This window comes from Scleropages formosus, chromosome 11 (genome assembly GCF_900964775.1).
Source record: "Scleropages formosus chromosome 11, fSclFor1.1, whole genome shotgun sequence".
NCBI lineage: Eukaryota > Metazoa > Chordata > Actinopteri > Osteoglossiformes > Osteoglossidae > Scleropages > Scleropages formosus.
Genome location: NC_041816.1, coordinates 8,208,816 through 8,352,994, shown reverse-complemented (window position 1 = coordinate 8,352,994; position 144,179 = coordinate 8,208,816). Strand labels below are relative to the sequence as shown.

The 144,179-nt window shown below is 42.5% G+C and overlaps 1 protein-coding gene across 3 annotated transcripts; it reads right to left on the bottom strand.

The window, feature by feature from the left end:
- Nucleotides 1-38,163: 38,163 nt before the first annotated feature.
- On the bottom strand, nt 38,164-117,748 carry cdh8 (cadherin 8). 3 transcript variants are annotated; one of them, XM_018752386.1, is made up of 12 exons: nt 117,507-117,748; nt 114,073-114,537; nt 82,230-82,524; nt 63,280-63,399; nt 60,958-61,125; nt 60,517-60,704; nt 56,652-56,905; nt 47,135-47,271; nt 44,480-44,601; nt 43,635-43,752; nt 39,246-39,497; nt 38,164-38,892 (listed from the first exon to the last, which is right to left on the bottom strand). In XM_018752386.1, exons 2-12 carry the CDS (start codon nt 114,334-114,336, stop codon nt 38,399-38,401), a joined length of 2,412 nt encoding a protein of 803 aa, XP_018607902.1. In that variant the 5' UTR covers nt 114,337-114,537; nt 117,507-117,748; the 3' UTR covers nt 38,164-38,398. The 3 variants fall into 3 exon arrangements, with proteins under 3 accessions (XP_018607902.1, XP_018607901.1, XP_029112311.1); XM_018752385.1 differs by having other exon boundaries at nt 114,073-114,508; XM_029256478.1 differs by lacking the exons at nt 38,164-38,892; nt 39,246-39,497 and adding an exon at nt 43,101-43,256 and having other exon boundaries at nt 114,073-114,508.
- Between the last annotated feature and the right edge of the window lie 26,431 nt (nt 117,749-144,179).

Genomic DNA, 144,179 nt, shown 5'->3' with positions numbered 1-144,179 from the left:
ATGTTATGTGATTTTGGTATGGAAAATGGAAGCTGTTTAAAAAAAAAAAACATCTGAAGTGTGAGTTTGTCTGTGTGAATGAGCAGATGCATTCACTCTCACTGTATCATATCGAAGACACTCAGCTGGGCTCCAATATCTTCCTGTGTGCAGTTCAGGAAGATCAAAATCATTGCTGAAAAGAAAAAAAAATCTGTTAAGATATCCCTTGGTGACCTGTGGCATCGAAATCCCTGTTACAGTCTGATTACATTTGCAAAAAAGAATTTTGTGATCAATTAAACCCGTTTCTGCATGTGCATACTAGATGGAATCTTCATTATTGCCACTATTCTTCAAGTTGTGTTTCTGAAAAACTTGCTGGAACTGATTAATGACATGCACATTTAAAAAATTCACATGCTCTTTCTGTTTTTTTGATGTGATAATTTTATAGATGTATACTAATATTAAATTTGTTAGTCATGTAATCTTCCAAGGCTTTCAATAAGCTGAGGCCTACCCCAGAAAGCCAGGTTCACAGCTAGACACAATAACAAATAAACATCTAAACCATCAAGGCCTTCAGCACTTAAGTTCTCTGATAAAACATCGTAGACGCTCTATGGAAATAGCCCTTATGAATGCTATTATTGCATTTTTACCATTTCGGAAACCAAGAAAATTTTTGCATGACAACCAATTACCGAAGGTTGTCACCAATGCCCACCTCCTTCACTCTCCTCAACTTCAAAGCAGTACTATATATACCTTCAAAACTTATAAACTCACAGAATCATTTACCATGCAGAAGGTAGCTTGATCATGGATTTTCTTTTTCCTTTTTTATGACAATTACTATCATCAACACACACACACATTTTCAGAACCGCTTATCCCTTACAGGGTCACAGGGAACCGGAGCCTACCCGGCAACACAGGGCGTAAGGCCAGAGGGGGAAGGGGACACACCCAGGACGGGACGCCAGTCTGCTGCAAGGCACCCCAAGCGGGACTCGAACCCCAGACCCACCGGAGAGCAGAACTGCGGTCCAACCCACTGCGCCACCGCACCCCTATCATCAACATTCAACATTATTAAAGTAATCGTTATACCATTTGACGTAACAAATTTTACATTTTAACTCATTTGTTTTGCCACTAAAAAGTTGTAAGAACAGTAATTAAAAATAAAAAAATTTACTTTATGTGCTTTGAGTTCTAAGATTGAATGATTATTTTTCACTATGTTTAGCTAATATGTGGCATTCATTTTGCACATAATAGTTAGCCACCGATGATTTTGATGGTTTTTTACGTTATGCATTATTTGAGCTGTGTAATTCAATTAATTCAATTCAATTTATTTTTATAGAGCGCTCTTCTCACACAGTAACACAGAGCACTTTAACACAGGCAATAAGGCAAAAAAAAACAGATCACATAAGAAACAAAGAACACAGTTGACTGACTACCGTAATCTAGTACTTTTATAGAGCTATAAGTATGCCTACTGGTCATGGAGGAAAGGAACAAAAATTCCCAGTTGAAAGTTGAGGGAGAAAAAACTCTGGGGCTCTAAGAGCCAGTGGTTGCCCACCCCTCCTGGGCATTCTAGATTTAGTTAACAATTCTAAGGCAGTTAACAAGTAATAACGATATTATTGCTATAAGGTATCTTGAATCTCCAGCTCAGCATGGGATGTCTCATCCATCATGGTAGTTGGTCATCATCTAAAGTCAGCATGGGATTCATCTGTCACCCCAAGCAAGACCTCCTCAGGTCTTATGTAGCGAGGCAGTGCTCGACAGAAGAAAGAACAGAGTTAGTAATTTGTAACATAAGTCAATTTAATATGAATTTGTATAAAGGTGGTCAAAACAACCAAGCGGAATTTCATTTCGAGGTAGAATGCCTGAGTGAACATGTAAGTCTTTAATCTGGATTTGAAAACGGAAATGGACGAGGCATTTCTGATAGTAATTGGTAGACTATTCTACAATTTAGGTGCTCTATAACTAATGACGCGACCTCCTACTGAAGTCTTATTGATCACAGATACTTTAAGGTAACCTGCATCCAGTGAACGAAGATTTCGTCCATGGATATAAGAATCAATTATCTCACAAAGGTAAACCGGAACAAAAGAAGGATTTTATAATCAACTCTAAATGTGACTGGGAGCTAATGTAACGATTTAAGTACCGGTGTTATACGGTCGTACTTCCTAGTCCTAGTGACAATTCGCACAGCAGCATAATTGTCTTGCTTTGTTGTCACAATATATTGTAGGATTCTGGGATGTTGCATTGGCTGGTCATGGGGTTCATGTTGCTCTATGAGGAAACTAGAATATATACATATATAAACTATATGAGATTATAATGAAACTTTACATAAACTATATTACAGTAAGGGGAGGGGCCATGCAGTGGCGCCGCAGGCTTGGCCAGGGCCCGCTGTATGCTGGATCTGGGGTTCGAGTCCTGCTTGGGGTGCCTTGCAGCAGACTGGTGTCCCCCAGGGTGTGCCCCAGCCTTGCAGCCTGTGTTGCTGGGTTAGGCTCCAGCTTGCCATGACCTTTGCTGGGGACAAGTGGTTATAGACATTCTGTGTGATGTTATGATAATGTTGTCACTATGATGATCATCATCATCTTCCTAATGATGACAACAGTGATGAAACAGTGTATGCTTCCTTTTGTTCAGTACTTTCTGGCAACATATTATTGAAAGGCCACAACTAACAATTAATTATTGACACTGGAACTGATAAATCACTGTAATTGATATGTATATAAGGGTGTGGTCAGTGTAGAGATGCAATATATTTAACTTTATATGGTACATGTGAGAGGGGGGTGCGGTGGCGCAGTGGGTTGGACCGCGGTCCTGCTCTCCGGTGGGTCTGGGGTTCAAGTCCCGCTTGGGGTGCCTTACGATGGACTGGCGTCCCGTCCTGGGTGTGTCCCCTCCCCCCTCTGGCCTTACGCCCTGTGTTACCGGGTAGGCTCCGTGACCCCGTATGGGACAAGCGGTTCTGAAAATGTGTGTGTGTGTGTGTGTGTGTGTGTGTGTGTGTGTGTGTGTGTGTGTGTGTGTGTGTGTGGTACATGTGAGAGGGGGATGTGGTGGCGCAGTGGGTTGGACTGGATACTGCTCTCCGGTGGGTCTGGGTTTGAGTCCTGCTTGGGGTGCCTTGCGACGCACTGATGTCATGTCCTGGGTGTGTCCCCTCCCGCTCTGGCCTTTTGCCCTGTGTTGCCGGGTTAGGCCCCGGCTCCCCGCGACCCCATATGGGACAAGAGATTTCAGATGATGATGGTGTGTGTGTGGTACATGTGGGGATAGCAAGTGAGCAGAGATTTAAAGAACATATCTTATAACCATCAGATTTGTAAAGCAAATAGTAATTTCCATTCCCTTCTGCACAGTAAAAATATATAAGCCATATTTTCTTTTTGAAGTGTCCCTATCTATTAAAAATGCATTACTCTTAAGCAAGTGTTTAAATTTCATCAAAATGTTTTATTCAAATATAATAACTAAAGTGAAATAATTTTAGGGATTGGCACTATATAAATATTTAACTTAAATGTTACTTAATTTGATTTTAACTGAAGACTAAGCACTTAAAAGTAAATCAAATAGCGTATTCTTTTCTTCATATTTTCACAAGAAAGTAAATGCAGTAAATTAAATCTCACTTTTGTAGGTTTTTGTCTTTATTTCCATAATGCACCCTTTAATGTAATTGCTTCCCTAAGAGTGGGATTTGTATTTACATTTATCATTTGAAATTCAGATAGCTGCATGTGGAATCTTGCTGACAAAATTGAAAATCCACAGAACTGCAGTGCAAGCCCGTTTCTCCTCATTTAATTAGAGAGCGCAAAACCGTTGTGTTAAAAAAAGCACTCGGTTCCTTTTTCCGAAATTATGGGTAGATGTTGCCATAATAAGCTGGCTGAGGATGGATGCTGAAATATGGTGGTAGCTTTAATTGCTCTGTTTGCTCTTCCGTGGTGGTCTTAGGTCTAAATAGTGATGCATCATGCACACAGCGTTACAGCAATACTAGTGAGATTGTGACGACTGGAGTGGTTTGCTGAGACAAGAGACGTGGACATGAGAATCTTAGTACAACCATAACTTTATTTTAGGCTGGGGAGGGGTTTGGAACTGTAGTCAGAGATTTGTTCTCCTGAACCAGGATCCCAGATCCTTCTCAGCTCTTCGATCTAGCAAGAGAGTTTATGTTTCAGTTCAGGGAGAGTACCTTGATCAAGGGTACTGCAGTAGGACTAGGATTTGAATCCATGTTCTCTGACTTCAAGATGAGGGTGTCAAACCCTACACTACCCGCTGACCTGATTAAATGGGCTCCCAAATTTTTTTTTTTCCTGAAATATCACCTGTAATGTTTCTCTATAGCCCTGGGCATATTTTACAATTATTTCAGTTGATCTACACTGAGATATTTTACAGTAAAAACGGTGCCGGAATAAAGGATGCAGCATCACATTATTACTGCTGGGTTCTTTTACTCAGGAATAAAGACATGTTATACTGATGCATTGATTAAATTCCGTCAGGTGTGCTGTGCCTAAACTGAGAGGAGGGTAATTGGTGGAGCAAGGTTTGACTGGTGAGCCTTGCTACTACTCAGTACACCACGGTCATCTTCGGGCTGTCTGAAAGAATGCAAGCAACAAAGTGATATATACTATAATGTAATTTCTGCTTCTACTTCTCCAGCTTCTCATAGTCTTTCTACTTGATGTTGCTGTCGTTTGGGAGTGCTACATCTATCACCAATATTATCTTCTGTTCTTTATCCACCACAAGGATGTTCGGTTGGTTTGCCAGTACTTGTTTGTCGGTCTGGATCCGCATGCCCCACAGGTTCTTAGCCCTGTCATTCTTAACCACCTTCTGTGGTATCTCCCACTTGGACCTGGGAAGCTCCAACACATACTCATACAATACATGCCTCAGTGCTGTTCTTCAGTGCAGCCCTTTCCAGCCACTGGTAAGATTTCTGGATGTCAGCCACCTCTGCTATCTGTGAATGGTACATTGCATGGAGGGGCTTGTCTGCCTTTGCACTTTTGTTGGTTCTTTAACCGCCTGTCCTGTCTGAGGCATTCTCTTTGCAGGTCATCCCCAGGAGACATTTCTCTGATGTATTTCTGGATGTTCTGTGATTCATCCAGGATAGTAGCCTCGACACTCACTAAGCCTTCACTCTGACTGGTGTACAGTCTCTGAGTACTGGACTTTGGGTGGAATCCTCCATACATTGTGAGGAGTTTGCGGGCCCTAATATTGCCAGCTTCTGTTTCCTGCATTGGCCAGCTTATTATACCGAAATGGGTACCTGATAATCGGTAGGGAATAGGTGTTGATTGCTTGGATCTTGTTTTTCTCCCTGAGCTGGCTCTTCAGGATCTGTCTCACTGTCTGTAGGTATTTGGCTGTTGCTGTCTTACTTGCAAGAGGGTGCAGTGGGCTTGGCCAGGTCCTGCTCTCTTGTGGGTTTGGGGTTTGAGTCCTGGTTTGGGTGCCTTGGGATGGACTGGTGTCACATCCTGGGTATGTCCCCTCCCTCTCCAGCCCTGCACCCTGTGTTGCCAGGCTGGGCTCCGGCTTGCCGCGACCCTGCTTGGGTCAAGTGGTTTCAGTCAATGTGTGTGTGTCTTATTTGCTTACTGCAAGGTCACATCATGGTTCCCATATGACCCCGGGATCCCTAGGTATTTGTTGTTGTTTGTTATGTTGCCTTCTGGTAGTTCAATCCTGTCAGTCTTGATTAGCTTCCCTCTTTTTACTGTAATGTGTCCACACTTCTCCAGACTGAAGGACACCCCTATGTCCTAGCTGTGAGGTGGATCAGTGAGTGGATGTCTCGCTGATTCTTGGCATACATTCATCCATCCATCCATCTTCCTCCGCTTTTATCTGGGGCCGGGTCGCGGGGGCAGCAGTCCGAGCAGAGTCCTCCAGACTTCCCTCTCCCCGCACACCTCCTCCAGTTCCTCTGGGGGAACCCCAAGGCGTTCCCAGGCCAGCCGGGAGACATAGTCTCTCCAACGTGTCCTGGGTCTGCCCCGAGGCCTCCTCCCAGTGGGATAAGCCCGGAACACCTCACCAGGGAGGCGTCCAGGAGGCATCTGGAACAGATGCCCAAGCCACCTCAACTGGCTCCTCTCGATGCGGAGGAGCAGCGGCTCTACTCCGAGCTCCTCCCGGGTGACTGAGCTCCTCACCCTATCCCTAAGGGTGCGCCCAGCCACTCTGCGGAGGAAACTCATTTCTGCCACTTGTATCCACGATCTCATTCTTTCGGTCATGATCCAGAGTTCATGACCATAGGTGAGGGTAGGAACGTAGATCGACCGGTAAATTGAGAGCTTCGCCTCGCGACTCAGCTCCCTCTTCACCACAACAGACCGGTACAATGACCGCATTACTGCGGACGCCGCACCGATCCGTCTGTCAACCTGCCGCTCCATTTTTCCCTCACTCGTGAACAAGACCCCGAGATACTTAAACTCCTCCACTTGAGGGAGCAACTCCCCCCTAACCCGGAGGCTGCAATCCACCTTTTTCCGACTGAGAACCATGGCCTTGGATTTGGAGGTGCTGATTCTCATCCCCGCCGCTTCGCACTCGGCTGCAAACCTCCCCAGTGCACACTGCAAGTCTTGACTTGATGAAGCCAACAGGACCACATCGTCCGCAAAAAGCAGAGACGAGATCTCGGGGCCACCAAAACAGACACCCTCCGTTCCCTGACTGTGCCTAGAAATTCTGTCCATAAAAATAATGAACAGAATCGGTGACAAAGGGCAGCCCTGGCAGAGTCCAACATGCACCGGGAACAGGTCTGACTTACTGCCGGCAATGCGAACCAAGCTCCTGCTCCGGTCATACAGGGAACTAACAGCCCGTAGCAACGAGCCCCGAACCCCATAATCCTGAAGTACCCCCCACAGGATGCCACGAGGGACACGGTCGAATGCCTTCTCCAGGTCCACAAAACACATATGGACTGGTTGGGCAAACTCCCACGAACCCTCCAGCACCCTAGTGAGGGTATAGAGCTGGTCCAGTGTTCCATGGCCAGGGCGAAAACCGCATTGCTCCTCCTGAATCCGAGGTTCGACTATCGGTCGGATTCTCCTTTCCAGTACCCTGGCATAGACTTTCCCAGGGAGGCTAAGGAGTGTGATCCCCCTATAGTTGGAGCACAATCTCCGGTCCCCCTTCTTAAAAAGAGGGACCACCACCCCGGTCTGCCAGTCCAGAGGCACCGTTCCCGAACTCCATGCGATGCTGCAGAGGCGTGTCAGCCAAGACAGCCCCACAACATCCAGAGACTTGAGAAACTCGGGGCGGATCTCATCCACCCCCGGAGCCTTGCCACTGAGGAGTTTTTTGACTACCTCAGCAACTTCAGCCAGGGTAATGGACGAGTCCCCCTCCAAGTCCCCAGCCTCAGCTTCCTCTACGGAAGGCGTGTCGGAGGCATTGAGGAGATCCTCAAAGTACTCCTTCCACCGCCCGAGAACATCCTCAGCTGAGGTCAGCAGCGCACCACTTCCACTGTAAACAGTGTTCGTGGAACACCGCTTCCCCCCTCTGAGTCGCCGGACGGTTTGCCAGAATCTCTTTGAGGCCGACCGAAAGTCTTCCTCCATGGCCTCACCGAACTCCTCCCAAGCCCGAGTTTTTGCCGCGGCGACCGCCAGAGCCGCGCTCCGTTTGGCCCGTCGGTACCTGTCAGCTGCTTCAGGAGTCCCATGAGCCAGCCAGGACCGATAGAACTCCTTCTTCAGCTTGACAGCATCCCTTACTTCCGGTGTCCACCACCGTGTTCGGGGATTGCCGCCGCGACAGACACCGGAGACCTTATGGCCGCAGCTCCGAACCGCCGCACCGACAATGGAGGAGCGGAACATAGTCCATTCGGACTCAATGTCCCCCACCTCCCTCGGGACCTGGTTGAAGCTCTGTCGGAGGTGGGAGTTGAAGACCTCTCTGACAGGGGCCTCCGCCAAACGTTCCCAACAGACCCTCACTATGCGTTTGGGCCTGCCAGGTCTGTCCAGCTTTTTCCCCCGCCATCGAATCCAACTCACCACCAGGTGGTGATCAGTTGACAGCTCAGCCCCTCTCTTCACCCGAGTGTCCAAGACATATGGCCGAAGGTCAGAAGAAACAACTACAAAGTCGATCATTGACCTCCGACCTAGGGTGTCCTGGTGCCAAGTGCACTGATGGACACCATTATGCATGAACATGGTGTTCGTTATGGACAAACCGTGACTAGCACAGAAATCCAATAACAACTCACCGCTCGGGTTCAGATCAGGGAGGCCGTTCCTCCCTATCACGCCCCTCCAGGTATCACTGTCGCTGCCCACGTGGGCGTTAAAGTCCCCCAGTAGAACGACAGAGTCCCCAGTGGGAGTGCTTTCCAGCACGCCCCCCAGGGACTCTAAAAAGGCCGGGTACTCTACACTGCCGCTAGGCGCATAAGCACAAACGACAGTGAGAGACCGTTCCCTGACCCGAAGGCGTAGGGAGACGACCCTCTCATTCACCGGGGTAGACTCCAACACATGGCGGCTGAACTGGGGGGCTATTAATAAGCCCACACCCGCCCGCTGCCTCTCACCCTGGGCAACGCCAGAATAGTGGAGAGTCCACCCTTGGTCGAGAAGAGTGGTTCCAGAACCCAAGCTGTGAGTGGAAGTGAGCCCGACTATATCTAGACGGTATCTTTCAACTTCCCGCACCAGCTCAGGCTCCTTCCCCGCCAGTGAGGTGACATTCCCGAGGTTTGTGTCGGCCGGGCACTCGGCCCCGACCACCGCCCAAATCACAATGCACCGGCCCCTTATGGTTTCTCCGGCAGGTGGTGAGCCCACCGAAGAGCAGCTCCACGTCATGGCTTCGGGCTGAGCCCGGCCAGGCCCCGTGGGCATAGACCTGGCCACCAGGTGCTCGCATGCGAGCCCCCCCCCAGGCCTGGCTCCAGGGTGGGGCCCCGGTGACCCCATACCGGGCGGGGTAAACGAAAGCCTTGATTTTTCCTTCATAAGGGGTTTTTGAACCGCGCTTTGTCTCGTCTGTCACCCAGAACCTGTCTGCCATGGGAGACCCTACCAGGGGCATATAGCCCCAGACAACATAGCTCCTGGACTCATTCAGGCACTCAAACCCCTCCACCACGGTAAGGTGGCGGTTCACGGAGGAGTCTTGGCATACAGCTTGATTTAATTCATGTAGATGAGGTGGCTGATGATACTCCATTTCTGAAACAATAGCATATCTACTCCTTCTGATTATCTGGCTGAGGGGATTCAACAATATGCAGAACAACAGTGGAGATAGTTCATTTTCATAGTATATTCTCTACTTGATAGTTACTTTTATAATTTCTAATTAGGTAATTTATCTCTTGTGTCTTTTTTCCTTATGTCTTTATAATTTATATCATAAGCTGCTGGGAGGATTCACAGAGTAAGAATTTCATTGTATGATGTAACAGGCTGTTTACTGTACATATGACAAACTTTTGAATCTTGAATCTTACTTGTACAATTGCCTTGGAGTTGGCTTCTGGAGTTCTTTTCCACAGTCCCATTGACTTCCTGATGAAGTTCCTTATCGTTTTGTTGATCTTATATAGTTCCAGGATCCTTGTATGTGGCATTGAGTTATAGGCTTTCTTGTAGTCAATCCAGGAAGTGACTTGGAGTCTGGGTGGACAGTTCTGTCTACCAGTAGTTGGTGTTTTGAGCCTCTGGTGTAATTCTCAGTCCCTTTCTGAGCTGTGTTCATGTACTGCCGCAGGTGCTCATGCAGCTTGGTAGCTATGATTCCTGACACTAGCTTTCATGTTGTTGAGAGGCAGTTTATTGGTCAGTAGTTTGATGGTGTTGTTGCCTTTTATGTGAGTCTTTCATGATTAGCACCATCCTGCACCAGTCAGGATGGGTTCCTTCAGACAGTAATTGGTACATCTACATTGCTAGGTGTTTATGCAGTGCTGTTAGAATCTTCAACTAGTAGGTGTGGATCATATCAGGCCCTGGTGTTGTCCAGCTCTTCATCTTCTGACATGCTGTTGGATATCTTTGGTTCTAATGGTGACTGCTTCCTGTTCTGGGAGTTGGTGATCTTCCACTCTCAGGTCTGCTAACCACTGGGCGTTGATGTTACGTGTTGCCTCTTTCTCCGATATGTTCTTCCAGTGCTCTTCAGTATCAGCTCTTGATGGATCTGAGCTCTGGATGTTCTTGTACTGTAGTTGGGAGTATGCCTTGGATGGTTCTTCGGTGAACAGGCATTTATTGTTCTGGCCTCTGCATCTTTGGTGTACCGCCGTAGTCTTGTACACAGTGCAGTGAGCCTTTCTTTTTCATTCTCCAGAGCCTCAGCTGTGGATATTCCATTGCATTTCTTTAGCATCTGATGCCTATTCTTGATCTTAAAACAATTCTGTATTTGAACCTGTTTACTGATGTCCTGGCATGCTGCCTTTATCTTGGCCTCTAGCCTTAGTCTCCATGGAAGGTACTGGCTGGCATTGGATTCCTTTGTGATGTCATAATCAAGCATCTCAAGGGTCATTGTTTCAAAACCAGGTCATTGGTTTCTGTGATAGTGGTGCAGATATTGAACACTGCTGGACTGGCATCTGATGGTTTCTTTTTATCCAGCTTGGGTAGTCTGACTCAGGACCCAATGGTGGCTAGCTTAGCTATGATTTTCCTTCTGATAGCAGCAGCTGTACAGCAAGGTCTATGGTTTATGCAAGGTTAGCATAATACCCCCTGAATATTCCAATGAAGATTGTAGGGGAGTGGAGGGTTTATAAGGGCATGTTGTTGCTTGCAGCCTAGCCATATCAAGTTGTGATAAAACTTCCTCTTGACAATGTCAAAGTCAGCAGTTGTTTACATTTATTTACTTAGCAGACACTTTTCTCCAAAGCAACTGACAATGGATACTATGTAGTGTTACCAGCCCACACACCTTAATCACCAAGGTGACTTACACTGCTAGATACACTACTTACACTGGGTCACTCATCCATACATCAGTGAAACACACACGCTCTATGTCACTCACCCACTATGGGGAACCTGAACAGCATGTCTTTGGACTGTGGGAGGAAATTCCATGCAGACACATGGAAGAACATGTAAACTCCACACAGACTGAGCAGAGATTGAACCCACATTCTTTCACACCCCCCAGGCACTGTGAGGCAGCAGCACTATTCACTGTGCCACCTGTTTAGCAGTTATTGTTCGTGTAGATCTTTTAGCTATCCACAGTTCCCACATGTGCTTCATATAGCCTCTCTCATTGGACTTGCTGTTGTAGTAGCACTCTATTAATTCCACGTTTTCTTCTCTAGTTTACATTTACATTTATTCATTTAGCACACGCTTTTATCCAAAGCGACGTACATCTCAGCATCTCAGTTCATGAGTGGTTTGTTCCAGCAGCCCAGTTTTCACCAGAGTGTCTTGGTCCCCCAACATCTGGCTCAGAACTTGCCAAGCCAGGCAACATCCAAGCCTGATGCTCTTTTTTCTGGTAGGTCTCATCTAAAGGTAGGCAGGTGTAGCATTAGGAGTCTTGCCGAAAGACCTCTACTGCCAGGTGGTGCTGGCCAGCATTTCACCCGGTATTATTACCACAACACTATCCAGCTACACATGGAATCATTGGTGATATACTGATATGTAAGGTACATCAGCACATCCACCAACAAGTCCATAAGCGACAACCTTGAGGTACCAAATCCATGTTCTATTAAACTTCAACAGCCTTGTAATTTGATGTCAGTTGTCACTGTCAGTAATACCGCCAGATGAAATTCTCAAAATAAAAAAAAACTGTTTTCAAACTCTTTTCTGTTCTGTAGTTTTCCCCTTGGATTTTTAAACCCAAGATTCACCCTTACTTTGTAATGGGCCTCGCAGAACAGATTTTTCCTAAATGGATCTCTATAAAATGACATTAACATTGTTGGTATCATCTTACAGCATCCTTGCATGACTCTCCATCTGAGAAAACTTTAATGGAGAGCAGGGATGCTGGAACTTATAACACTAAAGACTTTAAAGCACTTACATGGTTCTTATTCATTTTTTCCTTTACCAACTTTACTGTATTGCTACAATGGTATATTAATGGAGTCATTAAATCTAAATTAAAAGAAAGATGCTTGAAAGGAAGTACATGATGTTATAGATCTAGTAATTAAATATATCACTGAAGTCCTTTACACACAGCACAGATTTACAGCTTCATATTCTCATTAGTCACATAGTGAGTGAAGATTGTACACATATTGTAAACATTGACTTAAACATAAGCAGCTGGTACTGCAATGATTGGAGCTGCTGCCTTTGTATCCAAAGGTCGCAGGTTCAATTCCCCCCTCTAGCTGTAGGACCCTTGAGCAATTTCATCATAAAATTACTCAGCTGTATAAATGAGTAAATAGCTGTAAGTACCTTAACATTGTAAGTTGCTTTGGAGAAAGTGTCAGCTAAATGTATCAACTATATAGTGCCTTTCTACTTCTCCAGTGGATTAAGATACTACTTTAGACCTTTGCTGATAGTTTACACATCATCAGACAGAATATTGTACTTTTAGTAATGAACATTTAGTTATTTAGCAGACACTTTTCTCCAACCTGACTTCCAGCAAACTCTATGTAGTGTTATCAGTCCACATACCTTATTCCCCAAGGTGACTTACACTGCTAGATACACTACTCACAATGGGTCACTCATCCATACATCAGTGAAACACACTCTCTCTTTTACTCCCACACTACAGGGGAACCTGAACAGCATGCCTTTGGACTGTGAGAAGCCCACACAGACAGAGGGAGAACATGTAAACTCTGAGCAAGACTGAGCAAGGATTGAACCTGCATCTTCTCACACTACTCAGGGGCTGTGAGACAGCAGCACTACTCACTGTGCTACTGTGCACTTTGAGCTGGTGGACCTGTTGTAGGTTAACGGTGACCTGCAGCCACCGATTGAAGACCAGTCAATATGGATATATCAGTAGTTGGTCTTGGGGAATGAGAGACAGAGGATGGGTGGATGGATTAATAGATATATGGATTGATATTTTCTTTTTTCTCCACCTCCGCTGAGCTGGCTCGTTGCTTTTAGCTGCAAAGAGGCTGAATCTCCATTTTGTTTTTGGTATTGATAGTAAAAGCATCACTTTGTTTGAAAGCTAACTGTCGAGCCTGCAACACTAATTTAGAATGTGCAAATTTGGAAACACATTATGCTGCATTTACTTCCACCCTTCAGGTATACCTGTTAAATGGCTGGTGGAGTGCAGGTGGGTCCTGCACAGGAATTAAAACAATGTGTTTAGGTGACAGAGTGAGAGTCTGACGCTAAGACTGAAGCCTGCTATTACTGTCAAGCTCAGTTACAGAAGCAGTGAAACTGTTTAAACACTGGTGCTGATGGTACTGGCCCTGACAGCTTTATACCTTTTTTTTCCAGATTTACTTATTTTAATGACACCAAAATAGGCAAATTGTTGGAATCGCCTGATCGAATCCGAATTGTTGCATTGTTCCTTTTCCTCAAGACATGTTGTCCAGGTTAAAGAGCAGGGGCCTTAAATAAGAGCCCTGTAAAGACAGACAAGCACTTTAGATGCTTCTCTGATCAGACAACACAAGGACTGCTGTCCTCCTGCACGAAATGCCAACTTATAGTACATTTCAGTCAGCCTGGAGAGTTATTATTTGTGCAGCCCAGCATCGCGAGGCACTCTGAATAATGGTAATTAAAGGTCTCCAAGGAGATGCTCAGAATGGAACTCTAGACATTTTCCCAATTATTGTCAGCCATTTTTTGGTGTATATTTGCAATCAGCATTCTCTCATTCCTTCCTTCTGCCTTCAGGTTAAGAATGTGTGCTTAATACACGTGTGACTTGCAAATGTTTTAATGCACAGCCCATCTGTTTGTTCTGGAAGCTTCTACCAGATCATGTGGCCTGCTTGAGATAGCCAGATTAAGATAATATAGATATTTGCACAGTTTAAATATGCAATTAATATAACAAACATTTCTTCAGAACCTGTTGCTCACTGAAACTGCTGCCTATGTTGCCTCTGCATGTTATCACTTCCACCCATAAGGTTATATCCCTCTGGATTGCCTTGCTGAAGGTATTCCTGCACACTTATGAAGATGTCAACACAGCCCTTAACTGTCCTTGAATAGTGAGAGAGAGTGACTCTCCGAAATGCCTCTCATCAAAATCAGTGCTCGCTGCCGAGATGGATGTAATACTCTCATTAAATCAAACAGGTTCAGCTGCAGGCTTTCGTCTCTTCCTTAGGTTCCTTCAATTTATTATTAACAAAGGAGCTTGACAGTAATCGGATGTGCTTTCTTTCCCCTCAAAAACGCAGAACGATCTATTCATTACCATCAAAGCAATGAATCAAGGGTTTCATCATCAATTATAGAAGAAGTACCTGAAAGCTTTTGAGACTGGAGGTAACACTTGGTGGGTATTATGAGTGCTCAGAACATGCGCAAGAAAAATGGCAACGAGTGGATGATCACATGCTCCCTGGTATGGTGGTAAAATGTCACACACAGAAGGAGGCTGTTATTGTAAAATAATAGTAAGTGAGTAATGAAAATGCAGATAAACTCTTTCCGATCTGCTGCCGACTAATGGCCTGTGGTTTGATATGCGAGAAAAATGGGTTTTGCATTTATTTCTTATGTTATGGAGCTGGTAGTAAGAGATAACTCAGTGTTGTAGAGAGTTGTATCTGTGGAATCACATTATATACTTTTATCATCTCCACAACTCCTGTTTTTTCTCAGACAGGCAGACGGTATATTTCTCTCATCTAAGTGTGGGTCATCACTACCCACTGCAGTGACCTATTATCTCAAATCCTCTCTCACTTCTCTGCTTTGTTTCAATCTTTTATTCTAAGATAATCAGAAACCACTCATCTGCCTACTGATGAAAACATCAAATGAACATCATAAGTGGCTGCTGATTAGAAAACTCAAGCGCCCAAACTACAGCTTTGAAATCTATAGCTGGAATCCATTTTATTTAAATTTCGACTTGGAGGGAAATGGAGTTGCCTTTTCTTCCGTCAGCACCTCAGAGTTAGTGGGGGAGGATTGATGCCTGGCCGAGAGGCCTAGAGAAGAAAACTGATTCTGACATTGTCTTGCAGAGCACAGGAATTAGACTCTCTGTCCTATTACCATCTCATGTTGTCCATTTGTTCATCGGCACCTTATCTACCGCACATCTCCAAACATGGAGATAAGCCCTGAGAAGGAGGGCACTGCAGCCAACGAGGTCTATTTGAAGCATCTGCTTTGGCAGCTCTGCGTCTGCACATGGATTTATCTTGAAATGGTAAAGGCAGGTACTTGAGTATGGACACCACATCTTTGGGAGTACTGAATTTACCAAGTGATTTGAACATTGTGTGCTTGCTTTGGATGTTTGCTTTGCAGTAGATAGTAATATTTAATCCAGTAAAATGGCAGGCAGTAGCCAATTCTCTGATGGGAGGAGCCTGATGCCCATCTCCTGCAGCACATCTAGCAACACCCACCATACCCTTCCCTCAGTCCTAATCAACTAGTTTGTACCCGCAGCCAAGCTGATTGGAAAATCCTCCTTTGCATGCAAGTGTGAGCAGGGTATGAGGTGTGTGTCAGAGAGTGTGTGAGGAGGGCTGCAGTGTTGAATTCCCTGGCCTTCTGGAGCTTGCACATCCTCCCTTGCTCAGCATTCAACGGTGGAGAGATAAGGCTGTCAGTTAGTTTTACAGTTCTGATATGGGGACCCCGGTGGATCGATAAGTATCTGGCATTGGTTTTGGCAGTGTCGCTTCACACATTCTTTGTCTCTCAGTCCTCTTTTTTTTTTTTTTTATTTCTAACTCACTCCCAGAGTCTTCAACACAAGACACATTAAAAATGTGTAACACATTAATGGATATTACATCTACGTACAGTCCATTACAATGTGCTACTGTCATGATTCCATCCAGGAAGTGAACCGTCAGACCCAAGTGCAGAGCGTAGGCGTACTTCACTGAGAGAAATCTGAAAATCGTTGTCAGAGGAACAGGTAAGGGTCACCGAGGAGCAAACGTCGTGCAAGGAGAATCCAAGAGCCATAAGTCAAAGAACACGCAATGGGTCGAGGGGCACTAGGAGGAGGTGAAGGTTCAGGAGACGGGTCAGGAAGCAGGAACAAGGAAAGGGAGATCAGGAGAGGTAATCAATGCACCAAGAGAACCGCAAGTGAGTAGCAAGGCTGAACGGAGGTTCCACATCTTGCTGTGCTCCAAGCTCCCCTTTTATGTGCGTGTCTGGTGATCAGTAGCAGGTGTTCCCTGTTGCGCAGAGGTGGAGGGTGTGACAGCTATATTTTACAGAAAAATATTCAATCAAAAAAAAATCAAATTATGTATTTTATGTAAAAAGACATAACAATGTGTTTAGATTAAAAAATAGCAGTGAACTTGGAATATGCAAGACACAAATGTTGTCCCCGATTGTATTTTAAAACAATGCATATTGTGCATTTGCCTCTGTTACATATTGTATTCTGGGCATATATTAATCAGAGCTCATTTGAAGGGTCTCAGGACTCCAGAATCCATTTCTTCATGACACTGCGGGTGCTCTCAAGCCCATATCCGTTACTCTGTTCAACCCTAGCAGACATTAACACAAAAGAGCTGGTTTACCTTGCCATAACATCTATCTAGCCAGCTGATAATGTCAGTCAATAGGGAAATTCATTTCCTCACTGCTGCTTGTAAACAAGGCACCCATCCTTGCTTCTAATACGACAGCTGAGTAAACTGTGGGGTATTAAAAGTGTTTTAGTGCTTAGTGCTAGGGGATTGGCCGATATTTTATTATGAATACTTCATGATTTCCAGTTAAGTGCAACAATTTCAGTAAATGCGCTTGAAGACAGTTGATGTACAATTGTTTGTTTCTACCTGTTTTTCCTTTGGGCTTATGTGAAAGGCGTTACCATGGTCAATGGTTACGGTAGGCTCTCTGCACTGGGATCTGAATGAAATGTATGGAGTTCTTGGGAATATGGAGAGGAGTGATAAAAAATCTAAATGGTAAACAGGATAGTTCTTTAAAAAGTATCTGTGTACAAAATATAGTTTTGGATTACGGAATCTTATACATTAATCAATAATAGTTAGGTTGAAGTCCATGGAAGTGCCTAGATGTTTTATTCTTGAGAAAGACTCTTAACCTGGTCTCTGCAACAAAACATCTAGCAATATAAACGGATAGAACTGTATGTGCTGGTAGATAATGGCTCCAGCTAAGCTATGAAATAATATGTGATGCACATATACTATGCACTGTCCCACGAAAAAAGCAGTGGAGCCTGTCTTGGAAAAAAAACTACTTTCCAGCTTTTTTTTAGTTTATTTGTTTGGGTATCGGGGCAAATTTCAGGGCTTTTCCTTGATGCCATTTGTGGTGTGCTTTGCAAACATTCTTTCCATAATCCTTAAATACGAGTTAAAAGTATTCTTGAGGAAAGTGTGCATATAAATTTATGTTGAATAGCTTTGCCCTTTTGTCACAGTTTCACACAATTCTATTTTTCCTTTCTTATTGCTTATTCTCATGGAGATTTTATTCAGACAGCTTGGGGCTCCCCTCAGCAGTACCAAAGGTTACTGCTCAGTCTCATTCTGAACAAATATCCTTTTTAATTGAAAGAGAATCAGACTCACTGTGATGAATAAGTGACCCTGATGACTAAGGCCTGGAAGAAGAGGGATGATGATGATGACTTTCAAGTCAGTCACATACTGCAATCATCCCCCTCTTGTCCTGGTCAAAAAAGAAGCTAAGAGTCAATTTGAGATTTAACCTATGAGTTAAAGATATTCACCAGTAATCAAAAAATAATAATCTGGTCATAACTTGTCTCACTATGTGACCTAAACTATATAAAGGTGTCATTGCCATGACAACATCAACAAAACAGCATTTAATATCAGTGACTTCATTGCACAGATTTATTTTAAGACCTTTTTGGTTATTAGATCACTATTTGTGTGAACAATTAAATCACTATTGGTCTAAATAACCTCTAAAGACCTTGTTTGATATTTACTGTCCAGTTGTGGAGTGAAATTCGCTCACTTTTTCTCGTTTGCTAATCAGGCGCTCATCCTGTGTCGATACTCCTTGTCAGCGGCTGTTGACTGTCCCCTGTAAGCCAAACACAAATGTCCACGGTGGTGACTTTGCTGTCTCTCTTGCCACCTTGCCATTTCCAGCCTTCTGTTGACACATGAGTTGGCAATAATCCCTACGCAGCATAACTTTAGCATCTCTACTGTATACAAAAACTCTTAGTCTTTTTGTATACAAAGGACATGAAATGTATTATTATGAACTATTATTTAGCTGTCACATTTCTTCAAGGTGACTTGAAATGTTTTTCTAATTAAATGACACAGTGGTTTACTCATTTATAGAGCTGGATGATTATTATTGTGTTAATTCTGGGGAAGCATCTCAATCAATTGTATTGTCAGGTATACGACTTGGTGTCAACAATGATTAACTACAGCATTTATTTGTTTAAATGGCACCTTTCTTCAAAGCAACTAAAAATTTACCCATTCATACATTTCTAAATTCATTTAGCTGACTCTTTTTTCCAAAGCAATTTACAATGTTGAGCTACCTACAATTAGTTACTCATTTATATAACTGGGTGACTTTTACTGCAACAATTCAGGGTAAGTAGAGTGATCAAGGATATTGCAGCAGGAGGTGAGATTCAAATGTGGCTCCTTCGAATACAAAGGTGGCTCCTCTGCCACTTAATTAATACCAATACACCCCATCCCTCCCACACCCACACACACATTCTCACACGCAGATGTTAACCGTGCGGGATTGTCAGCCATTTTTCTTACAGACATCAACCCTGATAAGGAGTATCAGGATGGCAAAATTAGATGTGAAACTATACGAATATGCTATTTGTCGTTCACAGCCCTTCACAGTTTTCGAGCATGTCAAACACAAATGCACTTCAAAGCTCACCACAGGGAGCGAGTGTCTCCGACCTGTCATCTCTAACGGGGTCATAAAACGGATAAAGAAGTGCTTTCTTCACCTGTCGTTATCTCTGACTGCAGAGAAATAATACCTCAGTACAGACTGCTGACAGTGTTTGAACCCGACCGTCACAGAAGAGAAAGCCAAAAAAAGGAGAGTAAAAATATTGTACGTTGTTAATATTTTCAATTGAGACTTAATGTTCTTTGTTCACTTTATTCGGAATCCTGTGTTTTGGTCAAGTGTATTAATTCTGACAAACTGACTGCCAAGTCGTTTGACCTCGAGCTGCATCAGCACACTGTAGATATTGCTTTCCACTTGATGGAAGGAATAACTGCACTAATGCTGACATATACAAAGCTGAAACCAAATTCTATAAATTGATCCAGATGCGTGACAAAAATGGGGAATAACTCTTAGCTACACAGTTGCTTCGAGGTTGGTCACACTGCCGGCACAGCTGGGGTAATCAATACGTTATAATCATATAAATGTGCAGTGGAACTGAATATTTTTTATGCTCACATATTATTCTTTGGAAACACAGTGGTTCTGAACTCTTCTTTTCCTTATTTTATTGATCAAAAACTGTTGTGGCAATGGGAAAGAAGGGAGTACAGGCTGAGGCATAGGCTATTAGACAAAGGACCTGGATCTGAATTCCACTCCTGCTATAGTATAAATAGATAAATATGTACAAATGACTTTATATGCTACCATAACACAATAGAAGTTTGGAAAAAAATCATAACTTTAGCTGATTGTTATGAAAACAGAATGTCATTGCTTAGCTGATACTTTAATAGAATGCAAGATACTGTAACAGGGTAGTAATGGGAAGCAGCTGGCAGTGATTAAGGAGGTGTGGCCTTTAATTAGGGTATGTTTAGTTGGTGGAGTGTTGCATTTGCAGTTTCTGCTGGTGGGTATGAAGGTGCAGTGTCTAGAAGGTATGTATGGAGCTGTGGTTTAACTGGTTGTTGAATTAGTGGAGGTGCAGTATTTGTTGAGGGTGAGGGTCATCTAACATGTGTATGGAAGGAGGTGGCTCTGGGATGCTAGACTGTACTGTTGAGCCTCCTGGAGGTGTCATGGCCCTAATTCAATGAAACACTGAAGAAGGGAGGGGCCCACTTTAGAACCTCAGTGAAGTACTCATGTTGGTACCCTACTGGTTTGGTTGGTTGGTGGGTTTGGTTGGTTTGGCTGGTTTGGTTGGTGGGTGTCTTGGTTTGGTTGGTGGGTGTGTTGGAGAAAGTAGCTAAGCTTCTTGGTCTCGGGTCATGAGGATGTCTGTTGGCTATGCTGGATGTTCTCTGTGGCTTCATGTTGGTTGGACTGGGTCTTTGTGTACAGCTGTTGATAAATATGCATGGGGTATAACATCTTGTCTTGTATATCTTGAATGTGAATGTTGACTATTTGCAGTGGTTATTTTCCTGGTCAGTGCAAGATTTAGCACTGGTGCGGGAGGTTGAAAGATAGCAACTAGATATAGTTGGACTCACCTCCACTCACAGTGTTGGTTCTGGAACCAAACTCCTTGATAGGGGGTAGTTTCTCTTCTACTTAGGAGTTGCACAGGGTGAGAGGTGCTGGGAGGGTGTGGGGGTAAGCACAAGTCCCTGGCTGGCTGCTGTACAGTTGAAGTTTGTCCCAGTGGATGAGAGGGTCGCATGAATGCAACTTAAGGTCATAGAAAGGAAAACTCTGACTGTTGTGTGTGCTTATGCACCAAACAGCAGTTCAGAGTATTTGAACTTCTTGGAGAGAATGGGTGGGGTTCTGGAAAGGGCCCCACCTACAGACTTCATAGTCCTGCTGGGGGACTTCAGAGTGAGTGTTGACAATGACAGTGGAGTGTAGTGACTGGGAAGAATGACTTGCCCGATCTAAACCTACTGGTGAAATGTTATTGGGCTTCTGTGCTAGCCATGGTTTGTCCATAACAAACACCATGTTTGAATACAAGGATGCTCATAAGTGTACTTGGTACTCTGACCTCCTTGAGCCAAAGGTCAATGATTGACTTTGTAGTTGTTTCATCTGACTTGAGGCCGCATGTTCTGGACACTCGTGTGAAGAGAGGTGCTGAGCTATCAACCCGATCACCATCTGGTGGCGAGCTAGATCAGATGGCAGGGAACACTGACGAACAGACCAGGTGGACCCAAACACATAGTGAGGTATGTTGGGAATGACTGTCAGAGGACCTTGTCCAGAATGATTTTAACTCCCTCCTCCATGAACTTCTTCCATGTCCCAGAGAAAATAGGGAACATGGAATTTAAATGGAATTTGAATGGACCCTGTTTAAAACCTCCATTGTGGAAGCAGCCAGGCACAACTGTGGCCAAAAGCTTGTTGGTGTCAGTAATGGCAGCAACCCACGAACCCGCTGGTGGACACTGGTGGTGAGGGAAGCAATCAAGCTGAAGAAGGACGCCTTTAGGGCCTGGTTTGCTCTGGGGACTCCTGACTCAGCAGATGGGTATCGGCAGGCAAAAAAGGTGGCAGCGGTGGCAGGGTTCAGAGCATGGGAGGAGTTTGGAGAGGCTATAGAAAATGACTTTCGGTTGGCTTCAAAGAGGTTCTGGAGAACCATCCGGAGGCTCAGGAGGGATCAGAGGAGCTTCGCTCAAGCTGTGCTCAACAAAGATGGAGAAACTCTGACCTACAATGAGGATGTTGTCAGGAGGTGGAAGGAGCACTTTAAGAGACTAATAAACCTGAGAGATATGCCTTCCTTGTAAGAGTCAGGGCCAGAGGCTTCAGGGGTATGAAAGTCCATTTCCTTGGTAGAAGTCACTGAGGTAGTTGAAAAGCTCCACCGTGGCAAAGTACCGGTGGTGGATAAGATTCGCCTGGAACTGCTTAAGGCCCTGGATGTTGTGGGGCTGTCATGGCTGACACGCCTCTGCAATGTTGCATGGATTTTGGTTTAGAAAATTGGAGTGGTGGTCCCTATCTTTAGGAAAGAGGACCGGAGGGTGTGCCAACTATCAGGATATTACACTTCTCAGCCTCCCAAGGAAAGTCTATGCTAGGGTTCTGGAAAGGAGGGTCTGGGCAATAGTTGAACCTTGCAGTGAAGAGGAACAATGCAGATTCTGTCCTGGCTGTAGAGCGGTGGACCAGCTTTTTACCCTCTTACAGATAATTGAGGGGACACGGGAGTTCGCTAATCTGGTCTACATGTGTTTTGTGGATTTGGAGAAGGCCTACAACCGTGTTCCCCGAGAAATTCTGTGGGAGGTGCTTCAGGAGTATAGGGTGCTGGGGCCACTACTGCAGGCCATTCAGTCTCTGTACACATGGAGCGAGAGCTGTGTCTGCATACTCAGCATTAAGTCAAGCCCATTCTTTGTGAATGTTGGACTCTGCCAAGTCTTGTCCCCATTCCCATTTGTGGTTCTCATGGACAGAATATCAAGGCACAGCCGAAGTGAGGAGGGCATTCTATGTAGGGGGCGGAAGGTGATGTCTCTGCTTTTTGCAGATGATGTGTCCTTTTGGCACCATAACATGGACTCCTCCAGCATGCACCAAAATGGTTTGCAGCTGAGTGTGAAGTGTCTTATGAAGATCCAAGTCCGAGTCCATGGTTTTCTCTCAGACAAGGATGGCAAGCTCTTTTTAGGTGATAGGGAGAGAATTTTTCCCTGGCGGAGGAGTTTAAGTATCTTGTAGTCTTACTCACAAGTGAGGGGAGAAGGGAGTGTGAGATTGGCTGCAGACTGGGAGCAACGGAGGGTGCAATTAGACCTGAAAGTCTAATAAGAGTTGTGACATGGGCACTGTGGTCTAATGCTGAATTCTTTCCATGCCACCACCTCGGAAGAGTTATTGCTAGTAAGTAGACCTCTCAAGATGGAGGACAGAAGATTGCCGGAAGATGGAGGCTTGCTGGAATTGGTGGGAAAACTGTGGACAATGTCTCCTAACGCAGAGGAGGGTTTCAGAGGTGTCACCTTTGTGTTTCAATAACACTGGGCCCTGAAGGCTCCTGAACAGAAGTAACTTTACACTGCTTTAGAGTACTGTTTATGCTAATGTATTTGTGTTTAAATGGCTTAAACTTCTGAGAATTCTAAGGAGCTCTTTAGGGTGTGTTTGAAGTTTAAATGCCTATGTATATTTATACATTTGTGTGTTCATGTTTGTTAACTTAAAAAAAAAAAACTACCTTTCAGCTAAATTTAACTGGTGTGCAGAAACATAAGTCAAACAGAAGTGCAAAGCTATAAACCCCAGATTAAAAGAACACATACGAGCTAACAAGGTTTTCATCTATTGCCAAATTGTGTAAAACTGCATGAAAAATGTAAATATACAAAGGCATTAGTTCAGCACTGAATAGAAATTGCTTCATAATCATATTTTATTTTACACTGGGTGTGCATCTGACAGTTCTGGTGCTGCAGGGATCTGGCCTTTGATAAGTAAGGAGGACCAGGAGGAGAGGACATCTCTGCAGAGACATTGCAGGCAGGTGCTATTATTCCCTAGTATGTAGATAGATAATCAACACTATCCTGAGCCCATTTCACTCAGTGTCCTTCTGTTGCTGGTTATTCTCTCTAGGCAAAGACATGATGAGCTGCAAGACCACAATAGTCCTCTCTCATGCTTACTTTAGCATTGTTCAAGCTCTACCCCAGCAGCTCTAATCCAGCAAGGGCAGTTGTGTGTGTGTGTGGGGGGGGGTTTAATTTTTTTATTTCTTAAATTCCCTCTCCTGTGTCTATGTTCACCTTATCTGCTGAGGCCTCTTCCTACCCACACCAGTGAATTAGTATAAACTCACTAACATTATGCCAAGGTTAAATAAAATATGAGGCTATCAAACAGCACAGGGAGGAAAAACTAGGGTTTCTACAGAAAACCTATTGATATTGCATCAGCCTATCAAATGGAAAAGTACTCATCGGATAACAGGTCGAGATGAGGTGAGGCACCAGGATCACATAAGCAGTGCAGATACAGGTCTGAGGTGGTGGTGAGATCAGAACCTGCAGCCTTTGGGTCCAAAAATAATATCTCTAACCACAAGGTTACCAGCTGTCCCAGTCAAGCCCCTTGGGATGAATTTTTAAGATGCCTTTGGAGACACCACCAGCTATGTTTCACAAGGATCATGGAACATCCACTGGTGTCCACCTTGCCAAAGGCTTAACAGAGACTACCATCCTGGTAATGTAAACACCCCCCAGTAAATACCAAAGGTAGTATCAGAGTGGCTGGAGGCCACTCTTTTGCTAGCCCATCTTAGGGTTGGTCAGTACCACCCATGAGTACTGGAGTGGACATTGTCTGGGACATCACTGCAGCTGCTTCTTGGTGAATTGAATGATTTGGAATTATAATTCATAGGTAGTAACTATAATTCGCTATTACTGAAATAGCAGTCCGAAAGGGAGACAAACAGGATCCAACACAAAAAAGGCACAGAAGCAGATCGTCAATACTTCAAGTCAGAGAGGCCAGAATACAGCCTGAAAGAGTCTAAGAAACAAATCTACAGAGGCAAAAATTATGCATGTGCCATTTTGGGGGTCAAAGATGTAGCGGGATGAGGGACTCCAAGGACGGAGCAAGCAAGACTGCCGATGAACAATGCAGCAGCAATTCAAATAGCAGACTCCTTTACTTCACCTTCCTTGACTGATGATGATGACAATGATTGATCGTGCTGATTGACTAAGTTCTCCTTGCACAGTTCTTGCCAGAGTTGTTTGGTGATGGCTGAGAGATAAAGTTTCTTTGGGGGGGGAAACTTTCCATCATATTTCCATGATGTACTGCTTTGCAGTTTTTCTTTGGGATTAATCAAGTATCTAATCTCTTATAAATATATCCACCCACAGATCATATAAATGTTTGTATTCTAAATGCAGTCATTTTACCATGGAAAACAGCTGGAGTTCATTGTGGTCCAAATTGTTGAACCCTGTGGTTTAATTTTTTATTAAGAAGCACTGGGTCAGAGCATTACAGAGACAGAAACCATAGGCTGACAAACTGCCAATGCATTGACATACATAAAAAGGCTGCAGTATGTCACAGGTGTGATCATGTGATCACTTGATAAGCTCCAAAGGGGTGCGAACTAATACAGTATTATACTCCACTTCTATTCAGATCAGAAGTTAAAATGTTTTTTCTTTTTTGCATTATTTCATAAAGTATCGCTCCATTTATGCTTTATTCTTTTTTGAAGGATGAGTTCTTCCCACCTAAGGCAAAACTCAAAAGGAGAATGTGTTGTAGCCAGTCTTCATCAGGAAGCTAAGCCAAAATTTGCTGTGATGTAAATATGAATAAATGTAAATGAGATCATAGACCAACATTATGTTATTCAATGCTGGTGAGTGAATAGTGGCTCATTCAACATCAGTACACACACACACATTTTCAGAACCGCTTGTCCCATACAGGGTCACAGAGCCTACCCAGTAACACAGGGCGTAAGGCCGGAGGGGGAGGGGACACACCCAGGACGGGACACCAGTCCATCGCAAGGCACCCCAAGCGGGACTAGAACCCCAGACCCACTGGAGAGCAGGACTGTGGTCCAACCCACTGCGCCACCGCACCCCCTGCTTCAACATCAGTATTTAACTTGAATTTGAAAATATCATGGTGATTACTTTTGGCCACACAAGTTTGCATCATCTGCACATAAAAACAAACATTTCTTGATGGTGTGCATTTCTAATTAGGGGCGCTTTTCGACTGGGAGGCTGAAATTATACAAATCGCCTGCCGAACTAACAGCGAAACACTGCTGTTGACTTATGTAAAGAGACGTCAGTTGTCAATACTAGACTTTTAATATTTTTGCTGGCATGTCCTCAGTTCATCTTTGCTGGGAGCAAGATAATTCTCAATAAAATTAAACTCTTAATCCAAGAAAAGGCAATGTCTGAGCCATTTTTTGCTGACAACATGGCAACACCCACATAACCGTTTGGAACATAGCCATCCTCTTTTTGAAAAATTTAGCACATGCCATTTGGGCACAGAAGTGCCACCAGGCCAATAAACAGCCACTGGTGCTTTCTGGGATATTATTCTCAGCCCATAAGAAACCAAACGACTCGAAGGGGTGGAAAAAGCTGCTCTGTTGCAAGAGAAGTGCGGATGATTCAGATTCTCCTCTGCTTTATTGGGGACTTGGAACTCAAACAAAGAGACAGATGGTTTGAGCCAAAATCTTTAGAGATCTGGCAACAATAACAAGACACAGGCTGAATAATTAGGACTGGGGACATTATTCACTTTGTGATTTTTCTTTTCGACTTTCTCCTCTCCCCCTGCGAAGGTGCATTAAGACAGCTGATGAGAATCATTCCTGACAGCTTGGAAGAGCAGGGCTCTAAGTGCAGTCTATCTATTTCTGCGATCTGTTTTTGCTCTTTCTTTTATGTTTATTTTTTTTTTTTATCATTTATAAGGCAGGCAACAATAGTATCTGAAGCAATCAATTTTTTTTTTTTCTTTTTCAGGCAGTGAATGCAATACATCTATGTCAGTGTATCGTTCATAGAATTTCTCATTTCAGTATGCCTTGATAGGATATCTCCAAATATGTGTTTGACTTATATCTAACGTTGTTCCACTTGAAATGTCAGCAAATGATCATGTTAACTTTGATCTTGTATCATAAATCTCATTAATTTTCAAAGGTATTTTAACTATGACCACCTCTCTTAAATACTGTAACTTTTTTACCCTTGTTCTGTGTTTAATTGTATCTCTGTGTATTTTTATTTTTTTTTTTCTGTGTACTGGTTCTTGCTGTGTTTCGTAGCACACACCTGTTGTTAAATAAAATACCAGTTGCATCTGGACAGCAGGTGGCGTGGTGGTTAGTAAAGTCACCTTGCACTGGAAGAAGCCAGGTTTGAATCCTGCCTCTTGCTGTGCTACCCTTGGTCTAGGTATTTACCCTGAGTTAATACACTAAAAATTACCCTGCTGTATAAATGGGTAACAAACTGTTAGTAACCCAATAAAAAAAGCTTCAGGTAAATTCATTAATGAAAAGTATTGGTGTTTTCCTGGTGTACTGCTGGCTTTGTTGTTGTGACACAATTATTTCCTGTTGTTCTGTTAAAATATGTTTTTTAAGTTGAGAAGTGACGGAAAAGTGTAATTGAAAAAAATGCACGTCATACACATGGAATCCTGAGCGACAGCTGGAGATGCTGGATTCATGTGAAAACAACACACTGCAGTGTTTCTAAGCTCAGAGAAGCACCGCCCCACTCCTTCACCTGTTTGACAACATTCAGATTGCCATTTCAGGTCACGAGTGCATTCCACGGGGACCATTTCCTGCGTCCGTTCCACTCCTTCCTCTGCGTGTTAGTTCCTCTTTTAATTCCTGCAGCATTTCCTGCAGAAGATCACGCCACCACTCATTCTACTCTGGCTAAACTGAGAATACCACTCATCTCCTCTTCTCTTATCTCACTCTTGACTCCCTGTCCCTTACTCAACACACCTCTGGCTCCCATTCTTTTATCTCCAGATGCAATATTCCTAGTGTGTGTCTCTTTTCGCCTTATATCCTAGAAAACATTTTGTTCATGCTTTCTGAGCTGCACCCAAGCCACTGAAATATTTTCATCCATGACCTGCACGTCCTTTTTCATTTAAAACAGAATGCTCTTTGACTCAACTTCTTTATTCCAGCTGTCCTCATGGCATCCGTTGTCCAAGATTTATCTAGATAAACTTAATATTTATTAAACAAACAAAAAACAGTAGCAAACAGCTTACTGTGCAAATATTATATTGTAAACCAACTTGAAGAAATACTCCAGCTACATAAATAAATACTTTATTTAATAATTAATAGCTTGATTCTTTCATAATCAGATGAAATTCCAGCAATAAATATATTTCCACAACTGATATGGTAGGGCAAATAGTTTAATGCATCAGTGTATAAACTTGAAATTGTAAGTTATTTTGGTGAAAAGCATGGGACAGGCAAATAATAATTAACTTTTCTGCTTTATTGATGTTTCATTTCCTTTACAAAGCTGCTGACAAGAAATATCATGAAACCGAGACACACAGGATGTTTCACATAGCACACTATCTCAAAATCCTGAAAAAGCAGACTCGACATTAGCAATATTTCTTCTTTTTGTGCTTTTTGTAAAAAAAATCACTATTTCATCTGAAATTATCTCACTTTACAAACAACCCCACTGATTTAGCAAGGCAAGATTTTTGAGAATTTATAAGATCAAAAAAAGGTGATGGAAATTCAGCTTTCCCTGACTCTTTGGTTCAGCTGTCCTTGTTTATTACCAAGTTTCTTTTGAGAAATTATGACTTCAGTGATCATTTACAAAAATATAAATGTGTTTATATAATGTATTTATATATGCACTTATGTAATATATTTACTAATAAAATGCACCTTCTCTCTCTGTGAAATACCCACGTGATCATCTCAAAAATGTTGAAATTGATAAACCCAACTAATAACCTAGACATATTTAAAAAAAGTACAATACTACGTATGGTGAAAGGCAACATCAGTGTAAAATAACACCAGCACCAGTAACAAATTGCAGCATGTGCTTAAGATGATCGGCCATTGATTTTCAGCGTCTGTTCCAGTGACATTCGATTAATCCGGCACCAGCAGACACCCATGTCCGGCCCAGATGAGAGCACCAGCGGGCTGGCGCAGTGGGGTTGCCTTGAATGGGGGTGTACAAAGATTGAAAGTTGTCAAGAAAACGAATAAGAGTGCACTACCAGTCATATGGCATCCTGGGCCTCACTTTCCATTGTCAATTTCCACAGCGGACTCACTCGATGTCACGCTACCTTGTTCCTTCAGACATCTGCGGGCGAGATATGTGAAGAACTGTGGAGTATAGCTGGAAATTTCCTCTGATTCCTCTGGCCCTGGCTAGAATAACATTATTTCTCCCTGTAAACATCCATCCAAACTGTGGCATTTTTATACTGAGAAATTAGTGGAATTTGTAATTGGAATATGGGGTGCAGTGGCGCAGTGGGTTGGACCACAGTCCTGCTCTCCGGTGGGTCTGGGTTCGAGTCCCGCTTGGGGTGCCTTGCGACGGACTGACGTCTCGTCCCGGGTGTGTCCCCTCCCCCTCCGGCCTTACGCCCTGTGTTACCGGGTAGGCTCCGGTTCCCCGCGACCCCGTATGGGACAAGCGGTTCTGAAAGTGTGTGTGTGTGTGTAATTGGAATATCCCTATGGACCTGTATGCATTAAATAAAATTACCAATCAGATTTGCATTTTCCAATTATTAAGTCATTAACAATTATTTTATATTTGAAGCCTTAAGGTTTTTTAAACTTTTAAAATTGTGTGCACTTCCCTGTTTCCATGTAAAAATTTTCCAGAAATATTGATATGGAGATTTTGGTGGATATCATAAGGAAGATAGGCCCCATCATCACATGGTAGAATGTGTCACTGGGGGCTGTAGTAAATATTCACCTCACAGATAGAAGGAGAAAGACCCATTATTCTAAAAAGTCAGGAGAAGACAAATGCCATGCATTACATGGAGAGTCATGGGAAACTGATTCACCATGTACACAGGACCACAGAACAACGATGACCAATTGAAATATTTATGTGAGCACTATTGAGACACTCCTCAACCATCTAAAGACAGCTGAGGTGCAGTAGAATAAGTGAAAACCGGTTTTCCATCCATCCATCCATCCATCCATCCATCCATCCATCCATCCAAAGGAACCACTGTCTGGAGCCAGTTAAAGACAGCATATGGTATAAGGACGGATAAAACCCAGGATCTGTTGGCAGAAGTAATTGTATTATTATAATCATCATCCTAATCATATTGAATAAACACACACACACACTGTCTGAACCGCTTGTCCCATATGGGGTTGCAGGGAGCCAGAGCCTAACCCGGCAACACAGGGCATAAGGCTGGATGGGGAGGGGACACACCCAGGACAGGATGCCAGTCCATCACAAGGCACCTCAAGCAGGACTCGAACCCCAGACCCACCTGAGAGCAGGACCCAGTCCAACCCACTGCGCCGCTGAGCCCCCCTCATATTGAATTTAATTCATTTTAACTTTTGTTAAATATGCAGGTTTGGTTCATCCTGCATGAGAACACTAATTGCAGGCTCTGAACATGCCACTGATTGGTCATTCCAGTGTATCATTTAACTGATTTTTATTGCTTTTAATCATTGTGACATAATTATGATTTTCCTATAAATAAGTAAAATGTTTAAATAAAGTACAGCATAAGAGAAAGAAGACAGTAAAATAGATTTGCCTTACTGGAGGACAGTACAGCATTTTTGAGCATTATTTTGAATAATAAAAATAAAAATAATAATAATAATAATAATAATAATAATCATACAAACCAGAAAAGTCAGGACACTTTCTAAGTATGCAACAAAAACTGTAATCTGTTCATTCACCTGAACCTTTATTTAACAGACAAAAGAACAAAGGAAAGATTTTCAGTGTTTTCAGTGAACTTAATTCTATTTGTTAAATATAAATAAATTTAGAAATTGATGCCTGCAACACAGTCAAAAAAGTTGGGACAGAGGCATGTTTCCCACTGGGTGATGTCACCTTTTCTTTCAATTACACTTTGTAATTGTTTGGGAATTGAAGAAATCAATTGTTGCAGTTTTTCAAGTGGAATTTTTGCCCATTCTTGCTGTATGCAAGACTTGAGCTGCTCAACAGTCCGTGGTTGCCGTTGTCTGATTCCCCTCTTCATGATGCGCCATACATTTTCAATAGGAAACAGATCTGGACTGCAGGCAGGCCAGTCAAGCACATGCACTCTATGCCTCCGAAGCCACGCTGTTGTAACTCGTGCAGAATGAGGCCTGACATTGTCCTGCTGAAATAGACATGGAGTTCCTAGGAAAAGACATCATCCTGACGGCAACATATATCTCTCTAGAATTCCAACATATGCCTCCGCATCAATGGTATCTTCACATATATATATACAGATCACTCATGCCGTGGGTATGGGGGTGCATCAGTGCCATCACAGAGGCTGGTTTTTGCACTTTTCGTTGGTAACAGTCTGGATGGTCTTTTTCATCTTTGGCACGTAGAATCCGATGTCCGTTTTTCCCAAAAATAAGCTGAAATGTAGACTTGTCTCACCACAGAACACATTTCCACTGTCTTTCTGTCCATCTCAGATGACTTCGGGCCCAGAGAACTTGGCAGCGTTTGTGCGCAAAATTAATAAATGGCTTCCTCTTTGCATAATACAATTTCAAGTTGCATTTCTTGATGCAGCAGTGGACTGTGTTGAGTGACAATGATTTTTCAAAGTACTCCCGAGCCCATGTGGCTATGTCCATCATGGTAGCATGACGGTTTCTCAAACAATACCGCCTGAGTGCTCGATGATCACGGACATTCAGCAGCGGTTTCTGCCCTTGGCCCTTACACACCGAGATCTTCCCTGACTCCCTGAATCTTTTCACGATATTATGAACTGTAGATGGTGAAAGACCTAAATTCTTTGCAATCTTGCACTGAGAAGCACCGTCTTTGAACTGACCAGCAATTCTCTCACAAAGTTTAGCACAAAGTGGTGAACCATGACCCATCCTTGCTTGCAAAGAGTAACCCTTTGGTGGATGCTCCTTTTATACTCAATCTTGATAACCTCACCTGTTACCGGTTAAACTGCTAATTGTGGAACCTTCCAGGACAGTATTACTTGTAACCTTTTCAGTCTTGTTTTGCCTCTGTCCCAATTTTTTTTGAGTGTGTTGCAGGCATCACATTCTGTTGTTTTTCATATTTACAAAATACTATTAGCTTTGTCAGTGAATACACTGAAAATGTTTTCTCTGTACTTTTATCAGTTAAATAAAAGTTCAAGTGATTGAACAAATTACAGTTTTTAGTTTTTGTTGCATTTTTAGAAAGTGTCCCAACTTTTCTGGAAATGGAGTTTGTAATAATAATAATAATAATAATAATAATAATAATAATAATAGACTAACAAGTTCAGTGCACTGCATTATAAAGATATTTATTATTATAATGCGATGCACTGGACTGTGTTAGTCTAACATCTGGTGACTTCTGTGGTTGTGCACCAAGGAACTGAATTTCATACATTACATATACTTAAAACTTCTCATATTTTGAAAAGTGCTTGTACATTTTTTTCTACATCTATAGTTTTGCAAAGTGGAAAAATTGCACTACTTATGAAAGAAATACATCTCTCATTTTTTATCTACACATATGATTTCACTGGGTAAACCACACAACAATTTTTGGTTGGTTGGTAAACTGAGGTGCCTGTGTTATAGACACAGATGTGCACAAAGTGATGAAGCAAAGCATTGTTTCTGCAGTGCTGTCTTTATGCTCTCTGTTGGATGCACTCTGGACGGCAGCTCCTTTTGTTCCCACTGAAAGGGATATAATAACAGATAAGGCTGAACTAAAATTCTAATATTTTAGCAGGATTAACAGAAGGAGTCTGGGCTGGGAGAGATAAGATCACTCATTTGAACGACACGGGAACACAAAAGGAGGGTGGCAATGCCTTGAAGCCCGCTCTTTGTTTGGCAACATGATAAGGGCCAGATAATCCAAACTCCATCAAATTACTATACAAAAGAAGTGGCTCCAAAGAGAACTGCAGAGCCCTTTCCTCTGAGGTGCCCTTTTCATTCCGTTCCTGTTGCTAATTTCTGTGTCTAGTGGGAGTGCAGTGACTCCTTCTTACATGCATGTACCTGGCTGTGGTGAGCACAAGCCATTGCTTCTATTCTGAATGATGAATTAGATGTGTCAGTAGATATGACACTCCATCAAAGCATATCCAGAAGACACACACACACACACACACACACACACACACACACACACACACACATTTTCAGAACCGCTTGTCCCTTACGGGGTCACGGGGAACCGGAGCCTACCCGGCAACACAGGGCGTAAGGCCGGAGGGGGAAGGGGACGCACCCAGGACGGGACACCAGTCCGTCACAAGGCACCCCAAGCGGGACTCGAACCCCAGACCCACCAGAGAGTAGGACTGCAGTCCAACCCACTGCGCCACCACACCCCCCATCCAGAAGACAAAAGAACAAAAAAACCTGCACTTTTATTGGCTATAGACCCTGTAACTTTTGGCAGTTTTTTTGACAAATCTTGTCAACAGAAAAGGAGTACATGGTGTTCTTAGTCCTTTCTCTCTCTCCCTCTCTCTTTCAGTAGGGTTTTCATTTCATCTATATAGTAGGGTAAGTGCCACTGACATGAAGTTGACTCTTAGTAACCTCCCCTGTACTTTTCATGATAAGGTAGTGAATGGCTATGCAACAAAACCCACACAAACATGGGGAGAACATGCCAAGTAGACATAGACTTAGCCAGATTTAAACTCTTGTCCCAATCCATACCCATGCACTATGAGGCACTAGTAGTACATTTTGACACTTTTAATTATAGTAGTGCAAATTGTTTCTTTGATACCAGCATTTTATTGCTAAACATTTGTGAAACTACATATGAAAATGGAAGAATATAAGAAATAAATATTCATATAATATCTAAATGACAAATATGACTGTTACAATTTCTTACAATTTTAATATAAGACATTCATAATCATAGCAGATGATGTTACACTCATTTATGTAGCTGTTAGGAGATAGACAGAGAAGCAGGTCTGAAAGAAAGAGGTTTTGAGACTCTTTTTGAGTGCTTGGAGGGATTCAGGAGTTCTGAGAGACAGAGAAGGCTCATTCCACAATATCAAGGACAAAACCGAGAACTGATGGTCTTTTGATTCTAGGCTCCTTTTGAGAAGGTCCATAGCAGGATATTTTAGCTGGAGCACTTCAGATTGAGCACACGGCCTCTGTGACTTGAACCAAAACCTTTCAGGTTGTATTTCCATGGTGATACTCGTTACACTGCAGACGTTACTTGAGAACTCATGGGAATTTAATTTGCCCCACTGAGATCATGAGACTGACAGTTTCATTACAAAGTGTTAACTTACATCAGGTGATTGTTTATTGTGTCTTTCTGTGCTCAGAACACGTTAGAGGCGCTCTGCATTAGCTTTCTGCTAGGTGTCTCTGTACAGTTTGTCCCACTGAAGCCATGAGCAATGTGTCACATGCAATTTTGCAGTCGATGTGGCCCCATTCTGTAGCAGCAAACTGATAAACAGTGGTTTGTTGCAATAGCACTGGGCCGGAACAGTGTCATAATTCCACTCAATGGGAAAAGGGTGCTGCTTGATCATAACAGTGCTGTCTGCCTTTATGTATATATATATATATATATATATATCAAAAAGATATGAAAAGGAAAGAGACAAAAAAAAAAAAAGAAAAACAGAAAGAAACTTATGCTGCGCTGACATTTTTCTGCTTTTCTGTAAAATGTTTAACATTCAAGCTTACAGCCAGTGGTGTACATAATAGAATGATGGAAAGTCAAAAGCGTATTTCCATCATCACTTCCCATGTAGTGGAGCAGCGCAAGATGGGAAAAGGTGAGAAAATTTTCTTCCCCTTCTTTGACACCAGCAAACAAGTGGTTGTGATAAAGGGGAACATGAAAGGCATCTTCCCCACATCAAGATTTGACAAACACCTTTTTAAAATCCAACAATGGAGAAAAGAAAAAGAAACCTGACCAAGATAATAACTCTGTAGTTTTTTGACAAGCCAGTGCTGGACTGGAAGTCAATGACTTACGTTAGACACTGACCACATTAAGTCTCATGTATGTGATTTGCTTAGAAGGTAAATTGTGAGGTGGTGGAGTGTGGACTCCATAATTTGACAGAAAAAAACAGTTGCTAGTTGTTGGAGTCCAAAGGCATGCATGTCACATATTCTTCACACGTATACCTCAAATATAGGAAAGTGTATCTTTTTCACATACTATTCATGTTCTGGAAATGTATTTAGTGTATCCAATAACATGCTGAGTGCAGACATGCTGTACTGGAAAAGCCCGCTAATTTTAGTGGCTATATATATAGCTGCATACATACAGTATGAGAATAAAATATGAAGACACAGCAATATGTACCAGATTGCAGCTCATCAGGAACAGCTGAAATTTCCAGAGACTGAGACAAACAGCACATAGTTGTTCTAGTACATGGAATTTATATCAGATTATTTTCAAAAACCTTGAAAAACAGTGATACACAGAACTAATGAAACATTTAGAAACATTTTTAACACATTATTTGTATTGTCAGAAAATTATATTGTACAATCCACAACTAAACAATGTGCAGCTTTATAACAGGCTGTGTGATTTCACAAGTGGACTCATGTTTTAGTTTGTGAGAGAATAATTTCTGCTGCCTGTTGCAGACTGCGGAGGTTATGTGCACAGGGTCACTGTGTCCCTTCTGCTGCCAGATGCTCTGGCTACATCTTGTCTTTTGCCCCATGTCCTTGTCCTATACAAGACTTTCATGTTTTGATGTTTTGTCTTCTGTCCTCAGAAACGTGCCATGTCTTACAGTTACATTTACATTTATTCATTTAGCAGACACTTTCGTCCAAAGCAACGTACATCTCAGTGAAAGTACAATTTATGCATTACATTAAGAGAAAGAGACATAGCTGCAGAGATGGAAGTCTCAAGTAAACCTAGTTTGTTAACCTACCACTTGCTGCACTGAGGTTCAACGTTTGAGTAGGTGCATAAAACACAGGATAGACAAATCCTGATACCTTCCCACCAATTTTTTCTTTTTTTTTTTTTAATATTATAAGACACACAAACAAGCAAATACAATGCCGGAGTAGTGGCTGAATAAAGGCTGTATCTGGGGATGCTCCTGAAGTTACAGTGTGTGATCAATTACATCGTAAATAAGCTTGGGAGATCTTGGGTGAAGTGGGTCTGGAAAAGGTGAGTTTTCAGACCCTTCTTGAATGTAGACAGAGTTTCCGCAGTTCTGAATGACAGGGGAAGGTAATTCCACCACAAGGGAGCCAGAACCGAGAACCTCCGAGCTTTACCTTTTCTGCGCGGGACTACCAAGAGAGCAGAAGCAGATGAGCGAAGGAGCCTGGCTGGGGTCTAGTGGTTGATCAAGTATGCAATTTTGCTTCATACTAGTATGTCTTCATACTCATATGGCTTCTTATTAAGCACCATGTTTTGTAAATTGTTTGCTTTGTTTTCAGAAACTAAATACATGTTATGTAAACTTTTTACCTGACCAATGAGAAATCATTAGTAGCTGAGACACTCTAACTGTATTTAAGGAGTGCAATGTTTTTGTTCAAGGGGCCCTGCCTTCCCAGTGCCGGTTTGAGTGCTGAACTGCTGTTCAACAATCTGCTAAATAAAACTTTTACTTTTACTAGCTGAATGGTGTTAGGTGTCACAGTATCACAGTAAATAAATGAATGAAGTATAAAATGTCATTTTACCATTTATAGCTACAAGAACTGAGCATTTCAGTAGCAGCAGTGATTTAGCCATCTGGAAGATGGTCATAGATGGCCTTGATGGGAGGCTTGATGAAAAAAAAAAGATCTCTGTGGTCTCCATGGTCCTCAAAGACCGGCAGAAGCTCTGGTCTCTGACCAATCGCCAGTTCTGTGCTAAAGAACACCACGGCCAGCAGTATTTATAAAAATATATTTCACAAAGTAGGAAACAATACAGGGGTATCTTTGAATACAATAGATAGAGTAAATAATGAAACATACAAGTTTATAAGCCTTAAAGCACAGTAGAAAAGATGTTTCTCATATATGCTGCTGAGTCTAGTGACAATTTTAATATACAGTATTTTTATACAAACCGAAAATGCACGCAACTTAAGGGCTATTCCAGATTCTTCTGTGCAAGAACCAACGTGCACAGACAAAAAAAAAAAAAAAACCCTATAATACCAAAGGAAAGCTAAGAAAAGTTATCTGTTATGCTATATACATGTATTTGGACTAATATTATATATTGTAGCACAAGAAGCAACATTAGTCTTTTTTTTAATGGAGTAAACAAATGGGCTAAGTCTTATAAATGTCACCACTTGGATGTTTAGGGTATAATATTCACAAAGTATATTTTCAAAGCCATTGTGCTTAAGTTATCATTGGTAACTTTTTGTGTGTATCATATATATATATATCATATACATATATATATATATACACACACACACACACACACACACACACACACGAAGAATGTGTTGAAATCTTTGTCACCTCTATCTGCCTATGATCACATTATATATGTTTTTCCTTAACAAACATCAGATTCAGCATCAATGGCACAGCTATTTCTGATGAGAAAGTCAGAAAAAGGAAACACTGAACTTAAATATCATCCATTTAATATCAGTTGCACAAAACAGCCAGTAATGATATAAAAAGTATACTTGCTATAATGATGAAACAACATGACCTTTTGAAAAAAGCAAAAAAAGTCTGAGTACAATTGAATTTTGAAGCTCACTTCTATAAAAAGGCCTCAGTATAACCTCAAATAGTCTTTTACGTTGTCATTTGTAGGCTAACTATTTTTGAGTGTCAGACACGTGGAGCAGGTGGATATAAAGAGTCGTAAAAAGCAAGCCAACAGGCTCAGTCAATATTGTAGTTAACACTTTGTATCAAACTCCGTAACCCTTATCACCAGTTTTTTGATGGTTATGCGTGTCTTTTCTTAATTTGTACATACATTCAACAAAACGATGTAGACCACGTATTGCTTTTTTGTTCATATTGTCCAGAATGATCCAGAATTCTTTTTCATTGGCTGGACGATACCAGCGCTTCAAGCATGAACCGCTGTGACCAGTACAGGACCAGTGTTGCTGTCCTCTTCTGAATTGCTGCATTGCCCAAGATTCCAGATTCTGATGTTTCTGGTCACAGTGAACGACAGTTATCCAAAACAACTGCTAGACACTTTACAAAATCTAATTCACACTCCACAGGAATCATACACCTCCTAATATAAGCATTATTTTCTTTTGCTCAACGTTACGATGCATTTTATGCGGTACTGGAGATGACGAACATTATCCTTTCATCTAACATTTGAAAGCAAGATTTGTGTGTCCTCCTTTTGTCAACAGGGACTCCTAATATCTGGCAACCCTCGCTTAATACACAAGTATGTGGGCAAAATCATCGGTTCTCTGTGGGTCCATCGTCAAGGCTCCCTGTCACTCTCACCCACAGAGTAGAGTTCCCCAAGTCTTCTGAAATGTGGCCCCCACTCTCTGAGGTAGTCAAAGTTCTGGTCTGAGTCTGAAGAGGCTGTCTCCAGGGAGCTGAGCGAGCTGGCCACTGAGCCCCGCCCCTCATAACCGTAGATCTGGATTGAGTCATAAGGCGGTGCCGTAGGGTCATTGTCCGCCTCATGTAAACGCACATTTATAAACTCATCCACATCCACGCCATTGGGCCCCGAGTGCTGGCCCTGACGAGGCATGAATTGCAGGTCGGGCTTGATGTCCTTTCGTGGCAGGAAGCCGTTAATCCCATCAGGGTTCTGCAGTGTGGCAATGTCGAAGGCCTCCGTGTCTTCCTCGCCACCACCCTCATCGTCATAGCGGATGATGTTTTCCCTGACATCCTCATCGTCTTTGATAATTAAAGGTTCATTTTTGTGCCTCCGCAGCGTCACAAAGAGCACCACGATGACTGAAATGGAGAAGGGAAGATAACAAATGGGTTTAAATTCGGAAAGACCTAAGAAAAATCTGGCAATTTTATGTGCTATACTTTTATATGTATATGGAAAATAATGCAGTGTCACGGGTCCCAGAATTTATTAATTGTTTATTTGATTTGCTTAAAGCTTTTCCAAGTCATCAAAACATGAAAACAGGTTATCCTATTGTAAGTCTTCTATTAGTATTCCAATTATGTGGTGATATTATTCATCTTTTGATGATGATATAATTACGTTACAATAAATTTGAGAGAAAATCTAGTATATATGATGACTCTCTCTGTCCCTATGAATGTGTTTTTCAGGAATATGGCGGGCCTACCTAGAAGCAGGATGATGCAAGCCAAGATGGCTATGAGCGCCCCCATGCTAAGGCCAATGGGCAGGACGTAGGCCTCCACGTTGCAGGACTGCACAATGCCCTCCTTGCTGCAGCCACACACTCGGATGGTGAGTGTATTTGTGCTGCTCATGGGTGGGCTGCCATTGTCACTGACCACTATGGGTAAATAGTACATCTCCTGCTTCTGCCGCCGGAACGTGTCATGTTTGGCCAACACATTGATGGAGTTGTCTGTGGGGAAAAAGGGACATGCAAGAGATGAAAATGGAAATCACACAGCATGCACACACATATACACACTCAGGTATACATGCATCACTCTATCTAGCACATTATCTATAGGTAATGACTTCTGGAAGCAGAAGTTGAACTTCCTTCTATCAAAAAATGAATTGACTCTTCCTCTTTGGCACAACATGAGATGAATTTGACCTGTCAAAGCTCAGATGTCAAAGATGGTCAAAGTATCTGCTCTTTGATTCTGACAGAACCTGATCACTTCCTACAGCCCAGCAAGACTGGAATGTGCTTGGCTGCTTTATGGTTCCAAGTATGATTGGTTCAAGATCAAAAGTCCAAATCTGAAAGTCAGTAGGTTCTCAGTTTTAGTCATAATGTAACAAAATGTACTCCCTAAGAAAATGTTGAATCTCTTTCATCATTCAAGAAAAATCTCATTCAGACCCATTTCTCTCCTGGTCTCCTAAGAGTTCCACAATCTTGCATTTTCATCTTTATATTTCCTATCAATTCCATATACACAGCTACTCATGTAATGTTTGCTGGATGGCTTACTCTGAGTTGTATGTTGTTCTGGAGGAAAGGTTCTGCTTAACGATTAAATGATGTTGGTTTTTGTCACACTGAGTGGATCACAGCATTCAGAGCAAACATCCCAAGCTTCACTTGTAATTGTGGTTTTCGGGCAGCACAGGACGTCACAGGAAATCATGCCCTCAAGATGACTGGCAGTGGTGTTGGAAGAGCACCGTGATTCAGTTGCAGCATGAAGCCTATTAAGTCAAATCTGTCGATCTGAGCTGTAAATAAAGTGAATCAGGAGAAAAATGCGCTGCTCCTTTGCTGAAGGCCTCTGCTCATCAGTGGTGCTCAAACATACTTGTGTCATATTTGCACGTGATTAAGTAAAACAGACATATGGGGAATGGGTATGGAAATGAGTTTAAGAGCGTGTCAGTTTCTGCACTGGCATGCCTCACTTGCACCCTGAAATGTAGGCTGAGGAGAGCAGATGAGATATCGTACAGCTATAGGAAGAAAACGACCAAGGGGGGTAGTGTTAAATGGAAGGAGGTGAAGTCATACTCTGGTCAAGTAGGCAAATGAGAGGGGGGTAATGATTACAGACAACAAGAGTGATTGCAAACACTGAACGTCTTCGCAACACATGCCAATTGAACAGCTCATGAATGCTGACTGGTATCAGTTAATTAATCAGAAGACATCCGGAAGGCGGCTATTGTGCCAGCAAGAACATTAATACAAACACAATCAATGCATAACCATTTAAGCAAAATGTCTGTTTTTTTGTATATTGACATTGTAATCAAAATTTGTAATACGTTCTCACATTTTTTTTCTTTGCTGGACAACAGAAAAATTATTTGCAGATGCTCCACGTTGATTTATCATAATAATTAAAGGACCATTTGGTTATTAGACGGTGTTAATAGTCCAGGAAGTGCACGATTTGTCACAGTATAACATTTCAAATTAATGCTGATAGAGTGTTTATAATTAAGAAGTCAAATGTTCCACTTCACAGCAATGCTTATGAGCAATAAACAAAGAGAAGGCATGATCTTTGTTCGCAGGAGCTTCTGGCAGATAGTGGTTGTGCTCCAGACAATGAAAAATACCTTTTGCTCGTTCAGTAAAGATGCACAGAATGTATGCTTGAACTGTAATATGGATGGTTTCCCATCATAGCATCTTGTCTGACAGAAAATAGAAATGTCAGAATACCTGCTATGGAACTTTAGAGTAATACACCTGTATTGTTGTACCCTTACGCAAGTACATCATTAAAAACTGTATTAATGCTGAATACAATTATGGCAGAATACGAATAGCAAAGAGCAAATTCTTTTCAATAAAAATGCTCTGAGGTGCTTTAACTTAAATTGTTCAATAATTTTAATCATATTAACATACTGTAAGAAACAAGGGCATACACACACACACACACAGAACTAATGCAAATGTACAAACACTCCGACAAAAGCACAAGTGTTTGATTCACATGTACAAGTATGGTTATGTAGCTGTTAAGGGAGACGCTACAAGGAAATATTAATACCACAAAAAAAAAAAAAAACTTTTCAGTATAACATTAAGATATTATTTGCTTTCCACTCTGTCTGCATTAGCTAATGGAAGCTTTCTAATTGCTGTTTTGCTTCAAACATCATCTTCCCAGTTATAATAAATAATCTAGTCTGATGCTTTTGTGTTTTATATTACTGTGTTCTCATGATATCATGTGTATTATTTGAAAGCTCCTGGACGATAAGCCTTCGCAAAGCGCATCCCAGCTGCCCTTTTCAAAATGACACTGATCCACTATATTGCAGCTGCCACTCAGCACTGTATTGCTAGCCTACAGACCTACAGCATTTCCCTTCAGAATCCATTACAATTCCCAGTGGGTTTGCAAAGGATCTAAAAGCGAGAGCATTACTGAAATACTTTGCAGAAACTGGAGCTGGTGTGTCACTGGCCATGGGACCTGGAAAGACAAATAAAAAGTTGCCTGGATGTGCAGGTATTCTGCTTTTAATCAAAGAGACATGCATTTGGATGCCAAGACCACACCATTGCACTTCATGTGGAAATTTTCGGAGTTGAAAGGAAGTGGTGTTGGTACAACCCAGAAACCGCACATACATAGTACATCTGTAGTCTCGGCAAAACAAAAAAAATATAGGATCAATAATGTGTATGAGTGAGTGTTTCTGCACGTTGTGCCTTTGTGTCTATGTTGTGTACAAACTAGTCATATGTGCCGACTGCACCCCTTCACCGTGCAGCCAAACACGGCTAGGGCCAGAATGCTCTTCTGATAGCAAACTTTAATAATCTCCTTTGCTTACAGCTCAGTCACTTTAGAAAACATTTAATCTTAATCCCATTTGCTTGGCTAAAGTGGAGCCCTGCTTGGCCACTCCGTCTAAGGGGTTCTCTGTGTTCAAGGGGATTACTTGACGCGATGCTCCCATTAATCTGATTCCATCAAGTGCCTGACACACATCGCCATTTTGCAAGGGGCTGCTGGTGGTAGCATGCTTCTCCATCTACCTACAACTTTTGGTCAGTCTGGGTCAAAGCGAATCCAGAATAAATTCAGTCAGAAATGCAATTTTATGGCATACTATTTATTTCAGCCTTTTAATGGAGACTGAAGAATTTTGCTCAGTTACAATAACACTCAGTTCTCATGCTCATACTGCTGTGACCAAGTCTATTACCAGCTTGCACTGTAGAGTGCAAATCAGCAAATTGTAAAAACAGATAACAGTCTTCAATAGTGAGACATTTCAAAAGAGACCCTACTGCATAGTTTACTGGCAAAAGACATAATTAACCATAGGTCACAAAGACATGCAAGGGTAAGCACTTTATTTACCATGCAGAGATAGGACTTTGTGTGATACACAGCAACACAAGCCCCAGATTGCATAATGACAAATTTTTTACCTTTTCGTGATTGAAGCATTTGCTCATTGCTTCATTGCTAATTTGCATAAGCATAAAAAGGATATATGCTACTCAAAGTTCAAGCAAACGTAATACTTTGGGAGTTGAGCCATTTGATTTTATTATCTGAGAAAAATAAATGTGCCTTTCCACTGAACATCAGTTTCTCTCGCCCGCAGCATTTCCATCCGAACAGACGGAAGGGACCAGATGAAGATTCCTCGCTCCAAGTTCTCTGACAATATTATGTAACATCAGGATGAACACGGGCTCCTCAGCGAGTGTGATGGAGGAGAAAAAAGGAAAGCGCAGATCACTTGCTAAACCAATCACTGTATTTAGCAAACAAATTTAGTGCCATCTGTTACATGATGACGGCAGGAGGAGTCACCCTGCACTGAGTTGCAAGATGGTTTCTTGGAAATCTGGCAATTCTTCATTTGCTTTTCTTTCAAAATGCACAGTGCAGTCAGGAATGGCTAGCGTCACATGTTTGCTGTAACCTTAATCCTGCAATATCCTTTTCCATTATTTCTTTTTTCAATTTGGTGCTTTTTAATTAGTTCACAGCCTTGGCTGAGGAATAACTTGCTAGCAGCAGTCAATTCATCTGACCTCCCCCTGAAAACCAAACCATGACTTCTTTCCTACCTTTGTTGTCTTTTATGGTAAAGTTTGGGTTATTTGACATTTCTGGCACCAGACTGTAGATGAAGAAGTGGCCATTCTTTGGGTCATCTTTGTCCACGGCGCTGACTGTCTGTATCACCTGTGGGAATTCCAGACAGTTCTGATTATGGCCAATTTGTGTTCATGTTGCACCCATTACTGTCACTTTATTCCATTACATTGAACATTGAATTCTGACTGTCCAGTGCAAAATTGCCAAAAATGAGAATATATCAACTATGCATGAATTTAGATGTCTATGTCCTGTACCAACTTGTCTTCTGCCCTGATTCTTTAGACTTTCATCATTTAAACATCCCTCCTCAAATAGCTCAGCTTCACTTTGTAATTGACAGGTAACTTCTGAATTCTGATTTGACAACGCCTATTATTAACACTGCCTTGTCAATGTGCTTGAATCAAGCAGCATTTTTAGACATTGCATATCAAAGAACCTGATTCCGAATTTGTGACTGACAGGTAATCCTTATGTTCTGACAATGGCTATAATTAACACTGGCTTTTCTGTACAGCAAAATGGACCTTTGAATCAACTGATTGGGCTGCTGAAATCTCCAAGCATGTACTGGAGATTGTAACCATTTCCACTGGGAGGGAAGGGTTTCCTGACACATTTCGGGATATGAATTAACTCTAATCAGACTTGATGGTTTTGATTTCCTTTGTTCCTCTGCACTCAGTGTCACAGAAGAGGGTATCAGCCTCTGGCCTGGTCCGTGAAGTGAATTGAATCTAATTCCCGATGGCTCGCTGCCAGCTAGGAGACGTGGGGGATACACCAGTAGTGCTGACTGATTGGTCCCTACCTGACCAGGTTTTCCATTCTCGCAGAGGAATGTCTCATACTCCATGGCGAACTCTGGTGCATTGTCGTTTATGTCCAGCACTTTAATGGCAACGATGGCTCGAGATATCTGGCTGTGATTTCCTGGTGTAAAAAAAGGGGAGAGCAGCAGAAGTTATATAAGCAATGAAAAATTGCAGCAATTCTAGCAGGTAAAAATTCTGCTGCTCTGATATATGCTCTCTGTTCCAGATTATTTCCTTTACGCTTGAAGAGTTGAGGTCAGGGTACATGAAAAGAAACATCAACCTGACTTCATGCCCTTTATTAAGTTAGCAAAAAAAACAAGACAAAGAAAAAAAAACATCAATCACATGTAAAGTGCTTTTGAAATTCCCTTCATAACAACCATGTTTTATACATGAGCCACTTTTTTGTTTCTATGAAATGCATATTAAAGTACTGATGGTACTTGAAGCCTAAAAGACAATAAAGGCCAATTTAATTAGTTTCAATTAGGCTTCATTGAAATTATTCATTGCTAATAATTTTCACTCCCTGGTGAGGTCCTTGTAAATGACTGTCTTTAATCAGAGCCACCACCACAGAACAAGTTAGTTGACTAAATAAGCTGTAATCTATTCATTTGGATGAAGATATGACATTGTGGTTTGGTGCTGCAGAATTCAGAGCATCTGTGCTCCTTTGTTGCTGAACACCTTGTAGCAGCAATGAAGTCGACCTCTTGAGTGTAGCATCTCAAAGTAAATCAATGCATCTGAATCACACAACATCTCTTATAGTGCCCGTAGAGGGTCTTTCTTGGATGGGTCACACTGGAGCTGCCAACTGCTCAACTCTGAGATTTTCACTTAAGAATTTTAAAGGGTAAGAAAAAACTTCTGAAGAAGAACTGAGGTGTCCTGTCCTTGAGGTACTGCTTTAGGGTTAAAGCTAAGGTGGGAAGCTGGTGATCATTGTAATGAAGCTCCCAATCAGGGGGTATGAGATGAGACCACCAAAGAAACACTATAACTGGTCTGAATTTTGGGAGTGTGAATAGCATTGAAGGCATAGATCATGCGATATCTCTCACAGTGAAAATTTACATAGGACCTAGCAGGGGTTCAAATGTTGGTGGAGAACAGCATCAAGACTGTAGAATAGTGGCAGCCCACACATATCGGAATGGTCAAAAAGAAACTAAATTATACCTATATAATTAAGTAGTAGCAAGTAGTGTTGTAGATCAGCTGGTATTGATCCTGACTAAGATGTGTAGGACCAGGTTTGAATGTTGGGGTGGGAACTGTACTGAGGCTGGAAGTGAGAGAGAAATGTATGCCCTAGTAAGGGTTCAAATTTAGGTTTGAGAACAGCATTGAGGATGTAGATGAGGTAGTACCCAGGACTGAGAGAGACATGCGGAGTGAAAACAGAACAGAGAATGTAGACCCTAGCCAGGTGCCGAAGTCAGAGCGAGAGCACCATGTTGTCCCTGGCTAAGTGTTTGGGGTTCAAGAGATGCAGAGGCCTTGGCTCAGCTGCTAGCGCAGGCAACTAGGCGAGCTGCAGTGGCTGCTGCAGTAGCCGTAGATCTATTGCCAACCTTAGTGCCTGGAGAGCCTCAGAGGCCCCCGGTAGTGACTCAGAGGCCTCCTAGCCCGACGCAGCCTACTGAAGACACTGTTTCCTTTACCGGCAGCTAGAGATTTGATCTGATTAGCCAGATGTCCTTGCGTGCACACAGTGGAATATGGAGCTTCCTTGAGTGGTAAATCATGACGGAAAGGCAGAGGGTTGCTGCCCCTCTTGTTTCCCACCCAGAGTGTATTTTTTATTTGTTATTTTTAATGTGTTTTCAGTTCGACTGTGAGGCTCGCAAAGCAGCAAACAGCACCATGTTTACTTTGGCAAATTCCTCGTACGGGAGCTCAGCGGCACCTCCGCCATGATTTGCGGGGATGCTGCCACAGGGCACAAACACAAAAGCATAATGTGCACAAGAGGACATGACAAGCATGATTTTAAATAGATATATTCCATCTTTGTGAGCGGTGAACGTCTGGTTTTATTGACTCTGCCAGCTATTTTGCTGCTGTTTAACAGAACATCGAGATACGCCTCGCTCTGGGCCCTTCACTTTCTTTTTAATTGTATGTGACAACAGTGTTGCTCCATTCATTTGCAGAAAACAAGTTTAGCAACTCTCTTACACACATTAGCTCAAGATGACAATTTTTTTTATATCCCCATATACAATCCTCTGAGATAATATGACTCCAAGGGACATATTACATGAATCACTCGTATTCCACACCAAGCACATGTTCCATTATAGCCATGTATCTGACTTTTCTTTTATCTGTACTGAACAAAAGTGTTACCAGAATGGAGTAGGGTACGAGTTTATTAGGAAGAGCCAAGGGCACTTCTGTGCCTCAAATTAAAAAACTTAGATTCAATTCATTCAGAACACTATGGATGAATGTACATTTTCTTTTCCACTTTCTGGGCCAAAATACTAATTGTATGCAGCATCTGAATGCAGAATCCTAATAGTACCTTGCCAATAAAGTAAAAATATTAATTAGAATGATGTTAAGGAATTCTCCAGGTATGAGTTTGTCGTAGGGGAAGAGAGATAGATCTGAAGTCAGGGAACATGTACACTTACTGACTTCCATTGCTGTTACTGTGATGTTGTGCCACATATCCATCTCCCGATCAAGGGGCTTTGCCAGGGTGATCTTCCCGTCATCCACATTGATGTTGAACTGCCTCTCAAGGTCTGTGTGCCGGTCAATGAAGTACCTGCCAAAATGAAAACGTAAACATACACAAAAAACAGGAAACAGATGAGCACAATAGACATCAGTATCATGAACACTGGGTGCCTTGAAGGTTTGGATTAAGCCCTGGGAAATGGACCACTGGGACCCCTCATTCATCAAGCAATTGGTGCAGATTAATATATATTAAAAACAGTGGAGACTCAGTAATTATCACCTAAGGATTAATTACCAGCTTCTGTCTTGTAACAGGACACATTAAATCACCATACATTTTAATAGCATCAATTTACAAAATAAAAAAAGGGTAAAAGGAAAGTCACAAACAGAGTAGGCTTCTGGTGGCCCTAAAAAGAATCTCTATGATCCTCCCCTTTTTCTTGGGCCCCAAGACCATGTATCCTCAACTGAGTGACCTATAATGTTCACTTACATGTTCTCACTTCCCATCTGCCCACCTGCTGCCTTCCCGGGAAGTGTGCGAAAAAGGAATGCGACAGAAATGTTAACTATGACTCATTGATGCATATTCTAGAAGCGGGGCTAAGCAGGAAATTTGCAAAGGAGAAGAGCTGGGGTGATACCAAGGTCCTCTTGGAGGGGTATCCCATGGAGGTCCACCACACCGCAGTTTCTCAGAGGGTGAGCGAATTTGAGTGGAGCGAGGAACATCTTTATGTGAGTATGTGTGGGTGCGTTTGTGTTTGTGGGTGTGTGTGTCTTACTCCACTGAACACAAAGGCCAAGCCCAAACATACACACCTGAAGCTCAGTGTGTCACATTGCCATTGTAAGAGGACCAGCAGTTAACATGTAGAGAATGTACCCATAACTCATAACCATTCAATTGGTGCTGTTAATAGTTTACAACAGAATATTTATTCTGTGAATGTTGGAGACAGCGGGGGGTGGGGGGTTGGGGGCGGGTCCAATATGTCAAACATGGCGAGCAGAGCTACACTTCTGATCTCTGGTGTTTGGACCTGTTGCTCCTGCATCACTGCAAACACTCAGATCTAGAGCTGGGCACGGAAAGAGGAACCTTTTTCTGAATGCCACAAAATTAAGGTTGATGTGAAGGAACAATAAACGCAAAGTAAACTCACATACACATATACACACACACACACACACACAGTGGCTGAAGCCGCTTGTCCCAAGTGAGGTCACAGCAAACCGGAGTCTAACCTAGCAACACAGGGCACAAGGCTGGAGGGGGAGGGGACACACCAGGGTGAGATGCCAGTCCATCACAAGGCACTCTAAGAAGGACTCAAACCTCAGACCCACCAGAGAGCAGGACCCGGCCAAGCCTGCTGCACCACCGCATCCCCACCAAAGTAAACTCTGCAAATAAATAAATAAATAAATGAATATATAAATAAATAAATAACCTGGATTTTTTTGAGAATGTTGTATAAGTAGTGTCTGTTTTATAATGACCATGAATACAGCAACCGTAAAACAACAAACAAGATTTAATAAATACACTAGCAAATGGTCCCCTCCTCCTTTTTCTGGGCTCACACACACACACACACACACACACACACACACACACACACACTAGCTAAAACCACTTGTCCCAAGTGGGGTCACAGTGAACCGGAGCCTAACCCAGCAACACAGGGCGCAAGGCTGGAGGGGGAGGGGACACACCCAGGATGGGACGCCAGTCTGCCGCAAGCCACCTCAAGCAGAACTCGAACTCCGAACCCACCAGAGAGCAGGACCTGGACAAGCCCACTGTGCCAGCGCGCCCCATCGCACACACACACTCACAGAAAAAGTAAAATTTGAGAAATGCCTGCACCAGTGACACCTCTGACATTTGTGGCATTACTCAAACTAAATGTTTTTTTTTTAATTTTACAATAATTTTCCTTCTAAAATGACATATTTAATTTTTAGTTCAATAGAGAGAAACATTTCATCTCTCTGAATGGTTTGATAAAACACACTGATGAAGGCAGTGATCCCGGTTGTGGTCTTTGGAACACCACACACACATAGTAGGCTGGGAAACCTTTCATAATCATACAAATAAACTCTAATTGAAAATATTCTGGCCTCTATTTCCAGACCGAGTTTCAATGTGATGGGTTATGATTCAAACAGAGATGAACACAGGCAGTAAATATCCATCCATCCATCCATCTTCCTCCGCTTATCCGGGGCCGGGTCGCGGGGGCAGCAGTCCGAGCAGAGTACTCCAGACCTCCCTCTCCCCGCACACCTCCTCCAGTTCCTCTGGGGGAACCCCAAGGCGTTCCCAGGCCAGCCGGGAGACATAGTCTCTCCAACGTGTCCTGGGTCTGCCCCGAGGCCTCCTCCCAGTGGGACAAGCCCGGAGCACCTCCCCAGGGAGGCGTCCAGGAGGCATCCGGAACAGATGCCCGAGCCACCTCAACTGGCTCCTCTCGATGCGGAGGAGCAGCGGCTCTACTCCGAGCTCCTCCCGGGTGACTGAGCTCCTCACCCTATCCCTAAGGGTGCGCCCAGCCACTCTGCGGAGGAAACTCATTTCTGCCGCTTGTATCCGCGATCTCATTCTTTCGGTCATGATCCAGAGTTCATGACCATAGGTGAGGGTAGGAACGTAGATCGACCGGTAAATTGAGAGCTTCGCCTTACGACTCAGCTCCCTCTTCACCACAACAGACCGGTACAATGACCGCATTACTGCAGACGCCGCACCGATCCGTCTGTCGACCTGCCGCTCCATTTTTCCCTCACTCGTGAACAAGACCCCAAGATACTTAAACTCCTCCACTTGAGGGAGCAACTCCCCCCTAACCCGGAGGGAGCAATCCACCTTTTTCCGACTGAGAACCATGGCCTCGGATTTGGAGGTGCTGATTCTCATCCCCGCCGCTTCGCACTCGGCTGCAAACCTCCCCAGTGCACGCTGCAAGTCTTGACTTGATGAAGCCAACAGGACCACATCGTCCGCAAAAAGCAGAGACGAGATCTCGCGGCCACCAAAACAGACACCCTCCGTTCCCTGACTGCGCCTAGAAATTCTGTCCATAAAAATAATGAACAGAATCGGTGACAAAGGGCAGCCCTGGCGGAGTCCAACATGCACCGGGAACAGGTCTGACTTACTGCCGGCAATGCGAACCAAGCTCCTGCTCCGGTCATACAGGGAACGAACAGCCCGTAGCAACGAGCCCCGAACCCCATAATCCCGAAGTACCCCCCACAGGATGCCACGAGGGACACGGTCGAATGCCTTCTCCAGGTCCACAAAACACATATGGACTGGTTGGGCAAACTCCCACGAACCCTCCAACACCCTAGTGAGGGTATAGAGCTGGTCCAGTGTTCCACGGCCAGGGCGAAAACCGCATTGCTCCTCCTGAATCCGAGGTTCGACTATCGGTCGGATTCTCCTTTCCAGTACCCTGGCATAGACTTTCCCAGGGAGGCTAAGGAGTGTGATCCCCCTGTAGTTGGAACACAATCTCCGGTCCCCCTTCTTAAAAAGAGGGACCACCACCCCGGTCTGCCAGTCCAGAGGCACCGTTCCCGAACTCCACGCGATGCTGCAGAGGCGTGTCAGCCAAGACAGCCCCACAACATCCAGAGACTTGAGAAACTCGGGGCGGATCTCATCCACCCCCGGAGCCTTGCCACCGAGGAGTTTTTTGACTACCTCAGCAACTTCAGCCAGGGTAATGGACGAGTCCCCCTCCGAGTCCCCAGCCTCAGCTTCCTCTACGGAAGGCGTGTCGGAGGGATTGAGGAGATCCTCAAAGTACTCCTTCCACCGCCCGAGAACATCCTCAGCTGAGGTCAGCAGCGCACCACTTCCACTGTAAACAGTGTTCGTGGAACACCGCTTCCCCCCTCTGAGTCGCCGGACGGTTTGCCAGAATCTCTTTGAGGCCGACCGAAAGTCTTCCTCCATGGCCTCACCGAACTCCTCCCAAGCCCGAGTTTTTGCCGCGGCGACTGCCAGAGCCGCGCTCCGTTTGGCCCGTCGGTACCCGTCAGCTGCTTCAGGAGTCCCATGAGCCAGCCAGGCCCGATAGAACTCCTTCTTCAGCTTGACGGCATCCCTTACTTCCGGTGTCCACCACCGTGTTCGGGGATTGCCGCCGCGACAGGCACCGGAGACCTTATGGCCGCAGCTCCGAACAGCCGCACCGACAATGGAGGAGCGGAACATAGTCCATTCAGACTCAATGTCCCCCACCTCCCTCGGGACCTGGTTGAAGCTCTGTCGGAGGTGGGAGTTGAAGACCTCTCTGACAGGGGCCTCCGCCAAACGTTCCCAACAGACCCTCACTATGCGTTTGGGCCTGCCAGGTCTGTCCAGCTTTTTCCCCCGCCATCGAATCCAACTCACCACCAGGTGGTGATCAGTTGACAGCTCAGCCCCTCTCTTCACCCGAGTGTCCAAGACATATGGCCGAAGGTCAGAAGAAACGACTACAAAGTCGATCATCGACCTCCGACCTAGGGTGTCCTGGTGCCAAGTGCACTGGTGGACACCCTTATGCATGAACATGGTGTTCGTTATGGATAAACCGCGACTAGCACAGAAATCCAATAACAACTCACCGCTCGGGTTCAGATCAGGGAGGCCGTTCCTCCCAATCACGCCCCTCCAGGTATCACTGTCGCTGCCCACGTGGGCGTTAAAGTCCCCCAGTAGAACGACAGAGTCCCCAGTGGGAGCGCTTTCCAGCACGCCCCCCAGGGACTCTAAAAAGGCCGGGTACTCTACACTGCCGCTAGGCGCATAAGCACAAACGACAGTGAGAGACCGTTCCCTGACCCGAAGGCGTAGGGAGATGACCCTCTCATTCACCGGGGTAGACTCCAACACATGGCGGCTGAACTGGGGGGCTATTAATAAGCCCACACCAGCCCGCCGCCTCTCACCTTGGGCAACGCCAGAATAGTGGAGAGTCCACCCTCGATCGAGTAGAGTGGTTCCAGAACCCAAGCTGTGAGTGGAAGTGAGCCCGACTATATCTAGACGGTATCTCTCAACTTCCCGCACCAGCTCAGGCTCCTTCCCCGCCAGTGAGGTGACATTCCAAGTCCCAAAAACCAGAGTTGGCGCCCGAGGTTCGGGTCGGCCGGGCACTCGGCCCCGACCACCGCCCAAATCACAACGCACCGGCCCCTTATGGTTTCTCCGGCAGGTGGTGAGCCCACCGAAGAGCGGCTCCACGTTGTGGCTTCGGGCTGAGCCCGGCCAGGCCCCGTGGGCATAGACCTGGCCACCAGGCGCTCGCATGCGAGCCCCCCCCCCAGGCCTGGCTCCAGGGTGGGGCCCCGGTGACCCCATACCGGGCGGGGTAAACGGACGCCTTGATTTTTTTGTCATAAGGGGTTTTTGAACCGCGCTTTGTCTCGTCTGTCATCCAGGACCTGTCTGCCATGGGAGACCCTACCAGGGGCATGTAGCCCCAGACAACATAGCTCCTGGACTCATTCAGGCACTCAAACCCCTCCACCACGATAAGGTGGCGGTTCAAGGAGGAGGCAGTAAATATAACAACAGATAAACTTATAATGACATGATGCTAGTTCTAATTCTGCTCTATTCTTGTCCATTTGGTTAGCAGCTGTGAAAAAAAAAAATCATGTTGATTAAACAAAAATCTTCATTCGGATTTTTTTTTTTTTCTTTTTAAATATAAACTGAAGGCCTCTAAGCAAACGATTAACTCGCTTTAAAAAATAAGCTATATAAAATAATGTGTAGAGACATAACAGGCATTAAGTGCAAATGTGTAACACATATTACAATATGAAATATGTATGATGGCAGGAAACAGATTACGTGCATGGTCTGACAGCTCAGTGCAAGCCTCAGAATCTTGGAATCCATTTTATTATTGTGCTTTGGGAATGTCTGAGATGAAATGCTTTTCTGTTTACACTGAGTCATGTGTTGCTTTGGAGAGAAGTGTTTGCTAAATGAATAAATGTAAATGTAAGGTTAACCTTTATTAGAGGACTTAGATAAAATTAGAGCAGAACTCTCACTGGATCTGCAATTGATGAGATTGAAGTTGTCATACTTCGAACTTGTAACAAGAAGCTTGGATTCTCTTGAAAAGATGGTGATGATGGGAAAAGTTGGAAAAGACAGAAGAGGTCTGGGGTTAATCACAGTGACTGTGAACAGAGCCCTTTCAACACCAAGGAAACAAGTGGAGCACAGAACTTTCTAGAGGGACTCTGTATGTGTCATCAGCTCAAGAAGTGGCTGTGAGAGAGATGAATTTGTGACCCTATTTGAATGTGAAAGGGATTCAGCAACTCTGAGGGACAGAGGAAGCTCATTCTACTACACTGGGATCTAAACTGAGAACCTATGTATTTCTGATTTTGGATCTCTCGAATGTGGGACCACTTAGTGGCCAGAGGTGAAGGAGCACAGTGCTCTTGCTGGGCTGTAGAGAGAGATCAGATCCTGTAGGTATTGACTGCAGGTCCTTGGACCGTTTCGTAGGCTGTAAGCAGAGTACTGAATTCGATACAGGCAACTACAGGAAGCCAATGGAGAGAGGAGAAGCTTGGAAATATAGAACTCTAACCAGTATGCCACCTTCTGTGCTTTTATAAGAATAATAATAACAAGAATATAAATAAATAATCCAATGAGAATGAAAAGTGACACTGCCATCTCTCCAGTTGTGTACTGCAGAGTGGCACTTCTTTTTGGATGAACATTGTGCAGCCCTGAGAAAACCAGGACCAGGCGACACTTGCAAGGCTCCAGAATGCTGTGACGCCTACCCTATCGAGCCTTCATCAGTGAGACGCTCTGCAATTGAGCCAACTCGTGTTCCACATTCCACAGCTACAGCTGTTCTGCTGCAGGTATTCCACAGAGGAGGACACAGAAGTAGGTTTGCCTTGTAAAGACCATTCTCATTAAAAAAAAAATGGAAGATATTCATAATCTGTCCTGCTTCTAGAGTAGCCTCTGCATACATTGAATACTGACTGTCATTTGGACAGAGAGAAAGAGAAAGAGAGAGAAAGGGAGTGCTGAAATCAACCATGGAGAACCCTAACTTCCACTCAGACATTACCAGAAAAGATGGCTAAGGTGTAAGGGATCACAGTGGACGCATCTAAAAGGACACCACCTCAATAAGATAACCCGAATTATTCCCTCACACAAAAGTAAATACAAATCAATAAAAAGCTGCTGCTCTCTTGCTCCATTCTATATTCTAAGTTACCATTCTTTTTTGGTTAAATACTGGGTGGATAGTGAGGTGTAAAATCTGTAGATGGAAATGCTGTAGATGGAAATTACTTAACGGTTTTACTGATCTGCACCTCTTTGGAATACTAATGTGAACCAGCCAGTTACCTCAAAAGATAAGAGACTGTCACATGTTTCCTGCAGGGTTTGAAAAGGGAACTGAAAATTCCAACTGGATGTAATGTTCTTTTTTCTTCCCAAATTGTATTTGTAACCGAATAATAAAGTAATCTATCTATCTATCTATCTATCTATCTATCTATCTATCTATCTATCTATTATTTACTGTTAATTTTCTTATTCACTGTAAATAAAAGGCTATACATGACATATTCATAAGTTATATTGTGTCTTTTAATGTTTCCTTGTTAAGAGGAATTGTATTCAATGTGGAATAATAAATGCCTGCTAAGTTAAAGGAACACCACTTTGTGCATTGGGACAATTTATCTTGGCTGGGGAGCCACATAAGATGGCAAGGAAATGTCAGGTCAAGGCAGGTCATTAGCGTCTAGCTTCAGAGTAACAGAATTTTGTTGGCTCTTCCTGTTGGACACCCTCATTTTCCTTTGCAGATATGAAGAGTAATGCCACATGAATCATCTTGGTGCAAAAAACAAGAGAAAAAAAATCTTTGGAGTCCTGCAGGTTTCCTTTAGCTTAAAATGCCATAGTGAAAAAACAGAAGGAATCCAAAACAAAAAAAAAAAAAACAATACCCAAACAACATCAGTGCTGCATCCCGAGACAAACCCTGCGGCCTTGCTAATATTAATGAGCTCAAACATCAGGCCTGTCCATATGACAGTGACTGAAAGCCCAGAAAGCACAATGTCTTCCTGGAATCAGTGCATGGGGAACTTTCTTTTCTGACCACAGAGCAGCAAAAAAAAAGAAAAAAGAAAAAAAAAAAAATCATGTTATTAATAATCCTGGAGGTGCTTAGTAAACACTTTTTGGCAAAAACCTCCTGTGGAGACTCTGGCTGCAGCTGGAACGGTGTTCAGGTGGAACACTGTGCGCAGCCGCAGGGCCCTCCTCTCACATAAAGCCATTCATTATACAGCACGGCGCGTCCATTAGCAATCGAGCTAACAGCCAACAATGTCCGAAGGGAGTCGACTGCTGATAATGATAGAAACATTCAGCCTTTCACCAAGCTATAACGTTTTCACTTCAGATTGCCAGGAAAGCATCCAAACATGGTATTTTTAATCCTTATTCATCACACCCCATTGTCCAAAATGATTTAGAATGTTGGGTTTGTACCCTAAATTATTTAAAATTATTTACATATTTATGCAGTCAGGTAATTTTTACAGTATCAGTTTAGGGTAAATACCTGGATCAATGGTGCTACAGTAGGTGTGGGAATTCAAACCAAGGACTGTACATTTTGGAAGGCAGTGGCTCTGACCATCATGCTACCCATTACCTCCAACTTTGCAAGTTAATACCAGCAGTCAGAAAATGAAGTATAATAATAACAATGTATAAAATTTTTAATTAAAAGTAATAAACCATAGTCCTAATGACCACTCATGGGTCCTTATACCTTTTTGGAATAAGGCACATCACAACAGCCAAATATTGTAACAGGACACGATCAACTGCAATGCAAATAAAGGGAAATGATTGTAAGTAAATGGAGAAATAAAGGCTTGGAATGAAATGAAAAGAGCAAACTAGAGAACTGTAGAGCATCCCTTCTGCAATTTTACCTTGCCTTAGCCCACTGTCTAATTAAAGGAAGCACTGAGTGTTGTCCTGGGAAGAGTGCAGGCCACAGGAGACTTAATGAAAGATGGGCAGGATGGAGAGGAGCTGCCTATGCAGCCTTTATGTAAGGTACCCTTGCGATATTTTCTGGAGCAAGTAATATAGGGAGGAAGAAAAGATAGACTCTTTGAGCAACCAGTTTTATTTTTGTTTTACTGGTACTGTTATTAATGGTTAAATATGTGTGACAACTGACAAATATTATCATGACAACAGATTTAACCATACAATTTTTTTACTTTTTTAATGTTGTGAAAATCAGGCCCCCGAGACTAGCAGAAGGGGAACGTGACTGGATTTGGTAAACTGTCACTGCATCGCAGTCATACGCAAACAGAATTGTTCTGATACCTCCAGACGAATCAGACATCACTTCTCACCTGACGAGGCTGCCTGTGATGTCAGGGTCGTGTGCAGCCACCTGTTCGATGACAGCATTCACACCTGTGTTCTCATGCACCTCCACCAGGTAGCTGGGCTGCGTGAACACAGGTGGCTCATCCGAGTCTTCCACAGCCACTTTCACTGTGGCCGTGTCCTTGAAGGGCCCACTGCCGCTGAACTGCGGGTCAAAGTTCACGTTGGTCGCCTCCACCCGCAGGGTGTAAGACTTTTTATTTTCAAAGTCCAAAGGCTGATGGGAGACAGAGAGACAGATGCCTTTAGCTAATGTTTGCTGAATCTTGGACAGAGGCATCTGACCCTTATAGATTGATTTTCAGAAAAAAAATTCACAGTAGCTGTACCTTCTCCCATTTTCCAACATGATAAATAAAGGAAAATATATAAATAAACCCAGCGGGGCAATAACAGGAAAGGAAAAAATAAATCCATTATTTTTTGGACAACAGACAACATCTCACCTGAAGAGATCAAGGCATTATTAATTTCTACACAGGTAACATCTGTTCCAGACTGAAACACCGTCATAAAGAAGGTTAATCTAATAGTATTCCAGGAAATCTTTGGTCAACTGGAAAGCAATCATGCGCAAATGTCATTTGTATGTTTATTCTTTTTCAGAAATATAATTATTTTGACCTACATTAGCATAACAATTCTGCAGATACACAACAACTATTGCAAGAAATAAATTTGGGCCGGGAAAGAAAATATCAGATAACGGGCTATATTTTGTGTGCCACGTAAATATTAATAAATACCCACCACTGAAATAAATACACAAAAGAGCAAGGGTATCAGAAGTTAATTTACTTGCATCTGGCATATGTGTATTTATCAGGCGGTGATGACTTTCGAGGTGAAACTCAACATGGTCTTTTCATTACAATATCAGACAAGCACTCTCTTATATGAAGATTGTACTGCTTTCATGCTTTGCACTCTATTCAATATTAGCCACAAGTAAAAATGTCAAAGTTTTAGTGACTCAGGCTGCCGTGACTTTCCCCGCCTGAGCCTTCTTTGTGCACAATCACCTCTGGGTGCTTTTATAATACTAGAATAATGAGATCAAGTCACTTTCTTACTCTATAACTAGGATTTATAGGGAAATCAAAAAGTGGGCCTGGTCGCTAGAGGGAATGGCTGGCTTTGGGAATAAGGGGAGTGAGCAAAAAAGAGAAAAAAAAAAAAAAACAGTTGGAGCTGAGTTTAAAAAAGGGAGGGGTTGGGAAGTGGCAGAAAAATTCTCACAGTTGAGAGCGAGCCCAGCTGTGAGAGGAGGGCAGCTGGGAATCGACCCCCAGTAGGGGCTTTGAAGTCCGTTGGCATCGGGACGTCAGGGCGGGAAAGAGCTTTGGAGCACTTTTTGCTTTTGCCAATCTCCTCCCATTACTTATACCCTCAAACTTATAGCCCAGCATGCCAAGCGATGGGACCCCCTGATCGGCCGTCATGAGGCAGGCTCCTCCCAATGTGATTAGACTACAATGTCTGACGCTGCAGAGATGCTACTGGCAATGATGTTCAAAAAGAAGAAATAAATAACATTTAAAAAATCAGTTTTGTGAAATTTCCAGTTATTGCACCAAAATGCTTGTCTACCTACTGTTATATAGAAAAACCTTCACAGCACTTTCTGGCCCCTTTAAATACAATTTCTAGAGATATTAAAATTGATGACAATGGCATACTGCTGTACTTTCTTTAGCTTATTTTTGCATGAAGTGCCCTGCCGTCATTTATCTTCCTCATTCAGCGGTTTCAACAGCCTCTTCTGCGGTGTCTTCCCTCTCAGGACCATACCACTTGAAGAAAGATCCTCCACCCAGGATTATTAGTCTATATGAGTCAGCCATATTGGAAATGGACCTCATTCTGAGGAGATCTGTGCAGTTGTTGCTTTGGCCTGGATTAGAGTGCATCTTCAGTAATGGTAATCTGGGTAGAGTGAACACTAAACCAGGTAGGTGACAAACATCATCGCATCTTCTGCCCCCCGCCATAGGGGTTTGCGTGTAAACGGATGCCATATAGGGACATCAAAGCACTGCCCCTGTTGCTGAAAATACCTCTGTGCCACCCTAGTTGGACCTGGGAAAGCATGAGATGAAAAACGAACCCTTACTGACAAAGAAAGTCTTTGTCACCATAACCGGATTTGGATCAATAATTTTAACCTTGTCACATTCCACCTTTGCTAATTTCCCCTTGATATCTGACAGCAATATTCAGAGCAATATTTGTAATGGGATCTCCAGTCAAAATTGACTCATTTTAATTGTTTTACTTCATGTAGTAGAGGGTCATTGGCGGTGGGCATGGTGCTGGAAACGAGGGACACGAGTTTGGTCAAAGGGACCATTCAACAGCCACAACAGCTACCACCCTCTGTGGGATGTGGAGTATGTGGAGACACATTCTCCCTACTATTGGTAAAATCTAGGGAGGATGGAGGTAGATATTGGAGATGCTGGGCCCCAGGAGCTTCTTCTCTGTTTGTCTGTACTCAGAGACCAGGAAAGGACCACAGTGAGAATGAGAAAGAGAGAGAGTGAGAGAGTGGGAGAGCAGCGCGTGAGAAGACTCCTGTTGTAGAGAGAGGTAAGTCACTTTGGATAATAGCAGCATTAATAAATATTTATGACTTTCTTCATGCAAATCCCTTTTCCTGTTTACATTACACAAATTATTGCGTTGCAGAGAGCCCCACTGCGAACACCTTTCCCTGTTAAAAGATCTCATCCAAGGGTAGAAAACCCATTCCCTCCTGGGACTTTATTGCACTGCCAGAGAGGTTTGGAAAGAAGGCAAAGAGTGCAACGTTGTTGACACTCAACAACATCTACAGCATTGCACTGTGCACTGCAGCACCCTGACCTGCACCACTCTTGTTCAGTCGCCCTGGTGGGGAAGATACTGGATGGTGATGCAACATGCATGCAGGGAGATAAAAATCTGTTTATATACCACACTTTGAGGAGAGTCCTATTTCTGTGGTTTGTAAATGTGCATGGTGCCCAGATAGGACCATCTGAGTACAGATTAGCATATGGATGCAGCTATATGATAATGTGAATGTCTGTGAATTTCATATATATTCATATATGATGGCTTGGGGGGAACTGGACTTTAGAGAAGGTTAAATAAATCCTATTCAAAAAGCTCAAGTAATTGACAAATCTTGAGATGTCAAATCCAAGGAGACCCATCAATGCACCATATACCCTGAGTGGAATGCCTAACCCCTCAAAATTTACCTGAGCCCTAAGCCAAAGTCTAACTTGAACATCAAATGTAAACTGTAAGCCAACCCAAACCCTAACCATAACAAAAACACTACCTTTAATCCCTTATCCTAACTGTGCTAAGGAACAGTGAGCCCCAGGACTTCAAGAGGAGACTGGTTGGGCACACTGAAGGGGCAAATCTCCCCAGGTTTGATGGGGTGTACCACACTTGCCAGATTTACACAAAAAAATTCTCAGAATTCTGCTGAGGGTGAATTCCAAGGTGTGGGATGGATGAGGTGTACAAGGCAAGTTGAAGGTGGCTGCAGGTTCACAGGGGTATTTATTTTAGGTTCCCTTTCCTCATCCACAGGGTGCTAATGCTTTGTTGTCAGTTTTGGAAGAAACAGCCTGCAGGCCCCTGCTACAATCAAGTCCCACATACATCTTTTGGGTTCTGCTTACATAGGCCATAATGCGGTGCCCACAAACACACAGAACTGCATTCTTAATTGTTTCTCATTGCTGCTGTTTCCTTAAAATGCTCTTTATACCCAACCACCCTCACCCTGACACTCCTCAGCTGCTCTCCCTCTTGATTGTTGGATCATACCTTCTTCAGCCTTAGGATTCCCTCCTGCGTCTGGGAATCTGTGGTGATTTCAAAGACGTCCTTATCATCTCCACCAATGACATTATACGTTGACTTGGCATTCTCCCCCATGTCCCGGTCATTTGCTTTCACTTTTCCACCAACTTGGCCAATTCCAAGGTCCTCTGGTATGGTAAACTCATAAAGACCTGATGAAGAGGGTAGAAGCTGAGGGCTAAAAACTGCTAGCATTTAGCTACCTGTTAAATTATAAATCATGTGCTCGTATTCATGAATAGAATGAGCTTTGCAGTCAGAGATTCTATACATATTGGCCATTAAAATTTTGCTGTTAAAATAAAGATAATATAAATAAAAAGCACAAAGTGTCCAAACATTGTTTGTGTATTTATTGCAACAGCTTTAGTAATCACGGCATTGAAAATAATTTGCTTCACTTACTTTTTGAGAATTTTGGCGGGTTATCATTGACATCAGTAAGTGTGATTGTGACAGTGGTTGTCCCTGACAACCCACCCATGTGACCCCCCATGTCCTTGGCTTGGATGACGACCAGGTACTCCTCCCTCATCTCACGGTCCATCCCTTGAAGTGCAATTTTAATGACCGCTGAAAATGACACAGTTAACCATATGGTGTCAATGACTCATGAGGACATTTTGAACATAATCAAGCAATATTGGAATACTGGCAAGGGTTTCAGCCAGATTTCCCTTTGAGTGATCAAAACCAGAACACTTCTCTGTTCATGTCTCATTTTCATTTGATTTAAACCAATTTTGGAATTAAAATTAATTGAAAATCAATTCTGACCCAGGAATCAAGGCAGCTGATTCAGATTTAGTTCCCATTCATCCTTGAACTGATGGATTTAGCTGAATTTCAATGACAATAAAAAAAAAAAATCCCTCTTTCATCCCCCAAACATGCCAAGGCAGCAAACTCAGCTAATGCGGTAAACAAATAAAGTTAAAAAAAAAAAAAAGTGTGACATGTAATGAATACTGGAATAGAATTAGGAATGTGAACAATTTCTTGTACCATTAAAATTAATTTTATACAATTAATTTAAAGTGCAGCTCAGAGACTCAATTTTATTTGCTCTATAGAGTTAATATATAAAGTTTGAAGCCATTCTTATCATCATTTTGAAAGCTTTCATTTAATGCATTATGTTTTTAATAATAATAATAACAACAATAATAATATGCAATATGAATAAAATAAACAAATTACACAGATGACACAATCCCACAGATGTGGTGTGTACCCACTTCCATGCTACAAAATCGATTTGTTTATTTGCAGAGTTGGTTTTTGCTTGCCTGGAGTCATCTGAGTTCAGATGGGCTGCAAACAGGGCTGTCTGTCTGCTATAATCTTAAATATTGTATGCAGAGTGGATCTTATTGACTCTAGTGCCAAAGAAAAGGAATATACATCTTATCAACAGATGGAGGTAATCCGCTTTGAATGCAGACACTTGCAGGTTCATCAAACAAATATTGAAAGTGTGACACAGGCACACAAAGGGTGGATTACACCAAACTCATGCTGACATTTATTGTGCAGCAGTTCCAACAAGAGACTATAGAGAGGTATGCCTTCTGGGGGAAAGGATGCCTGTTCTAGTTATAGAATAAAATGGGGCAGCAGGTGACATAGAGTCATTACTAGAGAGATTAAAGTAAAATTGTGTCTTATTATTATTATTATTATTATTATTATTATTATTATTATTCAGGGCACGTTCACCCTTTATGCAACACAGGAGGGCACAGGGCAGGAGAAGTGCAGGTGAATCTGTTCTCTGGCCTGGCTTTGCAAAAGCAGAAGAAGAATTTAGGAAGGCATTATCGCTATAATAAATCCACTGCAACTATGCACAGGGAAAACTAATCCATCTCATTTCTGAGAGCATGATGCAGGGTTCGACTACATTCTCATTTCATTGTATGTCCATTATTTTAGCTTAATCCTCAAGGATTGTGAGCTATTCCAATTAAATCATAATTGTCAAATTACGAGGAAAGGAAAACACTGATTTCCATAGATGTTTGAGAACTTTTCTTTGTCCATTTAGAAAGTGATGAATTTGGCCATAATGCTGCTTAAATTACCAGCATCGTTTGATTTCTTGCGTGGGTGTAGAGGTGTCAAATGGATTGTTTTGTGTGGCTGTTTTAATGGTTACACCCCCCTACCTTTTATCTTTCATTCACATTTATTAAAACATCTGTCTCATTTGAATGATCCATCTGCATATATTCAATAATTATGCAAAATGAACACACTGTTTCCAAAAGGAGGGTGTTTTATATCTCATTTGCTAACAAAGGGGGGTCCAAATATCTACATAGAATAATCAACATTAACAATACTGGGGGATATAGTTAAGAATAATTTAATAGAAAAGAAAAAAAATCTCGCTATGATTTGAACAGATTTATTGTTTCTTTGTTTTCCAAATCATGATCTTTTAATTTACATTTAATTACTTATTAATGTAATTTCATTAGTTAATCATCCTGCTCACAGACACACAGTTAACAAGTCTGCAGAAAATGTCATTAAAAAACGCAAGACAAGGTTCAAATTGAGGTCGCCTGCAAATTGAAAGTGGAGATGATGGACAATTTTTTTTTTTTTGATAAGGAAAGACCAGTATGGGCTGGAGAATGTGTCTCAATCCACTCCAAGCCTCCCTAGCTCTGTCCTTCTTAATGGCTCCACCCTTTCATGGGTCCACCTCCTCCCTCTCACCAGTGTTGGGGTCAATGGAGAAATAGGGCTGCCCCTCCAGGATGCTGTAGACCAGCTTGGCACTATTGCCATACACCGGGTCATCTGCGTCTGTTGCCGTCACCTTGGTGACCGGTGTACCTGAGAAGAGGTGGAGGCAAAAAAGCAACATCAAACAATGCCCATTCACCTAACTGCACCAAACAACTTCAGAACAAAGGGAGGATGGAGCTCCATTGCCTGAAACAAACTTCCCAGTGATCCCTCACAGTGACTCATTCATGGGTCCCTTCCAACTCTTTTCTTTTTTTTTGAAAATTGTAAGTAATTCATATACCTGGTGCATATTTTACTTATCTGCCATGATCTGATGGCACCTCTGACTTTGTGTTCTGTTTGCAGGCAGCTCTACCACTGGAGATGTGTTAACAGCAAACACAGTGAGAGTTAGAATTCCTACGCATCAGGAGAGTTCCATACCCCCTGGGTTAAACTTATGAATACATTAGCATCGTCATTTAACCTATGAAAAACCTATTAAAGATGCACGGTAAGGCCAAAGGGCTACTGTAATGCTGATGGAAAGAAATTGCAAAACAAAGCAGGTGCCAGATTTTATTTACACTTTTATGTTTCAAAAAACTTATTTTTTTAACTAAGTGAGTTGTGTCAAAGCTATAATATGTAGCAGTATGGTATCTTCAACACAAATGAATGCAGAAAATAAATGATACGCTGGTTCTTTGTAGTTGGGAGCCTGGCAAACAGGGATTTTTCTTCTGTCTGCATCTTTACAAAATGCAAATAGTCAAGGTGAGTGGTACAGGCCACTGATGTTACAGTGGAAAGAGCTGCGGTCTTTTGATCCAACTATTGCAGGTGCAAATCCTGCTTATATTTATAATTATTCCTTTAGCAGAGATTTTTCTCTAAAACAGCTTTGAGTGTTAAGATACTTACAATTATATACCCATTTATATAGATGTGTGATTTTAATAGGGCAGTTCTGGGCAAGTACCTTTCTCAAGGGTACAACAGCTGGAGGTGAGATCTTAATCTGTGATTTTCGGATCTGAAGGCAGTAGCTCAAACCATTACACTACCAACTGCCAAATGCTATAGCACACTAAAATATGATACTAACCAAAATTCTCCAAGAAAAATTACACAACTATATAAATGGTTAAATAATTGTAAGTAGATTATAACATTATAAGTCACACTGGAGAAAAGCATCAGGTAAATGAATAAAGTTAAAATGACCAACCTATTCAGCAGTTACTGGAGGTAAGACGTTATCAAATATTATTGTCATCAAAAACACAAGGAAACGAATCACTGTACTGATGCCTTGCTTTTGTAAAACAACAGTGGATTAATCAGTTTATCATTTTTGCAGCTTGTTCCCACTGATTGCCCTTCAGTGGTATCTGAAAATCTCCTCCTAATTAGAGTCTGAGAAGAGTATGTTTATTAGGACACATGGGGTGCGGGAGCAAAGGGCCATGTTCGAGTCATGTGACTCCCTCTCAAAGCATAGGGGGAAAGATGGGAAAAGTGGAGTTTGGTAAGTGGGATGGAAATGAACAACGTGACGAGCAAAGGCGCCGACCTGAATGGCTGTGCTGTGTGACCTGCCGCTGCGGCAGCCGGCGGCTGGGATGCAGGGAAACGCGCCACTGCAGCGAGCTGGCAGTCCAGATGGTGTGGTAATTGTTTGTAAAGGATGTTCTTTGGTGTTGTGACAGCTCTGCTAAGTGCTCGCCGGTTTGCAGGAGGCATCAGGTCCAGCCACAGGTATCTGAAACTCTCGGGTTTGGATGGCAAAACTCGGTGGGTTGTTGGGGAGGAGAGGCCTAGCTGGTGGAGCTGCTGTGGTTGTAAGCCTGGCAGTGGGTGAATATGGCTGGCAGCTCTGCCTCCATACTCAGGGTTAGCATGGTAGGGGTTAGGGGTTAGGATGAGGGTTAGAATGAAAGGGTTTAGTGAGAGTTGGCAGGCTGGGGTTAGGGGTTTGTGTGAGTTTTCAGTCTTCATGGAGGCCAACCCTACCATTTCATAGGTATGTAGCAGAGGTATGGGGGGTGAACATGGATCAATACCTTTTTGCTGCAGAATTTTCAGCTTTGGTGGACTGGTATAGCCTCTATTTTTCTACCTTTGACTTAGACATCCGAGTGTGGGTTTGCAAGATTTGATGTTACAACCCTATGATCTCCATGTGAAAAACACATTAAGAATCAGCTAGTAAATAATCAGTACCATCCACCTCAGCTGATAAGATCTCTGCAGCACTGTTTGGTGCATACAGATAACCTGAGTCCTGTTCTTGGTGAAGTCCTCTAAACTAATTATTTATGACTGATGTTTTTATGACCCTAATGTTTTTAAGTAATCCCTCCATCTTCACTGTTTATATAAACAGGACCGGTGTTATGTAAGGTTTCACCTCTGACCTCTGAACTGTGTGCACTGAGTTAACCTTAGATTAAGAACAGCATATGCAACATGGTAAATACTTAAAAATTAAGACATCTACAAGAAAAAATCCTACACATTGGCACTGACCCACAGGAATGTGGCGGATATAAGTCCTGGGAAAAACAGCTCACTGTGAACAGCAGACAGCGTTACATTGCTAACAGAACAGTGGCTCACTCTAACCAATGAAGACTTGAAGAGCAACCCCAACTTTAAAACAGATGACACCACCTGTTTAGCACACATAACCTCCTGCTAGAACTTCTCCACTGAATTAAGGTAGTGTGACCATACGGAGAACTGGAACCAGAGCCTACCGGCAACACAGGACATAAGGGACACACCCAGGACAGGACAGGACAGGACACCAGTCCGTCGCAAGGTACCTGCAGTGGGACTCGAACCCCAGACCCACCAGAGAGTAGAACCTGGTCCAACCCACTGTGCCACCACACCCCCAGTAGGGCAACCATTGGAATCTAATTCAAAGCAGTGTATAACTACCAAGTAACTACAGTGTATAACTACCGTGCAGTGAAATAACAGAGATTGTCACCCAAACCTCTTTCCACCCAGAACTACTACTACATCAAACTTCACAGTTAACATGGCATCCGTTGTTAATGGCATTTACACAAACTAGAACAAATCCCAACACATGGCAAGAATACCAATTTTTCAGTAGACATTGGATGGGAAAGAGCTGCAATATAGAGTTTAGGGCCATAAGCTCCCAACTGTAGGTAATGGATTTGAATTCCCACTCCAGCTGCTGTACCCTGGATGAAGGTCTAAAATGGTGTGGTAAAGGTTCCCTTAAAGTATAAATGGATAAATCAGTTTAAGTAATTTAGTGTGCAAACCAAAGGTTTTCAGTAGATTTGGAGAAAATTGTCAGATAAATAATCGGTAATAACAATAATTTATAACCAAGAGGACTGTCCTCTCATTAATGTCTTCATGTCAAACAGAATAAGTTGTCCTCATTGTCATGTACACCACATAAGAATTATTATAGTTCCTGAAACAAATAAAGTTCAACAATGCCCAGTAAGAAAAAGAAATTTAATTTATTTACCAGACGCTTTTCTCCAAAGCAACTTCCAATGGATACTATGTAGTGGTATCAGCCCACACACCTTATTCACCAAGGTGACTTACACTGCAAGATACACTACTTTACAAAGGTTCATTCGTCCATACATCAGTGAAACACACCCTCTCTGTCACTCACAGACTATGGGGGAACCTGACCAGCATATCTTTGGACTGTGGGAGGAAACCCACGCAGACACGGGGAGAACATGTAAACTCCTGTAAACAGACTGTGAGACAGCAACACTACTTGCTGTGCCACCATGCCGCACAATGTGAAATCATGGTGCTATCAATACCATCTGTTAAGTGTTGGTTTGCTTTATTTCATTCTTCCCTGATGAATCACTGAACACGTTTAACTTTTCAGACTTAACCTAACAGAATCCTTCAATAGGTCCCGGTGACCCTATTCCGGGCAGGGTAAACGTTCTTTTGTTCCCATTTTTCATAGGGGTTTTTCAGATCGTGTTAGTCTGGATCTTCACTCCAGACTGGAGGCCCACAGAATGGTACTTAGGCAGACCGGGGTGCTGAGTGTGAAAAGGAGGCGGGTGGGGGTCCACAGCAATAGGCGATGTGCAGTTACAGCTCCAGTTACTTCACAAGTTAAAAAATAATAATAATAATAATAATTAGAATTTTCTAAAAAGACAGAAGAAAAACATCTTGGTGCCAAAAAGTACAACAGTGATTAACAATACCTTACAAACAAAGGTTCTAGATTCAAAACCAGGTTCCTTCTGCAGTTCCCTTGATCAAGGTACTTACCCTGAACTGGTACAATAAAAACTACTCAGCTATATGAAAGTGCAAATAATTGAAGGTGGCTTAAGGCTGTAAATCAATTCCAAGAAAAGCATCAGCTGAATAAATATATGTAAATAGAAAAGACCCTGGTTAGAATCCTGCTTTGGAGAACAGTGTCAAATTATGCAATAAATGTAATGTAACAACTAATTCATTTAACCTGCTCAAGGGTACAGTGGCAGGAGATTGAATTTAAAGCAACAATCTTCGGACTACTAGACAACAACCCCAGTCACTCTGCCACCATGCTTCTCTGTGAGTCCTGCCGCTTACCGAGAAAAGGAGTAAATTGCAGACCAAACAGGGTGGCAAAAAAGAGAACTGAGTGGATGCTCAGTGCGAGGGAACACAGCACATGGATGGAATTTGTTCTGAAACCTGTGATTCCTTAAATGCACACCTCAAAGAAAAACAAGGGTGAAGTTATCATAATACATAAAAGCACCAAGGAATAAAAAGCACAAACAAAAGATAAAGAGCGTAGAAAACGCGGAGTCGGTGAGGCTTGAAATAGCACCCCAACACACACACACACACACACACACACACACACACAAAACCTCTCTTCTCTCTCTCTCACTCAAAAGTGAAATTTTTTCCTCCAATATCAGAGTGAACAATTGGAGACATTGCTTCACAGTGTCACTATTTCAAATCAGAACAGATTAGCTTGTCCTTCCTCAATATTGTACTCTGGCTCCCCAGACTCTGGATGAGGACCAGGCGGACCATTCTCTGCCCTGGTGGTCTAGGGGAAACTCGTTTCGTGGCATATTGTCTCTGGCTTCATTTTGTGTTTAGTGGCACAGGTGTGATGACTGTGATGTAGTAGCTGTAAACTCCAGGAGATTTTGAGAGGGAAACAACGTTTGGAACAATGCTCAAAGTAGATTGCGATCCCCTAGAAGTCATTGCTGACGCCTGTGTCTGTTCTGTAGTGGTCCTCTTGGAAGCCATTTGACTGATGCAAGTGCTTGTCTGGCTGACATTTATTCCCACGCATGCTGCACCTAATTGGAGGTTTTCTGGGGACATCTGGGGCAGATGGACAAATCAAGGTTATTCCTCTGCTTCTGCAGCCCTGCAGCCCCTTGGTACCACCTGTTTTTCTCTATAGCTTGCTCTCAGATATCCTCAACAAACTCCACTGCCACCAGTGTGAAGAAAAGTGTCAGTTAGTTCTTGAGGGATAATGCTTCGTTACTGTGGTTCATATCCACCACCTCAATATAGACAGAGCACGGTTTCCACTTTACCAATTACTTTCAAATTTTCATTTGCATTTATTGATTGAGCATATGTTTTTCTCTAAAGCAATTTACATGTCAAAGCAAACAAAAGTGCACCAACAACCAGCAAAGAGATATAAAAGTATGGTCAGTTGGTCCAACACTACTGTTTTTACTGTTATACATTACACAAGTAGCAACATATAGAAATGATAAGAAAAACTAAGGTTATCATGACAGAGTTGCAAGTTTATAGTGCAATTAGGAGATCAAGAGACCAGTGTCTGAAAGAAATATATTTTGAGGCCCTTCTTGATTGTTTGTTCAGCTGTTCTGAAGGACAGAGGGAGCTCATTCTACCACACTGGTATCCACATCGAAAACCTATGAACTTAAATTACAGTCCCAATTCCAGAGAAATGTCTTTTCAGACACAAAATGTCACACAGATAGTGGTCCAGAAAGAGTGACCATTGAAATGCTAATGTTAATGTTGAATATGTGCAACCCAAGGACTTACATCAAAGAAATAAAAAAAGAAACAGTCTGTCTCTTCATATGAAACCTCAGGATGGAGTTCATGTTTTCAGAACAAAACCAGAGGACCAAAAAAAAAGTCAATGAAGAATTTCCTTTAGTCCTGGAGAGGCAGACACATGAACACCACAGGGTCAGTGGTGAGCTTTGCTCTGCATTCAGTTCAAGGCTTTTGCTGTTTACTCTGCAGCCTGGTAAACCCCTAGCATCAAAGGGCCCACACCAGTCAGACTTTTTCCATGTTTTGGGGTCATCAAGACTGCATGTATCAGATTTGCACATAGGAGCATAGGAGGGTGGTGCAATCAACAACATGTATTCAGTTCTCCACCATCACCGCTACAACCCCCAGCAAAATGGTGGTGCCCCAGATTTCACAGAAGTTCAGTGACTTATGGAAGTGCTGTGAATCCAGACCTTATCCCAGCTGTTATCATATCCACTTTTTCTGAGGCACCATGTTACCATGGCACAACATAGTTTGTCACATTTAACATTAAAGGTGATTAGAGCTGTCACTGTGCATTTTAAAGACATAGGTCCAAAGTCGTGCTTCTGTTCTGGAACCCTTGATAAAGGTATTTACTTCAAACCGTAAACATTATCCAGCTGTATAAAAGGATAAATCATTGTTAGTTGCTTAGAAATCAAACCACTTATGGATAATTAATAGTCAATAATATTACCTGATGGTTTCTACCATTTTCCAAACAGGTACTTTCTGGTCATATGTGCTCGTTCAAATCCCAAATCACATAGGCATACTTATATTCAGAACCTATTTTGCAGTGTTTGAAATCTCTACCTGCTTGTCACCTCTACCTGCCTATGATCACATTATCTGTTTTTCTTTTGCAAACATCAGGTTCAGTATCAATAATTTATATATGTGCTATATATATAGTCCTTTTATAAAATTTCCCCCCTCGTCCCCTTTTTTTGCGGGTGGTCTTACTCCTTCAAGCTCGGGTCCTCTACCAGAGGCCTGGGAGCTTGAGGGTTCTGCGCAGTATTTTAGGTGTTCCTAGGACCGCACTCTTCTGGACAGAGATCTCGGATGTTGTTCCCTGGATCTGCTGGAGCCACTCTCCCAGCTTAGGGGTCAGACCCTGTGTATATAATATATATATATATATATATATATATCTATATGTATTATATACATTTCAGACTGCTTTATCTTATCTGTATTCAATACAGGATGTATGTCTCAGTTCATTATTGTTCACAGAGTTGCTGTGTTTTCTGTGATTCCTCGAAGGATGATCTGGCGACCCAAGTCCAGCTGAGGCTCAAGCTGTAATGAGAAGTGGATTGTTGCCCTTGCCACCACTGGCACCACTGCCACATGGATAAACAAGAAATGCTCCCACAGTCTGGATTTAAGACCTCAAAAAAGTCAATTTGCAAAACCAAAATTCTGCCACTTCCAAATGGATGCTGAAATATTACAATAGAAAACACAAGCCAAACACCAGATGTGTGGTATTTGTTCATTTTTATTTTACGCATATAATTTGGCCCAATAAAAAAGCAATAAAGAGTAATGTGTCTGCAGCTGGATATACGGCTCTATAGCTGCACCATGTAAAATAAGCTAGGTATGAAACATATCATTTATATCTACTGTTTATTTATGAACCTGTTTACTTGTTAACTCATGACATACATGCATTTAAATACCACTGTCAAAGATTGTTATCTCAGATAAAAGGATAAATGTAATCAGCATGAAGTTAATCTTCAAAAAAAAAGCCAGAAAAAACAGAGGTGCTTGTCCAAAGCAGAGTTACAATGATCAATCCTGAAATCATAGGGTGTGAGGTAAGATACACAGTAGATAGGATACCAGTCCACCGCAGGGCAATCACAGAAATACACATTTCCACTCTCACACAGAGACACACACACACACACACACACACAGTTTCAGAACCACTTGTCCCATACAGGGTCATGGGGAACCAGAGCCCACCCGGTAACACAGGGCGTAAGGCCGGAGGGGGAGGGGACACACCCAGGACAGGACGCCAGTCCGTCGCAAGGCACCCCAAGCAGGACTTGAACCCCAGACCCACCGGAAAGCAGGACCGTGGTCCAACCCACTGCACCACTGCACCCCCACACAAAGGTCAATTTAAAGTAAATGATCTACCTGACACATATCTTTGGACTGTGGGAGGAAACCAGAGAATCCAGAGGAATCCCAGACAAACACTGGGAGAGCACACATAATAAGGTGAAACCCTGTACTCACAGCCTGGGTACCAAAAACCAGTGCTGCATGAATGCTTAATTTTTTTTTCGATTATGATATCATAAGTCCAGTTAAGAATTGCTGAGATAAGTAGATGTGTGTGCATTGACACCAGCATGGTTTTGTGTCATCCTGCCTCACCCAGGGCCACATTCACACTTGAATTACTGTCACATTTGTTGAGAAACAGCTTGAGTTGGGATGTCAACCCAGGTGAAAGGTGTCCTCTCGAGCTATTGCCCCTGCCAACAGTGCTCCTCGTATTTCCCTGTTTGCCACACAAGACCCACCTGGGGTGCATTTATGGCCATTGAGGGAGAGACACCGCATCTCAGTAATGCCAAATCATTGGGTGACAGAAGGATATTTGTGGGCAAACTTTTTCACCTTTCATTCAGACACAGGCAATTGAGACTGAGCTGAGTAGCCACAGCCGATGGGAGAGTAGGATGCTCACTTGGTGTGCTTGGTCAAAACACGGAAGTGAGGCCTAATAGCTTCCATGCGTGTCACTAACTAAACGATAATAAAAATTCTCCTGTACAAACAACTCCAGATAACACAGCTAATACTCAGTCCAAAGCCACAGTGTCATCTGTTGCTATCATGATCAAGGTCAAAAAGTGGTGGATAAAGGACCAAATTTAAATACAAACACCACACACCCCATCCACCTCCGCCGGCACACACACTTCTTACTCAAAACTGAGACACAACACATTGTCAGCGTCACTTTAGTCTGGCAATTAGAGGAGTCTGATGAAAGGGGGGAGATGGCCCTTAATCGCATGAATGAACAGCTGGGGGTGACAAGGGGTCTGACAGATGACAGTGCTGTAACACGGAGGAGAGGTGGCAGAGTATGGGTTGCAGCAAGCTGTTTACAGGATGCAAACAATTAAAAGTGTCCTTTATATGGCACTGATGGCAGCCAGAGATGACGCCATTTTGCTGGTGCAGTTCCATTAATTTGTTTTAATTGTCTCCCTGTGAAAAAAAATGGGACACCAATAGATAGGCTGAGCATCGCTTCACGGCCTTCAGTTATTCATCCCTTGATGCAAACTGTAAATGAAATTAAAAACAGAGAGCAAATGGAAATAAATACACATGTCATCCAGCATCTGCAATATATGTAGCTGTACCAGGTGGAGGTTCAAGTGACAATAATAATTCCACAGTGGTTGTTTGGTCCTGTTTTGCAACAATTGAACCTTACAATGCAAGTGCTTTCTAACAATACCTATCACAACGGTGCTGCCACTAGCCCTAAGATCAGCACGTAGTAACCACACACCAACATCTGACAAGGCCCTCAACCAAGGCAGTCATCCCTGCAACATCTATATATTGCTATGCTTATAATTTGAGTAACTCAATCAAACTGGGGGGAAAATGTAAATTTAAATGTAATTTGCAAAGTTTATCCACCAGTTATCCACAAGCTCATCTACTCTAGGATTTCAGTGGTCAATAATCTATCCCGGAAGCACTGGGTGCGAGGCATTTTCTATAGAATTCAATAAAAAAGATTGAACCTGAGACCTGTATATCGAAGGGTATCATTATGAGGAAAAAACACTATAAAGAACACCCTATTATACCTGGATGGAAACTGCCTTGCCCTTACATTAAAAAGAGGAAAGGAAAAAGCTGACATTTTTCCTATAAGAGGCATCCACAGCACTCAGAGTAAATTTTACTGCATCAATTCATGGTAGGTGCTACAATCAAGGGTACTACAGCAGAAGGCGGGATTCAAATCTGGGGCTTTCAAATGGAAAGGAGCAATTTTAACTGCTATGCCCCCTGGTGCCCCAGGGGACCACATCTGATCTGAGGACAGTTTGACTGAGTTACTCAAAAACTGGGTAGTTGGTACCAACTCCTTCCAGAGACCTCTGAGGGACACCTCTCAGCACGGAGCTCCAGAAAGTGGCCTTTCAAGCCCACAGGTGGGTGCGAATCCATATCTAACTGTCAGGTTCAAGAGGCTGTGGTAGATATTTCACTCACAGTGTGACACTTGCGAAACACTTGGTGAGCCGAGATGCGGCTGTCAAAGAACACAACAAAAACAGCACACCTCGGAGGAAGGAGCGCAGCGGCACCGTTTCGTGGCGTAAGGGAGTGGCGCTGGCAGCGTGAGACGGCAGGAACAGACACAAACACTTCAGGGTCTGCTGAGAACGCCAGCAGAATGAATCATTATCATCTTCATCACTACCATCCCTTCTTTGTCACTCCCCTGTCGCTGCGAAGCCCGACACACACTCTGTACTTATATCTGACAGGAATGAAGTAGTAAAACCCATCAGGTCGGCAGTACGAGGATGTCGGCAGAGCCATAAGAACCGCAGCCTGGCTGGCCCAGCTAATGGGACCAGAGGGGCACCTAATAGCCGAGATGGATTATAAGATCGAGACACTGAGGCTGATTTCTTCCTTTTCTTCCCTGCGACCTTGTCTCACTATCCTTTATGCTCCCTGTCTCTCCTCCGTGGGCAAAAGCGGCCGTTTTCAGCAGCTGTGTGACGGATGTCGGCCTTCTCCTTTGCTGCTGTATGAGCAAGTGAGCACCGCTCTTGGGCCCTTTGCCAGGGTCTCGGAGGAAGCGTTCAAAGAGGATCAGGCATTCCCAAGCTCAATGAGTTTATTCAATTATGAGTCAGGAGGCTGTTTACTTTGTCCACATTTACCCAGAAAGCACTTGGCCTCTTCCTTCTGTTTCCACCCTTTTCCTCATGAGTGTTTGCTTTGTAAAAGCACTGGTTAAAATGAAGTGCTTAAAAAATTATTTTATAAATAAAACCACAGTAATCAGAGCTTTTAATTTGGGACGGGTGAGCCGAATGCCTGTAGGGATGCGGAAGCACAGTGTGTAACTCTCTCTATTAATAATGCAGGAACCACAACGGGGGCTTTGTGAAAGGGCTGGGGGGGCATTAGGGAGAAGACAGAAAACTTCACACACATACATACACCGAAGGAAAGACTGTTGCTAACAGTTAGAGGAGTCACAGTACAGATGGTCACTGTGACATGCTGTAAGCCTCCAGAACACGTGCTGCACACAGATGCACACATACTACACACACACACACACACACACACACACACACACACACACGCACGCACGCACGCACAGACATAGACATGCTCCTCCTTCCTAATAAATAAAATATAAAAGAGAGAATAAAAGAGAATAAAAAAGAAAATGGCCAAGGCTTTATTAAAGAACACCCCAATAGCACCCTCAACTTGTGTGACTGATCCTCCTCTCATTGGGGCGCATCAGTGAGTGGCTTTGACATCCTTTCACCTATAAGCATGGTCATCTTGGAGCTATGGCGGTATAGGAATATTCTAGTTTCCAGGGTTCCTTACTTTATGTCTTATACACCTACATCAATATTAGACAATGCTACAAATGAGGAAGACGGTTCCATTCTTCGCTAAAGGAAATAAAGGCCCCACACTGAAGGCCCTGTGCTCCTCATACACACACAAAAACACGCACACACACAATCTATAACTTCTTAAAAAAAACTGAAAATCCATAGCTTATATATACAAGTGTGTGTTATACAAAATATAATAGTACATATAGTGTGTATGTTTTGTATATTGTATACTGCTGTAACTGACTGCAATTTCCCTCTGGGATTAATAAAGTTTAATTCTTTGATACAGAGGACTTGCATTGTAACTATGATGTGACCAATAAATATAAAAGGGACAAACGATAATGATATTTTAGGAATAAAAAAGAACTCGTGTTGTCTGTACAGAAAAACTGTGGGCTGTAATGCTGGGGGCTACTGGTAGCATAGTAATGACCTGGTAATATAATGCAATGTTTTGGGTTTGAATCCCCTCCTGCTGTACAACCTTTGATCAGCTGATACAGTAAAAATTACCTGTAGCTGTATAAACTGGTTACTCACTTAAAGGAATTTAATATTCAAATCTAAAACAATAAGTTGCCTTGGACAAAAGTGTTAGATAAATGAAGGTTAAGACTCGTAATAATATTAATAACTAAGTATCTTTTGCATTAAGATGGATGTAGGGGTGAAACACTCACTATACAACATCTTCTGTGTTCTAATACAGCACCTCCAACTGAACACCAGAATTAACACACAGATTAAAAAAACATGCATGTGTCCATGAGAGGCAGATCTCCATGCTCACCACTGCAATTATTATGTTGTCAGCAAAGATCAAACTGGCCACTCAGGCCTTCAGAATGGCTGGCCAGCCCATTAACACAATCCAGGCCTATTTATGCACCGTGCTCATTACAGTAAGAGCCGCATGGGGACAAAAAAAAAAGTTCAAGTGATTCATTTGCTTTCCTTTTACCACTGTTTTCCTGGCTTCCAATGAAAGGGTGACTTTTCAAAAGCAATAGATGATGGCATTGTCCATTTCTGCACCGCCTTCTCTGCCAGTCATCCATGACAACAATCTCATGAACACCCAGAACACCCTGAACAGCTTCATTACCTGGAAACCATTCTATCTATCTATCTATCTATCTATCTATCTATCTATCTATCTATCTATCTATCTATCCATCTCAGCCATGGAGGAGAAATTAAGTGTTTAAAATCATGGCCAGGAGGATCCAGGTAAATTACACTGAATCAACAAGCCACACAGAAATTTCTGGGGAGCCAGAAACCCAGGGATCATGTAGGGCGAAAAAAAAAAAATGCATTCTGCCAACATGGGAAGCTGCGTGAATTACAGCTCTGGCAACCTGGCAAGCTGCAATGCCTACCTGAGTCAGAGCGCAGGGATAGGCACCCATTTGTCGCATCATGCCTCCTACACAGACATCAAACACGTTAGTTCCAGCACCAGAAGTAGAGTCCTGACCCTGTTTATTTTGGTGGAGAACATCGAAAATAACATGCAGAGCTGTTAACCACTGACAGCATTGGACTGCTGAATTTTTTTTACACTCTTGATCTGTCTTTCCAGAAATTGTACTCAAAATATTTGGCATTCATATCCTTTTAAAAATGATACAGCAAGATATAGAATATTGGGGAAATCCACTGAAATGCAGAACTGGGCGAGGGCAGCAGGTAGCTTTGGTGGCCCTTGTCAGGCTAGTGGAAATGGAGGCACACACACACAGACATGGAATAAAAAGCAGTCAGGTGGAAGGGAAACAGCAACGGATAGTTGGTTATTTAAAGAGTGACCCAGCTTGCTGGAGACCTCCACTGCATCCTCCCCCAAGACCTAAGTCCTGGCCAAGGTCACCAAAACAACAGGGGGAGGGGAAAGGTGGTTAGCATACTGGCATCTAAAGGGCAGCTGTGGCTTCCCATCTGCTGACAGTGGGGCAGTTATTTGACAGGCCTCACTCAACACGCCAGGTCTACTTTATTATTATTTATTGATTGACCGGCGTAAGGGGGTGCAGTGGTGGCGCAGTGGGTTGGACCAGGTCCTGCTCTCCGGTGGGTCTGGGGTTCGAGTCCTGCTTGGGGTGCCTTGCGACAGACTGGCGTCCTGTCCTGGGTGTGTCCCCTCCCCCTCCAGCCTTACGGCCTGTGTTGCCAGGTTAGGCTCTGGCTCCCCGTGACCCCGAATGGGACAAGTGGTTCAGAAAGTGTGTGTGTGTGTGTGTGATTGACCTGTAAGGGGGTGCAGTGGCGCGGTGGGTTAGACCGGGTCCTGCTCTCCAGCGGGTCTGGGGTTTGAGTCCTGCTTGGGGTACCTTGCGATGGACTGGTGTCCCGTCCTGGGTGTGTCCCCTCCCCCTCTGGCCTTATGCCCTGTGTTGCTGGGTAGGCTCTGGTTTTCTGCACCCCCGTATGGGACAAGCGGTTCAGAAAATGTGTGTGTGTGTGTGATTTATTTGTCAGGGAGGTGTGGTGGTGCAGTGGGTTGGACCGGGTCCTGCTCTCCAGTGGGTCTGGGGTTTGAGTCCTGCTTGGGGTGCCTTGTGACAGACTGGTGTCCTGTCCTGGGTGTTTCCCCGCCCCCTCCAGCCTTACGCCCTGCGTTGCCAGGTTAGGCTCTGGCTCCCCGTGACCCCTGAATGGGACAAGCAGTTCAGAAAATGTGTGTGTGATTTATCTGTCACTTTTGTCAATAAACTGCTGAAATACATTTGCAGGTCTGCATTTTGCTAGTTAGTAACTAATTTAAAGAAACAGTTATTAATTACAAAAATTTGAAAGCACTTTGTGAAAAATAAACTATTTGCGACAAATGCAACTGGATTCCTTTGTTACCCTCAGGGCACTGGGTAGTGCAGAACTGCATGCACACTATCTGAAACCGCTTGCCCCATACGGGGGCGCAGGGAGCTGGAGCCTAACCCGGCAAAACAGGGCGAAAGGCTGGAGGGGGAGGGGACACACCCAGGACGGGACGCCAGTCCGTTGCAAGGCACCCCAAGCGGGACTCGAACCCCAGACCCACCAGAGAGCAGGACCCAGCCAAACCCACTGCACCCCTGAGTATGAAACAAATGAATAAATAATTATTTCCATAGCTTTTAAGGTGGGGGGTAGGTATACAGCGTCACTTTACCTTTTGATGTTTTCCAAACTCTCTTGATGGAGTCACGTAGCAGGGAGCCAAGCAGCTTTTATATCATATTCTACTTTGTTAGCAGTCCTTTCTGGACTGACATCAGCACGGTTTGAATTCTCCTTTTATTGACAATCCTCTGCTGTTACCAGAAGGAGGAACAGTTATCATCCCAACAAGTGGCTATCCAACCTGGCTACAGCATTTCCAATATGCCACAGTCTTGGAGTCAAGTACCCCATTAGCAAAAAAGAAAGGCCCAATAATCCCATGAGAGTCAAGCAGTCCATACAAATGACCCACACAAATGACCCATAATTCCCTTTTGTGCTTTGAACCTGAGACAGCAAGTGACAAATTTAAATTAATTTTGGTCAAATGAAACTACAGAATAATCTCATGAATATATATAGACTGAAAATCTTCGCAGACACACAATTTTAATGACAAACAGAACAAATTCAATCATTGTAATATCAGGAGGTCAGAGTCATATTGCAAGACTAATTATGGGGAGCTGTATTTTAAGGGTTTTAATGTGGATAAAAAGACTTCCAGGTTTTTAATTGGAACATGAGGTAATGAAATATGGCAAGTCATTCCACATTCTTCACTCGAATGTTTCTTCAAGCAATGAGCTCTGGAGAAGGATGATACATTTTGTGGCTATGCAGTTTTACTGTAGTTTTTAGCTTGTTTCTTTGTGAATGGTAAGTTTCAGTGGAAAACCATAATAATAAGTTTGTTATGTAAAAAACCATTAGGCTGAAAAAAAATTGCTCATGCATTCCAACATGCAAAATCAACTAAAAAAAAAATAAAATTCTGCAAGATTAGTTAAGTTTCCTGCTCATTTCCAGATAACTTTGCCTCTCAGCTGCTGCACTCCAGAGAATTTGACACCTGGTCCTCGATTAATCCTTTCCCACACCACTAATCTGTGTACTGAAACAACTGTTACAACCGAGGGTCTGCATCTCACTTTGGGAGGTGTTGGGTCAGGTGGAGCGGGTGCCACTCCTCTACCAGAAGCCTGTTAGTGGCTGATAATCATGGAACACCTTTAAAGGGAACCCTGCCAACTCAACCCCCCCACAATACATCTCCACCCCTGTGGGTTGAGCCTTATCATCCTTAGTCACTTTATTTGGATTTCTTACTTTACTTATTTATTTGTTTATTTGACAACTAGACACAGCCTGATCCTGGGTAAATGTGTGCAATGGATCTTCACATTTGATAAAACCACTGACGTAACAGATTTCATTTTTGCTTATGACTAGTTTTATTCCTGTGACCACCCATTGATTCAATGTCAGTAACCACATGTCCAATGTCGAGTCACAGTGGTCCAGAGCCTATCCTGGAAGCATAAGGTATACTCTGAATGGGAGACCAAACTACTACGGGGCACATAAACTATGGGCAATTTAGAGCCACAAGTTCACCTTAAACATGTCTTTTGACTGTGGAAGGAAACCAGAGTACCTGGAGGAAACCCACAGAAACACAGGAAAAACATGCAAACTCTACACAGACTGAGCTAGATTCAAATTCACATCCAATGCCACACTATTGCCTATTGTGTGACACAGCAAAGGGGACCCATAATTGGAGGAGTTGGGGAAGCAGTAATAGCACACAACATTCCTGGCATTGCTGCATTAATGAACAGCACATCATCACGGTTTATCATTGCTGAAGGTAGGAGGTGTTTGGTGCAGGAGATGCTGCACGAAGAATATAATGCAGATAAATCAAAACAATGAAACTGGGACTCTAGACACCTTTAGATGAAAACATGCCAAGAAAAAAAACACAAAAATGCATTTCCAGAGATCAAGGAAATGGACAAAGCAGAAATGGTTCTGTTCAGTATGAACTTCTGGTCCTGAATATAGAAAGGAGTGAATAATGGTGAGGGTCCAATGAGCAGAGCTCACCTTCATCCACAAGATCCAAACTTTCAAGCCAGAGAATGAAAAAAAAAATAAAACACACACACACACACACACACACACACACACACTAGTAAAGAATATGTTTAGTGATCATCTGACCCAAGCAATTATGCTTAGATCAGTTTGTTTCTTATGAACCATCAAAGTAAATATCCCACTCAATTTTCTTTAAAAAAATACCCTATAAAGTGTCCCTATTCCAAGTTCATGACATTCTGCAGCCTTCTTTTGCGATGAAGCCAGTTTATTTCTCTGTCTCTACAGCAGTGGCTACCAGAATTTTGAGGGATGTTATATAGATTTTCTCCAGCAGCAGATCATCCCACAACAAACAGTGTCACATTTTGCTGAGCTATTTTTATGACACTGCTTCTCTCGGATATAATTTCAACTCCAGTGCGAAATCTTCATGATTTATGGATATGAGACAGGAGCAAAAAGAAGTCATAATGAAAGCACGTCTGTTTGGGCTTTTTTTGCAGTTGTTGTTTTCTTGTTTATTATTCTGGAGAGCCCTTGATTTATTTTATGACTGTCTCCGACATCACATAAATACTTAACAAGATCAAAACAAGTCATGGAGGACGTCTTTGAAACAAACAAGAGAACATTGGCTGATGTTTAATTAATCAGCAACGACAGAGAAAAATCGCGACCACATAACCGGCCCGACTTCCATGAAAGCAAATAGACAACAGCATATTCCCAGCGGCAGCCCCTTGCTCTGCCCTTAACGACCACTTTGTTTTTCACTCTATCGCCTCCAATTTCCTCACTTCACTGTCAAAGCCCTCGGATAAGCTTCACGAGCATTTCTATCGGCAGACGAGCAGAACAGAGAGGGAAAACAAACAGCTCTTCCTCACAATCACAAGAGGATGAAGATTTCAAACCTTCTTCTTCCGCCAGGCCGTGTGAGCCTCCCGAGACATTCTTCTCTAGCCAATGTTGAATTTTCATTTGCCAGTGATATATTTTTGGATAGGGTGGAGAAAAACACGTTAAACCAAGTGCAAGTAAGATACAAGATGCAATAAACACAGCCCTGCAAGACATAAAAGGTATTGTGCTATAAAATGGTATCCAGAAGCAATGCTCCTGCTGCCTCAGTTTAGTGTCCAAGTCATCCATCTATGTATTCTACTCTTATGTTTCTGGATGAACTACTGTAAATAGACCTGGCTGCAACATATACCTTGACTTACATTTATTGACCTGATGCTCTTCTGTGAAGTTACCAACTTAAGCAATTTGAACAGTTTCAGTATCAAATTGGGGTAAGTTGAACAAATTGGATTTTCTCTGAGATGTACATCCCTTTGGAGAAAAGCGTCTGCTAAATGAATAAATGTAAATGTAAGTGGATGATACATCAGGCACTGGAATCAAACCCTGAGTGGAAGGCAGAGGCGCTACTTCTACACTACCTGCTGACTTCTGAAGGTCTCTCTGGCAGCTCTTAGAATGTCAAATGTATTAAAACTCCACCCTATTAGAGGAGTCAGGTCTTGGAAAAGTGTAACTTAGGTGCATTCAGTGTAGTTGGAAACTGACATAACCCATACATCTTCATCTTCATCTTCTTCCTCCGCTTATAACTAATACATATCCATTTAATATAATATTTGGGATTTTGAATTTAGAAAAATATCTGAAAGAAAGGCACATATGCAAACACCTCCGTCATTTAATTTTAATTATCACTACTTTAAACTTTCATTCTTTATTATGGTCTATTATAATGCCTTCCCATGTCACTAGGTAACATTTTGTATTTTCCTTTTCCTCATTGTATGTTCTATGACATCTTCTTACCTCCCATGTAGGGTCTTTGTATATCGATCTTGGTAAGCAGACATACTGAATGACATGTACTTTACACATCATCACCACCAGTATCACCATTATCATTATTAGTCATATTTTTGCCAAAATGTTCAATACCATGATACACAATAAGGGATGTACCTATGACGACAATCTGTTTAAGTAGCCTTGCAGCCCACTGCAGCCCCAGTGTAATGAGCGAAGTTGGCTTACCCACTTGGGACATCTCAGGTACTGTGGCATGGTAGGGGCCATTGGTGAACTCAGGCGCATTGTCGTTGATGTCCTGAACCTTGATGATGAACTCAGATGGTGGCTCCAGAGGTTCATTTGTATCTCGGTTTATCACCTGTGCCGTGAGCGTGTACTCAGCCTTCTCCTCGCGGTCGAGCCGTTTCATGGCATGGATGTCCCCTGTCCTTTCGTTGATGGCAAAGATAGTGCCTGCCCCTTCACCTGCCAGGACATACTTAAGGTTCTTGTTGCCCACATCCAAGTCTGTGTGCAGCTGAGGGGATACAGAATGAGGAAAAGAGACGAAGGCCGGTGAAGGACAAAGAGCCATCTCAGGATATTCCCCAAACCACCAGACAGACACGCAATAAAAGCTAGACATCATGGATGTAAAACATCGGAGGCAGAGTGACAAAATGTCTGATACATAAAGCAAACCCTTTCATCTGCTAGCCCTATAAAAGAAAGAGCTGGTTTTCAACACTGAAAGCTGAATTGCCTAGGCTCACAGATGAAAATGTGGGGCATACAAGGTTCTGTGTTGATTTAATATCCCCTCTGTCTTTCTGTTATTTTCTCCTTAATCTCCCATTGGCTGGTAGTTGCGCTCAACCTCTGTTTAGACATTGCTTTCCCTGTTTATTGGCAGCCAGAGTAATTCACACAGACTCCTATTCTTTGAGTGGAGGTCATTTGGCTGGTGGAATTCGTGGCGAGCTGCTTTGAGCACTTCCAAACTGCACCCGGCTGCCCCCCTAGCCTCTGAAACAGGCTGATGACAAAGCTGGACTTGTGGAATGGCCACTTGCCACACAAAAGTGGGTCAAGTCTTCTAAATTCTCCTTTCAACCAGCTTCCTAGGAAGAAGAAATGAAAGAGAGCGATGCTTGACTTGCCAAGCCACTGTGCAGACATCTCTGGGATGCTTAGGAAAGGACCGTGGACTGAAATAATGGTGTCACCAAAGTGACACAAAGACAATGGATTTCTGTTGTTGCCACCTGTTACAGAGCCATTCTGTTTGCCCAAGATCCCTAACCCTCCAGATTCAAGATTCAAGATTCAAGAGTTTACTGTCATGTGTACAGTAAACAGTTTGTTACACCATACAATGAAATTCTTACTCTGTGAATCCTCTCAGCAGCCTATGACATAAATTATAAGAACGTAAGGAAAGAAAAGCACAAGAAAAAGAGATGGAAGACATAACACTGGGTGTGAAGATCATCTCCTGTTTTCTCACCATTCTCCATTGACGTACCTGAGACACCCAGATAAATCATGAACACTTAAACCAGCATACATTGCCCTGGACATATATATCTAAAAAATTTTCCTTATCTATGAGTTGACAGAAGACTTGGTCAAAGTGCTCATTGGAGGTGTTACTGAAAGACAAGCTAGTTCTATAAAGCTGCAATTTAAGAGCTGCATTGCCACTCTTACAAAACATATATTTAATTATTAGTCATTATGTTATTATTATTTAAGGCAACTTACAAGGTAAGGTTTGTACAGTGAGCAATGAACAATTTATCCATTTGTACTGCAAGGTAAATTTTTGTGGACCGAGCCAGGGTAAGCATTTTGCTCAAAGTTACAACAGAAAGAGCAGGGATTTGAACCCAGGTCCTTTGATAGCTGACAGCTCTAACTACCATACCATCTGCTCTAGTTTAGCCATAAAATGTTTATCATTGGACTGTGTGGCCTACGGATGTTACTGTCCTCACAAATCTCAGCTTACTTCCTTCTAACCTGCCACCACATGGACGTTCTAAGGGTGCCAGGGACAGGGTATGCGCAGTCTTGGACCCTCAAGCGCATTACGGCTGCTGCGGTTTGTGCAAAGGCTGTCTCAGAGGTGCTGTTCATAGACGTTGACAAAGCACATTGGAGTTAAATTGTCGCACCTTGCACTTTCTGTTTTCCTAATTATGCCATTATTCCACATGAAAGATCTATCCCATTACCTATACTATTTCACAACTTCTTCACTCCATGGAATCCCTTAAATGAGTCCAAATTAATGATGCTGGTGCGCCTTTGTATTTGCATGTGTGTGCGTGTGGGTGCGTAATTCTCATCACTTCTGAATACACCCAAATTCATCGTCTTGTTTCTGCCGCATAACTCGGGAGTATTATAATTTTATGGAGAGTATCTTGAATTTTTTATTTGCTTGCTGACAGAATTATCCCTGATAATCTAAAACAAAAACATTTAAAAAGATATATTTTTTTAGACACATACAGCATACCTCAATAACATCATAAGGGGATGATATGTAATTGATAATGCCTGTGATAATTTGTACTATCCTTTGATATGTACTTTTACATTAATATTCAGTTAATGTATTAATTCAAACAGAAGCCTGTTTTAGGTGTAGCTAGAGCCGTGACGCAGATGCATTGTGGGTCTAATGTGGTGTCATTACCCCTCTCCTGGGCCATCTTTTAATCTCAATGTGCAAATGAATGTCAGAAACGGAAATGGCACAGGAGAAAGGGTATGCATGGGCAGTCTGCTGTCACCGGGGTTGCTGGGGCAACAGCACCGTGCTGACATCCATTGGTATCATGCTAGCTTGGAGATAAAGGTGTGCATTCACTGCACTGTGCCCCTAATGTGAAACATTAAAGACCCAACATCTTTTTTTCAGCACAAAACCGTTTTGGCATTTTGAAACATGCCTTCTGATGCAAGCATGGTCTCTACATGCACAAATGTGCTAAAATAAGCAATGCTGTTGTTTGGTATGCCTCTGTATCCAACGGAACCCACTGGGCAAAAGTCTTAGTTAAATGTGCTAAAGGCATGAGTTTGGTGCTGGAGGTCCAAGTCTTTCACTGCGACTCATCAAGTTCAGTCACAAGGTCTTGAACTGGGTCCAGAAGACTGCACGTTCCAGTACTTCTCCACAACTCAGAAACAAACGCACATAAGCTAGTGTAAAATCCTGTATACTGCTCTCAGAAAGACACACAGTTACAGACAATGGTGATTCTAATGCTAATGCTATTATTAACAATGTTAATATAACGCTAAACAAATTGAAAAAACCTTGTGCTGCCAGTAGGTGCCATAGTGCCGGTTCACCTGTTGATGAAAGTGGCTCACATTCTGGATGGTGAGGAGTACTATTTACAGCTTTGGCCCAGGCGGTCTATAAAAAGAGCCACTCACCACCTGAACCACTTCATTAACTGCACTCTGACCCAAAGAAGCCCTAAATCAGTCCGTATCTCTTGAAGTTTACACTTCATTGCTTCACGAATCTCTGCGTACCAGTGAAATGGAGTGTTTTACATTGCACTTCTTGGAACCCTATATCACGGACCCATGGGTCATCTATGCTGAGATGATCTGTCATCCTCCCTCCTCACTGCAGTCATTGTGCCCATAATGAGAGGGATGTGACCTTGCTTTTGCAGGCCATCGACTTGGCACCGAAGCCCAATGCTAAGCTATATGCTGCAAATGAACACCATGAACGAGACCTTTGTTTTCCCGTTTTGATACTTGTCAATATTTGTTTTAAAAACAAGTGTTTGCTAGCCATAAGTGCTCTATGCTCACATGGCACCTGGTTTGAAAGAGTCGAGCTCCAACTATCTCAACACTTTCTGCATAAAGTTTTTACAACTGTGTGGATAGCTGTCATATGTTTCCATTTTACCCGGTTGTCTTCATCACAGAGCTGTGTATCAATTCTCTTTAAACAGAAAGTGAATAATGGAGCAGTTTCAGCATCAATCTGGCAAAAAAATGCCGCAAAAAATAATGAAACACTTTTTGTTCAATGTGAAATTCGTGACGACAGAAATAATGGAATAAAAGAAATACATGAAAGTTTTCTTCAAGATATCAAGAGATATGTGCAATAATCTGCTGGCGCTTCTTATGAAAAATTCAGCGGCAGGACTCCACTTTGATTTGAATGTGCTGCTAGTGCGTCGAGATCTGAGACACGTTTATCCACGGAACAATGTGCAGCTCCTCGGCATGCAGCTGGAAAAGTGTTTCTCCACAGAGGTGCTGCAGCAGATCCTAGGATATGTCCTCAGAGTACACTGAGGAGTGATCTCTCGGAAGTTTAACAGTATCAGACTGCATCATGTTAAGCTTTTCATTCGGAGTGGCGTTCATGCTATTTTGTGTGTGGATGAAAACACTGCAGCTGTGCACATTTTAAACATTTCTTAGCTTATATCTACATATATATTCTGTAGAAGAAAACAGTATTTTACTAGTAGAGGTTTGAACCATTGCCTTGCAACTGATGGAACCGGAATTGAAGCCCAGTCCTGCTGTACCCTTAATCAAGGTATTTCACCTGAATGATACAGTAAAATTACCCTGGTGTCTAAATGAGTGAAAAATTGTGAAATACCTTACTGTAAAACCACTGTAAGTCTTATGTCAAGACTGGCGATAGCTTCATGGCTATCATTGTCACCTTGCAATCAAAATACCTGGGTTCAAATTCCCACTTTTGTTCGAAGAGTTTTGGTTACGATCCTAACCCAAAATGCGAGAAAAGTGTCTGCTAAATGAATAAATGAAAATGTAAAAATGGTAAAAATGGAGAGCATTTACAGTTGCATTTATTACTGTATTACATTTAAACATTATTAAATTTTTCATGAGGGGGTGCAGTGGCACAGCGGGTTTGGCTGGTTCCCCCTCTCTGGCAGGTCTGGAGTTCGAGTCCCACTTGGGGTGCCCTGCGGTGGATTGGCATCCTGTCCTGGGTGTGTCCCCACCCCCTCCAGCCTTGCACCCTGTGTTGCCATGTTAGGCTCTGGTTTGCTGCGACCCCCGCTCAGGGGGAGTGCTTTCTGACTGTGTGTGTGTGTAAATTTATCATATTTCAGCATTTATGTTTTACATACAATTAATGTTTTTCTCTAAAGGAACTTACAAAGTAAAGCTAGTTACAATTATATGTCCATTTATACAGATCTATAATATAACAGAGTAATTTTAGGGTAAGTAGCTTAGTCAAGGATTTTAATGCAGAGGGTGGAGTTTCGACCTGTAAACTTCAGGTCCAAAGGCAGCAGTTCCAGTCATTATGGTGCCTGAAGCATCCTCTGTATTGATAAATATGGTCACAGCTGTGAGTGCTATCCTAAGTATGCTTTATTTCAGTGTTTTCAGAGGATTTTGCACCATTACAAGTAAGATTTTGGTGTAATAGCTTCATGTAGTATTTTTCTATTTCCAGCAAAATTACCCAGCTATATAAATGGGTAAATCAGTGTAAGTAACTCACTGTACAAACCTCGCACTGTACATCACTCTGGAGAAAATCATCAGGCACATGAGCAAGTAATAAGCTAACTAGAAAAAAAGGCATGACATATGTTATTGGATCCTGAACGGTTTTACATCTTGATGTTTACTTAAAACCGGGGGTGCAGTGACGCAGTGGGTTGGACCGAGTCCTCCTTTCTGGTGGGTCTAGGGTTCGAGTCCCTCTTGGGGTGCCTTGCGGCGGACTGGCGTCCTGTTCTGGGTGTGTCCCCTCCCCCTCCGGCCCTGCGCCCTGAGTTGCCGGGTAGGCTCCGGTTCCCTGCGACCCCGTATGGGACAAGCGGTTCTGAAAATGTGTGTGTGTGTGTGTGTGTGTGTGTGTGTGTGTGTTTGTTTGTTTACTTAAATGATGGAGACGGAGAGAATTTTCCTAAGAACGAGGCAAGCTGTAGCTGCCTGAAATGCAGACCTGTGGGGGGTTACAAGCGGAGCATGGTGCGGTTAGCTGCTACTCGACACTTGTGTTTTAACAAAGCAAATCAATATTATTTAGAAGGTGCAATGGGGGAGCGGCCATTCTCACATTGTTAACAGGAGTGGAGCCCTGGCATGGGAGATCGCGCAGCCGAGTTCTAATGCCCTCTCGGCCCGATTGTGCTGAGCACTGCACTGGAGCTGAGGCCTTGCTTTGCAAATGCAGTGAGCAATTAATCATGTATAAAATAACACTTTGAGAGTGCCTTTGGAAAACTAAGATAAATATTAGAACAGTTAATTATACCTTTTATAAAAAAATAAATGTTATTCTACCTTTTTCGGTAGTTGTAGGATTGTAAAGGAAAAATGGCACTCTCATGAAACATGATATCCCAGGCTATTCTCAGAGCCGCTGTGCCTCCCAGTTCATCTTTCCAAGAGAGGCCTGCTGCTGCTGACACTGCTGCGGTCTTAGTCTCAGGTCCTTGCATTTTATCTCCACATTATAAATGCATGAGAAGTCTGTGGAGGGGGTGCAGGGGGCAACGAGAAGGAAACAGATACAAAAAACTGTGTAATAATGCTCAGATAGTGGGTCGCACTGTTGCCGTGTTCCTTCAGTCGGGATGTCGCTGCCTCGGACACACCTGTCTACCTACTTGTGAGGCTTTGTGCACATTTTGGGATTACTGGTAACATAGAGGTTAGAACTGCTGCCTTTGGTCCCAAAGGTTGTTGATTCAAATCCTACCTCTGCCTAAAGTAGCCTTGAGCAAGGTGCTTATCCTAAATTGCTCCAGTAAAATTGTCTAGCTGTATAAATGGGTAAATAATTATAGGTAAAACTGAACCTTGTAAGTTGCTTTGGAAAAAAGTCAGCTAGATGAACAAATGATCTAGGCTTTTCCCCAAAGCTGCTTACAACTTCAAGCTACTTACAGTGATTTACACATTTATACACCCGGGTAATTTTTACTGTTTCAGTTCATTTCAGTACCTTGAACAAAGGTACTACAGCAGGAGGTGCACTGACTACTACAGTACACACATTTTTCAGAACCAACACAATCTGCTTCAGTTTCAAAGAAATTAGCAGATTTTCTCTTCTGTTCTACATATGCATTAACTCATTTAGTATTTAGTAGTAACTAACCAGCAATTGCTTACCCATTTACACAGCTGGATATGTTTCACTGCAGCAATGAGAGGGAATTACCTTGAACAAGAGTATTATAGTAGGTGACAGGAGTCAATCCTTCAACCTCCAAGCCCAAAAGTGGCAGCTCAAACCAGTACACAATGAGCTGCCCAAAGTTTAACACTAATACATGTCATGTTTAGTACTGACTCAGGGTGATCAACATTAGAGTTTGATGGTGCAGTTTGTGCAGGCTCTGGTGGGGAGCTCAGTTATTTGTCCACTATTGTACAAAGTGCCAGGATTCAAACCCAGACCGTTCAGATCGCAAGACCATGACTCTCATGTCTATGCCACCTGCTACTTTTCTGAGTGTTCTTCTGTTAATAATAGAGACCTTGAAAGGCGGTCTGACGCAGGTACGCAGGTCCTTGGAACAGGTGCTATGTACTGGTACTTTCTAATTGCCGTGGTCCGGCACCTTCCTGAGAGAAACTGCAAATTAAAGCTAGAAGAAATAGCATTTACATAAGCTCTGAAACAATGGGGCATTCTGGGAATGACTTTCAGCAATGTGGCCAAATGTGAAAATAGAGTTGACCACATTTAACCTGGTCCGCATAATGATCACCCCACCTGTACAGCAAATTCATTTGCCAGCATGGAAAAAAACACCGCAGTTGAGAAGCACAACAGAGTTCATAGAACCGCCCTAATGAAATCAGAATTAGAGGCATTTCATGAAATACAGATGGAACCTGTACCACTTCTAATTTGATTCTGGATTCTGTTATGATGGAGTGTTAACTGTGTCCAGATGGCACAGCTTGTAGTTCTGATTCATATTTTTTTTTTTTGCTTTAGCTTTTTTTTTTTATTGAATGAATGAAGAGCACAGGCAAATGAGCTTTGGAGACTGATGAAAAATATCTCCAGAACAGCCACGTATTATTAATAAGAGGACAACAAGCAGAATACTGGAGCAGCAAAACATGATGTAACTGAAAAACGCAGTGCTTTTCTGAGATGGTCAGGGTTCCAGACAGAGGGGATGGGCAGTAGTTGAAGGAAGGCCCATGCACACAATTCCCTCCATGAATTTTTAAGATGGCTCTGTGGTTCAGATTTACATGTACCTGCATATGCATGAACACCTGAAAACATTTGGCTGCTACTTGATTGTCTCACACCCTTTAATTTAAATAATTCAGCATTATGTAAATTGAAACATTTTGACCATAATGGAGGGTGAGATCGAGTTGCATCCGGGGACAGTTAGTGGTTGGGAAGTCACAGTAAGGCAATGTAAAAGCCAGGGGTCAACAAAATGGGTCTGATTACAAACAGGGATAAATAGTTCAGGCTTGAGGATAGATGTGATGTCTTCAAGATTGAAGAGGAAGTCTGCTCACAGAGCCCCTCGACAGCCACTTGGAATGAAGTGTGATTCAGAAGCACATCCTCAAATCACAAACAGTGAAAACATAAAATCATTATATATTTTTACCTATTTATACAGCTGTATAACTTTTAATGGACTACTTCATGGTGAATACCTTGTTTGGTCCTATAAGCAGGTGGGATTTGAACCTGCAGCCATTGGGTCCCCAGACAGCAGGTGCTTGTGTTACAATACCTGCTACTGAAACTAATACTCACTACATCAATACTGATGTAAGAATAACAACCATATTAAATATATATATCCTACTATATAAAATCCTACTTTTGACCTATAAGGCAGTACATGGCATTGCTCCAGCTTACCTTTGTAAGATTATTGATTCTTAAATCCCAGGACAGTTTCTTCATTCATTGGATGCAGGTTACCTTGAAGTACTTGTGATCAATAAGACATCAGTAGGAGGTTGTGCTTTTAGTTATAGAGCACCTAAACTGTGGAATACTCTACCAGTTACTGTCAGAAATGCCCTGTCTGTCTCTGTCTTCAAATCCAGACTAAAGACTTACATGTTTACTCAGGCATTCCACCCCAAAATGTAATTCCACTTGCCTGTGTCTGTTTTTACCACCTTTATACTAATGCATATTAAATTGACTTGTTTAAGTTACAAATTACTAACAAATTGCTAACTCTGTTCTTTCTTCTTGTTGAGCAATGCCTCCCTACATTAGACATGAGGAGGCTGGCTGGTGGTCATAGATGAATCCCATGCTGACTGGAGATGATGACCACCTGCCATGATGGATGAGAGTACCATGCTGAGCTGGGGATTCAAGCTACCATATAGCAACAATATCATTATTACTTGTAAACTGGCTTAGAATTGTTACTTAATCTAGAATGCCCAGGGAGCAACTGGATGAAACCCACACAGGGAGAACATTCAAACTTTGCAGAGACTGAACTGGCTTCAACTCTACATCTCAACTCACAGTCCAGGACATGTGAACCACCAGTGCTACCTGCTGTGTAAGCATACTACTCACAGTATAAAAATCACTTTTTAGTATCATTCAGTGCAATGTTCTTATCTGGACCTTAATTGTCAGCACTCCTCTATAGAGTAAATTCCCTATTGAGGAAGACAAATTAGGATTTTTGATCACTGGGGGGATGCATTAGGCATTCCTCAAGTGCATATACATGTTCATAAGCTAAAAAAGTTTGTAAAAATTTTGTATACTAACACTGGGGTTTCAGACCTGGGTCGTTCAAATTACAGGATGGTGCAAACTGCTACACTACCTTCTGCCAGAAATATATATAAAATAATTGTCATTTTACAGTTTTTATACTGCATTTACTTTTCATAAACTTATGATATGTGAAGTTTCCAGCCTCGGTGTCCTTATTGAGAATGTCTATGTCCCAGTGTCCTCATGTTGTGTAAATATATCCTATCCTATAAGGAGAGAATATATGGATATTTCATTCACTTTCAGTAACCACTTGGCTCAGTGTCACAGACGTCTGGAGCCTATCCTGGAATCACTGGCTGAAAGGGTAGGGGGCGAGGAACACTATGGATGTGCTGGCAGTTCATTGCATTGTAGATATACAAAAAATGAATTTTAAAAATTTTGTAAAAGTAAATTTTTCTGATACTTTTTTACTTATTTTGTGTATATGTAAATATACACAAATATATGTGTGTGTGTGTGTGTGTGTGTGTGTGTGTGTGTGTGTGTTTATGGTTGGTCAATGACATGCCAAGCCCTTTACAGCAGACGTGCTAATGTGAAACTAAAACTAGTGTATCAATAATTTCCACATCCATTTTTACTTGGCCAGATTTTTTTTAAACCTATCTAATGAACAGTATCACATGTAATGCCTTATGTTTCTGTTTTTTGTTGACCCTTTTGCTTATATTGCAAAATAAACACGTTATCACACATACACACAGTGGCTGAAACCGCTTCTCTCAAGTGGGGTCGCGGCAAGCCAGAGCCTAACCCAGCAACACAGGGCAGAAGGCTGGAGGGGGGATGGAACACACCCAGGACAGGACACCAGGCCATCGCAAGGCACCCCAAGCAGAACGCAAACCCCAGACCCACCAGAGAGCAGCGCTACCGCGCCCCCTAAACAGGTTATAAAATGATAATTTTACTAATACTGCTGCTATCCTCACGTGATCCATTGCCACTGCCTTGTTGCAGAAGTAGAGTGCTTCTGTCAACAACCAACAACCTTACGGTTTTTCCTTCCTTAACAAGCATACTACCTGCAGGCTGTTTGTAGTTGTGGCATGAGACTCTTCAGTTTTCTGGAGAAACATTGCATATCGAGAACTACAGTGCCGTGATGAAAAACAGGCCCGGTGGCTCATGGTGTCCCCAACACACCCCCTCCTTGTCATCTCTGATTCGGAGATGGATGTCGCCCGTCACACGGTCCGCCTTGGTGCCCGCCAGATACGGGGAGGTCATGGGAAGAGCACTCAAAGCGACATCAATCTCCACCCGGTCCATCGCCGCCTCGTCTCCCATGGCAGCTCCCAATATCCATTTAGAGGTGCGAGGAAAAGTGCCGAAGAATAGAAAAGCAGGAGTGCGGGAATCCTTTGACCTGTGACAGCCACATGTCCGTGTAAATAATAGACATGGAACAGAGGGAGCAAACACACACCAGAATGATACGTGTCATGGAAATGCAGCTCTAAACCCTTCTTCCCAAGCATGAAAAAAGGAACTCTCCTTATTATTTTATTGCTGTAAACTACTGGTGATGTGGTTCATTTACCTGATACTTTTCTCCAAAGCAACTTAAAATGTTAAATTACTTTCTCATTTACACAGCTGGGTAATTTTACTGTATCACTTCAGGGTAAGTGCCTTGATCAAGGGTATTACAGCTGCAGGTTGGATTCAAACCTGGAACCTCTGTGCTGCCTGCTGCCCCACATGGTATGGTGCCTGATAGCCACTGCTGTGGCACAATATATGTATGCAATATTTTATACGCAGTGGTTACTTATTTTCATGTGGGACATTAGTGCTTCTTCAGAGAGTATCTGCTGTCAGTGTACCCATGCTGGGTTTGTCTCCACAGCAGAGGCTGCTTCCAATGAGTCCTTCTGCCATGTATCCTCCAGCATAGTAAAATCATTTGGTTGTTCAGGCAGGACACCATCAGGTCATCAGACCATTTTCCTTTGCCGAAAATAAAACCTCAAGAGGCAGGCAAAGCAACCAGGCTAGAGTGAAAAGTCTTGAGGTGGAGAAGACAATGATTGAACTTAATTATTATATAGTTTTAAACATAATACTATTATGTTTCTCCATTATTTGTATGACTCCTTTGATCACAGCAATTTGCATTGCTCATTTTGTACACTAAGCTACTTACCCTCATACACATATGTCCTGTGTATTTATTTGCTGTCTTGTACTCCTGTTCTATGTTGCACCATGGTCTCCGGATAAACAACATTTTGTTCAACTGTATAGAAGCTATATAGAGGAATGACAATAAAAACAATTTGAGCTTGATATATCTAGTTTATACAACCAGGTGCTGTAGTAGGTGGGATTCAAACCTGTTTCCTGTGACTGGAAGAGAGCTTTAACCACTGAACCACATGCTTGGCTACTGCATTAATTAACTCCAGAGTGATTATAGTGAAGGGGGAGCGTGGTGGCGCAGTGGGTTGGACTGGGTCCTGCTCTCCGGTGGACCTGGGGTTTGAGTCCCACTTGGGGTGCCTTGTGGCGGACTGGCATCCCGTCCTGGGTGTGTCCCCTCCCCCTCTGGCCATACGCCCTGTGTTGCTGGGTAGGCTCTGCGACCCCGTATGGGACAAGCGGTTCCGAAAATATGTGTGTGTGTGATTATAGTGGTTAGTTGGACAAGATTAATTTTTTGCTTCTGTAAATGATTTTGAGCAGCAAAATTTGTGTGAAAGGTGGTTTAAATCTTCTGATGTTTTCTGATATCACCCTGTCTTTAGAAATATAATGTTCCACTCACACGGTGCAGAAACAAAGGCTTTAATGTTAAAGCACCATATCTCCTTGTGACTGCTATTACTGAATATCTTTTGCTACACTCCAGCTTGAAATAAACTAGGAAAATGAACTTGTACAAATGCAGCTCGTGGGTAAATTCATAAATATCATTATAAATGATGGGCAATGGAAAGCGCAGTTATTTCTTCATGGACGAGAATGAAGGAAGCATCCTTTGTTCCCAGCTACTCAATTACATGCAGTAAATGGGGAGTCGCTGTGACTAAGATATATGGGTCCCAATTAGGCAGGAGATGCAGCAGCAAAAACATACTTATTTCCCACCATTTGGTTGAGGGGTAATGTGGAGCTGATGTATAAGAGACTCATCTGGCAAAGCTTATCAGTTTAACATCACCCACATTCCCATACAACATGTGTAATAATGATCTACTGTGGTGACCTTCAACAGAAGGAACCAGGTCGTTGGAGTTCATGACTTACTGTGCATGAAGTTCTTGTTTCAGATCCCTCCTCCTGTTCTAGAGGATCAAGCCACTTATTTTGAATTGATACAATGAAAATTAACCCTATTGTGTAAACAGGTAAATTGGTCTAAGTATCTTATAATATATTATTTTATGCTGTAAAGCATGTTTTGTCCCTCACCAAGTCCATGCTCATGCATTTGGTTCATGTCAATGAACATACCCTTGATCCACTGAGGTTTGCAACAAAGACCTCAAACAAAATACCTATAATGGAGCGTTTTTGCCATTTTGCCTCTGCAGGTCAGTGGAGTATATAGAACTGGGGGCCACGGGAGGACACTTATCTCTATTTGGGCTGAGTCTTTGCCTGAACGTGACCACCCCCTCTTCCCCCCGCCACACGTCCCCTTCTTCTCTCCAACTCATTAGGCCTAATCCAGGCCTTTGCACGATAGGATCGCAAGCAGAACCCTCTCAGTGCATTCATTTATAGGCGCCTCCATGCTCTAATTGTGTACCCTATTTATAATGCACATCATCAATAATACAGTTATTAACACTGCCAGAAAATGATAAGCAGATCGCCGCAGTTTGTGCTCACCATGAGATTTAGGAGAGAGAGAGAGAGAGAAAGAGAGAGAGAGAGAGAGAAATATAAAACAAACAAACAAACAAACAAACAAAAAAGAAAACAAACGCCACCCCCAAGATAGCTCGCAACAAACAGAATATTCAGAGGATGGTGAGGATAAAAATATCTCGCCCCAAGTATTCAAGTTTTGCCAATTTGCGACTTCATCTCGCACAAATCAAAACTTTGCTACCAATTTGCTTGTGCCGTCAATGTCCTCAAGGCCAGCGCGCTCTGTTGAGGCTGAGTGCAAAGCTCTGTAGAAACAGGAACCGCCTAGCAACATTCACTATTAACGCCTCTCCAGTAAACACTGCTTTTCTTTATCCAAGTAAACATATCACAGCCTGTGTACAAATCGTATCAGGCCCGTGACACATCCCACCCCACCTCAACCCAGTTGGCCACTAATTTTTGGAAAGGTGAGGCAGGAAGCCTTTCCTCAACTATTACATCCATTCTACTTCATTACCCGTCTTGTGGGAAAATGAGGGCTCCGGCTTTGCGCCATAGCTATCTGTTTACATTTTCCCTACAAGCTTATTGGAATTATGCTGCTCTGTGTCACACCTCGCTTTGGTGCAGGGGTCTGCTGAAAGGTGCCATGGTCCCTGGGAGATGAAGAAAAATGAAGTCCTGTTTGGCAGATTCGATTACCTGTGCATGAAAAACACAGTCATATGTTTCTTTCTATTTTCTTTCTTCCTTTTTTTCAAATGAGGAAGCCAAACTCCTGGGCAGAACGATATTAACATTATGCCACGGAGGGTGCTTGCACTAAGGAGACACTGCCCAATTACAGGCCGATGCCGAAACAGAAAATGTTCCATTTGATAGAGGATTATGAATGAGATAATTACAAGGGGCCGGACAGCAGCAGAGCCACAATAAAGGGACTTTATGAACTATATTAATTGCCTATCGACTCGGGCTGCATCTTAAAGCAGGAACTCGGAGGCTTCAAGGACAAAGCAGATGGAGAGGTTGTTGCACATTCACTTCCAACTTCCATATTCATCCATTATTGTTTCCTCTCCTCAAAGATGGAGTATAATAGCCAGCTTAGCACTGCTTAAGTTATATGCATGTACTGTACAGTATATTAAAAATGTTATTTATATTCACAAGTAAAAATTTAGATAATGATCATGATATGATCATGAAATGATTATACCATTTTTACTTAGATAAACACCATCAGCATAATTCTATAGATTTAAGAGTCCAGCATGGAAAGCACATGTCCCAGTGAGCATATGGGCAGCTCATATGGGCTATTAAAGAAATTTTTGAGCCAGTATTACGCAATTATTCGTAAGCAAGGAAATTAACTGCAGTAATAATACTGCTTGTAAAAATTATAGACTAATTATGTACACATTTTCTTCATATAAACCTACAACCAAAAATCTCTTCGGGGGTTTGAACGCTTTCTGATATTTGCAGTGACTGTTAAAAATAGGTATTGTATAATTTAATGTTTTTAAAATGTGTACCACATAAATTGACCCTGTTGTGTGATTTGATGGCTGTAGACAGTTATTTTTTCCATATGTTTTGCACTTTTTCTCTAGTCCAGGATCAGTATGGCTCCTTTGTATTTTGGACAAGATTAAAGGAAAGCAAAATTTCACTTTCATTCAGAAGTTATTTCCAGGGCATTAAGAAAACTTTTGCCTCCTTTACTGTTTCTAGAAGTTAACTAAAAAAGAAGAAAAAAATTGTATCATGCTCTCCGCCACTATGGTTACCCCTCAACAACAGAAAGAAGGTCAATGTACTTGAGTTCATCAGTGCATCTTCAGAGGTTCCCCAGTTTTCCAGTGTATGCAAATTGACAGCCCTGTATGCAAATTAACTATATGCAAATTTTGTGGTACCATTTGTGAATGAAAGGCATTCATTTGGCCAGGAAGCGGTGCTGAAGCTCGTTGGCTAATCTGCATGTGCCAAAACTGTTACGAAACTGTTCTTCCTAACTCTGAACAGGTTCTTTATTGATTGATTAAGATTTTTCACCTCGTTGTTGTGTTGTATCCCATATGATAATTTCCTCCAAAAACACTTTTCAGTCAGTATTTAATTACTTGCAATGCAATTTGCTGTTATTTGCCAGTGACTCAGCATATCTGTACTGATCCCTTGAATTAAAATAAATCAATAAAACAGAAATTATCTCTTGGGACACAAGGGTGGATGTGAACCAGCAGGAAGGAGCCTCCACAGAACAGGGACAGCTTCACACTTCACATTTGCAATCTAGGATCGCTCTTTCAGCTCTGTAAAGCATTTGTAGATGGGCGATTGGCAGTAGATGGCTTTTAAGTGGCTCCATTAGTCTTTCATGGATGATGTAAGGCATTTTCCACCCAGCTTATACACCGTTTAGGATTTTGCCCCCTATTTACGCTAATCGACTGATAAGGCAGACCTTTTCGCGAGTCCCTGGAGGGTGGAAAGGCAGCCTCTAATGCTCATTAGGTGTAATTGTGTTTCATAAGCGGCCGGATCCATATCGCTTCCATGCTTGCTCAGTGTTTGCACTGGGTTGAACCAGGAATTGTGACAACAGGTCAAAAACCATGAAGGGTCCACAGTTAATGATGAGGGACTTGTAAAGCACAATCAGAGAAGATCCAAGAACCTGAGAAATTTGTTCATTTCCAAAATGCATTGTACAGAGAATGTATTTTTCACTTAAGAAAATGGTGCTTTCTTCCTGCGGTCTGTTGACACCATCTCTGGAGAAGGAATTGACTTGGTTGAATTTCACAGCCGATCTGTTGATTGCAGAAACAGTTCTGGAACCATTTGCAAACGTGAAAATCATCCCTTCTTCCAGCCTCACCTGGTGCCTGGTATCACGCCAGTCAATGAGACTAGGCATTGCTTGGGTAATTAATGTTCACATCTGCTTTTGTTGCGACTGCAGCACTATCTTTTTGTGTGGCACAACAGAGAACTGGACTACAGGTAGTCCTCAACTTACAACACATGTGACTTACACTGACCTCAATTTACAAAGTCCGTCCTATTAACATTACTATATTATTTTCTTTACGTTTGACCATAATGTCTACTGATGACTGCTCCATCAGTTGTAGAAAAACAGGCAGTATTTGTTATTTTGTGGACCTTAGTGTTTCAGAATCTCATAGTGATTGCATTTTGTTTAAAAAAAGTTTCCATTTGGGATTCATTATTCATTAATAGGGGTGCGGTGGCGCAGTGGGTTGGACCACGGTCCTGCTGTCCGGTGGGTCTGGGGTTCGAGTCCCGCTTGGGGTGCCTTGCGACGGACTGGCGTCCCGTCCTGGGTGTGTCCCCTCCCCCTCTGGCCTTACGCCCTGTGTTGCCGGGTAGGCTCTGGTTCCCCGTGACCCCGTATGGGACAAGCGGTTCTGAAAATGTGTGTGTGTGTGTGTATTCATTAATAGGGGTGCGGTGGCGCAGTGGGTTGGACCACAGTCCTGCTCTTCGGTGGGTCTGGGGTTCGAGTCCTGCTTGGGGTGCCTTGTGATGGACTGGCGTCCCGTCCTGGGTGTGTCCCCTTCCCCCTCCTGTGTTGCCGGGTAGGCTCCGGTTCCCCGCAACCCCGTATGGGACAAGCGGTTCTGAAAATGTGTGTGTGTGTGTGTGTATTCATTAATAAGTGCTGTTCGATATTAACTACGATTTTCATGAAGAATTACTTGTGCTGTATTTCATTTTCTATTTACTGAACTGCATTTATATATTATCATTATTTAGTATTATTTTAACATCAATATTGTATGGAATTTGTGAAAAAAATATGTAACAAAGTCCTATTATACAAGTTTACATTCCTGCATGTTAATTTTTTATACATTTTGTGGTTTATGTATCATATGCATAGGGGGCGCGGTGGCACAGTGGGTTGGACCGGGTCCTACTCTCTGATGTGTCTGGGGTTCAAGTTCCGCTCGGGGTGCCTTGCGACGGACTGGCGTCCCGTCCTGGGTGTGTCCCCTCCCCCTTTGGCCTTACGCCCTAAGTTGCCGGGTAGGCTCCGGTTCCCCGCGACCCTGTATGGGACAAGCGGTTCTGAAAATGTGTGTGTGTGTGTGTGTGTGTGTGTGTATTTATGGTCTAATGTATTTGTTTCTTTGCCTTATGCCTGTGTTCAAGTGCTCTGTGCTCTGCACTGCTTGAGAAGAGCACTCAATAAAAATAAATTGAATTGAATTGAAATGAATTTCTATAATACAGTAAAAGGGGATTTTTCAATACTGACAAATTCAACTTGCAACAGGGTGTTGAAATGGAACCGTGATGTACACGGAAAACGACCGGACTTCACAGGGCCAGCAACGGCGCGGCCAATAAAAGATTGTGTTCCCTGCCATCAGCATTCATTCAAAGAAGATATAATTTAATCCAAATAATATGTAAATACTGAACAAAATAAGAGTGATTTACAAGTGGACATCAATACCAGTGCCAGAACTAGTAATTTAATTTTGCATATGTGCATCACATTTTTCACTAAATTAAATAACTCACTTCTGTGAAAGGATGGAAATGAGCATCCAAAGGCTAAAGCAAATAAATAAATAAATGTACTAAAACCTCAAGGTAGGTATGCTTGACATTGTCAGCAAATGGAAGAAAGGGCACCGTTAGATGTCCTGAAGTAATTACCGTCTGCGATGCCGGGCCTGTATTTATGAAAACAGTGCGCATTAACAAAAGAAAAAGATCACGCAGCTGGACACACAGCCGGTATTATCACTTGACAGCACGAGGCCCTCTGTGTCCACGCATGCCAAATAAGCAAACGTGACATTCTTCTCTCAAATATGGCAAATATGCTCACCACTCCTGATCCTCGCAGTTATGAAAACGTATGGGAACACAGAAAAGAGGAGATGGAAAGGACCACAGGAATAAGCAAAAAGAACCACAACAGTGGAGCTTCCATTCCAATCAACAAAGCCATTCATGCTGATTAAGATTGGTAGAGTACCATTATAGTACCCTGCACTTAAGGATAATTTATTACTGACTGTCTTGCCCTCTGGGAAGATGGTTTAAGTTTTTCAAAGCCTTCTATCATATTAGCATTTGTAAATTATTGTTATTAGGCTTCTTTTATCTGATTTCTATGTCCAAGGTGATTTGCAATGTTGGGTAACCAACTTTACAATGATTTACATTTTTATACAGCGTGGCCATTTTTACTCTCAGGGTAAGTATCTTGACCAAAGGTCCTACAACAGGAAAACGGACTCCAACCTTGGTCTTTGGAGGCAAGGTGGCAGCTGTAACCACTGCACCCCCTGCTGTCAGAATTGAACTGAGAACCATAACTGTGTTGAGCTGAAATTCAAGGTTGGCCTGTTCAACCTCATCATGTTGGACACAACCTCCCATAATCCATCATGTAATTTTCAGGATTTTCCTTTTTTCACTTTCTGTGCCAAAAGATGGAAAAGTACCAACAAAACCATTTTATTTTCTCTCAGAAAGACTAAATGAACCTGCTCCTGCTACCCAAGAAAACAGTTAAAATAAATGTCTCAAAAGATGCCTCAAAGCTTTGTTGTTGTGGGGAAAAGTGCTGCAACAGCATTGGCTGAAAGCACCGCATCAAAGATTCTCCAAATATATTTGTTGCTAGAATTATTATTATTATTATTATTATTATTATTATTATTCATAAAAAAGTGCTTTGGGAATATATGAAACTTTTACATGTATACATTTTGGTGTTTTTGGTGAAGTTTTTCAGGGCACTCAACCCTAAAAGACTCCTGGGAGATGAAGTCCACAAGTTACAAACAAAAAACGTCACCCGTGTCCTTCTCAAAAAAAAAGGAGCCAGCATCACTTCTGCTCATCTTGAGAATATGCTGCACAATGATTTTTTGCTGAAATTAAATAATTAAAGTGGAATTATTTAAATTTATTTTTTTAGCAGATGCTTTTCCCCAAAGTAACTTCCAGCAAACTCTATATTGTGTTATCAGCCAATGCCTCAGTCTCTAAGGTGACTTACACTGCTAGATACACTATATACAATAGGTTACTCATCCATACATCATGGAACACACTCACTCACACACACTACAGGTGAACCTGAACAGCTGATCTTTGGACTCTGGGAGGAAACCTACACAGAGATGGAGAAAACATGCAAATTCCATTCAGATTGAGCAGTGATTGAACCCACGTCCTCTCGTAACCCCCAGGTGCCAAGAAACAGCAGCGCTACTCACAGTGCCACCCATTTTTTTTTTTTTTTTTCCACCAGCAGAGATGAAGGGATTCCGGTTTAGACGTGTGCACTGTCACACTTGACACCAGAATTGTTTATTTGATTGATTCTCCACGGAAACGTTCCCTTTAATTCTATTTACTCATGAAAAGAACCAAGACAGGACCATGAAACAGATTAGAGTGGCTTTTTCTTGCCTTGCTGTGATTACCATAATCATTGAGCTTTATAGACAGATTTAACACATACCCCCCCCAACATTCGCTCCACAAATATTACTTTTAATGTTGTTGTTGTTATTGCTGCTGCTGCTCGTTTCTCCCCCATTATATGTGCATCTAAGCGGGAATGAAGAGGCTGTTCTGGAGAGTTCCAAAAATAGGCCTTACTCCTACCGGTTCCCATTGTCTTCCATCGCCAACCCACATCTTCCTCACAGCAAGAGTTGACGTGCACTCCTTAGCAGAATCCATTTGGCAAGGCCTGTAAACGCAAGCACATGTGTCTGTGTGCATGTGCGTGTGTGTAGGAACAGAGGGGCCAAGACGGGCTGACTGTGCTGTTTAGGGATAGCGTCAAGAGAGTTGGTTCATCCAAGAGTGGACCGAGACGAGCTGGTCATTTGCCCCACCCACCTGCACCTTAGTAAGGGAGGGGGTCAATTAACAAGGTTAAATTATGGAAATGATGGCAATTCCTGTTGCCCCATGTGCTGGTGAGTGACAGGGCCACTGGTGCGCTTTGCTGAAGTTCTTCTATTTTTTTTCTTTTGCTAAAAATAACACAAAAAGGGTAGATTCTAACCTTAATTTATGAACAATAAGGCCAGAAAATGGTGTAATGGTTAGAGTTATTATCACTTCCTGTGTAATATCCTTAATCAAGGTAGTTACCCTGAACCACACACACACACACACATTTTCTGAACCGCTTGTCCCATACGGGGTCACGGGGAACCAGAGCCTACCCGGCAACACAGGGCGTAAGGCCGGAGGGGGAGGGGACACACCCAAGACGGGACGCCAGTCCGTCGCAAGGCACCCCAAGCGGGACTCGAACTCCAGACCCACCGGAGAGCAGGACCCGGTCCAACCCACTGCGTCACCGTGCCCCCTACCCTGAACCAATACAGTAAAAATGAGCCTGCTCTATAAATGGGTGAATCAGTATAAGTAAAATTTTGAAGAAAAATGTCCAGTACATGGGTGGCATGGTGGCATAGCAAGTAGCACTGCTGTCTCACAGCACCTGGGTGGTGTGAGAGGGCCTGGGTTCAATCCCCTCTCAGTCTATGTGGAGTTTATGTATTCTCCCTGTGTCTGCATTGGTTTCCTCCCACACTCCAAAGACATGCTGTTCAGGTTCACCCATAGTGTGTGAGTGACAGAGAGAGAGAGAGTGTGTTCCACTGGTGTATGGATGAGTGACCCATTGTAGGTAGTGTATCTAGCAGTGTAAGTCACCTTGGTAAATAAGGTGTGTGGGCTGATAACACTACCTAGAGTTCACTGGAAGTCACTTTAGAGAAAAGTGTCTGCTAAATAAATAAATGTAAGTGTGCATAAGTAAACAAACACAGTCAGATAAAACATCCATGGTAGTTCTGCTGCTGGGAGGATTTGTCCCAGAAATACTTGTGTAGGCCCCTAGAATCTGCAAATTGGCTGTAAAGTGAAGTACATCATTTACAACCAATTGACTTTCATAGCAATATCCAGAGTACAAATATTAGTTGTCTTCTTGAGGTGTGCGGGAGGTGTTAAGCAGCTGTAAAATATCTTTTACAGTTGGTGAGCAGGACGAGTGGCACGGCACAGCTCAACTCAGATGACTGATTTTGTGGAGTGGGGTGCGCCCCTGGGCCTCCACCAGCAGGTCTCACTCAGTGGAAAACACGCCACCCAGCTGGAACCCCATCCCCAAGGTGGTGGGCAATGCTGTCTATTACCACTGCAACTGTTACCACTTCTTTATTAAGCTGACACTTACAAAACACATGTTACATCATATGTAAAAGTTAGGTGGCTGTAATGCAGCTGTGTTTGAAAAATAGGCTAAATTATGGTTAATTCTATATATACAAGAGGAACGTACCAGAAGATGTGGAAAGGTAGGTAGAACTGGTGTTACACATCAACTGGGCTGTTGGTGAAGCTGTGGGTTCACAAACAGGTCAGTCTCCATGGAGTTTGCATGTTATAACTGTATACTGTACACCTGGGTTTCCTTCAGGTGCTCTGATCTCCTCCCACAGTGCCAAGACATGTTTCAGGTGGATTGGTGAATATGAAGTGTGTATGTATGTGTGTATGTGTACCCTGCCTTACACTCTATTCTTCCAGGACAGACTCTGGATCACTTTGACACTGAGATGGAAAAGGTAATGGTTACTGATGATGAACAGATGATTATATTCAGACATTGGAGTTCTAAAATGCCATCTATGACTGAGAGTGATGGGAAAATTTGCAAAAATAAACCTTTCCTGTATATTCGCATTGTATTAACAGCTCAGGTCTGCTCGCACATGAGAGCCCTCATTGTGGCAAGCTGCCTCATGGAAGCTCATCCATTTTAAAGGAAGTCCTATCAGAGAGGCTCTCGCTTGGGGCACACCTCTGCCGTGTGTTTGTTTCACTAGATAATGCCAGTGAAAAACGAGAAAAGGGGGACACCGAATTTACATACTGTTAAACTCTAATGGAGCAATTACCATAGGCCAATCACATTTAAGGAAAGTTTCAGATCACAGTGGGGGTAGCAGGAGGGCGGTGAAGAGGTGCTTGCGTATGCCATTCTCTGTGCACCCTACGACCTGGGGTCTCTGTGTCTCCGTTTGGTGGGATCACATCCCCCACTCCCCCTTCATGGCCAACCCAAACCACTTTCAGTGCAGCATGAAGACATTTACAGAGCTGTCAGTGCAGATCTCTGGGACGCTTCAGAGGATGATGTCGAAAAGCAGTTGAGGTAGCGTAGATCCGTGGGTCCCAGCTGTCGCATGCCTCCGGCTGTGTGCAGAGCAGAGGGGCAGTAGGTTGTGTTGTGTGTGGAAGGTGCCAGAACAAAGCTGCTTTCTATGTAGTCATCACCACAACACCGTTTCTGTTCTCTTGGAGTGGGTCACTGTTTCTGATGCAAATCAAGGTACAAGAAGCAGAGTAGAGCAGAGCTAAGAAGACACTTAAAGGTAGCAGGGGACATTGTGGTTAAAGCTACTGCTTTGAACTGAAGGAATCTGGGTTCAAATGCCACCACCTGCTGTAGTACCCTTCATCAAGGTACCCACCCTGAACTGAAGTACCCTGCTTTATTAATAGGTAAATCTGAGTCTATAGAAAAAGACATGTTGATAATCATTTGTTCTTATATCTCACTTGATGATATTGAGGAATACTCTAAATTAAAACTGTCTGACACGCAGGCCAAGACACATCGGCAGCATTCATCATTCTGTTCACTCCGCCTGCCGTTCACACTAATAACTCCTCTCCAACTTACTCACCAACCTTCAATCACAGCATAAAAAAGGGAATATTCATAAGGACTCCGTGCCGGCTGAGATCTACCCCGAAAGAATATGGTTAGACTGATGGTGTTTCCCGATTGCAGGGCTTCTTGGCAAGACTGAAGAAGCATGAAAAAGGATGAGCAGCCTTCATAGCTAAATACCTTCCCATGGTGGGTTGTGGTTATCAGTCGAAGGGTACAAAGCAAACGTTATTTTACATTTACATCTACATTTACATTTATTCATTTAGCTGACGCTTTTCTTCAAAAACGACATACTGTACATCTCAGCAAAAATACAATTTGTGCATTACATTAAGAGAAAAAGACATGGCTACAGACGTGATTCTTAAGTAAACCTAGTTTGTTACTATCCACTTGATGCACCGATGTTCATCGATCGAGTAGGTGCATAAATCGCAGGATGACCTCCTACCATTTTTTTATTTTTATTATTTTTATTTTTATTTTATTATTTTGAGGCTTTGAAATTCTGGCACCCTGCCCTTGATAGCAAGTCACTGCACATCTGGTGTGGGTTGACAGTGAAAATGCTAAAGTCATATGTGCATGGCCCTCAGCAGGACTCCAGCACCAGAGCACATATTCAGTGAAAAAGAGGATATTTCCTTAGTCATCTTTCCTTAGCAAGTTAAGCTCCCATGAGATGATTCCCCTTACCACCAGTAGGTCAAGCCTTAGACCAACTTTTCATATTAAATGGCTAAAACTGAAAGCCATCTGGCTTCCTATGGAGGAGAACACCTGCTTTGGAAATTAAAAAAGAATAGAAGATGGTCAAAGGATCTGCACCCTGACACCTACAGGATTTGATCAGTCTCTCCAGTTCAGCAAAAACACTGAACTTCTCCATCTCTGGTCGCCTGGTTATACACACAAGGGTCTAAAATCAACAGTTTGTATGTTCTGTGTTTTGTCCCCGATGAGGTGGAATGATTTCCCTCTGTGTCTCAGAGCTGCTGAATCCCTCTCAGAAGTTAAGAAGGATCTCGGACCAATCTATCAGAGTCACTTCTCTCCTGATCTTCTGACAGCTACATAAATGAGGCCATCAACATATCATGTGTTACAATCACCTTTGTATTTCCAATTAATTTGGTACAGAGCATCTGGTATAATATGCACCAGCGAAAACAGTGATATCAGACACTCTGACTGTGGTTCTGTATCCGAAGCTGCTGATCTGGTGTCAACGCACTTTGTTTACTCTGAGTGGTATGTTGCTTTGGAAAAAGCATCTGCTAAACAAATAAATGTAAATATAAATATAGGAATAAAGTGGGGATTTTACAGATGCCAGCTCTCCACACTCAAGCAATGCCTCTGTGGGAAGATCCTCTTCCGCTCAGAGACTGCAAAAAAACACAGCCTGACATGAGCCAGATCTTCGGAGGTTAATTTTAACACTGCGGCAACATGTCGCCCTCACAGAGCCATGAGTGGAGGAAGAGAGCTGCTTTCGCACCTCTAATGACCAGCAGAAAACGGCTGTTAGAATACTTTCATATCTAAATATTATCTGTAGCATCTCATACTTAATATATGCTTTTTTTGTTCAAAATGCGCTTTGCCGCTCCACAAACAATCAGCATCTCAAAAGAGAGCATTATTTGTTAATGTCATCTCAGGACAAAAATGCACAGTTTTTACCTCTTGTATTATAGGAGTATCTTTGTTAATTTCAACTAAGCAGAAATTTCAAGCTGTCTTCAGCTATTCGGTCTAACACTATGCGCAGAGCATTTCTGGAGGAAGAAAAGAACTACACTGGCTTTTCAGCTCAAGAGCACAATTGGGTTCATGACTACTTGAAACGTGTTATTTTTGTCATCCGGCTCGTAAATGGGTAAATAACTGTAAGTAGCTTAATACTGTAAGTTGCTTTGGAGAAATGTATTAGCTAAAAGAATAAATGCAAATGTGTTTGTAACTCCAGAGCCATATTTTTTACCAGGTCATAGTCTATAAAATAAAATAAAATCTTAATAATACAGAAATTATTTGATTTAGTTGCTGGTTAGATTCAGCAAAAAATAATATCTACAATAGTCTGTTACATTAAAACTAATGTAAAACTAATGAGTGAAAATAAAAATATCATCTTAACAAATCTTGTTCAGCACCAACAATTGATTGATTCATTCCATAACAATGCAGCATTCCTCCTAGTATTATTCATTACAAACATTTAGGAACAGCAGCTATAAATACATAAGTTGTAAACACTGTGGAACTGAGCTGAACTGTCATTCTCCGTCTATGTGCTCCTTACTGTCATGTATTGTCTCAGAGGGTATACACAGGTCGCATTTGCTGTCTACTGACAGGAATTTTTATAAACAGATGTTTTTAAATGCAATATAAGCATGCAAAATAAATAACAGGAAAATGTTGGAATGTTCAAAAATGTGTAACAATCTTTCATCAACATGAGGAGTCAGAATACATTCTGTATGAATGTGTATTATATACATAAGACATATAATATACCTATTTGCATGTATACACCTTATGTGTTTGCTTTTCAAAGACAGAATGCAGTGCTGTCTGTATTGCACTCTGGCCATACATTCATTATATTCAACAGCAGTCAGTGACTATTAATATCTTGAGCCAATTAAGCTACCAGAATGACCAAGTGATACAAAGGACTGTATAAATGACAGCTAATGGTGTGGAAATGTGACCTTTTTGCTGTGCAATTAACCACAGGCTGACCTGAGGCCTTTCCTTCCAAAGTTTGTGACCAATGATTCGCCACCAGATTACTTCCTCCTTATTATATTTTGGCCATAACTCATTTCCCATCTGTCCCGTGGAGCGAGCTGCTTTGTTCCGATAACCAAAGGAAGCAGTTTTCCTTCTTTAAATTACATTTCTATAGCCACAGCAATTTCTTAGCTGAATAAATAATCAAAGCAATATTCTGTATCTCACTGACAGCTCCCATAATCTTGCAGTTTAATATGAATTACTGAATATTTATGGCTCCTCATCAATGCTATTTGTGCAATGCATGCACAGTGATATCCAAAATGAAGGCGTCGGACAATAAGGAAACAGATCAATCAAGATGGACGGGCACAGAGCGCGCCACTGCTCATCAGGACAAATTATTACAGAAATTGATGAGCAAAAAATGCAGAAATTAAAGTTACATCACAGAGGAGCGATATGGTTGCTGTGACATACATTATAATCATAGTGACACAGCACAAAGTAGATAGATCTTCATTCGCCTTTGTAGTGTCAATGCACTGGTTTGTTCTTCATCTTTTTCACTATTTATTTAGTCTTATTTGTTCGATGCAAATTAGATGGTGCTGTGTTAGACACTCAAAGAGAACCTCTTAAGAACTAATGCTTTGAAATCAAATGGCTGGATACTGTGTTAAAAATAGTGCTTGTTTTCAAATACTCCTGTCGTGGCCCACAGATCATACCTAAATATTTGTTTATGATGTGACGATGCATGACCCACAGGACGGGATCTGACGAGACTTTTCCTGAAACTTTTCTAAGGTGTTTGAGCACCAAAAAAGTTGAATTTGACATAATATGTCAACAAATCGTGTTGCTAGGCCGACAATTCTCAAAGGTTTTTTTTTTTTTTCTAAATAAATCAATAAAAATGTACAAAGAAGACAAATGTTTTTGCTTTTTGTGATTTTTTGAAGAATCGGTAGTTATTATTGGATATATACTTTGCTGCCCAAACTTCTGTCTCTAGGATTTTGTCCATCTCTTAAAAGTCAAAATTCCACCAGAAAGAACCGCCTTCATCACAATTTTTAAATTAATTTAGTTGCCACCTTTGTCCAAGGAGAACCTTCGTGTTAGATAATCATCTTGTGTCTGAGACAAGTTATTGCTGGTGTCCCCATCCAAAACTGGGTAGCCCCTTTTAATTGTTAATACACCAAATATAAAGCACTACACACACACCTTCAGAGCCGCTTGTCCCATATGGGGTCACGGAGCCTACCCGGCAACACAGGGCATAAGGCCGGAGGGGGAGAGGACACACCCAGGACAGGACGCCAGTCCGTCGCAAGGTACCCCAAGCGGGACTCGAACCCCAGACCCACCGGACAGCAGGACTGTGGACCAACCCACTGCACCACCACACCCCCTATAAAGCACTAATGATCCATAATGTTGTTACACCTTTTCACCAACTTCCACAACATAAAATTGCAATTCATAATCCAGTCCACAGTCTTATCACAGTGTACTCACCTCATTCACCTGTAATGATATCACATGGTGTGTGTGCGTGTGTGAAAATAAACTCCGGAATGTAGCATCTGTCACTCTTGGCATGCCCAGATCTGACCATACACAGCACAGATGTACACACACACACACACACACATTTTCAGAACCGCTTGTCCCATACGGGGTCACGGAGCCTACCCGGCAACACAGGGCGTAAGGCCAGAAGGGGAGGGGACACACCCAGGACGGGACGCCAGTCCGTCACAAGGTACCCCAAGCGGGACTTGAACCCCAGACCCACCGAAGAGCAGGACTGCGGTCCAACCCACTGCGCCACCGCGCCACAGATGTACAAAATGTGAATAAAACTGGTAAAATTCTGTAAAACTGGTGACCATTAATTGTATGTGTCCAGATACCTGGTGTGGAGGATGAAGTGCTCATGAAGCCTTGTGACAACTCCATGAAACAAAGTGTATTTATCATACATAAAATCTGTAAATGAATCACATTTTGGCAGAACTCAATTTGAGGATTAATAGTGATTCAACCCTTAATTCAGGTGGATATTTTTACTGTACCGGTTCAGGGTGAATACCTTCATCAAGGGTACTAGAGCAGGAAGGGAAGGACATTCTGAGTGCAATGCAGTGACCGTAACCACCACACCATATGCTGTCTGCTGCCGACAACATCAGACGTGGAAACTGGTTTCAGACACATAACACCATCACTGAAATGTGGCCCAACACATGGAAGCAGCTCAGCTACTGAGCCCCTAGGAATGAATTAACAGGGCTTCGGGTTTGGAGTTCTACTGAGAACCCTGCACCATCACTTGTAGAGGTATGGCGCTGAGGAGGGACCCCATAAAGAAAGACCCCAAATTGTGAGTCACAGCCACAGCTCCCAGACCATCCATGGGGATGGCAAATATGGTTGTGGAGCATGGTGTAACATGCGGTTACCATCTGCCATTCACTCTCTCCCACGCCGCCACACACACACACTTTACATATATGCTAATGGACCCAGCCAACAGCCAGTTGGAACGACAGTGAGCTCAGTCACTGACAAGACAGGAAGTGTATATGTATAATTAAACATCAGAGGGTGAAGCAATAAAACACATGCGATGGAATGAGCGTAATCTTCGCCTCGGGTTCCTCAATAATCTACCCGAAACCGCAGGCCGACAAAAAACAGAGATCTGAGACATATGACCCATTTTAATCAAACGTCCTCCTTCCACTTGATTCATTTTTTAATTAAGCGCAAGGGAGGAAATTGCTGCTCTCGAGCCTGGGACCGGGCGGGCGGACTAGGGTGCAATGTGCTGCGGCAATGCTGCCAGTGGGAGGAGAGGTGCTGGGGGGCGGGGAGGAGCTCTCCATCGGAACTGTCTGTGTAGCCCACTATCTCCGGGTGACATGCAACTTATCTGCACTCCGCCAGCCTTGCTGGCAAATATTTAACCTTGCGGAATAATAAGAGTGGGCCTCCATCAATGCTGCCATGGCTCTGGCTGCAATGCACCAAGTGATCCGGTGCTCACCTTAACTTCGTCACATGACGTTGCTCTCTACAAAATCTTTACATGGTCTGGTCTTACATGTACATATATTTATTTGTTTATTTGTTTGTTTATCTGACACTTTTTTCCTAAGTAACTTCTGGTGTTTGGCTACTTTTGCTAATTTACCATTTACAGCAATGTTTTTCAGGTCAGCAGGTAACCAAGCGATTACAGCTGCCTCTTCTGAATTTGGAGATTGTAGATTCAAATCTCATCTCATGCTATCGCACTCTTGCAGCAGTGTTGCTGAGCAAGGTACTTACCCTGGACTGATACAGTAAAAATTATTCAGCTGTATAAATGAGTAAATCACTGTACGCTGCTTTTGGAGAAAAGTCAGCTAAATTAATGAATACTGGGTAATTTGTACTGTATCAGTTTGGGGTAAGTACCTTGATTAAGGGTACTAGTGCAGGAGGTTATATTCAAACCAGGATCTGTCAAGTACAAATATGTAATTTCTAACCAATATACCACCTACTGGATGAAAAGACGGGGGGGTGCGGTGGCGCAGTGGGTTGGACCACAGTCCTCCTCTCCGGTGGGTCTGGGGTTCAAATCCCGCTTGGGGTGCCTTGCGACGGACCGGCATCCCGTCCTAGGTGTGTCCCCTCCCCCTCCAGCCTTACGCCCTGTGTTACCGGGTTAGGCTCTGGTTCCCCATGACCCCGTAAGGGACAAGCGGTTCTGAAAATGTGTGTGTGTGTGGATGAAAAGACAGGAAATGATCCCAAAAGGCCAGGGCAGTAGGATAAAGAAACCCCTGTGTACTCACACACAAACAGACTAAAGAAGTGTGCAATATGACATATATGATACAGATGCATATTTTAATTAAACAGATTGCAAATACTCAGAAAGCCTCACCAAGAGTCTCCCAGCACCAAACTCAGCTAGGCAGCTCGGGAGCCAGAGGAAAGCCTCTATTGTTCGGGTCCAGCAGTGATCCCACAGAGGTTGCTCCAGAAAAGCCATTAAAATGCCGTTTTAATATTGAATCATCAGCTGTGGCTACAGGGACTACTTAAACAGACACTTTTAAATATTCATGGACCACTTAAACACTGCTTTTCCTCTTTGTTTCATAACATAAAGAAAACAGATGTGTAAAGGTGAAATGAGAACAATTGTTTTATTAATGCAACCATTTGCCTGCAGACAGCCCTGTGAGGCCATCACCCGTTCAAGGAGTATGCTGCAGAACACAAATTGTCGTTGGTGTCCAGGGTAGAGTGGGGGCAAACGGTGATATTTCACAGATTTAAATAACCTTCGCAAAACAATTAAAGGAGCAATTTGGCATTCCACACGTCTGCAGAAAATCTATGTTACTGACAGATTTTTGGAGGCTTGGTGCGGTTGCTGTGACCATATTCATCGCCACTCATTATAATAATGATAGATAGCTTATTATCAAGAGGAGCAACAAGCCATTAACAGTAAGCTGGGGAGTTTGATATTTCAGACATTAATATCTAGTGTTCTTTACAGCTGACTGTTTATGTCCTGTGAAGTGTTTGATGCGACATCACCGACAGTACGGCTTGAGCCCTCAAGAGCTGAGAGCTTACAAGCACATGGATGACATCTCACCTGACATCCCATACATATGTGTTATAAAAATGTCTTAACCAGTGTGCTGTAATGAAATACACTTTTTCAAAAAGTAAAACATGTATTGGAACGGATAAAGTTTAAGAAGTGATGAGGTCTTATTTGGCTACGCATAATTCCTGAACGTGAGGAACCTGTACTAGGCTGTGTATGGTTATAATTATGACATTATAGCCTGCAGGTCAATATAATATGATATCAGGATTACGGAATAATCAGTGATTTCATTTTTTTAAATTGTACTGAAGATTCCAATTAGAATCTTTTTTTTTTACAGTTAAAGTCACTAAAACAGTTACTTTTCAGAGGATAAAGAATTAAACCCACATAAACACGATGAAAAAACCATGATGACATGTCATCTCATTAATAAAATCATAGTACAACTATGCTGTAATTGCATTCCTGCTTAACAAGCCATCCTCATGCTTGCTGTCCCTGGGTGTGAACAAACGAGTGAGCAAGCATCTTGAATGTGGAGAGGCCGGGGCTGAAGGTGGTTGTCGGCAGGTAAATCCCCCTATCCACCAGATGCACCTCACCATCTGGCCCAGATTTGCAGAACCAGCCCCCTCCCCACCCTCTGTCCGCATGCTTACCCTTCTGTCTCCAACCAGGGCTGGAGTCACACTCCTCCCCAACCCCATCCCCATCCCCATCTTCATCTCATCCCCAGCACCTTGCTTTTATCTGGGCCGTGCTTGACATTTCAGCTGCACATAAAGAGTAAATTAGACAAACTCCACCATAAGCAAAGTAAGTAGTGGAAAAGCAAACGTGGGAAAAATTGCTATCTGCTTGTCCACCTGTGTCACTGTGAGCCCTTTCTGTGGCAGATGATGCCATATACATTACTTGCTTAGCCAACTGGTGGTGGTGGCTGTGATGAGGAGTGGGTGGGGTGGGGTGGGGTGGGCTGGGCTGGGTTGGTACAAGGGAAAGGGGCAGATTTTGCTCAGTTGCACTGACAGGTAACGAATCACTGCACATACCCCCTCCTCTCCCAAGAAATAACAGACCTTCTCCCCCTGTCACACCCGCCACCCTGGGTGCGCAGACCGTTTCCTGGGAAAGCCATCCCTGCTTTAGTCCGTATCAAAATAAAAAGACAAACACACACAATGAAAGAAGAATGAAAAGGAATAGAAATATTCAAATGAGTGAATTAATGTTTCCACACGATAAGCAAGCTTAATATGTGACTGACAGTCGGATTGCGGGGGGCACTCACCCTGCCAACGAGAATTGGGTCAGGTCCAGAAAACTCCTCCAGCACAAACATTTGATTCCAAACCCATCCCCTCTTGGCTCGAGTCAGAGTTCCGCGTACTTCGCCAGGCTGGCGCATTCCTGGCGCTGTCCCGCCTTGGTCCAAACCTCTCAACTGGTTGGCAAGGGCACTCATTGAGGTATGGGTCGCACACGTAATCCACACAAGCAGCAGCGAGGTCCACACACCTCGGTGCCCCATCCCATTGGGCCGTCTCAGCGCCATCTCCGCAGCCTCTGCGGCTTTCCCTTGGACAAAGCTCTCACTTCTCCTGACGTCTCACTGCGGCCTCGGAGTTCATGGTGTTGTGTTTGTAGAGTTGTGTCTCCAGAGAGAGTTCAGTTGGAACATGGTCCTCATTGGCCAGGCCATCCGTTGCGTCATCAACGCGTAAGTCCTGGGGGGCAACGGACAATGGAGGAGGCACTGAATAGCAGGACAGAAGGCACAATGATAGGTTGGGTGACAGGGTTAGGGAGACTTAGGATCAACAAGGGCACTTGAGGCTCACCTTGGCTCTTAAAGGCACATTGGGATAGGGAGTTGAGGACACAAATGGAATAGGAGAGCTAAGAACTTGAAAACGAGGGCAATTTAAAAAGTGGAAAAGGCGTAGATGTACATGTAGACACCATGGAAGGATGCTTGCTCTCTGATCACCTCGTGCTGTTTGCAGCGTCTGGTCACAGAGGAACATCTCCTCTAGCATAGACAGTGCAGGCAGGCATGGCACAACATCCTGCATGTGCCATGGCACCTGTCTCCACTTCCCACAGCCAACTGATTGAAGGACGATTTCGACACCCGCCAAAGTCACAGCATCTCCTGATGTGTTTGCACAGTATTCTGCTTCAGGGCAGACTGGATCTGCCTGCATTCTTCATGGAAAATTAAATGTGGATTGTATATTTTTTTTCACTCTTTGCTTTGCAATAAATAAAACTGGTTTGAAATTCTTTACTGAAGTTTTTTTTTCTTCGTCTGTGACAAAAATCTTACCCACATATATAATTTTACCTATATGACAAACTATGCAAGATGCCGGATTTGGTACATTACATTTTTCTTTAATTTAAAATAAAAGGCCACAGAGGCAATATTTTGAGAAACCGTGTCTTTCTTTTTACACTTAAGTTTCTACCTCATTGTCTGTCCTTAGGTGTCTTTGATGCGTTAACTTAATGTACTACGATAAAGCACACAATAAAGGCAGTGTCCTCCACGGGAAGGCGTCGCTGATGGTATAATGATCAAACCATAATCAAGAATGGACAATCACAACCTGTGTGTCTCATACCGCGCTGCCTGCAGCGCGTGATCCCGCCTTCGTAACCTTTATATCTAGTTATTCTCTTTATGCAAATCAGGTTCATATGCAAATACGACTCGAAGAACAATTAACGGCAACGATACCACAGCTGCCTCATCAGATTCACAGCGCATCGGAGCGCGCCTTTAACTTGTTTAACTTAGACTGTAGAAAAATGCGTTACAGATGTTAAATAATAATAATAATAATAATAATAATAATAATAATAATATTGACACGGTGCGGCTCACAGGTCAACCATAACTACTAATAACGAAAACAACGGTAGTGGTGATCATCATGGGTTCACACAGAAGAGCAACAAAAGAAGAGATACCTGGAACCCAGCTGTTGGAGTTTCAGGCTTTTTCACACAATCTGCTCTCCTTTATATTTATATTTTATATTCTTATTTTGAAAATCAAATATTTAATTGTGGATAAGAGTTATTTTTTACTTCTAAACCTAATTATTTTTACTCAAACATTGACTGCAGGGAAGGAAATGGAAGACTTCTGATTTTACAATCAAGCAATTAACTAGAAATAATACACTATTTTTAATATTAATAAAAGAAATGGTGCATTACACTGATAAAAGTGTGTTTGAAAGCACATAAACGTACTGCAAACGAATAATATTAATAATGAATGATAAAGACATGATGAATGTTTTGGAAAGGATGTTTAAGAACTTTTCTCTGTCCCCAGTGAGACAGATGGGCACGTGTGGGGGGGGGACGGGGGGACGGGGTTGGTTGTTACGGTATATCACACACACTTAAATACACAATTTGTACAACTGTACAGCCAGGCAGCTACACAAAGAGCGCTTAGCTGCACACAACTCCCGACGAGCAGAGACCGGGGCAGCGATCCGGTGCGCGCCGACTAAACCGCAACAACACAACACAACTCGACACAAACACAACAGTAAACATAAACGCAAATAACCCACAAATGCAGACCGAAACGGGACCACGACCGGACCCGCAGGTCTATCTGTAAAAACCTGCATTTTTTTGTCAAGTTGACTGAATCGCGCTCTCCCTGCAGCCGTTCAGCCCGCAACAGCATCCGAGTAAAAAAAATAAAAAAATAAATAAATAAATGAATAACAATAAACTACGACTAGAGTAAAAACCTATGATCATGGTAAAACCCCGGACAGCCAGGCTACCAACCCACAGTTATGGTGAAACCACACAATCGTGGAACAACCCAAAACGAGGGTAAAAAACTGAGGATGATAAAATCGCTCAACCACTCTCAATACACCTTGTAAAAATCCCACACGGAGTACAAACCCGGGTGGTGAAAGTCCAGGTGCTGCGTCGACATGTTCGCTGTCCCCGGTGTCTGCGTATCCACTTCCATTCCCACTTAGATCCTGTCCCACTCTTTTTATAACCTCGTTATGGGTATAAATACCTAAATGAGGAGTCTTAATTGGCACATTAATATGGTACATCCCCGCGCTCGCACCCGGTGCACACACCTGGGGGTGGGGGTTGGGGGGGGGGGGGTTACCTGGACACTTGAGCCGAAAGCTTTGGAAGACAGAGATCCCCTCGCGATGGACATGCGCTCTCTCCCAAACCCGCACTAGGCTCAGCGCGCCGCGTTTCAGCACCGCCGCGCGACTAGACAGCTCCTCGAAGAAAGCGCGCGCATCCGCGCGCCTCCATGGTTCTCTAACGAGCGAGTGAAAAACCAAGCATAAGGGTGGATGCTCCCCCAGGAAAACCAAAACACATCAACCGACCGAACACTCGCTCCCGCTCCTCATGACCCCTGGTATAACACAACGCACACAGTTATGAACATATTATATTTCGACATCACGCTCTCTGTCCTGTGCGGGAGCCAGCAGAATGCACTTTCTGCCCAGTTGTGACAGAATTGAGCTGTCACTTATCATGGTCATCATCAGTAGTCATCCATGAGTCCACCTCCGCAGAGCCGCACCGAACAGTGGAAACTGAGCAAAAATCGATAAATCAGATAAATGCATTAATGTTGATAATAAGACGATTATGGGAGTGATGTGAGTTTAGAGACTCGCGCGACCCCACTTCCCCGCTCACCTGTTAATGTCGATGTCGGTGTAGTCGCAAATGCTCGTGCTCGTCTTCCGGACTCACCCTGCGCGATTCAGGTGTGTGAACCATGTCAAACCCGCTAGGAAGCAGGTGCACGGGGCCGCACGTCCTCGGAAAGGCAACTTGGGCAACAAGAAGAAAAGGAGAAAAAAGCTGGATGGAAAGGAAGAAACGCGCCGACAGGAAGGAAGGAGTTTGGAGACGCGCTGGAATCTGAGCGGTGGGGCAGCGAGCGTGTGTGTGTGAAAGAGAGAGAGAGAGGGGGATACTGGGTGCAGGTTGTGCGAGTGCGGAGGGGGACGGTGGTGGAGCGAGTCCCCGCAGCCGGAGCGTGTCCCACTGGGCTGGCCAGGGGGCAGGTCTCCCACTGAAATACACACCCACCGGGGGGGCTGGGGGCACAACTTTTATGGCCGTATTTTCAACCCTTTGACCATTTTCGGATCTGTCGGATTTTTTTTTCTCAGAAATGCCATGGAAAGAAATACCTGCATTCTGTATTGTCCCACATCCAAGCTGAGTACCGGCATTCGCTCGATTTTTTTTTTTATTTTTCATCAACGTTACGTTTTTTTCCCAGGATGTCGACATTGTTCCAGGTGTTGCGCCGATTTATTTCGAACCGCTTGTGCTTTCTTTAAACGCGTAGAACCCACACCAACACCGGTAATCTTATTTATCATGTATGGAATAATAATAATAATAATAATAATAATAATAATAATAATAATAATAATAATAATCTCCCTTCAGTGAGGGATTCAGTGATCACATCATGAGTCCACATATCCTAATTCATGGTAGAAAGCACTGCCTGCTCGTTAATAAAGTCGCAATATCCCAACAGTTTATGTATAAAAAAATTAAATACATAAATACAAGCTGTGCGGACAATCTTCCTTCAGATAACAAATTCTGACAAGTGACTGTGCTGAGGTTTTCCCTCTCTCTTCATATGAAGTTATGAATTACACAATAAACTGCTGTTTGAAGAGGGAATAGGGCCAAAGCTGTTGTAGGAACAGTGGAAATTTGAATGTGGAAGTACAGATATAGGGCTTTGGTGGAAGTGGCGCCCTCTAGCGGGAAGCTCACTGGAACATGTCACACCTGATGAAAGGACTCCAGTCATGGTCAGCAGGGCCTTGGGGGCAGAAGACTTCATTAGTCAAGGAGGATGTTCACACTCAATAGACTTGCAAGTGGCCCAGTCAGGAGGATACTTTATACACAGGCTAGCTTTCCATGATAAAAAAGACAAGACATCCAGCAAAAAAAGCATAATGATGCTTTGTTATTTATTCGTAATAGTTTGTGGAGTTGGTGTATTCGCAGCATTTCATGGTATGTCTGAAAGTGTGGTATTGTTTAATTGGGATAGTTGAGTTTGTGGAGTTGCAGTATTTGTTGAGGATGAAGGGCATCTAACATGTGTGTGAAGGGGGGGGTCTGGGATGCCAGACTGCACTGTTGAATCTTCCTGAGGTGTTGTGGGCCTAATTTAACCAAACAACGGCAAAAGGAGGTGCCCACTTGACAACGTTAATGAAAAACCCATATTGGCACCGTGTGGTTGATGTGGTGGTTGGGGGAGGAAATTAAGCCACTTGGTCTGGAGTCATGGAGATGTATGAGGGCAATGCCTGATGTTTTTTCTCTGTGGCTTCACTGTTGGGCTGGGTCCTTGTGTACAGCCATTGTAATATACGCATGGGTCATAACATCTTGTTCTGCGTGTTGAATGCCTACAAAAAAGGAAAGCGCACGACTGCCTTAATATGGTTATGTTTGTAAGTGGCTTGATAATGGGTGCTGTTATTATAATTTCAACTTTGGCGATGCCACAGTACTGGACTGAATTGCACCTGAGTCCAGACACTGCTTAAATTGAGGTGTTCAGTTGTTCGCCGAGCTTGGCATTTAGGTTGCAAATGTTTCAACACCAGTCAAGGTGACATCATCAGTGCGCAAGTTGTGTGATTTGTGTTGGATGCTTCCTCCTTTATATGTAGTTTGATGGGTGGGATTGCCTGAAGCTTGGACATGATTGGTTGGTTTCATGTGACCTTGAGCATGAGCAGTTCTTCTGATTTCTGATTGGTCGGTTGCTGGTCTCAAACCGGAACCAGTTTCATACCGGTTAGGCCCTTGTTGGTCCTTGCATTGTATTGGCTCGTAGATGGGGTCCAGATCAATATGTTTGTTTATGGAACTGACTGTAGATTACCAGGCCTCAAGGAACTCCCTTGAATGTTTTGTATCTGCCTGGGATAAGATTTCTGCATTGTCCATATTGAATGTATGTCCTTCTTGATCCTGGTGTACGGATATCATGGACAATGGGTCATGCCTCCTGGTGGCCAGCTTGTGTTCATGGAGCCGAGTTGATAATTTTTTTTCCGGTTTGGCCGACGTAGTATTTGTTGCAGTTATTACAGATGATTTTGTAGATCACCTTCAATCAACCGAACACCTCAACCGTCAACCCGAGCTATGAAGACCACCAATATTCTCTATGATCTTCACCTGCTTTAATTACACTGTAATTGACTTCTTTCACAGAGTAAAATCAGAATCAGTCTGTTACAAATCAATGCACCTCTCTGCTGAAAAAGTGTAATTTCCCAGTGACCTGCAGCACAAATATGAAACCAAGCTGGTGAAACTGAAGAAAATGTTAACTTCTATTTATTTAGCTCAGCTAATAACATAGTTCATTTTCCCCTTTCCATAATTACAGTAATTTTTTTAACACCAGTAAATTTTACCATTTTAATGCCATGCTGCTCTTTTTTTCCTGTGTTGGCCTTACTTCACATAAACAATGACTATAATTACTCTTCAAAAAGCCATTAAGTAGGTGTGAACTTTCCATAACTGCATTTGTTAACTACAATGTCGTTTGAATCAATAATTTTGAGAAATTGATGAAAAAAACAAAAGGGTCATGCTTTTGAAGGAAGTCGGTAATGACCACCAATCAGCTTTTGTTTCTTGTGACAAGTTTCTGTATGAATAACAGTTAAGCATTAATTTGGGTCACAATATCTAAAATATACCCTCTATATAAAGACCCTCAGAGAAGGTTGTGTTTCCATGAGACAGCAGATAATATAATGGTTTGAGTGACTGCTTTGCAATGTAAAGGTCCTTAGTTCAAATCCCCACCTTGCTGTGATACTGTTAATGAAGGTACTAACCCTCAATTAGTACAGTAAAAACTATCCTGATGTGTATGTAGGTGATTCAGTTACTCACCATACAAACCTGACTTTGAAAGGAGGCCCATAAATGCAATGAATTTAGGTTATTATTGAAATGAATGAACAATAAATCCTAATTAAGAAAAAGGCTCTATATGTGTGTCCTTGGAAAGCAGCAGCCAGACCAATTACATATTTTCTCTTTCTGCTGGTCCAGGATTCACAGCTAAATGAGGACCCAGCCATTGCCGCCATGGTAATAAAAGTTGATGCGAGCACTTGTGCCCCATGTAAAAAAGGTCTCCGTCATTGCCAAGGGCGCCGACAAGCGAAAGTGTTTAAACGCTGCCCACGTTCTCCATCCCCAGCAATCTAATCTTATTTTCCCACTTCAGAGACCGTGAGAACGGCTCTCGCTCAACAGGCTGCACATGAAAGGACTGGCCATGCTGGGCTCTCCGTCTCCCGTACAATGACGATTATGAACAACAAAGTTAAAGATTTCTGACAGGAATCTGAATCGTCAAGTTTCAGGTGCAATTTAAAATATCTCAGTAAATCATCTCACTGGCTGTTAGCTGTGTGAGCGGATGTGTCTTGACCGCTTGACTCTGTTTCCTGGAATTGGAGCAATCTGAGCTCCTTTGTCCTTCACTCCTGCTGTTTGTGATGAAATGTGGCAAAAAACACAGCCGGCAACATTGAACAACGCGACTTACAGGTAAAGTGTTGCATGGTCTATTCCAGTTCAAATAAAGGCACAGACAGGTATTTTAAAGGCTGACACATCAAAGCATGTTTAAACACAACTGACCTGCTCTCATTCAAAATGCATGCGCCCAATATTTTTATCTGCGCAAAGATGTGGCACGGTCACTAATCAATATAGAAATTCAATTGTTCTTACCTACAGAGTATTAAATTAGTAGCTGTTAATTTTTAATGATATTCTGAAAATATTGCCTGGCTTTAATTTGACTCAGCCAAACCTTTGAGAGGTATTATTTAAATAAAGAAGGGATATTACTATGATAGGAGGTGCGGTGGCGCAGTGGGTTGGACCACAGTCCTGCTCTCCAGTGGGTCTGGGGTTTGAGTCCTGCTTGGGGTGCCTTGCGACGGACTGGCATCCCGTACTGGGTGTGTCCCCTCCCCCTCCGGCCTTACGCCCTGTGTTACCGGGTTGGCTCTGGTTCCCCGTGACCCCGTATGGGACAAGCAGTTCTGAAAATGTGTGTGTGTGTGTGTGTGTGTGTGTATTACTATGAGATAATAAGTGCAAAAAATCTATTTGGCTGTGCACAGCTTTCCAAAACCCTCTGTTTGTAGATATTGAATTTTATTTCATTCCTGTTTCAAAATTCTCAGTTAAGGTCCTGTATGTGAAAAACATGTTTGCATTTTTTAATAGCAAGGATGGCATACATGTAGATACCAGTTCTATTTGGTGTGCCGCTCCTTGGTGGTGGCCACCACTTGCTGTTATTAGCCATCCTTCTGTTTTAGGACAAATTAATAGAGAAGTTATGATTAACAGTTTGGTAGTGCCACTCAGAAGGGGTCCAAAGTCAGAAATCCATACTTTCTCAATTTTGGCCCTAATGTGGTGGAATGAGCTCCCTCTTTCCCTCAGAGCTGCCAAATCCCTTTCAACATTGAAGAAGGGTCTCAAAAAGCATCTCTTTCAGATCCACTTGTCTCTCACTCTTCTCTCTGCTCCATAAACTTGCATCACATCATCTGTTACAATAATCTCTATTATATTTTTTGTCTGTTCCACAGGCTGCTAAAAAACTGTGTGCTAAATGAATAAAAACGAATAGTTAATGGCTGAGATCTGTGCTAGGTGGTAACATTCTAGGATGTGCTTGAGGTAGAGATAACTCCCTGTACATGTAGGTACCTACTGCCAGTATCCTTTCAAGGACATATTGGTGAGGGAAGTAGATATCCTTGTATGAGAAGAGAATATGTACATACACCTGATGTACAACCTTCCATAGTTTAGGGGGTATCCCACAATATCTTCTGGCATTGAAACTTTTATAGGAAAAATTATTATTCATGAAGTATGAGTGGTGCAGGCTGGTTGTTACTGAATTATACCTATTTTGCATTTTCAATACACCACTCAGTCTCTGAAATACATATTTATGAATAGGTTATTATGTCCTGTTCTTATGACCTAATAAAATGAATTGCTAATGAACATTTTTTCGACAATAATGTTTTAATTATTAACACAGAAATCCAAGCAGTGATTACTGCAGAGTATACACAAAGCCAATTTTACTCACACCACATCAGATGACTGAAATCTTTCAGCATATATTCATATGATCTGTGGCAGAAAAAAAAAAGCAATGTGTGGGACAAATTATACCCCTGTTTAATTAAATTGCATTGCTTTACTTAAAAGTTTAATCAATTACTCATTTATAGGCTCTCTCTGCTTCGACTCCTGCAGCTTTATGCTTGTTAAGGGCTGAAACGCTGGAAACAAAAGGACCGGTTCTGGTACGCATGGAACGGGGGGAAAAAGCTATCTTTAATGAGCATGTGAGAGCTGTTTCAGAAAGAAGCTGCAGTGTTTGTTTGAAGATCAAAGTTGAGAGTGTAGCCACTCAGGAACTGCGGTAATGCTGTGTTGTACCATATAGCCATGATAGTAAGAGTAGGAACAAACTTTAACACTAACTTCATGTCATACTAGTCTAAGGCCTACAGGTGTTGTAGTGGTTAGAGATGCCATTGTGCACTCAGAAAATCCTGCCTTTGAACCTTAGATCCTGCAGTAATATGCTTAATGAAGGCACTTGCCTCATTTGTATATAACTGAACAAAGAATGAGTTCTACTTCGTATTTTTATTCTCACTTTTGAAAAAGTTGCTGTACTCTTCCCACTGATCATAATTTGTGATGATAGTTACAAATTCTTTTGCATGCAGACTTTTTAAAAGTTCATTTTACTAATTTAGCATAGTGAAGGATGCATGGTAGTAACAGTCATGAAGAGAATAAGAGTTTTAACAATAAAACAATAATTTACTGTGCCATACATCTCGGTCTATACCTCTGGGGGTATCGTAATATATTGTAAGATGGTTAAACTGAATTTTCGTTGATTGGTGTCTATTAGTCATTGGATGTTCTCCAGGTGACCACAATAAAAATATTTAAATACAGCCTTGCCCTGTGCATCCATAGTTAATTAGTCTGCTGTAGCAGGTGAAGCAGCAGGTGGCATGGTAGGTGGAGACATTTTCTTCCAGTTTAGACAAACAGGTTCAAAAGGCTTTAGTTGTTGTACCTTTGATAGAAGTACTCACCCTGAAGTTATACAGTAAAAATTACCCTGCTGGTTAAATCAGTGCAAGTAGATTAGAGTATAAACCTCACATTGCAGGTTATCTTGGAGAAAACTGACAAGTAAATACAGAGTAATAATCCCACAACCACAAACAGTTGTGATAAATAATAATAAATAATAGTACATAACGATCTATTCATCCATCCATGTATTGTGAGCTGGTGGACAGTCCAGTCAAGGGCAGAAGGTGTGGGCATCAGGAGGGACCTGCTTCAGGCCTAATTATTCTATAACTGGATCCTGGATTTCCTCACCAACAGACCCCAGCATGTGCGGATTGGCAGAAATACCTCCTCCCCACTGATCCTCAACACTGGGACTCTACATGGATGCATCCTGAGCCTGGTGCTATATTCCTTGTTCACACATGTCTGTGTGGCCAGGCACAGCTCCAACACCATCATAAAGTTTGCTGACGATACCACCATTGTGGGTCTGATCACCAACAATGATGAGACGGCCTACAGAGAGAAAGTGAGGCTCCTGACAGAGTGGTGTCAGGACAACAACCTGTCTCTTAATGTCAGTAAAACTAAGGAGCTGGTGATTGACTTCAGGAAACAGGATACAGCTCATGCACCCATTCTACATAGGAAGGGACACTGTAGAGAGGGTATAAACAGCTTCAGATTCCTAGGGGTCACCCTCACTGCAGAACTCACATGGACTGAGCACACAGCATCAATCATCAAAAAGGCCAATCGACATCTCCACTTCCTCAGGCGTCTGAAGAAAGCCAGGATGTCCACTACAGTCCTCATCATTTTCTACAGGTGTGCTGTGGAGTCCATCCTCACAGGGTGTATTACATCCTGGTGTGGCAGCTGCCCCATACAGGACAAGAAAGCTCTACAGAGGGTAGTCAAAACAGCTCAGGAAATAATCGGCACACAGCTACCAGCAGTCCAGGACATCTACACCACATGCTGCCTCAGAAGGCCAATGCGCATCATTAAAGATCAAGGTCACCCCGCATGGGAACTTTTCTCTTTTCTGCCATCTGGAAAGTGGCTCAGGTCTATTCCAACCCGCACTGCTAGGTACAGGAGCAAACAACACCCACCAATGTACCACCTTTTGTAACTACAGTTGGACTGTTCCCTCCAAGAACATCAGCACATTACTTACACTGTAACTTTAAGTATTCTCAGCTTTAAGTACTCTGGCTGTCTATTGTTATTTATTGTTACTCTTATTAATATTATTTGTTATTGTTTTGTGCAGTATTATCTATAGTTTTTTTGTTCATAGTCTGTGGAAAAGCACTCAAACAAGAATTTCATGGTACTTGTACACAGTACTTGCACCTAGACCTTGAACTTTAACTTAATTGAATTATGATGGTCAACTGCCAGCTCTAAAGGACTAAGTGTCGAGATTATAATGGCAGCTAACCTGAGGATGAGGTGTGGATTTTGGGAAAAGGTAAAGGGTATGGCCTAGTGAAGAAGAGTTTGATCTTGGTTTTCATATTGCCTTTTGCCAAGAAGGGTTAGTTTTGGTTGCTTTTGGTTCATAATAAGACCCCTTTTTTTGGCTGAAATCCTGCTGTCTCTGGCCTTTGTCCTGTCCTGTAGCTGTCTCTGCCCCACGTCTACTTGGATACTGGACTGGGGTAGACTATATTTGTTCTCAGAAAATGGTGTCACTTCCCTGTCTTTACAACAGACATGAAACACTCCATGGAGTCACAGTTGTGTGTCAGCAGATTTTTGACTTCCTGGCTATACCATTCGACACAGTTTTAGGAGCAGAGTCTTGACGATCAAATTCAAAAACTGGGACAAAACTGAAACGTGACCTTCAGACACAACTGTTGTAAACTTTCAGATCAAAATTTGACTTTTGCTTCCAAGAAAAGCAAAAATACAAATTGAACATCTATTTTATTGGGCTGAACCACGAAAGAAAAAGTAGATCGATTCAGTGACTCTCAACTGCTGGCACCCCCTGTAGTGTTCACTACAGACCATTGTCAAGATGAAATTTTGGATCAGAGGGCTTCGTTCCCAAACAGGATTCTGCCAGGCCTGAAGAAATCTGCACAATTGCTGTCAAGGGAGAGAGAAAGCGGGCATCAAATCCGCTGTCCCTCTGCTGCAGAACCTGAATGGAGGACACGTCAAAGCTAACGAATGGTGCTGGTTATGAGCCCCCACTGCGACAGTTTTGAGTGGAAAAACTTGAACACTTTGTTTTTATCACTTACAAAACACTCACAGCAGTGGTCAGAAAGAACGAAACGCCATCCGTGTAACAAAAACAAGCGCTTAACAGATTTCAAATAATTTTCTTTTCATCAGGTGTGACATTCCTGGCTGGAATGCTCCTTTTTTTGGTAATTCTTCATTTTTATATTTATACATTTTCATTTCCAATGCAAGTTTTTTCTATCTGCCACTTTCCAGATGCTTGTGTCCAGGTTGACTCACAAATTACAAATATGAAAATGCCATTCTCAGACAGATATGCACAATGTGTGAAGTGGAAATAAAACTAAAATGCTGCCCATGCCTCAAAATAATTTCAGGGTAGGTGACTTTCAGAGGTTCACATGAAGGTTACATCTGAAACCTGCTGCTGGAAGACAAGCTCTGCATCCAAATGAAAGTGTTTGCTATTCGATTTTAATCAAAATTTAATCTTTAACAAGCAATTTCACTGAAGCAGTTAGAACACACCTGCAGGTGTCTCACAAAAGTGTACACACTGCTTCTTACTTATTCTGGTGGATATGCACCAGAAGTCATCACAAATTATACTGGTAAATGTTCTGCTTCACTTCAGAGTAGCAAACACCAGTATCCAGGCACTGAATAAAATTTGTAAAGGAAACATAGCAGAGAATTGTTTCTTTGGCAGGGTGCAGTGGCGCAGTGGGTTGGACCACAGTCCTGCTTTCTGGTGGGTCTGGGGTTCGAGTCCCGCTTGGGGTGCCTTGCGATGGACTGGCGTCCCGTCCTGGGTATGTCCCCTCCCCCTCCGGCCTTACGCCCTGTGTCACCGGGTAGGCTCCGGTTCCCCGCCACCCCGTATGGGACAAGCGGTTCTGAAAATGTGTGTGTGTGTGTGTGTGTTTCTTTGGCAGAAAATAAGTGTTTTGCCACAGATATTTACCCTGATTTGACACTTTTCTCCAAACTGACTCACAGTGCTAAGGTGCCTACACTGGGTTACCAATTCAGACAGCTGGATAATTTTTAGTGAAGCCATTCAGGGTATTACAGCAGAAGATGGGATTCAAACCTGCAAGTCCAAAGGAAGCAACTCTATCCATTATATTACATGCTATCACTCAGCCCAACTGAGCAAGTTCCGTACTCAGACAGATTTTTCCCACAGCTGGGTAGGCATTTGGTCTACACCTGAAAAAGAGACCACAGCTAAAACATATCAGCACTGTTAAGTGTATCAAGATGTGAGGTGCCGTGGATAATGTTTCTGCTAAATCAATAAAAAGCCATCAAAAATAAAGGAAGTGGGTTAAGGAATAGAGGGAATCCTCAGTTTACTATAGGATTTTGTTCCGACAACCTCACTGTTGTTGACTTTGTTGCAAGTCAAAAATCCCCTTATATGAACCATAAGGCCAGGTATGTAAACACGCAACAGCCATGAAAGTTGCATTGCATGAGGGTTTTGTATAATTATATTTTAAAATTACGTTACTAAATGTAATGTCTTCTATTTTTTCTGCACTCCTCGAATACTCACTTGCTATCTGTTAAAAACAAATAACTTCAATAGAATCACAAATGTCCCATTTAAAAAAAAAAAAAAAAAAACCCAAGCAACAGGTCGCCGATGTACAAACATAATCAAGAGGACAATCAAAAGCCACAATCTGGGAAACAGGCAGAAGATCGTTGAAACTATGGAGACAAGAAAAGGATGGGAGAGGAAACGGGAGAACAGTGAGAGGCCGGGTGGAATGGGACCACTGTGCAATGAGCCCATACCAGCAGCAAGAAATTAAGCAAACTTCCATGTCTGTGTGTGCTCCGAGCCGCCCTTTTATGCACCCGTCCCCTGATCCACCTCAGGTGATCCACGTTGCGCTGAGGGGGGCGTGAGGTTCATATTTGTTCAGATCTCTATTTTATCCATCTGACATTTTTTTTTCCAATGAAACGTACATACAGTGTTAGGTTTGCACATTAAGCTACTTAAAGCGATTTACCCAAGGGTAATTTTTAATTTATCAATCCAGAGAAAGTACCTCGATCAGGGGCAATACAGTCGAAGCTAGGATTCTAACCACTGCATCAAATGTTGCTTCAGCTATTAGAAGAACAACAGACTCCTCAATAATGTTTTAACATACTAATTTCCATTTACAGGCTGACGGAAATAAACTATGAATGAGAAAACCAAACCAGTTCTCATGGAACTGAGAAACATTTTTTTTTTCCAAACTAACCACTACTTAGATTTACTAGTGATCCTCTAGTTATTACATATGAGACTTAAAAACACTCTGACTCATAACAGCCACCCCTATTAACCCTATTGTATTATTTTGAAACCCCAGTGTTTGTTTGTAACATCTAAGGATGCCCTCTCCATCAGCTGTAAATTAACATGAGTTGGTCGTGCTGGCACTGAGACATCCTTTTACAGAACAGGTTGGTGCCACTAAATACAACCAATCTGTATTTTTTAGGGTTTTACTAAAATGCTGAAAAAAGTAAAATGAATCATATGCCCTTTTATTAAAGATTCAGCCAAAAACAACCTGTTTATGAAATACTTTGTGCGTTAAAATATTAATGATAAAAAAAATAAAGAACGTTAGCTAGGCAAAACAAATCTTTTTATCAGTAAAGTTAAAATATGAGATTTACACCAGAAAAGACATCTGAAATTTTGCTAATTTAAATATGCAAAGTCTATCACAGCTTTGAACAATGTACAGTAGGTCAGCAGGTCAGCTTTTATACTTTCTTGTTTTGATGTCATAACATATTTGCAAATTTATGAACTGTGAAGCGTAGTATATGCTCTTAAGGTTTTTTTTTAAGTTTAAGTTTAAGTTTCAAGTTTATTGTCATAGGTACAAGTACCATGTACAAGTATCATTTAATTCTTCTTGAATGCTTCTCAGAGACAATACAAATACTGCACAAAACAAAACAATGACAATGACAGCGAGTAATGCAATAGCAATAATGATAAATAACGGTAACAGTAATAACAGTAATGCCAATAGACAGCCGGAGAACTCAGAACGTGAGAATGAGAATGTGAATGCTTAAAGTGACAGTGTAATTTACCAATGTGCTTGGAAGGAACAGTCCAACTGTATTTACTAAAGGTGGTACATTGGTGAGTGTTGTATACTCTTACAGCACTGGGGTAAAAGCTGTTCCTGTACCTAGCAGTGCAGGTTGGAATAGACCTGAGCCACTTTGCAGATGGCAGAGAAGAGAAAAGTGCCCGTGCGGGGTGACTGTGATCTTTCATAATGCTTATCCCCTTTCTGAGGCAGCATGTGGTGTAGATGTCCTGGACTGCTGGTAGCTGTGTGCCGATTATTTCCTGAGCTGTTTTGACTACCCTCCGTAGGGCTTTCTTGTCCTGTATGGAGCAGCTGCCACACCAGGACGTAATACACCTTGTGAGGATGGACTCCACAGCATACCCGTAGAAAGTGGTGAGGACAGTAGTGGACATCCTGGCTTTCTTCAGACGCCTGATGAAGTGGAGATGTCGATTGGCCTTTTTGATGATTGATGCTGTGTGCTCAGTCCATGTGAGTTTCGCAGTGAGGGTGACCCCTAGGAATCTGAAGCTGTTTATACCCTCTCTACAGTGTCCCTTCCTATGTAGAATGGGTGTATGAGCCATATCCTGTTTCCTGAAGTCAATCACCAACTCTTTAGTTTAACTGACATTGAGAGACAGGTTGTTGTCCTGGCACCACTCTGCCAGGAGCCTCACCTCCTCTTTGTAGGCCGTCTCATTGTTGTTGGTGATCAGACCCACAATGGTGGTATCGTCAGCAAACTTTATGATGGTTTTGGAGCTGTGCCTGGCCACACAGTCATGTGTGAACAAGGAATATAGCACCAGGCTCAGGATGCATCCCTGTGGAGTGCCAGTGCTGAGGATCAGTGGGGAGGAGGTGTTTCTGCCAATCCGAACACGCTGGAGTCTGTTGGTGAGGAAATCCAGGATCCAGTTGCACAATGTGGCACTCAGTCCCAGACCTAGTAGTTTGTGGATCAGCTTGGTTGAGATGACAGTGTTGAATGCCGAGCTATAGTCCACAAATAATAACCTTGCATAGCAGTTTTTATTGTCTAGGTGAGCCAGAGTGGTGTGAAGTGTGTGTGATTTGGTGTCTTCAGTGACGGTAGACAAATTGCAGTGGGTCCAAAGTGTCTGGGATGGTGTCCTTAATGTGTCCCAGCACCAACCTCTCAAAGCATTTCATTGCAATGGGGGTCAAAGCCACTGGGAGATAGTCATTAAGGCAGCTCACTTTGTTTTTCTTAGGAACAGGGAATGGTGGTGTTTTTGAAACAGGTGGGTACAGTTGAGCTTTTTAAGGAGGTGTTAAATATGTCTGTGAAGACAGCAGCCAGTTGCTCACTGCATGTTTTTAAAACTAGCCCTGAAATTCCGTTCGGACGAGCAGCTTTGCGGATGTTGACATGGCTAAAGGTTTCTTTACTTGTGCTACAGAGACGGTGAGACTGGCGTTATCATATAGCACTGTAGGAATTCACACCGGGGGTCTTTGTTCGTGATCTAGAAGCAACCATAAAATGCATTCCGTTCATCAGGCAGAGACTGCACTGCACCTGTCAATGTCTGGCGTCTGTGGTTTATAGTCTGTTAAAGTTTGGTTCCCCTGCCAAAACCTACGTGGGTCTTGAGTGCAGTTAAACTGTGATTCTAGCTTCCTGCTGTATTCCCGTTTCGCGCTGGCGATGGCTTTGCAGTGCTCCTACTTATTCTTTCTGTACGAATCCATGTCTCCAGACTGAAACGCGCAGGTACGCGCGAGGATCTTATTTCGGATTTCAGCGGTAGTCCACAGTTTTTGGTTAGGGAATGAGAGGACTTTTGCTTGTAGACCGGGAACAGCAAGATCGAGATGTGATCTGACTGCCCGAGGTGCGGATGCAGCAGGGTGCAGTATGCACCTTTATGTGAAATGTAGTAGTGGTTGAGGGTGTTTGAGCCTCTGGTAGGGCAGGAGATGTGCTGATGGTACTTCGGATACACATTCCTGAAATCGGCTTGCTTAAAGTCCCCAGAAATAATGAACAGGCCGTCTGAGTGCTTGTTCTCATACTTAGTGACAATGTGGTACAGTTCGTTCAGAGCGCTGTGTGTGTTCCCTTGGGGTGGGATGTAAACTGCGGCCATGAGCACAGCCGAGAACTCCCTGAGCAGGTAGAACGGTCGGCATTTGATCAGAAGGTATTCAAGGTCCAGAGTGCAGTTCTGTGCAATCACTTCCACATTCGTACACCATGCGTCGTTAAAAAGAAAGCATACGCCCCCTTCTCTCTTTTTCCCCAACGAACCAGTATGATCTGCGCAGTAGATTGAGAAGCCCTTGAGCTGGATTGCGTGGTGCGGCGTGCTGGCGGTGAGCCACGTCTCCATAAAGCAGAAAACAGCAGTTCTGTAAGTCTCCTCGGAATTTAAGTCGTCCTCTGAGATCGTCCAGAGACTGAACGTTGGACAGGAAAATGCTGGGCATCGGAGGTCGTAGTCCGCGACATTTTGCTCTCACCTGTACGCTGGCCCTGTGGCCCTGTTTCCGAGCTCGTGTCTTCTGAGTAGTCCCAGGTGAGTCGCGGTCATGGTGTTGTTCGCGGCAGAGCGAAGATAGCGACTTTAATCCTCTAACGCTAAGAATTGCATCTGATCGCATTGTTTCATGTATTTGCAGAAGTGTTTGGTGGTCATAAGTAATAAGAGAATAAACTGCCTGGAAGGACAGTGACACAAACAAAATAATATACACTAAACTAATAAGTCTGCAAGGAGAAGCAATCGACACGTTGCCTGGGTCCGGTACCATGTTTTTTAAATAGCTGCTGCATCTTTCCAAGCACACATGGAAGATTTCGAATCAAATGCTCGTGTGGAACTGCTGAGTTGGACCCCACTGGCAACTGCTGGAGGAACTCTTCTGGTCAATACTGGGAATCAATCCGAGACACAAAAAGATCTTCATCGATCAATGACCACATTATTACCAGAGGTACATTTTAGCCTGATTGCTTCCTCGTGAGGCTGCCTGTCTCAGCCACCAGATGACCACCTTTTTTGTTGATGATTTTTGGCACCTTTATATAAGTTACTTCCTTTTTTAGCTAGAGCAATTTCCCTTAGGTAGCTTCCCTATCTTCCAGTGACTTCAACTGACAGCAGGTAATTGCTGATACTCTTGTGTTAAAAGTATTTCAGGCTATATGAATATGGGATAAAACACATTTTGTATTATTTAACTGATGTTTTTTCTGAAGCAGTGCTAGGTTAACAGTGATTTACCCATTTGTACAAAAGGATCATTTTCACTGTCAGTCCAAGGTAAGTGTCTTGATCACAGGTACTACAGCAGGAGGATGGGTTCAAACCAGAATCTTTCCATTGCAACGGAACAGTGCTAACCACTGTGACACCTCTTGCCTCCTTCTGTCATAACCTGTTAATCAAGGTCACAACAGATTCTAGAAAAATGGGTGTTCAACACAACCCTCCATGATGAGTTATGCTCATAGCTAATTTTGGGCAGCAGGTGGCACGGTGTTTAGAGACATCTTGCTTTCAGATTGTTGCCCCTGAAATAGTACCCTTGATATTACCCAAGACACTCATCTCAAACATACAGTAAAAATTACCCTGCTGTATAAAGGGGTATACCACTGTAAGTAGGTTAATGTAAAAACCAAACATTGAAGGTACCTTGGAGAAAACTGCTAACTGAATTCATAAATAATATAATTGAAAAAGAAAATTTCACTGGACTTTGTGTAGCTCAACAATAGGAGATGATCCAGCATACAATGGCACAACAGGTTTTGGTTATGGACTGAAATGAATGAGTATGGACCAAAATGAAACAAAGTGTTTGGTCTCACGTTGATCCACCACCGGAGTGTATCTTTTAAACATAAAAGACGGGGAGGAGGAGTTATGGTGTAAAAGTTACTACAGTGATCCATGAGCAACATTCCTCAAATGCACCAAAATAATATCCACACAATACACACACACACATCTTCAGAACCGCTTGTCCCTCACGGGGTCACGGGAAACCGGAGCCTACCCGGCAACACAGGGCGTAAGGCCGGAGGGGGAAGGGGACACACCCAGGACGGGACACCAGTCCGTCGCAGGGCACCCCAAGCAGGACTCGAACCCCAGACCTACCAGAGAGCAGGACTGCGGTCCAACCCACTGCACCACCGCACACCCTTATCCACACAATATTAACTGGTAAACAAACAAATTAGAGAAAAAAGAAAAGAAAAAAAAATTAAAGAAGTTTTTCATCTTTTATGTAAAACCTTTTGGTCAGCTACTCAATATAATCACAACTTCAATGTATCAGTCACAAGGACATGTCCTGATATTCTAGCTCCTGCTCATGATTTGAATTTACTTTATATATTTGGTTTAGTTCCGTCTGCAGTTATGCTGTGATATTTTGCTGAACCAATCTCAGGGGTGTCATGATTTTAATGGCTGTTATCAGCACTTTAATTTTTTTTTTTTTGCACGACCTGGATATCTGTTGGTTCAGTTATTATCTTTCCAAGGTTAGATGGTTTCACTTTGCAAACGTTTTCGCTGAAGCGATCCCTCTGTGGTGATCCCTGAATAAACGTATGGTTCAGTGCCACAAAAAACCCAATAGAATGTTTTTATTGATTTCCTCTTGAAGTAATGCAAAGACAGCCCTCTTAAAAGGATTTTTTTAGTGTGTATGTGTAATAATTTCAAGTGAGTGAACAAACACTCCATTAATATGTATGTATCATCTCAGTAATGGAATTTCTGTCACTTACATAACAAGTAAAATCAGTTTTTCAGACAAGAAAGCAAACTCTAATATCTTCTTTTTATGTCTGAATGTTAAGAGAAAAATGGTAAATGATGACACAGGGGACCGCTACCTCTGGCGTTGTATAATTTCACTGTTTGTAGAGCTCCAAGTACACGCGGCTCAAAGGAAGGAAGGAAGGAAGGAATATACACAGCTGTAAAAAAACAGAAATCCCAGACATTACAGGGTCTTCTTGGGAATGATGCTAAGGTGACATTACCCTACGATGGACGATCTCATCTAAGGTGCACCTGCCCCAGCTTTGCACTAAGTGATTCTGTGATAGGCACTGGACCTCTGCAACCCTGACACCTCAGAGCCTTCCTGTAAAAGGCTGCAATAGTGGGAATGAAAGTAAGGTGACAATGCAATGATTTGTGGAAGGAATGAAATACACACACACACAGACATACTAGCATTTATGGCAATGCATTGTTGCATAAGCAATCAAGCTTTGCATCTTAATGTTTTTAAAAGTCATGTTATAATTGGTAGCAAATAAAGGTTAATTGTTTTTCTGCCTAATTCAGCCTTGCAGGAGCTTTGCCGTTAATTTGCAACAGTCTCTGCAGCTTTAGTGGTCTGCAGCTTTTCGAAGGTAAGCATGTGCAAAATTTATTCGATGTGTTCTCTCATATCTCATTTTCATTAGTACAGACAGTTGTTAAACAGAACAGTCACAACAACTGATAAATTGAGGATCCTATCATTTTAATTTGTATTTATTTATTGTTGTCTGATCAGCAGTATCGTCCTGTGACCTAACTGACTGTGCACAGAGGGGAAATACAAGACAGTGTGCGTCCGCAATAATTTTACACAACACAGTGCATCATTTACAACTGTAACTAAAAAAAGCATATCTATATATAGGTTTGAGCCAAACCAGTAGTTAATAAACAGAAATGTTAAACACAAACCTATTACCTTTAGCAGAGACTCTTCTAGAAAGCAACTTATAATGTTTTGCTACCTAAACTGATTAACCCATTTGAACAGCTGGGTAATTCTATTAGAAGCAGGTGTGGTGGTGCAGTGGGTTGGACTGAGTCCTGCTCTTCGGTGGGTCTGGGGTTCAAGTGCCACTTGGGGTGCCTTGCGACGGACTGGCGTCCCATCCTGGGTGTGTCCCCTCTCCCTCCGGCCTTATGCCCTGTGTTGCCGGGTTAGGCTCCGGTTCCTCACAACCCCGTATGGGACAAGCGGGTCAGAAAGTGTGTGTGTGTAATTCTACTGGTGGTATTTAAAGGACTTAAGTTCCCATACTTACCTTTTAGCCAGTTCACCATGGTGATCCTGCTGCCGTTTTAACTGCAGATAAAGTGTGCGTGCTTTTCAGTAATTCAACAAAAACACACACTTTCAGAACCACCTGTCCCATAAGGGGTCACAGGGAACCAGAGCCTACCCGGCAACACAGGGCATAAGGCCAGAGGAGGAGGGGACACACCCAGGACAGGACGCCAGTCCGCCGCAAGGCACCCCAAGCGGGACTCAAACCCCAGACCCCCTGGAGAGGAGGACCTGGTCCAACCCACTGCGCCACTGCACCACCCCACCCCCAGTTCAACAAAAACACTATACTTAAACATTTTGACAGTCATGATGTACATATTGCCATAAACAATACACTGTTTTCCACATAAAGGGTAGGTGCACCATCACATGCCTAAAGCACAAACAGCGACCCCCATATGGGTGTCTCACTGAAAACATTGGGGATAAATTCAACTTGCAAACATAACTTTATAACTGGAAAAAAAAAAATTGCTTCAAATAAAATGGGCTATTGTTTAATTTATCAGCTCCAATGTTAAAATAGTCCTGAGAGCACATCAGTCCCAATAAAAAACTGCATAAGATCCACAGAACAATCAACTTCACAACAGGAAACCACCACAAGAGAACAAAGGTTAATAAGGATTATTTTTAGCTTTTGATGCTGTTCTAAAAGTGGAGTTGGGTATTTGCAATAAATAAAGAAGGTGAAGCAAGAACACGATGAGCCACCCCCCTAATAGCCTTCATTAAGCGCGACAAGCAATTTATAGAGGAGGATGCGGAGACAGACTAGTTACCATTCATCTCCATATGAAATGAGTTTTCATTGTTCTTATACTGCATTGTACTGTAACACAATGAGCTGCAGGGGGGGGGGGGGGGAAAACTAAATTAGTGCATACATTCAAGAAAAAAAAGATGTTTTCAGAACATGATTTTAACAGATTAGCAAAAAATCCTTGGGAATTCTGGTAACCAGACCTGTCTAATAAAAACTGACCACAATAGAATGCATGTGTTCTTCAGTGAAAATGTGGCACAGATCATAAATAACATAGAGAAAAAGCCCAGTTTTATGCAAAATTATTTATCTATATTGAATTGTCCTTTTTAATTTAAGAGACAGTGCAATACTTTGAAGAATCACACCACTGGATTACGTGCCACTAAATATGAATCCAGGTACTATATTCCAACACTCTTGTGCCATCTACTGTATTTGGGACATAAAAAAAATAAGAATTTGAGTTTATTATGGGCAACTAGCAGTTGTTATCACAAATACTATAAACAGCTAAATAGACCTCTTTCCTTTACAACACCTTCTTCTTCTTCTTCTTCTTCTTCTTCTTCTTCTTATTATTATTATTATTATTATTATTATTATTATTATTATTATTATCATTGCTGTTGCTGCTGCTGTGTTAGGGTTAAAAATAAAAAATAAAAACAAAAATACATGCTTAATGCAAATAAAATAAATGCCTGTATAAATATATAACTGTTTAAATGTTCATGTACTGTGATATACACTCAAAGCACAAGGACTGTGTTTAGCAGCAGCTATAAGCTTTTTTGGAAAACGTAAATTGACAGAAACAATTTGTGTCTGCTGTCTCCGGGAGGCACAATCTATCTGACTAAATAGTTCAAGGCTAGCCACGTGGATAGCCCATCTCATATCGACATTTAAACTATAATTATTTTTCAACAAATAGAGAGGAGACCACCACACAAATATGCAGACGTGGCCTTTCGGCCGATTAAATAGGATCACGAAGCTAATTGAAACGGCGGTGTTCCAGATCAACGCTGAGGTTGTGCAGCCCATACAGAGCTTCCCATGGTAGTGAACAAGGACATTTTAGGTGTCGGTGTAGGAATGTCACAAGGCCACACCTCCCAAGCCTGGGATTCTTTGTTTTTGTATCAGGAGCTGGATCAGTGTCATACCAGGAAATTACATGGAAATTCAGTGGTTTGGTGCACAACAGCACTTTTCTTCAAAAATAACTTATTATGCCCCCAAGAAGGGAAAATAAAATCACTTCTGAAAGGAGCAGAAAGTACAGAAATCCTAATGACTGACTTAGCGTCGCCTCATTTGCTACTGATACTAGGCAATTTGTTTCTTCTACATGGGACATCGATCTATGGAAAATGTCTAATAGTCCATTGTTACAAATGTTGACTCTCTTTGTGTTTGCACTTACTGCAGTGCAGATTGTTAAGAAATTATTCATAATGATAAAGCAGTGTTTTTTTTTTTTTCCCCCCAATTTATTGCTTTTAAAAGATTGTTTTAATACATTTTGATAGCCAGTGCTAAAAATCTGTCCTAGTGGCCATCATGGTGTTCTTTGATTAGTAATTAATGACACTTTTATTGGCTTGGATATAAATCTGTGCCAAACCCAGCCCACTCCAAACCCTATCATGGTGAGTTATATTCTCCTTGAGGCTCAGTGATTAATTTTTCTCCACTGGAAAGGACATATATTTTTTAAGTGTGTCTCCCAACCTGTGCATGCTATAAGACAGAGTTATATTGTACTTCATAGAGGACATTCTATGTCTTCTATGTCCACTTGTTTGGGAGAGTGGCTAGGACGGATTCCTATAAATTCTAGAAAAAACATCAAAAACCCCTTTTTCTTTCTGGGCCTCAGGAGGCTAAACCACACCTTGGTAACTGCTGCAACCATTTGCTCTAGTTACAGAAATAGATTTTTTTTTTTAAAGATAGAAAGATAATGATGATAAAAAGATAATGATGATGGTAATTTTTAACATCTATAGAAAAATCCATGTGAAACTTTAAAATACATTCAGGACTAAAAATTATTGTGAAACATGTTTTCTCAACACTGGTGCAATGCTAGCAATAATGCGGTCCTGGTGTGTTGGCATCCTAGGAATTTTTGTGACCTGTGAGTGCTCACATGGAGAGCATAGTATTACTGCAGTGTGATGGGCTCCAACACTGTTTCTGTATAAAAAATGCAACCGTCACTTTAAACATATCACCATATTTGGCTGTTATGTTATTTTAGCTGCTATTTTTAACATGCTCCATTTTAAAGGAAGCACAAAGAACACATCATGAAAAAAGAAGAAATTTGTTCTCTAAATCTGACTTTGACACTTGGTTTATTTTGGTATACAAATTTTCATTCAAATGTCACCCCTTGTTCTGTCAGAAATACAAACATGTCATTCTGACAATTTCAAAGACAGTCTCCTTTCTCTCGAAACATACAGGGATGAGCTTTTGCTTTTTCACCTCATCACTGTTGTCACTCAACTTTGTTTTGACAAGCTGTAAAAATAAATAAATTAAAAAATCACAGCAAATGTGTGTTTCGAGGGCTTTCACTTTGCTTATGAAATGAATCCAAATTTTGCCATTATTTAAGAAAAGTGGACTCAAAACTAAAGTTTTAAAGCTGGAGCCATTTAGGACAAACAAGTGTTTTTTTACACTTTATTTATAATTTCCCAGCTTCATTAAACCCCTTTCAACTGACCCTTCAGAAATGAAATTTCGGAGGCATTTTAAACCCTTAATGTCTCTGCAACTTTGTTTCAATTCCATCTCCTGCTGTAGTGCCCTTGATCAAGGTAGCTGTCCTGAAATTATAGAGTAAAAATTACACAGCAGTGTAAATGGCTAGATTAGTGTGAAGTTTCTTATCTTACTCTGAGTTTATTTGGATTAAGGTGTCAGAAAAACAAAGACTAATGTAATGTAATCCTCAGAGACCACGGTATAGGATTCAATTAGAAGACACTCGGGGTGTGTAACTCAATTGTAAAATAGTGATTGCTGAATGGGTTATGAGTAAATCTGATTTTCGGGGGTGCGGTGGCGCAGTGGGTTGGACCACAGTCCTCCTCTCCGGTGGGTCTGGGGTTCGGATCCCGCTTGGGGTGCCTTGCGACGGACTGGCGTCCCGTCCTGGGTGTGTCCCCTCCCCCTCTGGCCTTACGCCCTGTGTTACCGGGTTGGCTCCGGTTCCCCGTGACCCCGTATGGGACAAGCGGTTCTGACAATGTGTGTGTGTGTGTAAATCTGATTTTGTATCGTGATGTCAAGCTGAATTGCTACTCTCATCCACTTTAGAGAAGTTAAGTATGAAAATGCATAGTTCATTCTCCCATAACAGGACTAATCAGGGGAGGGAGGGATCCATGCAACTTACCAATTATTAGGTAATATACAGTACTGTACAAAAATCTTAGGCACTTTCACAAAAATATTTGTTTTAGATGGTTATTTAGTGTCTTCTGCATTAGTGTCAATGGGAAAGAGCATATTTTAAATTTCCAAGCATTCGTTTGCAAAAACTTACAGTATTACAGTAAGGGTTTTGTATGTCATTAAAGAAAGAAAGTACACACACATACACTGTCTGAAACTGCTGGGACACACCCAGGGTGGGATGCCAGCCCATTGTAAGGTACCCGAAGCAGAACTTGAACTCCAGACTTGCCAGAGAGCACAACCCGTCCAAGCTCGCCGCGACCCCGCTCAGGACAAGAGGTTGTTGACAATGGATGGTTACTAAGCTGTGTAGGAAGTTTATTAATTAAGAGCATTATTTTTGGAAGCGGGGGAGTGCGGTGGCGCAGTGGGTTGGACCACAGTCCTGCTCTCCAGTGGGTCTGGGGTTCGAGTCCTGCTTGGGGTGCCTTGCGACGGACTGGCGTCCCGTCCTGGGTGTGTCCCCTCCCCCTCTGGCCTTACGCCCTGTGTTACCGGGTAGCCTCTGGTTCCCCGTGACCCCGTATGGGACAAGCAGTTCTGAAAGTGTGTGTGTGTGTGTGTGTGTGTGTGTGTGTGTGTGTGTGTGTGTGTGTGTGTATATTTTTGGAAGCATTCTCACTTTACAGCTTTTTTCCTCAAGTGCCTAAAACTTTTGTTCAGTACTGTTTCTTGTCATATAGTGATTAAAAAATGAAAAACATGAATAAAATCATAACAAAATTTTATTAAACATATTATCAAACATTTTTATTAAAAGTTTTCTTTTTTTTTTCTCTGTTCTTTGTTTAATTCTTTAATTGGAAATACTTGAAAAGTTAAATATTTTTTTCTTATTTTTTTTTCTAATTTCACCCAGTACATCACAATTAGGGACATATATGCACAATGATCTTACTGGCAGGAAGGGAAGATGCTCACACAAAGAATATTCAAAGAACATCCAACAAATAATGAAATTAAACATAATGAATCAAAACTAACTAGCAAAATGTAGCAAATATGAGTATTCGTTCAAATTCTTTGTCTCCAAAAAGTGCATTTTTATGTATTGGGAGCTGTATGCTTGAAAGTCACTGTACATATTTTAATTAAGGGATTTTTTCATATGTTGTATTTAATTTAATTTAATCAATTAACCAACCTTTTATCTATCTATCTATCTATCTATTACAGCAAAAATAGTAAAATATATGTTAAAAATTACAATGTGATGCCCACAATTCCTTACAGCCATTCCAATATTTGGTCATCTCCTCCACAGATGAACTGTTCTGTAAGTTTCAATATTTGGCACTGGTCCCAGCTAAGATGTTGTTCTTATGCCTATATACCTTTGCAAACCTGACACTCCTCCTGTATCTTTAACCAGCAAGCTCACACGTCTCCACCAAAAACGTAACTTTAAAGGCCATCCGAGTTGATCTGTGACACAACGCAGAACAAGGCCTGTTTGCCAAAACACTTTATTTATATAACAGATCCTTTTCTCCAAAGCAACTTCGAATGAACTCTGTGTAGTGTTATCAGTCCACACACCTTATTCACCAAGGTGACTTACACTGATAGATACATTACTTACAATGAGTCACTCATCCATACACCAGTGGAACACACTTTCTCTGTCACTCACACACTATGGATGAACCTGAACAGCATGTCTTTGGAGTGTGGGAAGAAACCAGAGCATCCGGAGAAAACCCACGCAGACATGGGGAAAACATGCAAACTCCACACAGACTGAGCGGGGATCAAACCCACGATCTCTCACCCCACCAAGGCACTGTGAGACAGCAGCGCTACTCACTGTACTATACTTATATTGCTCCATATTAGGATCAGTAAGGTACCTCTTGTCACCTGCCACAGAACTCAAGCACAAACTGTCACAACCTCTTAGATGTCATGTGCTGCAGGAAAAGGAAATAAGTTAAAAATAAACAAATATGAGAAGCAGCAGTCATAGTGCTCAACCTTGAGCAAAGGACTCATAAAATATACATTTTTTTTTTTACTTTAGAGAGATTTTGGGGATGCACATTATGTTAAACACTAACTTCAGCAGTACATGGTGTGTCTTGTGTTTTCTCAATCGGGCACTCTTCATTGTTCAATAGGAAACACCTTTACTGTAATCGAACCGTAATGCTGGTGCTGTGTCTTTCCCTTCATTACCTCAATGACTCAGCCCACATTTGGAATGTGCGAGTGGCACATAAGGGGCCTCCTGAAGGGGCTAATGGGCCTGTTTGGGAAACCTGACTTCACTCACTCCTCATGCTGTGTATTCAGCATATTGGTGTACTGCAGGTTTTTGTTTTGCATTCAGCTTGCAATAAACACGGTAACCAAGAAGTAAACAAACTAATAAACACAATGTTGTCTGAAGTTTATCTGTAATACTCTTCAAATGTAAGAGGAGTTTACGCGGGTGCAATAACACACTGCAGCAGTGTAGATTATCACAATCTATCGCTCAAACTGGACAACTCACTCATTTTGCCTTCCTCTTCAGCTAACAGTCTGGGAGTGACAATTGCCTCAAGTCTGTCTTTCTCTTAGCACATCGAAGCCACAGCCTGGCCTTGCAGATACATCCTGCATAATATTCATAGGATCTATCCCTACCTCACAACTGACTCTGACCAACTACTTGTCCAGGCCATGGTAACACCCTGTCTGGACTACTGCAACTCTCTCCTGTGTGGCCTTGCTGCTACTGCAATCAAACCTCTGCAGCAGATACAGAATGCTGCTGCACGACTTGTGTTTGATTTGCCAAGGCGTTCCCATGTGTCTCCTCTACTCATTTCTCTGCACTGGCTTCCTATAGCTGCCCCGGATCAAATTCAAGACCCTGGCTATTGTCTACAAATGCATCAGTAGAACTGCTCCCCACTATTTACAAAACTGGATCATTCACTACACCCCAACCAGACTGTTACGCTCTTCCACATCTGCCCGCTTGGTGGTCCCACACACAAAAGATAAAGCATGGAGGTTCTTGGTTCTGTTCTGGTGGAATGACCTTCCCCTCTCACTCAGAGCTGCAGAAATTCTATCTACATTCAAGAAGAGTCTGAAAACTCACCTTTTCCGGATTCACTTCGCCCAAGATCTCTCCAGCTCATGTATGGTGTAAATGTTCATGCACCGTAACTTCATGATCATCCCCAGATAAGCCTTTACACAGCTGCTACTCCTGCATTGTATGTGAATGTTTGTGTACCTTATTAAAATAGAAATTTAAAAAAAAATGTAAGAGGGTTATCAGGATTAAACTATCCTGCATTTTATGCACCTACTTGAGCCATGAACATCAGTGCATCAAATGGAAAGTAAGAAACTAGGTTTACTTAAGAACCACATGTTGGTAGCTATTTCGCCTTCTCTTAATGTAATGCGCAAATTGTATTTTTGCTGAGATGTACGTCGCTTTGGAGAAAAATGTCTGCTAAATGAATAAATTTAATGTAAATGTAATGATACAGTAAAATTTCTCTGCTGTTTAAATGGGTAAATACGTATAAAAACAAAGCTTCATGCTTCAGTGCAACAACTTTCCAGATGCCTATGACAGCCTTGCAAGGGGTAAATGGATGACAATCTGCTGCAAGGTGTGCTGCGGATAGGTATGCACCTTGAGAGTCAGCCAGAGGTCAATAGAGCGTGAGGCAAAGCAGCTGGATATTTAAGAGGACAGTGGTGTTTAAGGTTACCAACCCGGCACCCTGCTCAGTTGCACGGACCCTGTCGAGTACTTCACGATGATTTTGGCTGGCCAGTCCTGGGCTGCAGAGACCCAGGGAATCCAGCATCTTGTTTCCTCAGAGGACCATCTCAGCAGGGGCTCCTCTAATTAATAATCTCTGTATACAGCAGACATTCCACAAGATTATTAGAGAAGTCATTAGAAAATATGTTGTCCATCTTCATCTGGAGCACGTGTGAAGGAAGACACACTTCCAGAGGGACCACACCAGAGGCCTGAGAATGTTTTGTTCTGGAAATTTAATTGCACCATCTACAAACTTGTTCCTGTGAGTATTACAATATAATGACTCTGTTCGAACATGAAATTGCAGCAAAAAGTCTTTTTCTCGAGTCTGAGATAATCTTAATGGAACAATATTATGGTTAAGATGTAAGTCCTGTTTGACTTTAAGCCTCGTTTTTATCAATTCTACGATAAAATTGTATCTGTCTCGTACTGCCATTTAAATGCAGTAAATGCTATAATTTTCTTATCTTGGGGCGCTCATTTTTGTAATGATTTTTTTTTCCCCCTTCCCTTCTTTTCCTTCCGTCCCCCTCACTTTATTTTCTGTTAAGATGACTCCACTGCATTTAGTGGATTTCAAATGAACAATTTCCCTTTGGGAGAACTGCTGCTAGTCTGGATCAATTCATTTAAAAGCACAATAAGGAATTGTTTGCAAATGTAATAAGAGCCTTTTGCAAATAGCA

Excerpts from the sequence above, each read along its gene's own strand:
- cdh8 (XM_018752386.1), bottom strand. The coding sequence starts at position 114,336 with ATGGCGCTGAGACGGCCCAATGGGATGGGGCACCGAGGTGTGTGGACC. Across the intron at positions 63,400-82,229 it reads ACCTGAGATGTCCCAAGTGG|GTACACCGGTCACCAAGGTG; the intron begins GTAAGCCAACTT and ends ACCTCTTCTCAG. Across the intron at positions 39,498-43,634 it reads TACCATAAAAGACAACAAAG|ACAACTCCATCAATGTGTTG; the intron begins GTAGGAAAGAAG and ends TTTTCCCCACAG.